Source organism: Stegostoma tigrinum, chromosome 6 (assembly GCF_030684315.1).
Source record: "Stegostoma tigrinum isolate sSteTig4 chromosome 6, sSteTig4.hap1, whole genome shotgun sequence".
NCBI classification, from domain to species: domain Eukaryota; kingdom Metazoa; phylum Chordata; class Chondrichthyes; order Orectolobiformes; family Stegostomatidae; genus Stegostoma; species Stegostoma tigrinum.
In genome coordinates, this window is record NC_081359.1 from 74409211 (window position 1) to 74553389 (window position 144179).

Consider the following 144179-nt stretch of genomic DNA (forward strand, 5'->3'; position numbering starts at 1 on the left):
CTTATTTTGAAAACTAGAACACTAATCTAGAGTTTAGGTAGTAGTACTTTGGTACAAAAACAAAGATCCATCTCAGAAACAAATATGAATGGACCTCAGTTCAGATCTTCTTTAAATTAGGTAGCTAATAAGGAAGGTGTATGCTAACAATATTTTGATATTGTTCATAGCTGTCCACTGGATCTGAGAAGAGCTTCGTGCAGAATCATTGCTTGACACAATTTTAGGCAATCCCTTAGAGTTGAGGATGACTAGCCTCCAGTTTGCTGAGCTCTGAAATGGCTGATATATCAAATGCATGAACAGCAGACTCGCCCACATGTGGACAGGGGCTGAATAAGGATGGACAGGCTATTTGAAGGCTGGTATGCTCTGAATGATGTTTCAATGCCACCTCTACATTCTCCTGAAGAAGTCTGCTGATATGCTTAATGCCTTCCTGAGCAAGACTTCCCCAAGTTCACAAACAATTGGGTATGTTTGACTTCTTCATGGATACTTTCACACAATAAGGATAGGATGAGGATTATGAAGTTTATGTGCTGGGGATAGAAATTGACGGAAATTTTCAAAGAAGTGTTGCTCGTGAAAAGTTAGAGATATGAATAACTTTGAGTTGATATAGTGTGGATCTAAGAAATTTAGTAAAAAGGGTATGCAAGAAATTGAACCATGAAATGAAGAATGAATATTTTGGGTGTGATGAGAGAGCATGAATATGATCAGACCAAGTGGAAGTGAAGTGTTTTAGTAGTAAACATAATGCTGGGGACATCCGGAGGAGATTAAGGTGAATCATTTGCGCAGTATTTATGCCTGAAGTTGGTTTTCAAATGCTTCAGCCTTGTCTTTTGTACTGATATGCTGGACTCTCACATTACTGAGGATGGTGATATTTATGGAAGCTCTTGTTTATTGCTCAATACCAACCCCAACATTCACAATGGTAGGATTGCAGATCCTGAATCTTTTCCAGTGGTTGTTGGATTGCTTAGCTCTTTCTAACTCCAGTTGCTTCTGCTGTGTTGTACAAGCAGCCCAGTGTGGTAGCTTCAGATTTTCTCTTCATTATATTGTATGCCTGCTGCTGCCACTCCTCATTAAACCAATTTACTCAGGTAGATCCCAGGAGAATGGTGAAGTCCATAATGTCACAAATAGGTCATTCAGTTTGAGATTAGTTGAGAGGTGGCGTTGGGATGTTGAGGGTTGAGGGGGATAGTTGATATTGGGTGGTCCACTGGAATTTGGGCAGTGAGGGGAGAAGTCAGTTGTTTGGTTAATCAGGGGTTACAGCTGACCCCCATCTGGCTAACATTTTCTAGGTAATTACCCTGGTAAGTAAGGACATCTTGAAGTCTCTGACTTACTCAAAGTTGGAGATATTTTCAAAGACAGCAGAAACAGTAAGTGTTGGAGAAAATCAACAGCTCTGGCAGCATCCCTGGAGAGAAACAAAAAGCAGAGTTATGATTTTCAGTCTGACTTGAGTCCTGTGTTTAAATTCTTGGGTAATTCCTTCAGTGTTGTTGCACTAGGACTTCCCAAAGGCCCCGGCACATTTCTTCCACAATACATCCAGTCTCCAACTATTTGAACACTGCACATTGTCTTCTGTTTTCATGTGGGCTCTAACATCTCTGTCTCATTCTTTTTAAGTTTATTTGTTTGCTCCTGATACTCCATCTCTCTTGTGCCTTCACTTCTGCAGTGGCTTGACATGGGATTTTCCATGCCTGCTTCCTGATAAGTAGTAGCAAGCATGACTGAATCTTGGAAAGTACAATTAGAATCAAACCATAAACTATTATATTCAGATGGGCAACTTAATTGGTAAGCTGGAATGATAGAACTCAAATTTGTAATCAACTAGAACATTTGATAACTGAAATAAATAACCAACCAATTTTTTTTAGCATTAATCATTAATTTCTCTCAACTACAGTAAACAACAAGCAATATTTGTTGCAAAATCACTTTTGAAAGAGGTAACATATTTTGCACTATAACTGGACTTCAGCAAAGGAGGGAGCTGCTTTGCCACTTATAACCAATTGAACTTTTTAGCTGTGTTAACATTTTGGCAACCAGGGCCATACTAGGTTTGTTAACTTGGAATAATCACAAAGATTTGATCATGTATATTGTGACAACATGCCACCTGAATTCATTTTTCTTATTTAGCCTGTTTCCTCTGCCTTCCACAATCACATAGGTTTAACTTTCTAATTCCATCTCCTCTTCTCTCTGATTAACTTGACGGGATCTCATCTCTTTGCCAGTCTAATCTAAAACTGTTATTTAAGAATGGTATCATTCGGAGAGGCTGATCTTGTGTTCTGTAGGGCTGTCGTGTGAATATCAATGGGTTACCGGATTGACATTTCTAAAAGTTACTGACTCATACAACAGCAGCTGGGTCCCTTGTTGTTCAGTGTCTTTCCTTGTTGATTTGCATCAGTAGCTGTTTTGGGATCCAGGAGGCCACTCATGATCAAATGAAGGGAAATTGAGGGGATGGATATGGGAACTAAAGGCAGAGAAGAACTTCATAGGGGAAACAAAAGGACCAACTTTAGTTTTACCTGTTATAAATCACAAGATTTACTACAATTGTATCCCTAACTAAAACTGACAATATCAGGATTCTTTTCATAATCAATATTAATTTATCTAACCGGGAGTGATAGATAAAATATCTTAATATCTGATTTATAAATGAGACAATCCTGTTTTTTTTAGAAAGTATTCTGAGGGACATGTTATATCTGTATTTGGAGAGACATGGGCTAATCAGGGATGGATTTGTTAAGGGAGTGTTATGTTTGCCAAATGTGAGTAACTTGGTGTGTTAATGAGGGATTTGAATTTGGTGTGGTTACTCATGGAACATCAGCCAGGAAACTAAGAGCCCATGAGATCCATAGCAAAGTGGCATGTTGGATCCAAATTAGCTGAGAGGCAGGAAGCAGAAAGCAATTGTAATGTCATAGGTCAGAGATCTTCCAGCCCAGGCAGCAACCTCAGCATCCTCTCAAGTGCAAGCATATCCTTCTGATAACATGGTGACCAGAACTCAAGACAGTACTCCAGTTGTGGCCCAACTAGCATTTAATGTAGTTTCAGCATAATCTCCGTGTTGCTGTAATCTTGGCCTATGTGTCGTCTTCATCATGTTATTGACCTGCCCTACCGCCTTCAGGGTTCTGTGGCTATATATGCCCAGGAACAGTAAGTTCAAGGTAATCAGGCAGAATTAACATGTTTTTTTCTCGAAGGGAAATCATGTCTAACTAATTTATTGGAGCTCTTTGAAGAATTAACTTGAGCTATTAATAAATAGCAATCTGTGAATGTAATGTGTTTCTAGAAGGCATTAGATAAGGTGCCGTATTAAAGATTATGGAAAATAAAGGTTCATGGTGTTGGGAGTAACTATTGACGTGGATAGAAGACTGGCTGGAACACAGGAAGCAGAAAGTAGGAATAAAATATTCTCTTCAGGCTGGTTGGATAAGATGAGAGGCATGCTATGGGGTTCGTGTTGGTGTCTCAACTCTTTACAATTTTATATAAATGATTTGGACGAAGGAATTAAAGGCATGGTAGCTACATTTGTTGATGATGCAAAGATAAGTAGGAAAATGAGTTGCAAAGAGGATATAAGGAGCCTACAAGAGGATATAAACAAGCTTACGTGAGTGGGCAAAGATCTGGCAAATGGAGTATAATGTGAGTAAGTGTGAAATTTTTACATCTTACCTGAAAGAATAAAAAGAAGCATATTATCTAAAAGGTGAAAGCTTGCAGAACTCTGAGATGCAGAGAGATCCAGATGCCCTATGTATGAACTGCAAGTTAGTTCGCAGGTTTAGCAAGTTATCAGGAAAGCTAATACCATATTATGGTTTATTGTGAAGAGAATTGAATGAAAGAGTAGATAGGTTATGCTTAATTTATACAGCGCATTGGTGGGATATTGTGTACAGTACAGGTTGTGTGTTGGAAGCAGTTCAGAGAATGTTTACTGCACTAAAACATGGAATGAGTGGATGAGTTTGAGGAAAGGCTAGACAGACTAGACCTGTGTCCTCTGAGGTGTAGAGAAGTCAGAGGTGTCTTTATTGAAATATGGAAGACCCTGAGGAGACTTGTCTGGATGTACGTAGGAAAAAAGTTTCCTCCTGTGGGAGAATCTAGAATTAGGAACCATAGCTTATTTCTGAACTATCTGCCATTTAAGACAGAGGTGAGGAAACATTTATTTTTCTCTGAGGTTTGCGTGTTTGGAATTCCCATCCTCAAAAAGCAGTGAATGCAGAATCCTTAAATATTTTAAGGCAGAGGTAGAGTAATTCTTGATTACCAAAAAGGATGACTAATTATTGGGGCTATGTAGGAATTGACAGTTGTGTTTGAAATCATGCCAGCCATGATCATATTGAACAGCACAGCAGGCTTACAGGGCCGAAGGGACTATTATTGTTTCTTGTTTGTAAGGTCCTTCTGATCTTTCATACTTTGCAGAAATCCTTTCACTGTCAGAGGTGACCAATTTACTTCTGGCATCCTCGAATGTGTGTTTTCCTTCTGTTCTTTTTGTTTTCCTTGTGTGTTCTTCTGCAATTCTGTGACTGCCTCTTCCACTTTCACTTCCTTCCCATCAGTTGCCAGTTCCACCAAGAACAATTTCATGACATTCTTATCAGTCTATCCATTTTTCAGGACCTCCTGAGTTTATGGGGCTACTGGTCTCTCGTTCTTATCTTCCAGTCTGGACAGCAAGGCAGTTGAAACTTTCTTAAGCAGATGCCTTTAGGATTGTTCAGCAGTCAAAGGCTTAGCAGCTTGAAAAAAAGCTGTGACTCTCTTAAAACACGTACAAGGTTACCAGTCCAAGCTTTAGACTTACTTTATGGAGATGAATGGATTTTGTTAAATGTGTTATCTGGAATTGTAGATCTTAGTTCTTCCCATTGGATTGTGCTGTCAACTTCAGCTATTCTCTTATGATGAGAAGTTCCATCATATAGCCTCAGATTTACCTCTGAATGCTTCATTCTTGGGGTGCCATTTTGAAGAACTCCGTACAGGTCTGTGAAGCTCATGGTGTTTTACAAAGTACTTCACTTACAAAACTAGACCTTCTTTTGAGTAATAAGGCAGGGCAGGTGACTGAAGTAAAAGTGGGAGAACACTTTAGGTCTTGCAATCATAATTCTATTAGTTTCAAATGGTTATGGAAAAGGATAGCCTTCCATAAAAGTTAAAGCTTTTAATTGGAGTAAGGTCAATTTTAATTACATGAGACAAGACCTTTCAAAAGTTGATTGGAGTAGACTGTTTGCAGGTAAAAGGATGTCTCACAAGTAGGAGGCATTCAAGAGAATGATGACAAGAGCTCAGAGGCACTTTGTTCCTGCTAGGGTGAAGGGTAAGGCTGGTAAGATTAAGGACCAATGGATGAATAAAGATATTGAGGTTCTAGCCAAAAATAAATGAGAATCTATTTTTAGATTGGTTATTGATTATTTTTAACTTGGTTCAATTGAATCTCTTAATCAATATAAAGAGCACAGGGGCATTCTTAAGAGAGAATTTAGGAAGGCAAAGAGGGGATATGAGATAACATTGGCAGATAGGATTAAGGATAATCCAAAAAGATTCTACAAATATATGAAAAGCAAGAGGGCAACTAGAGAGAGGGTTGGGCCTCTTAAAAATGAAGGAATTCATCTTTGTGTTGAATCCCAGGAGATGGCAGAGATATCTTGCATCAGTTTTAACTATGAAGAAAGAAATGGAGTCTACAGAATGCAGGGAAATAAACTTTGATGCTTTAAAAACAGTTCACATAACAAAAGAGAAATTTTGGGAGATCCTAGAGAATGTGAAGGTGGTAAAATCTCTGTGACCTGATTTAATATATCCCAGCATATTGAGGGAAGTAAGGGAGGAAATTATGACATCCTTGCAGAAATATGTCTTCATCTATAACGACAGGTGAGGTATCTGTGACTGGAGGGTGGCTAATGTTATAGAACATAGAACATAGAACATAGAACAGTACAGCACAGAACAGGCCCTTCAGCCCACAATGTTGTGCCGACCATTGATCCTCATGTATGCACCCTCAAATTTCTGTGACCATATACATGTCCAGCAGTCTCTTAAATGACCCCAATGACCTTGCTTCCACAACTGCTGCTGGCAACGCATTCCATGCTCCCACAACTCTCTGCGTAAAGAACCTGCCTCTGACATCCCCTCTATACTTTCCTCCAACCAGCTTAAAACTATGACCCCTCGTGCTAGCCATTTCTGCCCTGGGAAATAGTCTCTGGCTATCAACTCTATCTATGCCTCTCATTATCTTGTATACCTCAATTAGGTCCCCTCTCCTCCTCCTTTTCTCCAATGAAAAGAGACCGAGCTCAGTCAACCTCTCTTCATAAGATAAGCCCTCCAGTCCAGGCAGCATCCTGGTAAACCTCCTCTGAACCCTCTCCAAAGCATCCACATCTTTCCTATAATAGGGCGCCCAGAACTGGACGCAGTATTCCAAGTGCGGTCTAACCAAAGTTTTATAGAGCTGCAACAAGATCTCACGACTCTTAAACTCAATCCCCCTGTTAATGAAAGACAAAACACCATATGCTTTCTTAACAACCCTGTCCACTTGGGTGGCCATTTTAAGGGATCTATGAATCTGCACACCAAGATCCCTCTGTTCCTCCACGCTGCCAAGAATCCTATCCTTAATCCTGTACTCAGCTTTCAAATTCGACCTTCCAAAATGCATCACCTCGCATTTATCCAGGTTGAACTCCATCTGCCACCTCTCAGCCCATCTCTGCATCCTGTCAATGTCCCGCTGCAGCCTACAACAGCCCTCTACACTGTCAACGACACCTCCGACCTTTGTGTCGTCTGCAAACTTGCTGACCCATCCTTCAATCCCCTCGTCCAAGTCATTAATAAAAATTACAAACAGTAGAGGCCCAAGGACAGAGCCCTGTGGAACTCCACTCACCACTGACTTCCAGGCAGAATATTTTCCTTCTACAACCACTCGCTGTCTTCTGTTGGCCAGCCAATTCTGTATCCAAGCAGCTAAGTTCCCCTGTATCCCATTCCTCCTGACCTTCTGAATGAGCCTACCATGGGGAACCTTATCAAATGCCTTACTGAAGTCCTTTGTTTAAGAAAGGTTGTAAGGAGAAACTGGGCAACTATAGAACTGTCAGTCTGACTTTGGTTGTGAGTAAATTGTTAGATATGATATTAAAAGATTGGATTAATGAACATTCAAATGGTTAGGGATAGTCAGCATGGTTTTGTGTGAGGAAAACTTGTGTCTCTCAAATTGGATTGAGTTTTTTGAGGAGGTTACCAGAACGATTAATGCTAGCAGTATGGTAGACTTTGTTTATTTGGATTTTAGTAAAGCCTTTGACAAAGTTCTGCATGGTATACTAATTAGTAAAGTTAGGTCACATGGGATTCAGGGTGAGCTTGACAATTGGATTCATAATTGGCTTACCAGCAGGAGATGGAGATCAGTTGTGGGGGTTTGCTTTTCGGACTGGAGGCCTGTGACCAGCAGTATTCCACAGGGATCGGTTCTGTTTGTCACTTGTATAAATGATTTGGATGAGAAGAGAGGAGGCATGGTTAGTAAGTTTTCAGATGACACCAAAATTGGTGGCATAGTAGACAGAAAGAAGGTTTTCCAAGGTTACAAAGGGATCTTGATCAAATGGGTAAATGGGCTGAAAAAAATGGCAGACAGAGTTCAACCTGGATAAATGCAAAGTATTGCATTTTGGTACAACAAATAAGAGTAGGGCTTACACAATTAATGGTAGGGCCTTGGGTAGTGTTGTAGAACAGAGGGACCTAGGGGTGCAGGTACATAATACTTTAAAATTTGCATCACATATAGACAGGATGGTTAAGCAGGCATTTGACTCGCTTGCAATCATTGCTCAGTCCTTTGAGTATAGGAGTCGGGACATTATGTTGAGGCTCTACAGGCATTGCTAAGGCCTCTTCTAGAGTACTGTTTCCAGTTCTGGTTGCTCAGTAGTAGGAATGATATTATCAAGCTGGAGAGGGTTGAGAAGAGATTTATCAGGACGTTGCCAGGTATGGAAAGCTTGAATTATAAAGGAAGGCTAGATAGGCTGGGACATTTTTTATCGGACCATAGGAGATTGAGAAGTGACCTGATAGAAGTTTATAAAATAATGAGAGATATAGATAGAATTGATGGTAGTTGTCTTTCCCCCAAAATGGGAAGTTTCAAGACTAGGGAATACATTTTTAAGGTGAAAGGAGGGAGATTTTAAAAAAGACACAAGAGGAAAATTTTTACATGGAGGGTGTTTTGCGTGTGGAATGAATTTCCTGATAAATTTGTGGATACAATTACAACATTTAAAAGACATTTGGATGGATATATCAATAGGGAAGTTTTGGGGGAATATGGGCAAGGAGCAGGCAGGTGTGACTAGTTTAGTTTGGAATTATGTTTGGCATGGACTAGTTGGACCGAAGAGTCTGTTTCCATATTGTATGATGCTTTGACTCTATGACTCTATTTGATGCTCTCCTTCTGCAGTCATCATTCCAACAGTCTCAAACTATTTATTACCTTTGGACCTGATGATGCCAATCTGTAGTATTGTGTCGAGTGACTCACCAGAATTATCATCAGTCATCTTTCCAGATGAAATCGTTATAGGCTTGTTTTGCTACTTTCTGGAGAAATACTGCTGTGCAAAATGAATTAGATTTGTGCAGCTAAAGCACCGCTCCATTAATTCTGGATATGCTTTTTTTCTTTTGTGTGATGTTGATCACAATATATACATCCTGTACTCTGATATTGGTCATTTGACTCCACTTCAGCAAATATTTTTTCTACTTTTTGCAATGGGTTGTTCTTGATGGAGTGGAACCTCTGTAAAAATAATGCAGAGATCTGCCTCTTCTCCCATTCATCCTCTCAAGCTACTCTCAGAGATTCTGTATACATTGATTGCTTTCTTGAACACTTTTCTCCTCTTTTAGAAAATGTGCTCTCAGGACAGGATCTCTTGTGTCTAAGACAATCCTATCTCTGATGAGATCATCCTTCAGTCGCCTGAAATCATATGCATCAGTTCAATGTAACAGTGGCTTCACATGGGGAATCGGTTGTATTGTGGAAAAATTCCTGGATGGGTAATCAAGTTCCCCAGGCGAAGCTTCAGAGAACATAAATGTCAAGTCCCACCATAGCAGTTGGTGAAATTTGAATCCAATAAAAATCCAGAATTACAAACCAGTCTAATGGTATGTGACCATTTTAAAATAAAAATCAAGTTCATTCATGGCCTTACCCAACCTGACCCACATTTAATTTCAGACCCACAGGACTGTGGTTGACTCCTAAATTCCATCCAAAATTTGTGGTTAACCTGCTGGAAGCAAACAATTAAAAGGCCTGATAATAGGAATATAACCAGATGGATGACCAAAGAGTTAGGAGTCCATCCTGAATTGCTGCTGTCTTTGGTATGTTGTTGGGAAGGGTGTTCACGATATTAATGCAGCAACAGTAAAGAAACACCAATATAGTTCAAAGTCAGTATGATGTGTGATTTCAAGGAGAACTTGATGATGGTGGTGTTCTTATGCATTTGCAGTCTTTGTCCTTCTCATGGTTGAGGTGCTGTTGGTGGGACCTGGGTGATTTGCTGTATTTCATCTTGTTGATGGTACACACTACACTGTCTGTTATTGGTGAAGGGAGAGAATCCTGAAGCTAGCAGACGGGGTACCCATCAAACAGACTGCTGTCCTGGATGGTGTTGAGATTCTTAGGTGTTGTTGCTACTGTGCTCACCCAGACAATTGGAGAGTATAATATTCGACTCTTGTCTTGTGCTTTAAGGATAGGTATTAGGGAGACAGAGGGTGAGTTACTTGATGTGGAATTCCTAGCTTCTGATCTGAAAATGTAGCCACCACATTCATTCATTCATGCCATTCCTTCAGATACATGATGGACAGTGTTAACTGTGAAGGGACAACATCTTTATCTTCTGAGATCTGAGAACAGGTCTTGGCAGATGGGTCTTTGTCAGGTCATCCTTAAAGGGCTTTGACTTACGTTCCACATCTGACAGAAATTTGCTTTGTTTGTCTGAGTCCAAGGCAAAGATAAACAAGCCCTCATCTGAGAGTGGCTCCACACTGAAGATGCCATAGAAGTATTCCATACTAAGAAACACATTCCACAGCAAATAGATGGGCTCCATCACATAAGTGAAGAGTTGGTTTGACCATCAGTGTCAGAAGCCAAATGCTATGGCCCAGGATGTTGTCATACTACCATCTATCAGCACTGACAATATGGTGTTCAAAGGTATTGATAGCTTCATGTAGCTAGAATCTCCATGCATTAGCAATCTGTCACTTGACACTAAAATCAAAACATATGTTGTAATTGCTACAGCCATGATTGTCATGCTGAATCAGAACATGTAGAGTAACAGCAAACTGATCAAGAACACCAAGTTTACCAAGCTAGTGTATTCATTTTACTCCTCTACAGTAATCAGACCGAGACTGAATATGCTGGATTTCTTAACAGTTTCCAACTTCACTGTCTCTGTGTTCTTAGAATTTCATGGTACAACCATGTCATCAACTCAGACATAGCAGTGAATCACATAATTTGAAAATTGTTGAAAAATAATCACAATTTGACAAACCTTCTCTTGTCAGCTTCAGGACATATCACAAGAAAACTTAATCAAGCAAAAGTAAACATTTATACTACATGACAGGATAGTACTGATTGGCTGGCTAGGGGCTGGTTGAGGTATATCATGCAAAATGTACCCTTTAATGCTGATTGACAGTTAACAGCCATACTTTTTTCATATTCAAAATAGGCAGACTGATTCTGATTGGTCAGGGCTTTCGTCTGAGAAATGAACCAGTCTCAGCTATTTTGTTGAGTTGAACCAGGTGTTATATGTTTACAAGTTCATTCTGTCTTCAAAAAACAATCAATTTAGGACTGTCAGTTGGGTTTGTAGTCCAGTGCATTTGGATGTATTGGGATCAATGCAGATTTACATACAAAACCATGTTCTATGCAGGGAGAAAGGACATGTACAGGCACTATGCTTATTCCTGGGATGTAAGCATTGTTGGCTAAGCAAGCATTTACTGTCCACCCTTAATTGCCAAAAGAAATTGACCAAACATAGGCCAAACCAACAAAAGCTGACAGACTTCCTTCTGTAGAAGCTATTAATAGACCAAATTTTCTTTTGCAACAATTGACAGTGCTTGAGCTAACTTTTTACTGCAGATTTTTATTGAATTAAAATTCACCATTTGCTATGGTGGGATTTGAACCCATGTCCCCAGAAGATTAACAAACATAGAAAATGCTAGAGAAACTCAGCAGATCTGGCAGTATCTATGGAGAGAGAGACAGCTAACATTTCAAGTCTGATATGACTCCTCTCAAGAATTCACTCTATGGGGGAGAAAAGTCATATCAGACTCGAATGTTCTCTTTCCACAGATACTGTCAGACCTGCTGAGTTGCTCCAGCATTCTCTGTGCTAATTTCAAATTTCCAACCACTGCATTATTTTGCTTTTATTCGAGGTCCTCAACATTTGCCTTAGATTCTGGATTTCTAGCCCAGTAATATTACCTGTATGGCATTCACTTTCCTGAGAAGGGGGACCATAGCATTGACATTTTTAATGTATAATCAATGGATTCACTCTCCATGATCAGCTTCATTGTTTGTTAAAATACCGAAGAATTACATTTCAGTTTTGCAGTATTTTAGAGGCCACAGCTAGAGTTGTGCTTATCACAAGATGGTCCTCCAAATGGGATGCAAAAACATAGCATTAATCACCTCCCTGGATGGCCCCAAATGCTTTATGCCTTACTGCAATTATATCTCAGGTGGCTTATCCCTCAGTGGCCCTTGTGATCTCAAGCGTGTCTAATGCCAGTAGCGGTGAAAATTTTAAACAGTTCACCAACCATTTCAATGGTCTACCTCTGAGTTCTGTGATAATGTTATAAATACTGTTAACACTCTTTAAGTTGCTGCGCAGCAATATTTTTCCTCCAGATCGCAGTTTAAAAACAACAAGAATTAGAAAATGTAAGTGAAATGTAAGGGAGCAGCACAGATGGAGCCAGCAATTCAATAAACAGGTATCAAAAGGCTTTTTAAAAAGTCTTGTTAGAGTTTCTTTTTACCTGGAACTTCCACAAATGCTCGCAATGAGGGATTGTCAAAATCCTAAGAAGAATTATGTAAGGGGGTGAAACCTACTATTTATGCCACCTCTCTGGAGCTTCTGCTGCTGCTATCTCAATAAGTTAAACCAAGAGATTAGAGAATCTTAAGGAAATCCAAACCTAAACTTTATTTTTGGTCCATTGGTGAAATTCAATATTATTCTGTAATAATATCCTGATACTTTGACTTAGGCACGTTTTTGATGCAAGTTGCATTGGTTTCATTTTACTAATTGACTACAAAGAGGACTAAAAGCAGAAAATGCTTGACAAACTCACCAGGTTTGGCAACATTTGTAGACAGAGACGTAAAGAGATTTTTTTCAAATCCAATGAGACTCTTTTTCAGTGCAGCCACAGATAAATGGCTTTTATTGTGATTTTATTTTAATGTAGGAGGGACTCAAGCAGGCACCATTCTGCTGTTCAGAACTGGCTGGCACTGAGTTTAAAAGGAGAGTGAGAAAAATATTATGGAGTTGCAGAAAACTCTAAAATCAGGAAGGAAAGGACCCTGCCGGGGGCCTTCGATGAAATGTGCTGTCAGCTACAAATAGCCGAGCTCCAGTTCAGTCGTCAAAGGCTGCTGGAGTCACAGTGGCACATCTGTGAGTTTGATAGCTACATGTATATGCTTTCAGAGAGGTAGTCTCGCCTCAGTTTAAGGGCCTCAAAGCAGAAAGGGAATGTGTGGCTGCCAGGTACTCCAACAGAAAAGAGCAAGTAGTGCAGGAGTGCTCTGTTTTTCCATTTTGGAAGCTGGTGAGATCACTCGTTCCTCAGGGGAGCATGGTCAGAGCCATGTTTGTGGCACCAGCTGTGCAGGAGGGATGGAAGAAGAAAGGAAGAAATAGTGATCGGGAATTCATAAGTTAGAGGAACAACTAAATATTTTTGTAGCCATGGATGTGATTCCTGGATAATATGATGCCTCGAGTTAGGGTCAAGGATGTCAGAATGGATTCAGGGCATTTTTCTGGTGAAAAGCCAGATCTTGTGATTCCCCCTTGGTAGTAATGATTAAGTTAAGGAGGGGAGTGAGGTCCCACAAGCAGAATTTATGGAGTTAAGCAGTAAGTTAGCAAATAGGAATCTCCAATGTAGGAATCTCCAAATTACTCCCAGTTCCACATGCAAGTGAGTGCAGAAATAGAAGGACAAGGCAGTTGAATGCATGGCTGGAAACATGGTGAAGGAAGGAGGGCTTTGGATTCCTGGGTCACAGGGGCTGGCTCTGGGGAAGATAGTACTTGTACAGGCCAGACAGATTGCACCTGAACAGAGCTGAGACTATGTTCCTTGCAGGGTATTTTACTAATGCTGCTGGGAAGGCTTTAAAGTATGGGGATGGAAACCAGGAGGGAATATTGGTGTGGAATATTAGGGTATACAAAATATTTGGAGATGCAGACAGTACTAGAATAGTGACTAGAAAGTCAACAGGTGAAGTCAGAGTAAAGGAGAAAGTATTGAAGTCCAAATCAGAGATTCTGTATACAGTAAATTAGTCTGGAGAATTACAGGTACAAAGTGCCATATAGGAATACAGTTTCATAGCAATTACAGAAATCTTGCTCAATGAAGGGCAGGACTCGCTGTTAAATATTTGAGTACAAGATGTTCAGGAAAGATAGGCCACGAAGGAGAGGGCAAGGTGTGATGGTATTGGCTAAGGAGAGCTTTTCAATGCGAGAGAAAGAGAATGACTCAGGGTTTAAGGATAAAATTAGAGCTAAGGAATGAAAAAAAGTGGAATTACATTGCTTGGTGTAGTTTAGAGTTGGAACTATTGAGAAGGATGTAGAGGACCAAAACAGCAGGGAAATTATTGAGAAATATCAACATCATAGGATAGTTATAACAGGGGACTTTAACTACTTGAACGTAGGCTAGGACAGTGATAATGTACAGAATTACGAGGGGCAAAGTTCCTAGACCGTTCGGAGGAATTTCTTTCAGCTATTTTATCTTCAGTCCGACAAGCAATTTGGACCCTGTTCTTGGGAATGGGGTGAGCCAAATGGATCAAGTGTCAGTGAGGGAACATTTAGGACACAGTAATCATTGGTTTCAGATGATAGAAAAGGGCAATAGGCAATTCAGAGTCCGAATAGATAACCATTGGCAGGCTGACGTCAAAAGGAGGGGAACGGAACTGGGCCAGAAAGGCTGGAACAAGAAGTTAACTTGAGAAATAATTTGCTGAACAATTGACCACGTTCAAAAAGGAGGTAGTTTGGTTACAGTCAAGATACGTTTAGAAGGAAAAGAGATGACAGACAAATCCAGAGCTCCCTGGATGAAAAGTCAGATAAAAATAAAAATGAAAAAGGAAAAATGCACTTGGGGCTGGTGTCAGGTAGAATGCAGAAATGAGATTCCAGAAGAATAAAGACATTCAGAGGGGAGGAGGTAAAAGATTAACCAAGTGAAGATGGATTGAGTCTGAAGAAGGATTGAGTCAAGACTGGCAGCCAATATAAAGGGGATTAAGGTCAATTAGGGACCAAATGGAGATGGGGCTATGGCTGAGATGCTAAAATTAATGCTTTACATCTCATTACCAAAGAGGTGGATGCTATTCAGGCCAAGGTGACAGGTTTTTAAGACTTTCAAAAGTGAGAAGGAGGGAGTATTGGATAGGTCATTGATGCTTAAGGTTGATAAGGCCCTGGAGCCTGATGAGATTCATTTAACAATATTGAAAGAAGCAAGAATAGAAATTTCTGGGCACTGGGCATAATCTTTTAATCTTCCTTAGACCTAGGGAAGTGGAGAATTTTAACCATCACACCCTTGTTTTTAAAAAGGTTGAGAGGATAAATCCAGCAATTATAGACCAGTCAGTTTAATTTTAGTGGTGGGTAACTTCTGGAAACAATTATTTTGGATAGAATTAGTTGTAACATGGATAAAGCTGGCTTGTTTAGAAATAGACAGTATTGATTTTAAAGGAGAAATTGTGTTTGACAAACTGGAGTCTTTTTTAAGGTAACACAAAGGATCATCAAGGGTTACTTTGTTGATGTGGTGTCTGTGGAATTTCAAATGACTTTCCTGACAATGTCATACGTTGTGAGAACATTGAGAAAATTCATAGATAATGGAATTAAATGGTCAGAGATAATGGGGACTGCAAATGCTGGAGAATCCGAGATAACAAAGTGTTAAGCTGGATGAACACAGCAGGCCAAGCAGCATCTCAGGAGCACAAAAGCTGATGTTTCAGGCCTACACCCTTCATTGGAGAGGGCTCTGAAATAAATAGGGAGAGAGGGGGAGGCAGACCGAAGATGGATGGAGGAGAAGATAAGTTGGAGAGGAGAGTGGAGGTGGGGAGGGGATAGGTCAGTCCGTTGAGGATGGACAGGTCAAGGAGGTGGGATGAGGTTAGTAGGTAGGAAATGGAGCTGTGGCTTGAGGTGGGAGGAGGGGATAGGTGAGAGGAAGAACAGGTTAGGGAGGTGGGGATGAGCTGGGCTGCTTTTGGGATGCAGTGGGGGGAGGGGATGAGCTGGGCTAGTTTTGGGATGCAGTGGGGGATGGGAAGATTTTGAAGCTTGTGAAGTACACATTGATACCATTGGGCTGCAGGGTTCCCAAGCGGAATACGAGTTGCTGTTCCTGCAACCTTCAGGTGGCATCATTGTGGCACTGCAGGAGGCCCATGATGGACATACCGCCCTAAGAGAATTCCCCTTGTCCTCTCATACCACCCCACCAACCTCTGGATACAACACATCATCCTCCGACACTTCCGCCATCTACAATCCAACCCCACCACCCAAGACATTTTTTCATCCCTACCCTTGTCTGCCTTCTGGAGAGACCACTCTTTCCATGACTCCCTTGTCCACTCCACACTCCCCTCCAACCCAACCACACCCGGCACCTTCCCCTGCAACCGCAGGAAATGCCCCCACACCTCCCCCCTCACCCCCATCCCAGGCTCCAAGATGACTTTCCATATTAAGCAGAGGTTCACTTGCACATCTGCCAATGTGGTATACTGTATCCACTGTACCCGGTGTTGCTTCCTCTACATTGGGGAAACCAAACGGAGGCTTGGGGACCGCTTTGCAGAACACCTCTGCTCGGTTTGCAATAAACAACTGCACCTCCCAGTCGCGAACCATTTTAACTCCTCCCCCCCCATTCCTTAGATGACATGTCCATCATGGGCCTCCTGCAGTGCCACAATGACGCCACCCGAAGGTTGCAGGAACAGCAACTCATATTCTGCTTGGGAACCTTGTAGCCCAATGGTATCAATGTGGACTTCACAAGCTTCAAAATCTCCCTTTCCCCCACTGCATCCCAAAACCAGCCCAGCCTTTCCCCGCCTCCCTAACCTGTTCTTCCTCTCACCCATCCCTTCCTCCCACCTCAAGCCACACCTCCATTTCCTACCTACTAACCTCATCCCGCCTCCTTGACCTGTCCGTCCTCCCCGGACTGATCTATACTCTCCTCTCCACCGATCTTCTCCTCCATCCATCTTCGGTCTGCCTCCCCCTCTCTCCCTATTTATTCCAGAACCCTCTCCCCATCCCCCTCTCTGATGAAGGGTCTCAGCCCAAAACATCAGCGTTTGTGCTCCTGAGATGCTGCTTGGCCTGCTGTGTTCATCCAGCTTCACACTTTGTTATCTTGAATTAAATGGTCAGTTTTTTTTAACTTTGTTCCTTCACAGGATATAGAGTCACTGACCAGGCAGCATTTATTGCCAACCCCGAATTGCCCAGAGGGCAGTTAAGAGTCAACCACATCGCTGTCAGTTTGAAGTCACATGTAGGCCAGACCAGGTAAGGATGGCAGTTTCCTTCCCTAAAGGGCATTAGTGAACCAGATGGGTTTGTCCAACAATTGAGAGCAGATTCATCGTCATCTGGGTTTCCAGGCTGTCTTTATGATTTCGGATTCCTCCATCTGCTGTAGGGGGATTCAAACCTGGTTCCCCAGAACATTAGAGATAATGGGAACTGCAGATGCTGGAGATTCCAAGATAATAAAATGTGAGGCTGGATGAACACAGCAGGCCAAGCAGCATCTCAGGAGCACAAAAGCTGACGTTTCGGGCCTAGACCCTTCATCAGAGAGTCTAGGCCCGAAACGTCAGCTTTTGTGCTCCTGAGATGCTGCTTGGCCTGCTGTGTTCATCCAGCCTCACATTTTATTATCTTGGAATCCCCAGAACATTACCTGGGTTTCTGGATTAACAGTCCATCGATAATGCTACTAGGCCTTTGTCTTCCCACGGCTACAAAATTTGCTGTTTTAATAGGAAATAGAAAGTAAATGGATATTCCTTTCTGTGTGGAGGAAGGTTTCAATCAGAGTTCCCCGGGGTGTGAATATGCAGACACTTGCTTTTCCTGATATCCAGTAAGGATTTAAATCTTGGTGATCAGGGAACAATTTCAAAGTCTGTTGACGAATGCAGCTTTGTAAACTGTGAGGAGGATATGCTGAATTCTAAAGGACACAGACAAGTTAGTGGAGTGGACAGAGTGGTGGCAAATAATGTTTACTATGGAAAAGTGAGGTAATGCATCTTGGTAGGAAGAACATGGACAGACAATAGAAAATATGGAATACATTACTTAAGTAGTAGCAGGAGTAGGTGGACCTAGGTATATCTGTATATAGATTAATACAATTAACAGGGAAAGAGAAGAAAGCAGCTAGTACAGCATACTTGGCTTTACTAATAGAGACGTGGAGTACAAAAGAAAGGGGACAGTGTTGAATTCTAAGGACACTTGTTAGATCTCAGCTGGAGTATTATACAATTCTAGGTGCTACATTGTAAGAAGGACGTGAATACATTAGAGAGCATGCAAAGAGATTTACAAGAATGGTTCCAGTGATCAGGTACTTCAGTTATGAAGGTAGATTAGAGAAGTGGACTGATTTTCTTGGAGAGAGGAAAGCTGAGATGACATCTGAGAGAGATTTTCGTAATCATGAGTGGCCTGAATAGAATAGATCGTGGAAAAAAACAGCCTTCCTGCTTGTCAGGCAACTGAGAATGAGACAGCACAGATTTAAAGTGATTGGCAACAGTAATGAAGGTGATGTGAAGCAGCACATTTTTGCACGGGTATGGAATACATTGCCTGGAAGTATGGTGAAGGTAGATTCAGTTGTGTCATTATTTCGATATAAACAATGTGCAAGAGTACCGATAAAAAGCAAGGTGATAGCAGTGAGCCACAACATTTATTGGATAGCTGGTGAGGACACAATGGGCTGAATGGTTTCCTTCTTTGTCATCACACTTCTGTGATTCTGGAAAAAGTAAAATGCATTCCTGCAAGCACTTTATAAAATAGTGGGCTTTATAGATGAAAGATAGTTAACACCTTAATTAGATGTTCTTTCTTTGAGATAATAGGCAGGGTTTTTTTTTCGGTTTGTCTTCCTTTGGGAAGGAAGACACAGAAATCTTTTGATCTTTTGCCAGTGAGAAAGAAGCAGGTTTTACACAGGGAGTGAGAGTCTTTTAAGAAAACACTGTTGGTAAGTTTGGAAACAGGATACTGCATAGAATTTGTAACAGTGTTATTGTTGAGGTAGGAGTGTTTAAAGCTAACTTTGATTGCACTAGATATAAAAGTGTTTCATTTTCCAGTATTATAAAACAAGTGCATGTTTCTATCACAAGAAGTGACCCAAATGATAAGAATAAAATGATTTATACTTTCTTGTAAATTATTTTCTCTCAATGAGGATAAATAAAGTTGAGGAGTTTATTTGCTCTTGAGAAACTTGGATCAGAGTATGTTACTTGTTATCAGTCAGGAAACAATCCTCTTTGTTCTATCACTGTCACCAGATTGCATGAATCAATGGTTTCCCAACAAACAGCATTGGGCTAGAATTAGAAAAAAAGACTGACAATTTACCAATTATTGTAAAACCCACCTCCCAATGTTCTTTAATGGAAAGAAACTGCCATCTCCCTCATCCTTAATGAGTGAGATTCACCTTAATCTGTTTTGTGGTAATCTATCTAACCATCTTGTTAGGCAAATAATTGTCAGAGAAGCAACACTGTAACTGTTACAATTGGCTGCAAAATGTCTAACACCGTATTTGTGATTTGAATGTTGTTTCAGTGTTTAAATGGCATCCAGGATCTGTGCACACATGCCTTGATGCACTCAGCTCTGGGACAAACTACATCTGGGAGGGATTCCATTCCCTTGACATTCCTCTGATGTGCAACCATACTCTGTACATCAAATGCTTTAATGTCCGGTATCCTGGCAATCTACCAGTGCACTTGGATGGAAAGTATCTGAACCTGAATTTACTTTTGGCTCCCTAATTCTTTCTAACAAGTTTTGGCCTGCAATTTTAAAATTGATCAATCTTTCTCCTTCATAAGCCTTTCAGTTCAGGCACCTATTCCCCTTATGTATCATAGAGAAAATTGGTACATTCAGCAGATAGCTCTTCTCAAAAAATGAAATGTGCTTAGGGTTAGCACTGCTGCCTCACGGCTCCAGGGACACAGATTCAATTCCAGCCATGGGTGATTGTCTGTGGGGAGTTTGCACACTCTTCCCGTGTCTGCGTGGGTTTCCTCTGGGTGCTCCAGTTTCCTCCCACAGTCCAATCATGTGCAGGTTAGGTGGATTAGCTATGCCAGATTGTCTGTATTGCCCAGGGATATGCAAGCTAGATGGGTTAGCGCTGGTAAATGTGGTGTTACGGGGATAGGGTGGGTCTTGATGCATTGCTCTTCAAATGCAGAGTAAATGGGCTGAATGGCCTCCACCTTCTTCATGTTACTAAGTGTTTTGAAAACTGGACCTATAGTTTTTCAAAGTTAATGTATGGATTTAATGAATTGAATTGTATTTCTTAAAATTCATTCATGGGTTGAGGGCATCGCTGGTTAGGCCAGCATTTATTCCCATCCCTAATTGCCCAGAGGGCAGTTAAGAGTCAACTGTTGCTGTGGGTCTGCAGTCACATGTAGGCCAGACCAGGTAAGGAAAGCCGTTTCCTTCCCTAAAGGACGTTAGTGAACCAGATGGGTTTTTCCGACAATCGACAATGGATTTGTGGTGAACATTAGACTTCGAAATTTTAAATTTCAAATTCTGCCATGGCAGGATTCAAACCAGGTTCCCAAGAACATTACTTGGGTCTCTGGATTAACAGTCCCGTGATAATACCACTAGGCCATCACCTGCCCATCAAATTGTCATAGGGCATTTAAATGTTAAGGTCATTCATGTGAGATTATATTTTGCTTTTGAGACATCAGGTTTCATGCATCAAACTTCATCCATAATTTCATCCCCATATTATAGATGGGAGATCTTCTGCATGTGATCCTCCTCTTTGGGCCTGTCTGACAATTTTTCCTTTTCTTTTAATCAGCCATCCCAGGTTCATTCAGTATGAGTTTACTAATTTAGTATCCATTAATACTGACCTTCATGTCAGATTTGAAGTTTTATACATCCCTGTGATGAACTGCTGCACACAAGAGATAATAAAAGTATATCTTATCAACACTGCTTTCATGAAATACTTGTTTTCATCCTGTCAACAAAAAACAGACAGTAAATTTGTATAAATTTGCAATTAAAACAGATGCACAGTAAGATAATTTTATGGTGTAATCTACATGTAACACAAATTAGGTATGTGGATTTGTTTGTCTATAGATCTCAAGGGTTTGTTTATAGCTTAACTGATAAATACAATTTGAAGTGCAGATGTAGCCTTGCACAGAGTGCTCCTGTGTGGAGAGCGTATGGTCATGTGAGAACATTCTGGTGCTTAGTCATTTGCACATTGAGCTTCTTAACACCATAAGGCCATAAGATGTAGTTACAGAAACTGGCTATTCGGGCCATTGGTTCTGGCCTGTCATTCAATAAGGTCATAATTGATCTGATAATCCGCAACTCCACTTTCTTGCCATTTTTCCATAACCAAGATCTTAAAATCTGTCTGAGACTTCAATGCACTTAATGATCCAAACTCTATAGCCCATTACTGCAAAGAATTCAAATGTTAAATTCAATTCTTAAATGGACCTCACTCCAAAGATGATATCTTCCTTTTTTTTCAAAGATATATGTCAAACTCAAGCATTGAATAATAGTGAAATTGATTACATAGGATAGGGATTGTAAAACTTACAAATACAAAATTCTAAGAATGCATATATCATTTCAGTCGTTTGACAATTCTTCCAGATCTTCTTGTGGTGTAATTGTCTGGAAGTGTGGATTTTACCCTTGAATGTTCTTGATTTGCAGGTAAATCATTTGTTCATGTGCAATCCAGGATTTCCATAGTAATATACTTTGATTTGAAATGCAGTTGGTTTATCATTTTGCATAATACACTCTCCAAGCCCATTCAGTGAAATGTCAACTTCCAGAATGGTCTTCTTTTGGCTCAGGGTATAATTTTCTGTGGATGATGCTTTTTTGAGACACTTGAACATATGTTGATGGTTCTCTAGCCATACATAGCATATGTATTTCTTTAGGATCTCTCTCAATCATGTTGCTTTCTCAGAAAAGATTGGAATGTACTGAGCAAGAAATTGAAGAATTATAGGTATTTCTGTACAACTGCTTTCTTTTGTGGGCTAATGTTAGTTTCACATTATTAACTTCATTTGGGTCAGGATGGATTCTGTAACCTCAATGTAAACAGCCAAAAAGAAAGACCTAACTTATAACGATCAGGCCTTTCCTGCTGTTAACCCTTTGTACCACCATCAATGAATGAAGATTCTGTTCATGTTCTTTCTGCTTTGCCCATTACTGTATTATCATTAGCAATGCATGCTCATTCAAGTACATTTTTTTGAGCTTTTGTCTGTATTCTGCTGAAAAAATCTTGATTGACCGATTAAATCAGAAGGTAGTCTTTGGAAATAATATCTTCCAAATGTTGTTCTGAAGATAGCGACTTCCTGAAATTCATTGGCTAAATGTATCATCTAAAATCCATGTTTGGTATTCATCTTGGAGAAGAATTTAGCTCCTGTGAACTTGAGATCCAATTGTAATGTTGGAATCGTGTGTCGGCATCTCTTGAAGTAGAGGTTTAGACATCTGAGATTCAGACATACCAGATTGCACCATCTTTCTTTAGCATGTTCATAACTGAACTACCACAAATCTATTTTATTCCATTTCAGCCAACTCGTATTTAAGATTTTCTTTTCTGTGACACGACACTTTCTTGGAGGGCTGTTGGACAGAATTGCGTTTTCACTAAGGTACAATATGGCATTTCCTTGAAAATTCCAATAATATTGAACCCTTCTCTGTACAATTGTTACAAGTCTTGGATTGACCCAATATGTGTACTCTGGTCTCTTCTGCCACCATGGGTACCTTGGTGATCTCACAGATGGTCACAACATTGAAAGCCATACACGCAGGTAGTGCTCCCATTGGTGGTATAAACCAACTTAAATTGAACCTTGAAACTGCATGCTGCAGTCACATGCAGATTGCCACTCTGCATCTCCTTCACCATGCAAACAAGAGAAACAACATTTCTGACAGGAAATTCCCATCAGGGCTTCTTTAGAAAAGCAGAGCTGTACTTGCAATCTGACAGGCCCTTCATAGCATAGGAACTGGAGGCAAGCCACCTCCCTGTATTTACAACAGACTGCTGCCAGTTTCACAGGTAACTATTTTGACTGCTGCTGCCTGAGGTTAGGGTGTCATGAGGGTAGGATCAGGTGGGTAGGGGATTAGAGTGCTGGGTATGTCAGGCAGTGGGTGGGAGTGTGTGCCAAGTGCATCAGGTGGCAGGTAGGAGGGTTTGTGTCAGGTGGGTAGGCTGCCAAGCTACAAGATGAAAAGGATCCTGGTAGGTTATAGAATGTTCAGAGTGGACCAGGTTTGATGGGGTGAATATGGGGTCCATTAGGGAGTGGGTTTTGTGGTTTTTGGTCCCAGGAAGGTCAGGGAGTGCAATGATGGGTGTAAGATCGTGGAATAGGAGTGGGGCAGGGAGTGGGCACATGGTGAATGCTTGGTGTGCTTTGATGTAAAGGAAGAGAGCATCAAGTCTGGTGCTGGGGCATGGGGATTTCGGAGTCAGTGCAGGGAAGAGGGATCAGTGAGAAGGAGGTTGGATCCTGGGGAATATTAGGCTCCAGGCATGGGGAGGGTGTAGTGTAGCGATGTCAGGATCTAGAGGCAGTTTGGTGTCTGCGAAAGATGTAATTGAGAGTACGTAGGAAAGTCAGGAGTGTCAGCTCAATAGTTACTAAGGAGGTAGACTCAGCCTGAAACAATCTAACTTTATAACTACCTACTTAACTACAGTAGGGCTTTCCACATTCTCTGATTAAAATGGATACTTACAAAAGGTTCCAAATATTGGGGAACTGACCTGTGAATTCTTCAATTTCTTGGGCGATTCTCTTGGAATGTGCTACATAGGAATTCTGACACCATGCACAACTCCTGTTTACACTTCAGAAAGACTGTCTCAAAATCTGGGCCTGTCAAAGGACAGCACATTCAATATTTGTGGAGAGCTCATTGACTTAAACTCAATTTGGTACTAATATTTCAAAGCCATTCCCTTTGCTCGGTTGCAAGAAAGCAGAGCTACCATCGAATTCTTGAAATAGCAATGTGAGAGGAGATCAACGAATTCCAAATACTGATGCATTCACTTATAACCATTTCCCCTAATTCTCTTTACAATCCTCCTTTTCATATTTATCACATTTCCTTTTATATTTGTTTCTAAGCACCACAATAGTCATTTATGATAAAGCATCTGAAGGTGATATCAGCCCTATTTCAAAAACCTTCCTTTTTCCTTAACTCTTCCAGTGGGTATCCATTTTCTCTGTCCCTTCATTCTCCAATCAGCCATATTTACAAAGACTACAACTTCAGGTTTTCACATTCATCTTCACTCCCTAGTCCTTTTTACAGCACTGCTCCCACTCCCCACAATTGCTCTTAACTCTGCAGGAAACAATGAACTCTCCAATGGCCCTGATTTCTCATCCAGTCTGATTCTGTCCCTTACCAGCTGCCATTCCCCAATCTCCAACTTTCCCCATTTAGACCCTTTCTCTGACTTTCGTTCCCAAGTCTCCTTTGTTCCTTTATTTCTACAGCCCCACTCTCCGCAATCTGTCTAACACTGTTCTTAGACTAACACTTTAAAATAACTCCATTCCTAGGTCCCAGATCCTGACTATTCATATCCCAACATAGAAACTCAGTGTCCATGTTCATCCTGGTCCCATACTCCTTCCCAATATTAAACTTCGATCAGTGAGTCGTGGAAGAAGAGACTGTAAGTCAATGTTTTGCTCAGTTTTAGACTTATTCATGAAATTAAACATTACATTTCTTAAAAATTCATTTTCAGGAGGTGGGTGCAGCTTGCATTTATTGCCTATCTCAAATTTCCTAGAGGGCAGTTCAGAACCAATCACATTGCTGTGGGTCTGGAGTCAAATGTAGGCCAGATCAGGTGAGCATGTCAGATTTCTTTCCCTAAAGAACATCAATGAACCAGATATGTTTTTTGTAATAATCAACAGTGGTTTCATGGGTGTCATTAGACTTTTAATTCCAAACTTTTATTGAATTCAAATTCTATCACACGCCATGACAGGATTTAAAACTATTTCCCAATAACATTAACTGGGTCTCTGGATTAATAGCTAACAATAATCTACTAAGTCATCGCCTCCCCATAATCAATATATGGTTCCTAACTGGATAACATACTCACAATGTTGGATTGTATCAGGCTGTTTTTTACCACTCTCTCATATTATGTGGCCATCATTTATTGCTCTAGTTCCTATTGACCTTGCGATGGTTGTGGTGAGCTGCCTTCTTGAACCACTGCACTTCATTTGCTATAGGTAGACCCACAACTCCATTGCAACAGGTATTCCAGGATTTTTCCAAGTGACACTGAAGGAATGGCAATATAATTCCAAGTCAGGATGGTGTAGTGGCTTGGAAGGGGTTCTATCAGGGGGTGCCCTTGTCCTTCTAGATGGAAACAGCCATGGGTTTGGAAAGTACACAACACTGCTTCTGAGCAACAGTTGTGGTGGCATTGAATATTTGTGTATGTGATGCCAGTCAAATGGGTTTGCTTGCCCTGGATTCCCCTCCTCTGTCTACAACTTGGCCAGGTGCGCAGCCATGATAAAGCTGGTTGTCCTGCAGCCATTTTATGTTTGACACTGTGACAGTTGGGGTGTTCCCCATCTAATAAGGAAATCCTCCAGTATAAACAGCTGCTGAGCAATCTGATTGGCTGACAGGTCCGTAGCATCTGGCTCAAAATGGTTGCCATTTGTGGAACAACAGATGGTTTCTGAGGCAGGGCCCAGCTAGCAGGCCACAGAGAGGGAGCTGAGGGAGTTGGGCAGATTTAAAAAGCCATGCTTAAGATGATGATGAGAGTGTGGGGGGCGGGGGGCGCTGTGCGCAGATAGACGGAGGTGCCCAGTTATGATTGTGGATTAAACGGTTAACTCACGAGCATGTATATAGGCTGTCATGACATTAATCATGTTATCACCACATGATGATGAGGCTCTAAGCAAGGAGAAGCATGCAGGGTATCATGCAGATTTGTAGTTTACATGGTGTAAATAAACAACTACATTAAAAATCTAATAATCTTGGCTATATCTCTATCTTAGAGTAGTGCACAATTAACTTTTTTGAACTTCACTTGACAATGACAGAATTAGACTGGGGAGCGTACCGCCTGTGGGCACAAGAAAACCCGAAAGGATGTCTCACTCTCCCATGCCCAGTAAAACTGCCAGGCTTCCCGCTGGGCCTGAGCCTCCCCCTGCCCCAGGTAAACTAAGAACAGAGCAGGAAGCACTTAATGTCTCGATAGGCTCAAAGATGAGTGGGTCATTTGACGTATCTGCTGTCCACTCCTGCAAAACAGGTGACTGGGGGCAATAGGAATAGTGTTGGTCATATCTCTATCTTAGAGTAGTGGCATGTTTTTCAGTTCCTGCTTTCAAACATACTAATGGGGAACATACATCCAGCCCCAGTATCAATCTTTTTGTACTTTTTTAAAATCAATAAGATAAATTAAATTGAATCAACTAGAAATAGCCTATTCATGTCTCTTTCTACTCTTTTTAAATGAAAATAAATCCATCAAAACCAAACTAACAACATTAAAAAGTGACAGCCTAGCCTTTTTCTGAAACTTTTTAATCTGAAAACATAGGCACAAACTGTTCTTTTACATTAACTTCATAAAATTGTTGCTAATTACTTTGAAATATCCCGAAATCACCAGGTGATTTATCCTCACAATTTACGATGATCTTATTGTTTATTGAGTAAACTTTGATCTTTTGTACTATTTCTTCAATGTCTTCATCTACTCTATTAATTGACATTTTTTGAGTTATGTAGCCATGCAGCATGGAAATTCCCTTCAGTCCATGCTGACCATGTTCCCAAACTAAACCATTCCCACTTGCATGCGCTTGGCCCATATCCCTCCAAACACTTCCTATTCATGGACTTGTCAAAATGTCTTTTAAATGTTGTAACTATATCTGCATCCATCACTTTCTTAGGCCATTCCACACACAAACCACGCTCGGTATAAAAAAAATTGCCCTCATGCCCTTTTTAAATCATTCTCCTCTCACCTTAAATATATGCCTCCTAGTTTTGAACTCTACACCCTAAGGAAAAGATCTTCATCAATCAACTTTTCAAGCCCCTCATGATTTTATAAACTTAGATAAGGTCACACTCAACCTTCTATGCTCCCGTGAAAAGTCCCAGTCTTTCCAGTCTATTTTTTATATCTCAGACCCTCCATTCCTGGCGACATTCTGGTAAATCTTTCCTCAGCACTCTCAGTTTGATGATATCCTTCCCATAAAAGGGCAACCAGAACTGCATACAGTAAACTGGAGGGGCCTCACCAATGTCCTGTATATCATCAACATGATGTCCCAACTCCTATACCCAAAGGCCTGAGCAATGAAAGCAATTGTGCTAAATGTCTTCTTAACTATCCTGCCTATCTATGATGCAAATTTCAAAGAATCCTCTACCTGCACCCCTAGGTCTCTGTTCTACAGCACTACAACACACTAATGTTATTGAACAGAGAGACCTAGGGGTTCAGGTAAGAGGCCCTACCATTAACTGTATAAGTTCTGCCCATGTTTCCATTAGCAAAATGCAATGCCTCACATTTGTCCAAATTAAGCTCCATCCGCCACTCCTCAGCCTATTGACCCAATTGATGAGGATCTCTTTGTGATCTTAGATGATCTTCTTTACTATCCACTCTACAACCAGTTTCAGTGTCATCTGGATGCCTATTTGTGGTAAATCCAAAGCATAAGGCTTGAAAGTTTTTGTGATGTATTCATCCATAAAGCTCACGTTGTGACAGTATTTCTGAACATGTATGTGTTGTGGAGGTACAGCACAAAGGGAGAAGCAGTAGTCAGGGTGAATTTGGGAAACTCAATTCTAGCCTCTGCTACAGTTCATCATAAAATTGCGAAGTGTCAGAAACAAAACACAGGACAATAAACATTTTGCTTTACACCACATGTAATGAAAGATGGCATTTTGTCTGTAAAATACAAAATCACATTTTTACTGCCAAAATATCATCAAATGTTCTTGCGGTGTTATTTCTATTTTGGTCTCACTTTATGCCCTATAACATGCTGTCTTTCTCTGGAATTCTAAGTAATTGCCTTGGCAAGCAAAACAAAAATTCTAAACAAATAAACAAGAGATGAGTATAAGCTTGCCTTAGCAGTAGCATTCCTGCTGGTAAGTCAGGAGGTTATGGGTTCAGGTCCCACTACATTTCAGCACATAATCATCTTGGATGACATGTCAATACAGTATTGAAGGAGAAATTCTATTTTTCTTGATGAAATGTTAAGCCCAGGCACCTTCTACTTGTTCAGGCAGATGGAGAAAGAATAGGAATCTTTTGTCCTGGCAAGCATTTATCTCAAAATCACCAAAGCAAATTAATTGGTCCAAAAAACATAATAGTTGGAGAAAGTCAGCAGGTCTGGCAGCATCTGTTGAGAGAAAACAGAAACAATGTTTGAGTGCAGTGACCTTTCTTCAGATAAACCGGTCACAGCTTATTACTTTGTGTACATATTCCATGCTGTATTTGCCTAAAAGTAACATGTCAAGGGATGTGAAAGGAGTGATTAGAGATGCGGGTTCTTTCTTGGATACTGCAACCAAATAAAATCTGGCATTGTTAAATTGGCACATAAACTTGCCTACAAAAAGCCTTTCTCTAGATCTGTATTTGCTTAAAGAACTGTTAATCTGGAACATCTTGTGGCTCTGATGAATGAAAATCAAATTGAAACAACGGCCCTGATATGAATTGGTGACAGTTTTAAAAGTTGGGCAAAAAGTTTTTTGGTCTGGAAAACCTGCTTTCCCCTCCCATAGTCAGAACAGTTTTAAGTTCACATTGTTCATTTTTTTTCTCCCAGGATGTGAAAGAAGAGGCAGTAAATTTAAAAAGAGCAGGGAAAGGTCCTCCTGGCTTCTCCTCCCTCTCTTCTACATAGCAGCTGCCATATTATCTTGGAGCTTACTCAGACTGCGCTTGGAGTTCTGTGTGCAATTTTGGTCTCCTTGTCTCATGAAAGATATTAATACTACATTCCAGAGTACAATGAAACTTCACCAGGCTTGTTCCCGGATGGTAAGACTGTTGTATGTAGAGAGGTTGAGCAAGCTCTATTGTTCGAAGAATGAGAGGTTGCCTCATGAAAGTTTACAAAATGCTTAGAGATAGGCAGGGTAGGTGCAAGTAAGAAGTTCCCTATAACTGGGGATTCTAGCACACATTTTTAAAAAAATATGTGGGGTGCCACTTCGATCCAAGATGAGGAAAAATATTTTTTACTCAGATGGTGAATCTTCTGAATGCTTTGCACCAGAGAGCTGTGGAAGCTCCTACCTCAAATCTCTGATCCTATCTATTAGAGTCCTTAGTGTGGAAACAGGCCCTGTGGCCCAACAAGTCAACGCAAAGCACCCCATCCAGACCCACCCCACCTAAGCTACACATCCCTAAACACTATGGGCAATTTCCCATGGACAGTACACCTAACCTGTGCATCTTTGGGCTATGGGAGGAAACTGGAGAACCTGGAGGAAACCTATGGAGACGTAGGGAGAATGTACAAACTTCACACAGACAATTGCCTGAGGGTGGAATTGAACCTGGGTCCCTGGTGTTGTGTGGCAGCAGTACTAACCACTGAGCCACTGTGCTTGCCCCTATTGTCTCCCCCATCTTTAATTCTGACCTCTTGCCTGTCCTATCTCTGATCCTCTCTCTTATCTCCAGTCCTCCCTTCTATCTCCAATCCCCTTTCCTATCTCTTTTCCTTTATCTTACCAGGCTAAACAAGACACTTGCATTATAATATTTAATTTGCTTTTCTGCCTCATTAGAGTGATTTTGTTGCCTGCTTCCATGAAACACAGAAATCTTTTGGTTGGCTTTGGATATGAGATGTAGCCCGCCATTATCTGGTGGTTGAAATTGCCCATTAACTCTACTTTTCCTCTCTTCACAGATGCTGCCTGGCCAAGAGTTTCCAGTATTTTTTACTTTTGTTTCAATTTACAATATCTATGTTTTTTGTTTTGCTTTCAGTCTAAAGAGTTCCCTTGTCATGCCTCAATTAGAACAAGTAGATGGATAAGTAAAAACCAAAGTTAATTTTTAACCAGATGTTGAAGCCATAAAGCCTCGGGATAACTACATCAGTGCTCAATTATTATTGTTTTCCCAGAACCTTTCTTTCTATCCTCAAAATTCTTGGATTTCAGGCTTTTAAACACAAAAACACGCATATCAAATCCAGTATGAGGTAATTTCTGTAAACATTTATGATTAACACATGTTTGGAATTGTACATCAAACCGAAAAAAGAGCTAATGAGAAATAACTATTTCACAGGCTGCCAAGCGTGCTTAATGTTAGAAAGTTCCTTGATTCTGTAGCTCTTCTTTCATTTGTGAGTTTGGGCATTGACTTGGAGCACCAATCCAACTCAATCATTTTTAACTTATTGCATACTTACCTTGGAAGTGTTGTAAAGTTCAATGAGATGATAACTAATACATGTTTCCAGCTACATTTAATAAGATGAATGATAATTATCCTTGTTCATCTGTATTCGGAAAAAATACATAATTCAGAGAGGAAGAAAACTTATAAGAAGGGGTGGAAACTAGCATGATTAAGCAAGGAAATTCGATGACAAGGACAAAAAAAAGGCATATCATGTTGCACATATCCCAGCAGGCTGGAAGATTGGTAAAATTTAAAAGATCAACGTGTTACTGAAGATGTTCTAAAAAGAGCAAAGAAAATTATGGAAAGAAAAACTAGCAAATACAAAAATGGATGGCAAAAACTTTTATAAATGTAGAAAATCGAGAGCAGGTAAAGTGATTTTTGGCCCATTGAAGGATAGAGCCTGGGAAGTTAATAGTGGAGAGTGCAGAAATTAAATCAATAATTTGCCTCAATTTTCATCTTATAGGACACTAGTACCAATCTAATACTAACAGGCAATGTGAAGGCTTTAAAAAAGGAGGAACTTAGAAAAATCATTACGACCGGGAAGTGGTGGATGTCAGTACAATTACAACATTTAAAAGACATTTGAATAAGTACATGAGGAGGGATATGGGCCAGGAGCAGGCAGGTGGGACTATTTTAGTTTGGAATTATGTTCAGCATGGACTAGTTGGACCGCCGGGTCCATTTCTATGCTGAATGACCCTATGACAAGGGGAAAAAAGTACACAGCAAACTTTAAAATCCATTATTATGGAAATTTGGACATTTTAAAAATCAAAATTCAATCCATTAGAGTCAGCATGTATATTATGAAGGGTAAATCATATTAGACTAATTTGCTAGAATTCGTTGAAGATGTAACAAGCAAAGCAGAGAATAGGGATCCTGCAGATGTCGTATGTCTGGATTTTCAGGCATTTGTTAAGGTGCTGCACAAACAAGTGAATGCACAAAGTAAGACCATGTTGGATTAGAAGTAATTGATTAGTTTTGATAGAGCATTGGCTAACCAATAGAAGGCAGACAGTCAGGATAAATGCATCTTTTTTCTGGTCAACAATATGTAAGTGGTGGGTGCCACAGGGTTTTGTCCTAGGGCCCCAACTACTTACAATCTACATTAATGACTTGGATACAGGGACAGCCAAATTTGCAAATGACATTAAAATATGTGGGAAAGTAAGTTGCAATAAAAAAAAGACATTTACAAATTTGATGAACGGGCCAAAGTATATCAGATGGGGTTTAATATGGATAAATGTGAGATTATTCATTTTGCTTGGAAAAATAGAAGGGCAAATTATTATGTAAATAGAGACAAACTGCAGAGTGCTTTGGTGCAGAGGGATCTGGGTGCCCTTGTGCATGAATCACGGGAAACTAAAATGCAGGTACAGCTGACATTTGAAATTTTGGCATTTATCACTAAAGGAATAGAGTTTAAAAGTAGGGAAGTGTTCTGCAACTCTATAAGGCATTAATGAGACTCTACTTGGAGTATTGTGTACACTTTTTTGGTCTCTTTACTTGAGGAGAGATGCAATTGTTTTGGAGGCAGTTCAGAGGAGATTTACTAAATTGATTCCAGAAATGAGGAGTTTGTTTTATGAAGAGAGATTGAGCAGTTTAGTTTGGAATAATGAAAGGAAAACTAATTGAGGTACATGAAATGTTGAAATGGTTTGTCGAAGTTGCATAGAGAGGATGTTTCCTCATGTGGGTCAATCTTGAACAAGAGGTCATTATCTTAAAACAATGAGTAGCAGGTTTAAAATAGAAATGAGGAAAGATCACTTTTCTCAAAGGGTTGTGAATCTGTGGAATTCACTGTCTCAGGACATAGTGATTGCCAGGATATTGAGCAAATTTAAGAAGGAGATAGACAGATTTGTAATTAGTGATGAGCTGAAGGGATATGGTGAGCAGGGAGGAAAATGCCAAGGTGAGATCAGCCATGATCATATTGAATGGTGGAGCAAGCTCAAAGCTGAATTGTCTACTCCTGTTCCTAGTTCTTACGTTCTTTCATTGGCCTTCAAGGCCCTGCCGTTTCAATTTGCAAGGATGATACCTACATTCTGAAGGTTAAATTTAGAAACGTGATTGCACAAACTAGGGTCGTATCCCCTAGAATTTGAAATACTAAGAGGTCATAGAGTCATAGAGATGTACTGCCTAGGAAACAGATCTTAAGTCCAACTCGTCTATGCTGACCAGATACCTTAGATAAATCTGACCCCAATAGCCAGTATTTAGCCCATATCTCTCTAAACTCTTCCTATTCACACACTATCCAGGTGCCTTTTAAATGTTGTAATCGTACCAACAGCCACCACTTCTTCTGGTAGCTCATTCCATACATGCACCACCCTCTGCAGAGTTGCCCCTCGGGTTCCTTTTAAATCTTTCCCCTCTCGCCTTAATCCTATGCCCTCTAGTTTAGACCCCCCACACGCCAGGGGAAAAGACCTTGTCTATTTAGCCTATCCATGACCCTCATGATTTTTCAAGTCTCTATAAAGTCACCCCTCAGCCTTCAATGCTCCGGGGAAAATAGCCCCAGTCTATTTAGCTCAAACCCTCCAACCTTAGCCACATCCTTGCTAAACCTTTATGAATCCTTTCAAGTTTTACAACATCCTTCATTTAGCAAGGTAACAAGATGTGCATGCAATGTTCTAAAAGTGGCCTAACCAACGTCCTGTACAGCCACAATATGACCTCCCACCTCCTATACTCAATGCGCTTACCAATAAAGGCAAACATACCAAAGACCTACTTCACTATCCTGTCTGCCTGCGACTCCACTTTCAAAGAACTATGAACCTGCACTCCAAGGCTTCTTCATTCAGCAACACTCCCAGGACCTTACCAACAAGTGTATAAGGCCTGCCCTGATTTACCTTTCCAGAATGCAACACCTCACATTTATCTAAATTAAATTGCATCTGCCACTCCTTGGCCAATTGGCTTATCTGATCAAGATCCTGTTATACTCTGAGGTAGCCGCCTTCACTGTGCACTACACCTCCAATTTTGGTGTCACCTGCAAACCTACTAATCATACCTCCTTTGTTCACATCCAAATCATTTATATAAATGACGAAAAGCAGTGGATCTAGCTCTGATTCTTCTGACGCACTGCTGGTCACAAGCCTCCAGTCCAAAAAGCAGCCCTCCTCCACCACCCTCTGTCTTCTACCTTTCAAGCCAGTTCTGTATCCAAATGACTTAGTTATTCCTGTATTCCATGTGATCTGACCTTGCAAACCAATCTACCATGAGGAACCTTGTTGAATGCCTTCCTGAAGCCCACATAGAACATGTCCACTGCTCTGACCTCATTAATCCTCTTCATTACTACTTCAAAAAACTCAGTCAAGCTAATGAGGCAAGAATTTCCATGCACAAAACCATATTGACTATTCCTAATCAGTACTTGCCTTTCCAAATACATATAAATCCTGCGACTGATGTTCGGCGCACTAGTCTATACTCCCCTGGCTTTTCCTTCAACCTCTACTCCTGCGGCAGCAAACCTATGGCTTTTGATTATACAAAAATCTTAGCAAGGGGCCCAACAATCACTTCCCCAGCTTCCCACAGAGTTCTAGGGTACACCTGATCAGGTTCCAGGTATTTATCCATCTTTATGCATTTTACGGCATTCAGCATCTCATTCTCTCTAAAACAGACATTTTTCAAGCTATCGCAATTTATTTCCCCAAGTTCCATATCCTTCTCCACAGTAAATACTGATGTAAATTACTTGTTTAGTATCTCCTGCTGATCTTTAAGGGGCCCTATTTTCTCCTTAGTTACCCTTTTGTTCCCAATGTTTATAAAAATCCGTTTGGATTCTCCTTAACTGTACTTGCCAAGGCTATCTCATGTCCCCCTTTTGCCCTCCCGATTTTCCTCTCAGGTGCACTCCTACTGCCCATTTGTAAACATCCAAGATTCACTTGATCCCTGCTCTCTATACCTGACATATGCTTCCTTCTTTTTCTTGATCAAACCTCAATTCCTCTAATCATCCAGCATTCCCTACACCCACCAGCCTTGCCATTTACCCAAACAGGGACAAACTGTTTTTGGACTCTTGGTATCTCATTTTTGAAGGCTCCCCATTTTCCAGCCATCCTTTGCCTGTAAACATCCGTCACCAATCAACTTTTGAAAGCCCTTGCCTAATATTGTCATAATTGGCCTTGCTCCAATTTAGACCTTTTTTCTTTTAGACCTTTCTATCCTTTCCCATCACCATTCTAAAGCCAATAGAATTATGGTCACTGGCCTCAAACTTCTCCCCCACTGTCACCTCAGTCATCTGCTTTGCCTTGTTTCCCAAGAGTCTTTAATTTTTTTTATACTAGTAAAGTAAACAGACAGGATAGGAAAATAAAACTATTTCTGTGGAGTCCAGGGAGGAGTCACAGCATGGTCTGAAAATTAAAATGAGGTTTTCGAAGAGGAGTTAGGTGCGAAAACTTTTGAAGTGATGGAGAGTTTGAAAGTGTGAAGGCACTGCAAAATGGTGTATCCAAACCCTGCTACCTTCCCACCTCCTCCTCAGTTAGGTTCTGGATGGAAAAGTCAATTGTCAGTCTTTTCATCCTGTGACGAAATGAGACCCTTAAGTGTTCATGTAAAGGCCTTGGGATGAATCTAGCTGCAAACTGACTACAGGACAGCTCCTACTCTGGAGGAGTAGGATTCCCCTGAATTGAGTGCCTGATCAAGGGACTGGACATCAGCAGGGAGTCCCTGTTGTAATCCATTTGCTTACTGTCTGTATCCTCTCCTCATTGCCTCAGTCTGAAATCCCCGACATCCCACTCACCTCAGCTGCCTATTATGGACCAGACCAGATCTCTTCAAAATGTGTTGAGAGTAGCACAGACCCTAACGTTTTCCTATTTTAAAGGTAGACGTGAAGTTTGTGTTCCAGATGTGATTGGGCTGGTCAAACTGCTTGGTGTTAAGCAAAACATAATTTATTTAAAGACTAAAGCTAAAATACAAAGAAAAGAAAGAGGAATTTAGAATAACTTAATTACTGGAAAACTTAACTGATTAATAAATACAGTACCTATTACTATTTAACTGTTTCAAAATAGTAACATCCTACAAATACACTCCTTGGCAAAAAGGCAAATTCAGACACAAATTTTTCTGTGCTGTTCTCCAATCCAGGAAGAACCAGCATCAAGAGAGATTTCAGAGAAAGTAGCAGCTAGGAATCATTCATTGAAGCTTGCAACTCTTCTGCAACCCCAAACAGCTTCTGACTACTAAAGTTTAAAAACAAAAGTAGAACGCCTGGTCTGTGAGAGCTGGCCACCCCCATTCAAGCTGTTTCCATTGTTGAAAAGAAAAACCTAAAAGCCTCCTAAGTTCTTTACTTTGCCATCTTAGTGGCTGGTTCCATACCTCTGCCATTACAACCTCTCTTCAAAAACCCAGGACCAAATAACATTGTTAAGGTGACAGCATTGACACATGCCTTTGCCCTGGGTTCCTTCCTTCCTCCTGCTGGGAGGTGGAGTTTCTTAATTTCTTCCCTGGTGCTGGTGAGATATTGATGTAACCTCTTACTAGACTAGTCTATGTCTCTGGGGACCTGGGAAAGGCCTGCCTCACCCATACTTAAGGTTTTTTTTGTCTCTCATCACTTTTCCAGCCATCTGATGGGCCCCTGATCCTTCAAGAAGATTCTGCCCGATAAAACACCTCAATAAACAAGACATTCTAGAGTTTGGAATTCTGTTTCACAAATGACAATTGCAGCAAGATTCATTTTGAATATTAAATCTTGGCACCTGTTGTAGGCCCAGTCTGACAGAGGTTTGGAAAAGTGAATGTGTGCACTGTATACCAGTTAGCTTACTGCAATCATGTGACTTTTACATCTGTTGTAAGCTTTCACCTCAGAATCACCAGCCATTAAAATGCCTGAAGCATGGCATCAGGGGCATGAAGCTGAGATTGGATGACTCTCAGAGCTAGAAGGGTGTCGCCCCCTGTGAAAAACAGCAAGAAAGAATGAACCAAATTAAAGAGGCAGCAACTTTGAATTGCTGGGTGAGTCAGAATGGCTGTGAACTTCCTACTGCCTTCTAGAATTGACTGGAGGTATGAAACAATTAGATTTTTTTCCCCCACTCTCTGTGAAAACAAACTATGAAGTAGTGACGGACATAAATAAGAAGCCAAGGCAAATTAGAGTAGCCACACCGCTTATCAATGATTGGGCAAGAATTTTAATACAGGGTGCTGTATTGCAGTCTAAACCTCATTGAAAAGCATGGAACCCAGACAGGCGAGAATCTGAAGGTTCTGAAATCATCCTTTGATCCTTGTATAAATATTACTGATGAATATTATGTTGCCAAAATCAGAGCTGAGAAGAGAGAGAGAAACTTTTGATCAGTATATGATGACAATGAAACATTGACACATCCTGAGCCATTAGAAAACTGAAAGATGACTTCATCAAAGGTAGAGTTATCCAGCGATGTGAAAACAACACTCTAACAGCAACAAGCCAAATCATTTTGCATGCATGTGATTAGCTTGAAAGAAGCAATGCAAACCTGTAAAGTCAGATGTTTGTCGACTGTTCTGACAAATCATTTTTATCATACCAGAGGTTGGCATCATCAGAGAGAGAGGTAGTGCCAGAGATGAAATGAACAGGAGAGAGGAAGACATGGAGATCATGACCAGCACCTAAACATGCAGGAGAGAGAGACCATTGCAAGCTCAACTGACATAAAGAAAAGAGGAAAAAGTCCAAAAGCAATATGACGGGAACACTGAATTAATTGATTGTTAAGCATCTGCTGCTAAAGATTTTGTCAACACCAATAATTTTGGAAACGATAAACTTTCTAACAGGAACTGAGAGAAAAAGAAATTATGAGTATAGCTGAGGGAGTTGATTTCTGAATAAGCTTACTTTCTACTGATCTTCAGTTTTCAGTTAATAGCACAAGAGTCAATTTAAAGTAACTAAAGTTAAAATAAGTAAAGTAACTATAAAATATAACTTATGTTATAACATAAGTTACGGCTGTGCAACTTAGCCAAGCAGAATACCTCTCCTGTGGTATGCAGGTCATTGTGGACATGGGCCCTAGGTTTGAGCTCCAAGTTTCAGAGATCAAGCAACAGGTAGAGTTTTTTTTTATTCATTCACGGGATGAGGGTGTCACTAGTTAGGTCAGCATTTATTGGCCATTCCTAATTGCACAGAGGGAGTTAAGAATCAACCATCTTGTTATGGGTCTGGAGTCAATGTCGGCCAGACCAGGTAAGGATGGCAGTTTCCTTCCCTAAAGGGCATTAATGAAACAGATGGGTTTTTAGACAATCACCAGGGCATTCATGGTTATAAGTAGACTCTTAATTCCAATTTTTTTTAATTGAATTCAATTTCTACCATCTGCTGTGACTGGATTCCAACACTATAATATTGCCTAGATTTCTGGATAAACAGTCTAGAAATATTACCACTAAGGCATTGCTTTTCATTACTGAGTTACATCTGCAAGAGAGTGAACTATATGTGCAATATTCCAAGTGGTGGTCACACCATAAGATAAAGGGTGAGCAAGCAGATAGGGAATGAGCAACCACCAACAGACACAAACAGGAATTGTAAAAGTCCTCAAATATCTCATTCACTAAGTGCTTCTCTGTTCTCCATAATGGTGAAGGCAGTATATCCTTGGAGGAGGGCAGCATAGAGTAGTTACAATAGGGAACTGTAATAACCTGTGGGTAGGCTGGGATAGTGTTATTGTAAAGGCAATGAGGGATAGGCATTGCTTGGCTGTGTTCAGGATAATTTCCAACTTCAGTATGTATCTGGTCACTACCGCAGGCACTACTATACCTGCCTTCTGAAAATGAGTGGGAGAAATACATCAAGTGGTGATGCAAGGACATTAGGGACACAGTGATTATTGTATCATAAGGTTGAGGATAATGGAGGAAATGGCATTAGAAGAAGAATAACAAACTGGTTGGGAGCAGACTTCAATGGGACAAGATCAGACCTGGGCCAGAAAGACTTCAACCAAAACTGAACCTGAATAATGGGCTACTCCAAAGAGGAGGCGATGTCAGTTCAGGTGAAGTACATTCCCTCAAAACAGGAATGTTAGGATAAACAAATCCAGAACTCTTTCAATTGCAAAGAGAATGGAAATTCAGTTATAGATGAAAAAATGCGCTTACGACAAGTGTCAGATGGTAAGTACAATTGAGAACTAAGCTGTATATGGATGGTTCAGGAAAGAGGAGAAAAAGCAAATAAGCAAAGAAAGATTACAGTAAAAGACTGACAATTAACATAAAAAGAAATCGCAAAGTCTTCTATAAACATTTCAAATCTGAGATAGTGAAAATTTGGTTAATCAAAGGAAGCAAGGAATGGGGGCTAAAAGCAAATATATGTAATTATATCACAGGTCAGCCATGATCTCATTGAAAGGTGGAACAGGCTCAATGGGCTGAATGGCACACTCCTGTTCTTAATCCCCTTTGTAAACATAAAAGGAAAGTAATTGATGGTGTAGCATCAATTAGGGATCAAAAAAGGGATTTGCATTGAGATACTCAGAGGGTGGGGTGTTTGATGGATACTTCCCATCTACCTTTACCAATGAGGCAGAGGCTGTCCAGGTCATGGTGACCAAGGAGGAAACTCAATCACCAGAACAATTAAAAATTGATAAGGTATAGGCATTGGATAAGCTTTTGGTACTTAATGTTGATAAGGCCCAGATGAGACCTATCTGAGAATATTGAAGAAAGTGAGAGTGGAAATTGCAGAGACACTGGTAGTAATCTTTCAATCTTACCTAGATTTGGGGTTTGTGCAGAGGATTGGTAAATTTACAAACATTTTGCCTTTGTTTAAAAATGTTGGTAAAGTTAGGCTGAAGAAATACAGATTAGTCAGTTTCGTAGCAAAAATGAGAAGGCAAATTATGATTTGAATGGCTGTGAATGGGGAGAGGGAATGTTCAATGAAATTTGGTGTTCCTCATGCACGAGTCACTGAAAGTAAGTACAAAGGTACAGCAGGCAGTAAAGAAAGCCAACTGTGTGTTGGCCTTTGTTGCAAGAAGCTTCAAGTATAGGAACAAGAATATCCTGCTGTAGTTCTCCAGGGCATTGGTGAGGCCACACCTGTTATACCATGAGATAATGGGAACTGCAGATGCTGGAGATTCCAAGATAATAAAATGTGAGGCTGGATGAACACAGCAGGCCAAGCAGCATCTCAGGAGCACAAAAGCTGACGTTTCGGGCCTAGACCCTTCATCAGAGAGGGGGATGGGGGGAGGGAACTGGAATAAATAGGGAGAGAGGGGGAGGCGGACCGAAGATGGAGAGTAAAGAAGATAGGTGGAGAGGGTGTAGGTGGGGAGGTAGGGAGGGGATAGGTCAGTCCAGGGAAGACGGACAGGTCAAGGAGGTGGGATGAGGTTAGTAGGTAGCTGGGGGTGCGGCTTGGGGTGGGAGGAAGGGAGGAAGTGGGAGGAAGGGAAGGAACATGTTATACCATGTGCAGTTTTTGTCTCTTTATCACTCTCTGTCCTTGCTACATTCTTGATTGTAGTGGGAGTGCTGTGAAAGTTTATCAAATCGATTCTTGGGATGGCAGGACTCTCAAATGAGGAGACATTGACCTGGTTAAGGTTGTGTTCACTGGAGCTTAGAAGAATGATCCTCTCAGAAGGAGTGATCGCAGCATGGTCGAATTTAAAATACACATGGAGTGTGAGAACGTTAAATCCAGTACCTATATCCTCTACTTAAACAAAGGAGACTATGAAGGAATGAGGAAGGAGTTAGCTAAGGTAGAATGGGAGCAAAATCTTTATGGTGGGTCAATTGAGGAACAGTGGAGGACTTTCAAAACAATTTTTCACAGTGCTTAGCAGAAGTATATTTCAGTGATAAGGAAGAACTGTAGGAAAAGAGAGAGCCAGCCATGAATGTTTAAGGAAATAAAGGAAAGTATCAGATTGGAAAAAAATGCAAAGAGTAGTGGGAAACTAAAAGACTGGGAAATCTTTAAAGGCCAACAGAAAGCCATAAAGAAAAGTGAGATAGATTATGTGAGTAAATTAGCTCAGAATATAAAAACAGGCAACTAAAGTTTCTACAAATATATAAATGGTAAGAGAGTGGTGAAGGTAAACATTTGTCCTTTACAGGATAAGGCACTTTAATAACTGGGAATGAGGAAATAGCTAAGACATTAAACAGTTATTTTGTGTTGTCTTCACAGTGGAAGACACAAATAACATGCCAAAAACTGGCAAAAAGATTATAGCAGGTGAGGACCTAGAAACTATCATTATGACTAAGGAGGCAGTGCTGGGCAAGCTAAGGGGGCGAAAGGTAGACAAGTCTCCTGGCCCTGATGAAATGCATCCCAGGGTACTAAAAGAGGTGATGGGGGAAATAGCAAATGCACTAGTAATTACTTACCAAAACTCACTGGACTCTGGGTGGTTCCTGAAGATTGGAAAACAGCCAATGCGACGCCACTGTTTAAAAAAGGAAGTAGACAAAAAGCAGGCAACTATAGGCCAGTTAGCTTAACTTTGGGAGTGGGGAAAATGCTTGAATCTATCCTTAAGGAAGAAATAGCAAGACATCTGGATATAAACTGTCCCACTGGGAACACCCAGCATGGGTTCATGAAGGGTAGGTCATATTTAATTAATTTGGTGGAATTCTTTGAGGACATTACTTGCATGGTGGACATTTGGGAACCTGTGGATGTGGTATACCTGAATTTCCAGAAGGCATTTGACAAGGTGCCACACCAAAGGCTGCTGCATAAGATAAAGTTGTACGGTATTACAGGTACTATATTGGCATGGATAGAGGATTGGTTGAACAGTAGAAAACAGTAGGTGTAAATCGGGGTTTTTTAAAAACCGGGAGGCTATGCTACAGCTGTATAGGGTCCTGGTGAGGCCACACCTGTAGTACTGTGTGCAGTTTTGGTCTCTTTACTTGAGAAGAGATATACTAGCACTGGAGGGGGTGCAGTGGAGATTCACTCGGTTGATTCCAGAGTTGAGAGGGTTGGACTATGAGGGGACACTGAGTAGACTGGGATTATACTCACTGGAATTCAGAAGAATGAGGGGAGATCTTATAGAAACGTACAAGATTATGAAGGGAATAGATAAAGTGGAGGGAGGGAGGTTGTTTCCGCTAGCAGGTGAAACTAGGACCAGAGGCCAAGCCTCAAAATAAGGGGAAGCAGATGTAGGACTGAGGTCAAAGCGGGACTTCTTCACCCAAAGGGTTGTGAATCTATGGAATTCCCTGCCCAGTGAAGCAGTTGAAGCTACCTCGCTGAATGTTTTTAAGGCAAGGCTAGATACATTTTTGTACAGTAAAGGAATTAAGGGTTATGGTGAGTGGGCGAGTAAGTGGAGCTGAGTCTCAAAAAGATCAGCCATGATCTTATTAAATGGCAGGGCAGGCTCGAGGGGCCAGATGCCTACTCCTGCTCCTAGTTCTTATGTTCTGAAATAATGAGGGGGGGATCTCATAGAAACCTATGAAATTCTAACAGTTCTAGACAATTTAGATGCAGGAAAAGTGTTCCTGATGATTGGTCAGTCCAGAACTAGGGGTCATAGTCTAAGGATCAGGGTAAACCTTTAGGAATGAGGTGAGAAGAAATTTCTTCACCCAGAGATGGTGAGCCTGTGGAATGTATTATGACAGAAAGTGATTCAGGAGTAAATGTTTTCAAGAAGGCAGTAGAGATAGCTGATGTGACTAAAGGGTGGAAGAGATACGGAGGGAAGATGGGCTTATTGAGCTTGATGAGTAGTCATTATCATATTGAATAGCAGAGCAGACTTGAGGGATCAAACGACCAACTTCTGCTCCGTTTCTTCTATGTTTCAGTGATTCTATGTAAGTTGAACTTTGTGGTGGGGAAGTGTGAAGAAATAACTATTTGAGACAAAACTAAAAGTGTCGTTGAAACAAAAGTGTATAGATGAGGCTAAGGCCAGTGCAGAGCTATAAATCACTGTTTAAAAACTATTTGCTATTAGCATAAAAGGCATTTTGCCATACAACAGACTTGTCAGGATAATGATGGAATAAAAGGGACCGTTGAAATCTAAGTACAAATTTGCCTCAGTTGTAGGAAAGACAGACTAATTCTATTGGGTATTTTTAGGGCTAGGTATTGGGCAGTAATTTGTTTTTCCTGATGTATAATAATGACTGAGATCTTCGTGTACAGAACGATAACTGAGAGCGCAATTCAATGGGAAGAACTAAGATTTGTAATTCTAGACAACCCACATTAAAGAACGTACATTCATCTCAGCGAAAGCAAATCTAAATCTTGGCCTAGTAACTCTACATATGACATTGAGTGGTACAGCACGGAAACAGACCCTTTGGTCCAACTCATTCACTCTGACCAAGTTTATCAAACTGAACTAGTCCCACTGCCTGCACTTGTCCCATATCCCCCTCAACTTTTCCTATTCGTGTACCTGTCTTCTGTGCAAAGTGAATAACCTCACACTTTCGACATTACACTTTTTGTCTGCCACCCTGTTGCCCACCCACTTAACCTGTTTATATTTTTACACACCAGAAGAGAATTGCACTATTTTGCAAAAGCTCAGCTCCACAAAAACGTGAAGGTTGTTTGGGCAGCACTTGCTGTCATTGTTGGTTAGGAGTGAAGAAGCAGGAGAGGTGACTAGAGGTGTACAAAATGATGAGAGGCAGAGATAATCTGGATAGCCAGAGACTTTTCCCCAGGGTGGAAATGGCTATCACAAAGGGACATAATTTTAAGGTGATTGGAGAAAGGTATAGGGGAGGTGTCAGAGGTAGGTTCTTTACACAGACAGTGGTGGGTGTGTAGAATGCACTGCCAGCAGTGGTAGTAGAGTCAGACGCTTTAGGGACATTTAAGAGACTCTTGGAGAGGCACATGGGTGATAGTGAAGTGTAGGGTATGCAGGTTAGTTTGCTCTTATAGTAAGATAATAGGTCAGCACAGCATCGTGGGTCGAAGGGCCTGACACCAAACACCGAACACCACGCCCTTCGGCCCACGATGTTGTGCCGTGGAATAATCCTAATCCAAAAACAAAATAACTTAACCTACATTCCCCTCAATTCACTGCTGTCCATGTGCATCTCTAGCAGTCGCTTAAATGTCACTAATGACTCTGCTTCCACGACTACCACTGGTAAACTATTCCATGCGCTCACAACTCTCTGGGTGAAGAACCTCCTGCTGACATCTCCTCTATACCTTCCTCCTAACACCTTAAAACTATGACCCCTCGTGGCAGTTAATCCTGCACTGGGGAAAAGTCTCTGGCTATCGACTCTATCCATGCCTCTCATTACCTTGTACACCTCGATCAGGTCACCTCTCTTCCTCCTTCTCTCCAGAGAGAAAAGTCTGAGCTCAGTCAACCTCTCCTCGTAAGACAAGCCCTCCAGTCCAGGCAGCATCCTGGTAAACCTCCTTTGCACCCTCTCCAAAGCCTCCACATCTTTCCTATAATAGGACGACCAGAACTGGACACAATATTCCAAGTGTGGTCTCACCAGAGTTTTGTAGAGCTGCAGCATAACCTCGCGGCTCTTAAACTCGATCCCCCTGTTAATGAAAGACAAAACACCATATGCTTTCTTAACAAACTTATCCACCTGGGTGGCAACTTTGAGGGAGCTATGCACCTGAACACCAAGATCCCGCTGTTCCTCCACACTGCCGAGAATCCTGCCTTTAATCCTATATTCAGCATTTAAGTTCGACCTTCCAAAATGCATCACTTCGCATTTATCCAGGTTGAACTCCATCTGCCATTTCTCAGCCCAGCTCGGCATTCTGTCAATGTCTCGCTGAAGCCTGCAACAGCCCTCGATACTATCAACGGCATCTCCAACCTTTGTGTCATCAGCAAACATACTAACCCACCTCTCAACCTCCTCATCCAAGTCATTTATAAAAACAACAAAGAGCAGAGGCCCAAGAACAGAGCCCTGCGGGACACCACTCAGCACTGACCTCCAGGCAGAATACTTACCATCTACAACCACTCTGCCTCCTGTCAGCCAACCAATTCTGAATCCAGATAGCCAAATCACCCTGTATCCCATACCTCCTGACTTTATGAATGAGCCTGCCATGGGGAATCTTATCAAATGCCTTGCTGAAGTCCATGTTCACCACATCGACTGCTCGACCTTCGTCAACCTATCTCGTGACTTCCTCAAATAACTCAATAAGATTTGCAAGGCATGACCTGCCCCTCACAAAGCCATGCTGACTCCCTTTAATCACGCTATGTTTTTCCAAATAGTCATAAATCCTATCCCTCAGAATTCTTTCCAAAACTTTGCTGACTACAGACGTAAGACTGACTGGTCTGTAATTTCCAGGCATTTCCCTATTCCCTTTCTTGAAAAGAGGAACAACATTTTCCTCCCTCCAATCTTCCGGTACGACTCCCGTGGAGAGTGAGGAAGCAAAGATCTTTGCCAGCGGCTTAGCATCCTCCTTTCTCGCTTCCCGGAACAACCTTGGATAAATCTGGTCTGGCCCTGGGGACTTATCAATCTTAATGTTTGCCAAAATTTCCAGCACATCAACTTCCTCAATCTTGATCTGTTCAAGCCTGTTTTTCTGCTCCTCAAAGTTCTCATTCACAACAAGGTCCCTTTCCTTAGTGAAAACTAAAGCAAAAACCTCATTTAGGGCTTCCCCTATCTGCTCAGACTCCACGCACAAGTTCCTTACGCTATCCCTGATCGGCCCTACCTTCTCCCTGATCATTCTCTTATTCCTCGCATATGAGTAAAATGCCTTCGGGTTCTCCCTAATCCTTCCTGCCAAGCCTTTTTCGTGCTCCCTCCTGGCCCTCCTCAGTCCACTTTTGAGCTCCTTCTGCGCAAGCCTGTAATCCTCTAAAGCCGTGCTAGACCCTTGCTTCCTCCACCTTATGTATGCTGCCTTTTTCTTTTTGACAAGAAGCACCTCTGTACCAGTCATCCAAGGCTCCTTAATCTTACCCCTTCTTACCTGTCTCAGAGGAACAAATTTATATATCACTCGCAACAACTGCTCTTTAAACAGCCTCCACATGTCTGCTGTGCCCTTTCTGTGGAACAATTGCTCCCAATCTGTACTTCCCAACTCCTGTCTGATAGCGTCATAGTTTCCTTTTCCCCAGTTAAATATCTTCCCCTGGTAACTGCTCCTTTCCCTTGTGCTGTACTGTTCTATGTTTTATATTCTAAGTCTTTGGCTGCTGAACATATATTGAAGTATGTGTGTATATGTTTTAGATTGTGTTCCTGTGAATATGATGAGAGTAAGAGACCAACTCAGCATCTGCTTATGAACATTCCAATTGATGTCAAGGCCATACTGAAAGGCACAAACGAGAATGTCCCCATCAAACCAGGAGTTTGAAAAAAGGACAGAATGATAAGGAATCCACAAAATTGATCTTAAATCAATTCTAGGTTGTCTGAGAGATAGTAGGAACTGCAGATGCTGGACAATCTGAAATAACAAGGTGTAGAGCTGGATAAACACAGCAGAGTCAAGCAGCATCAGAGGAGCAGGAAGGCTGACATTTCGGACCTAGGTCCTCCTTCAGAAATGAAAAAATGGAAGTTTTTTTTCCATTTCTGAAGCAATGTCTAGGCCTGAAACATCAGCCTTCCTGTTCCCCTGATGCTGCTCAGCCTGCTATGTTCATCCAGCTCTACACCTTGTTATCTCTAGATTATCTGTACTATTTTATTCCTTTTTAATTTTGCTGTAGTACTTTGAAACAAATGTTTTCTTGTCACAATTTGCTACAACTTAGTGGCTTGCTTGGCCATTTAAATGAACAGGTAAATGTGAATCAAGTTTCAAATAGGCCTAGGTTCCCATGCCAAACTTTAGACTTGCTTTAGCTGAGATGAATGTACGCTACTTAATGTGTGTTATCTGGAATTACAAATCTTAGTTCTTCCCATTGAACTTTGCTCTCAGTTACAGTTCTGCAAACTAAGATCTCAGTCATTGATATGCATCAGGAAAAGCTATCATGTAACAACAGCCAATCTCTAAAAACAAGAGGTGTTTGTGAAGCAAATGGATTTTCATGACAATCAATGATAGCTTCATGGCACCACTACTGAGACAAGCTTTCAATTCTAGATTTTGGTTGAATTTAATAATTAACTGAAGTTAAATTCCACCAGCTACCTAGGTAGGCTTTTAACCTATGCTCCAAACCTAAACCTCATTCGTCCAGTGACATTACTTCTACCTCACTGTGTCTCCATTCAATTCCTATCATTGGCTGACTGGTAAAATGGCGAGATAACAATCAGAAATTATTTAAGCAGTTCTGCAGTTCATACCATAGATATTTATACGCCACTCAGTACTCAGAGGATGCACTTGAGTAATGCACGGCCATAAGGATCATTTTCACTCTGTCAGATTGTTATTGTCACTGCAGTTTGAAAGGTTACATCCAACTACCAATTAGACCCAGAACCTGGGATGGAGTGAATGCCTGAGCAACACTATCAGGCTGATTATAATCAAATGTGCTCCTGGTGCCAACTCATTACAAATCAATATGAATTACTGCAAATGAGTCAGTCGTTTTACATTTTAATGCAAATTACCTGGTGACTATTTATTTTCAAAAGGATATTTATTTTTACACTATATTACATTCTGCTCCTTGTGTTAATCTCAATCAATCCTTTGCCTGCAATCGATTGGTATTTGCAATTTAAAATAATCAAGCAAAGGCATTTTCCTCTCAAGTGCTTTAATACAACTGGAAGAGTGCTGTTTGGCAGTTAACAAAAGCAATCACTCCAGGTGAGATGAGTGCAAAGCAATATGTTTCTCTGATCAGCCAGCAGCCCTGGAATAGATGTAATATTCATGCTTCATCTATCTATTGCTTCCATTCTAAGGCTTTCCTGAAAGAATTTCACCACAACATTGTTTTTCTTACCAAATATGCTATGTGCTGAATGATCGCAGGAGTAGGTCATTTTTCCACATGATGGGATGCACTACCCATTACCGCAATTTCTGTAATTCCTCTGCTGGGGATAATTTGCAGTCCATGTTCCCTGTTTATATTCAATGGTATTACTATTTCTGAGGCTCTAGCTGTGAATATCCTGTAGATTACAATTGACTGGAAACTGAACTGGCCTAGCCATATAACCGAGGTAGACATTTGCAACACTACATATCCTCTGAACAGATGTAATATTGATTTAAAAGAACATGTTTTCTTGTATTTTACTTAGTTTTAATTTGCAGAAGAAGTGACCTAGTGGTATTATAACTGGATTAGGAAATCCAGAGACCCAGGTGACATTCTGGGAAGGTAGGTTCAAATGAATTGTTGATAGATTGAGGAATGTGAGATTTAAAAATATCTGGACATTGATGGTGTGTCCAGAACCTGGGGTCACAGTATGAGGATGGCACATTGGTAAAGTGGTTAGCACTGCTGTTTCATGGCATCAGGGACCCAAGTTCCATTCCAGCCTCAGGCAACTGACTGTGTGGAGTTTGCACATTCTCCCTGAGTCTGTGTGGGTTTCTGCTAGGTGCTCCAGTTTCCTCCCACAGTCCGAAGACGTGCAGGTTAGGTGGAAGACAATTTAGGACAGGGATGAGAAGTCCAAAAAGTGGTGATTCTGTGGAATTCATTACCACAAGAAGTGGTTGATTCCAAAACATTGAATGTATTCAAAAGGCGTCTAGATTTGGCACTTGGTGGGAATCGGATCAAAGCTTATGGAGAGAAAGCAGGAATAGGCTATTGAGTTGGACGATCAGCCATGATCGTGAAGAATGGCAGAGCAGGCTCGAGGGCCCAAATGGCCTCCTCTTGCTCCTACCTTCTATGTTCCTATTTCATTTATGAAACATGAGAATAAAAGAGAAAGTTCAAGCAGTTCAAAAGGAAAATACTGCGGACGTGAAAGAAAAACAGAAAAAATAGTAATCCAGAGACCTGCAAAATAGTTCATAGAACATGTTTTCAAAACCCATCCAGGTTGAGAATTTGTATGTGATTTGTTAAATGAAGAAAAAATAGTGATAGCAGTTGGGGAAAAAAAAATGAGAAACTGTCAGATTGTCACCAAAGCTTAATTGTCTGCTAAAGTATTTACAGAATGAAAAAGTCTGACCAGTCTGATGTACATGTAATTCCACACCAGAGATAACAAAGTGTGGAGCTGGATGAACACAACAGGCCAAGCAGCATCTTGGGAGCACAAAAGCTGATGTTTCGGGCCTAGACCCTTCATCAGAAAAGGGGGAGGGGGAGATGGTTCTGAAATAAATAGGAAGAGAGGGGGAGGCGGATCACAGATGGATAGAGGAGAAGATAGGCGGAGAGGAGACAGACAAGTTAAAGGGGCGGGGATGGAGCCTGTAGAGGTGAGTGTAGGTGGGGAGGTAGGGTGGGGATAGGTCAGTCCGGGGAGGACAGACAGGTCAAGGGGGCGGAATGAGGTTAGTAGATCGGAAATGGGGGTGCGGCTTGAGGTGGGAGGAGGGGATAGGTGAGAGGAAGAACAGGTTAGGGAGATGGGGACGAGCTGGGCTGGTTTTGGGATGCAATGGGGGAAGGGGAAGAACTGGGCTGGTTTTGGGATGCAGTGGAGGAAGGGGAGATTTTGAAGTTTGTGAGGTCCACATTAATACCAGTGGGCTGCAGGGTTCCCAAGCAGAATATGAATTGCTGTTCCTGCAACCTTCAGGTGGCATCGTTGTGGCACTGCAGGTGGCCCAGGGTGGACATGTTGGGCACTGCAGGAGGCCCAGGGTGGACATGTTGGGCACTTCCGGAGGCCCAGGGTGGACATGTAACATCACCTTTTGTGCTCCTAAGATGCTGCTCGGCCTGCTGTGTTCATCCAGCCCTACATTCTGTTATCTCAGATTCTCCAGCGTCTGCAGTTCTCATTATCTCTAATTCCACATCAGTGTGGTTTTCTCCAAAATGCTCTCTACATAGGCCAAAGAAGCCTTCAGTTATATCAAACCAGTGGAAAAGGAAACAAGGATAAACCCAGAAGGACTGAGGTCTACAACCTAAGAATGAAAAGAGGAAATGGAAATGTTACACTCTGTCCTGTTAATCCAGTTCTTTTCCTCGACCTGAGGCAAAACCAAAATGCTGTGGACACTAGAAATCAACAATGAAAGTGAACAAAAACCCTGGCTAAAAACTCAGCAAGCCAGGCAGCTCGTGCACAGGAAACAAAGAGAACTAAAGTTTCTGGTCGAGTGACCTTTCATCAGAAATGAAGAGAAATAGAAATATAAGTTTTATACCAGTGTAAAGGTAAGGGTTGTTGGGGGGAGGTGGGGAGTGACGTGGGTGACAGAATAGCAATGCAGGGAAATTCAGGATCTCCCATGCTATAGTTCCAGCTGCTGGATGATGACTGTAACCTCTTCCTCGCTTCTGAGCTTGATAAGGAGATTCAAACAGATAGGACATTAGATTCTCTGTCTGTGAAATGAAGATGCAAAGACTTGATGGGCGGAGTGGGGGCAGGGGGAGGCAATGGCCTAGTGGTATTATCACTGGACTGTTATTCCAGAAACCAAGAAAACGCTTTGGGGACCCAGACTTGAATCCAGCAGATGGTGGAATTTGAAGCCAAGAATTATCAGGAATTCAGAGTCTAATGATGACTGTGAATCCATTGTTGATTGTTGGAAGAACCTGTCTGGTTCATTAATGTCATTTAGGGAAAGAAACTGCCATCATCACTTGTTTTATCCTACATGTGACTCAAGATCCACAGCAATGTAGTTGACTCTCAACTGCCCTCTGGGCAATTAAGGATGAGCAATAAATGCTGCCGAGTCAGTGAAGCCCCCCCCCCCGCCCCCCCCACCCGCCCCAATCCCACGAATGAATAAGAAAAACTTGATTTTTTCAGGGCATACAGAGATGCCTGCTTCTTATCAAGATTCCCTGCCCATACAAGGATGTTCTTTGGGAGACAAAAGTGAGTCATGACTCCTGATAAGAAATCCACAGATAGACATAGATCTAAGATACAACCATGCTCACTCTTCTATCAGGGAAGGTGAAGGTATGCTTTCGATGTGTGAAGCACTGCAGCAGGTTTTTGCAGTTGTGACCAGATGGAGTATCTCAAATTATTGTGACATGCTGTGCTCTTCTCGTCTTGATCTGTAAAAGAGAGTATTTCTTGGACGTGGATGAAATGAGATGAGTGACAGCAATCATCTAAAGATAGAGCTGAGGATCAGGAGGATGTCCAGGAGAGCTGTCCATTGGAGGAGGACAGAGCAGTGTGTCAGAAAGCCTGAGAGGCCAGTGACATCTTTTATTCTCATCTGTTCCCAGAATAAATGAACAGGAATCTGATTTCTTCTTGTTTGTGCATCTGCATTGCTCATTTGGCAGGCAGCCCACTGCTTGGTGTAAAGTAAATGTCTATCTTATTGGTTTGTTGTTCTTTCCCTGTCAGATTACAAGTTAAATATTACATTATCCCTATTAATTTGCAAATGATATCTTCAGTTGAAGCAATGTTAAAGTAGCCACGCTTAAGCTGCCTTGCATCACTATTAAGGAAAATGTGGCAGCAAGTAACTTAAATTGCAGAGTGCTAAACCTATGGAGTTCTGAAACCATCTGTGGGGATATGACGTGTGAGTCATTTGTAACTCAGTCCTTCGTGAAAGCCATCTAGTTGACAAATCCTGAGAAAGCTCCTTTTGACCCTTCCTTCGTTTGCATCCCTTCAGTGTTTTAGAGTACACAGAAAGTTGGTTTGACATGATTGATCACCTTCTATGGCAGCACCTAACCTGAAGGAGGCAGTGCTTTATGCAGCTATGCTGTGCAGACCATTGTGTTGAGGAACAGTAACATGTGAGCTATCCATTGAAAATTTTCCAGACTTGAATGTCACTGTACTCCCTTGAAAAGCCCATACGTAAGAACAATATTTCTCTTTAGAGAAGTGTAGAATCATCATTGATTTTGTAATTTCACCCACTGTAAATCTCAAGGGGTGTGTGCAAGCCAGGCTCTTTCACATTCTCTGGACATTACCTTTAGCTACAGTGTCCTTCACATTCATGTGCAATGTTTAGGCTGCAGAGCACCGAGTTAGGGTTCAAGAATCTTTGTTGTATAAGGCTATCTGCAGTCCAAGTCTCTCGCTTATAAGAAATGGACAATGCTTGACACCTTTTTACGTTTTGCAGCATTTATGTCCTTGGGATCAATGAAGAGGCTCCTCATCTCTTGCATGAATTAATGAGGATCTAGACTGAAAATAAGATCACAGTAAACATTTTAACAATGTATGTGAAAACGCTGGAATGGAAATGATATATGTGATGTTCAGCGTGATAGTTCATCATCTTTTGTGTGATATGCGTGCTGTGGCAGGGGTCGAGTGAGTGTCTATGTCTTAGTGGTCAGAGTTTCGGGGAGAGCAGTGTGAGGGCAATGCCTAGCCTATAGGGTCTGAAATGATCTCTATCTGGGCTTTAAAGACGCCATCATACCTTTGGAAGCTGAAAAACTCCAGCAGTGGCGAACATTTCTGCCTACGTGCGACTGACCACATAATGGGCTCAATGTATCATTTGCATAATTAAAGAGGTGTGAGGGGTGTGATTGTGAAAGTTATCCTGCTCCAGGTCACAAGGGAGGTGACACAATGAAACACCCTCACTGCAATTCTTTCACTTCAAACAGGAAATTCTGGGCCTATGTCCCTTTCTGAGTTTCCTTCCATGTGGAAACAGGGACTAGGTGGTGCACATTCTGAATGGGACTGCGCAACTTTACAACAGGGTGATTTTCCAGTTCTTGTTTGCAAAGTTAACTTCAGTGAAATCATTTCACACTTTGGAATTTTTACCTAATTGGTTCAACCTTAATTTCATAAAATATGGAAAAAAAAAACCGACTTTTGATTCTAAGCGTTTGAGGATGTGGCAGAATTTCTGACCAGCTACAAACACATACGAAAGTTTCTCCAACAACTTAAATCGTTTAAAATTTCCTTGGTTATTTCAAAAATCTTTCCCAGTCTCCACAAATATTTCCATAGCTACTACTTTAATTTTTCCATTTATTGACATTCTCTTCCAGTCAAACCCACGCTGCCAAGTTTTTAACTACGCTATCATTACTACAGACTGAGGGGATTACTGGTCTCATTCCTCCTGATCCTGTTGACGATTGCTCTTGACTACTACTATTTCATCTTCATTAACTTTTTTCCTTATCCAATCCTTTACTCGGTTTTATTTTGAGTTTTTTGGTTTTTTTTTGCTTTCTTTTTATTAGATTTTGTTGCTGTTGTATGTGAAAAATCTTTTAGAAATAGGACAGATTTTCTAAAGTGCCCTCGTTTTCCCTTGACAAGCAAAGGCAGAGCTGAGATTCAAGTACAGAAATGCAGAACAAAGACAGGATATGCTGTTAAGAGCCAGCAGGTAAGGCAACATTTGTATAGACAGACAAATCCATTCTCCTGCTCCCTTCCTTTATGCCATGGAGTTGAAAAAGGAAAACAATGATCTTACATACAACTGAACAAAGCCAACAGGGACACACCACCTTTAAACAGTCACAGACTGGGTGTGTAAGAATCTCATAACAGTGACTTTATTTTGAAAGCAGGGGTTCACTGAAAACTGACTTTACTAAATGCTCATGGCATCAAAACTTATTCCTTGTATGAGCCCACCATTGGCCAGTGTTATGCTTGACTTTCTACAAACATGCCACTGACTTTATCTCAGGATCTCAACTCACTGTTAGGAAATTGGCACTTCCCATCCTCCCTTATGATATGATGTGACATTTCTCACCATTGGAAGTTGCATAAAGCTACCCTTTTCATTTCAGTTCCAAGCTTCCTAGAAGCAATAAACAGTAAAAAGACCCATTAATACATGGAAATGAACATATTGGCTGTACTGGGACTCCACGTTGAGGACTGTGAGTTGGACTAGTATGTTTTCTGCTATGTTGCGATAGTTAAGTTCCTGTACAACATCGCTTTGTAGAAAATCGCGCCATAAAAATTACGGGGCCTTTGGGTAAACTGTGGTTGGGGCAGGCCACCAAAGAAACATCACTCAAAATCGCTCAAAAGTCGCTCAAAAGTCTAACACAAGGGAGAGCAGAATTTAAATAAATGTTTAATTCATACCTAATAATGAAATAAAAGTAAATCCAACACTTTACCTTGGAAAAATGTCAAGATGACTTGATGGGGGAACAGGTTGTACTGTATTTCTCACAGAGAGCGCTTCACAATAAAGCCCACAAATTGATCATGTGATGCTGGCATGGAGACTCTTCTGGTGCCGACATTGTACATGTTTGTGACAAAGCCCCTGATCATGTGATGTCAATGCGTACTCCTTCGCGCACTGATGGAATCGTGTCCTTGCCAACACAAGTTAGCGTCTCAGCATTAGCATTCCCCTATTCGTCAATCGCCAAGTTACGTTGATAGAACATGCATTATAGCAGAACCGACCATTTCTGCCTGTGTTGTGCAGCTTCAGCACTCCCACCAGAGCTCTGCTGTGTGAGATGGTCTCCTTCCCTATTCTTTGTCCAAATAAGAATGGCAGGTGGGTTGAGAATGTAGGAGGCCCAATGAGAACACTTGAGGCAATAGACAGTTAGAGCCGCACTGGGAGAGGTGAGTCCCACTCGTGGAGTTATATAGGGATGGTGATCCCTCAACTTAACGATAGCAGATGAACATGTTGTTTAAAATTAGCCAAGAGCTTTAAGGGCTATTGGTACTGCAACTGGGAGACCAAATCCATACAGCTTTCAGGCTCAGGTGGGGGCCTTTCCAGAACGGGAAAATTTCTGTCAGCGTGGCAAAGATGACCTTGATGGAACCTCGGTTGGATAATTAGACTGCCCATCTCTATAAAGCAAATTCCCATGGTAATCAACTCCAAGAAGATTAATCAAACATGGGGAAGAACCAGGGAGCTGTTCCAACGGATATACACAATACCATCCGAGAAATCTCCCACCACCCTCAATCTCATCTCCACAGGCCTGGGAAAATTCAGCTCCATTTGCATTTTGCTTTTCAACAACCATCTATTATGTTCTGAAGATTTTCTGCTTAGAATGATGTTCCCTTCAGCACCAATTAAAGGGCTGCAAGCTTTTCTTTTTCAATTTGGTAATAATTTATGTTTTAACATTTCTGTTGGTAAATCCATTCCTAATGCTTGCTATAGAGTTTTAAAAAAAATTCACTGATACAAAGCACCCTTGTCGCCCCACCAGTACTTTAACTCTTACATATTGAATATAATATTCTGCACAATTTGCACATCAGGGGTTACAGCTATGGGAATGGAAAAATTCAAATTATTCACTTAATAATAGTTTCGGGCACTGTGTAGCAGATCTACACTTACGAGGTACAATAACACAATCTACCTCCCACATTGACGCATTCATGTCCCCTAACTGAAGTCTCAAACAAGTATCCCTTACCACACTACAATGATATTTCATTTCCCACGGTTTCCACAGGCATCCTTTCTGCTCTGAGATGGCTCAATTAGTGTCAATTCAAGGCTGTTTAACGCTTTGACAAGGAAAATAATGGAGAATGTCAAACTCAATTTTATTAGGATCCTGAAAGGAGCGTTGCTGTCTCATTGGTGAGTTTTAAGGTGGTTCCATCCCTGTCAAAAGCTCTGTTTTGATGTTTCAGGCAAAGTTTGCTGCACAGTACTTGTTATATCTTTCTTTTGGTTCTGTTTTGGATTTGACTTTATTTCTTGGCTCAGCTTTTGGTTTTAGTTTTCATCAATAAAAATATTTTAGGTAGTATGAATGCAATTCAAGCATCAATAATATGGACCCTATCATACATAGTGCTTCACCTTGTTTTTTAAACTAATAGGATCAGGGGTACTCACAAGTCTAAAGATTACTGGACATGGTGGGTCAGTGCTGGGTGAGTGGGGGGAAGAGACAAAAACCAAAAAATGTTGCTGAGAAAATTTATGTTTCTTTGCCTCCCTGTTTCTGTATCAATGAAAGTGCCCTTTGAAGCTATAAATAAATACTGTGTCTTCAGGATGTTTTAAAGTACATCATGATTTTTGGTGATATTTATTCCAAAAATGGGTCTTCCTTCTACAAGCTGAAAAGCCAATCAGTGCCTGACATTGTGTTGCCTGAAATAGGAAAGTACTATGGTACTGTGAAGTACCATTCAGACGTTAATTAGATAGTAAAGACCCTGCAGATGGAAATCTCATCTGCTGAGTCCTGCCAACCAGTGAGAGGTGGAGGACAGAGTTCCAAAACAGCTAAGTTCTAAACTTGTGACTGTCTTTACAGGTGGACCACATGATACAGAGCTCTGACCATCCCTTGTAAAAGTATCATTGTCAAGGAAAGACAGGCCAAGGCAGGAGAAAGACAATGTATTGGGAATTCCCCTGAAGTTGGCCCTGAAAGCAATCAATGCGCAATCGATGAAGGTTTGATTGATCAAGTGATGTATACGGAAACCACTTGGAGCCTCCACTTCAGCATTGTTGCTCATCTCCCTGCAGATATATCGCCACATTTTTAATTTAAGTATTTAAAGTAGCCATATTTTTACTTTAAGTGAACCACCTTATAATGTTGCTGTAGAGGCAACCATATTTTATTTCAAGAGGAACGCTCAGTATCTTGCTTATTTAAATATTGATGTCAGGATTTTTGAGTCAGGTTTTGTGGCTGATGTCCCAGTTGTACCATTAGTGAGGTGGTTACTTTTGCAGTTACTGGCAGGCACAGCACTGGTATAAGTGCCAAACCCCTCTCACCAGGTGCTGACAGACCGGCTGTGCTCTGCTACCATTTCCTGTGATTCTCTCTTCCAAGGCCCCAGAATTTGCAATACTTTAATGTCTTGAGTGCTAATGTCAGAATCAACTCTCTAATCACATAGGGAACTGTACAGACATCTTGCCAGACTTGATTTATAGACAATCAAATCTTGAAAAGAACTCCTTTAATAAATACATATACAATATACTTATCAAACGTTTATGCATTCAGTAATTGTTAAAATATCTGCTTTGAAAATGCATTCATAATATTGCGATATTATAGAAGACAAGCATACACTTAAGATACATATTGACTTTTGAATCCTAAAGTAACATTACAAAAGAATAGTATGCCGACAGCAAATAAAAAGATGATGTTTTTGTGAGGCTGAGTCTTTTGAAACCATGGTAATGTTTCTAGCCAGAGCGATGGCTTAGTTCAACAGTACAGTTTCATAAAAGCCAATATTTCTGAGTGTGCTGCATACCTGGCTGTCTGGTCAAAGTTTGACACAACCCTTCCCTGAAACAGCAAAGTCTTACAACAAATACAGACTTTTGGCAGCAGACCACAGTGTAAGTGTAGGAGGGAGTATTTGGGTGGAGCCAGAATTAAAAATAAAATTTAAAAAGAAACTGGGAGCTTTTTCATTTCAAACTAAATATTTAGATTTTGACAATGTGTTAGAGAATAAGCCTTTATCTTAATTGCCTTGACTGTGTTATCACATGAAGCAAGAAATTTATTATTGCTGTCAAAAAATAGGCCTGAAGGGAAACAGTTAAATTGTTCATGCCATTTAAATTTTGGAGTATTTTACTAACCCAAATAATCATTATTTGTTCTTCTGACTCTTCAGCTTTGTCCCATGCTGATTTTCATAATGATTCCCCAGTGTGGCCAAACTGACAAGATTTCTTGTCAGAAACACTTCTGGGGTTGATTCTAATCAACACCCAGTAACTACGGTAGAGTATTTGTGTTAGGGCAAGAATTTTACAGTATAGCTGCAAGACTGGTGAATTAAGATGCGTAAAAAATTGACTTACTTATTGGACTACCATAATTTATGTTGTGTCTGGTAGTACTTAATCTGCTTGATGCTATGTTTTGAATGGAACTTGAGTACCTGAAACAAAATAGTAAAATCCTTAATAATAATTTAAAATAATCTACTTATACTCAATTTAGAAGTTTCTTTATCATTTAGAAGCAATTTGATCTTTGGTAAAGCATTTATTTTCTGTTAAATGAATAAGCTCCATCATCTCTTTGAACTAAGGAATTACATTATTGTGATATTGCTTGATGTGGGAGAATTGCTGAATGATGGTGAAGATTGATATAAAATTGGAGATTAAGTAGTGAGATGGAAGGCAATTGCCTTAAGAAAAATTGCTGCAGAATAAGGTTTTTCAGTCTTTGAGGTTCTGAAGGAATATTTTGGTCTAAATCTTTTCTTTTGACCAAGTCTAAGTTGTGTCAAGTGTTCTATTTTTTAGGAATTTCTACTGCAATCTGTAATAAGATTTCTCATTAAATCTCACCAAAATTATTAACTCCTGAAAATAAAAACAGAATGTGCATAAGAAACTAAGTAGATCTGGCAGCATCAATGGAGAGAAAAACAGTCAACTTTTTTGAGTTTGTTAAGATCGTTCTTCAGTTCAGAAGAAGAGTCATTTGAGTCTTGAAATGTTAACTCTTATTTTGTCTCTCCAAAGATGCTGTCAGACCGGCTGAGTTTCCCCTGCATGTTTAGCTTTTGTTTTGGATTTCCAGCATCCACAATATTTTGCTTCCATTAACTACTTGCACAGCTGTATAGCATCTTCACATTCAATCCATGCCTGATCTCACTTTGTGCCATTCCAAGAACAGCTCACCACTCAATGGATAACTGCTGAAAGACTGGCAACCCCTGCACCTATGCCATCTTTAAAAAGCTGGCATTCCACAGCCGCCCTGCTGTTTGATGGATACAATCTGAAGATGACTGAGAAGGAGAAGATGGCACTGCGATTCTTCAACAGGGACCTGGGGGTTCTGGTCTAGGGGACAATGTGAAGGAGAGGAGTCCTTTTTCTGGAAGGCCAGCAGAGGAAGCCATTACCCCAGACCCTGGCAGCCTTGTGTGAGGTTGCCACCCAGGTCAGTGCATTCTCTGCAGTGTGGATGACAGTCAGCAGTGACATGAGAAGGTCAGTGTTCTCCCTCACAGAAGGTCCATCACAACTTAAGGCACTTATCCCATGCACTCCAAGAGCAGTCAAAGCCACTTTGTTCCTGGTGTGCCCATTTGATTTCCGGCACAATTGAAAGTGACAGTGAGAGCTCCTTAGCCTGTGACTAACGACCTTCACTTCAATACGTCAGTCAGTCCCCAAACATCCAAATCCCCCTCAGGGTAGCCTTCCATTTAAACCCCATTGGCTTCACGCCTTCCAACCTGACCATGCCAACCATATTCTCATGGCATAGAGATTACCATGCCATGTGAGATCACACATTGCATCCCTTGAAGTCAGGGTGCCCCGACCATGGACAATCTCTCCTGCATTACATTCCTCCCAGAATGCTTTACCATATTCCTCCTTACAGATGCTATTGTCCCCCTTCGCACTTGTCAGTCACTCTGCTCTTCAGCCTGTAGACCCCAGAGTCAAAGAATAATTCGCCAAAGCTCTTTTCTGTGTCAGCACCCTGTTGTTCATCCCTTTTCTCTCAGTTTCTGTGGATGGACACTATGGATTGACAGTGACCCACCTCCAACCCTCTACGACTCCCCCTAATGAGTAATTTTAAAAGGACAGCACCCAACAAGAATTGCCCAAGCCCCTGATAAGTGTCTGCATATCTTCACAACTGCTTTAACCATCCAAATTTGCCCCAGTGGAGGCTCAGGGTGAACCCAATCCCCAGTCCCCAACCCAAAAAAGCATGGAACCCCTCTCACTGAGACTGTCCCCACAATATCTCTGACTGTGACCTCTCCCCTGGGCTGGTATGGGAGGCTGCCCTTAACTCCTTGTGCCAAGTTTTTCACCTGCCTGATGGGTGCCTCCTTGGACCTTGGTCAGGACTACTCCCCTGAGACTTTGAGAGATGGCTGCCTACTTGCTGCATGTGCAGCGTGTGTGCGGTACGTTATGGACACACGGTGATGGTGTGTCATTAGTGTGGCACAATGGCCTATCGTAAGATGTTCACCACCTTGACTGAATACTGCTGACTGGCAAGGCAACATGCCTGTTGATGTGACTGCTCTGACTGGCACAGAAAAGAGAGCAAGATGCAGGTAGATGCTGAGTAAGTGAGCATTAAGAGAGGAGTGAGAGGCCCTAAAATGGAGCCTGGCCCAATCCGTCATCCTTCAATCCTTCAGTACTAGTTGCCATTACAGCCTGCAATGCAAGTCAATGTTTTATGAGAGTCCTTCAAGAGAATCTATGGTGCCACAACTGTTATTAGGGGTTGGCAAATGCCGAATGCCAATGTCTGGGTGAGGAGACATATACAGCTGCTGTCTATGGACCATACAGTGCTGCTGGTTGGTTGTACACAACACAGAAGTCCTATGGAGCAAGTGGCATGCTGAATGCGGCACTGCTTTATCAGTTTCATGCTTGTTTGCTGCTCTTGGTAAGATAGAAAGCCAAATATTAATGAAACAAGTTGATCCATTAGCAAACAATAACTCCACTTCATCAGTAACTCGTTGCTACCTCATAGAAATTGCACCACGCCATTTGTTAAAAGAATGAAAAATGGGTGTGATGTTTCTGATGTCAAGCTGGGCCTCGCCAGATTTCTCATCTAATTCTGCTACAAATTGAGCTATAGCCCAAATGCTCAGAGCCCCTAAAGATTCACTAATACACCCTGTAATTCTTTTTTCACTGCGTGGACCTTCAAGGTTCAACTGATTTCTGAACCCGGGCATCAGTACGCAGTATGTTGATCACACTGATCAGTATATGCAGAATGCCAGAGGAATCTTCACTGGGTAAGAAGAGGGAACACTCGATTCTGCCCTTGGTGTTACTCTGATTTGACTATTAAACTTCACTTTTTAGCCTTGGTATAACACAACTCGCCAGACAGTGTGTGCAATCAAATTAGCTGAATGGACTATCACGTTTAACTACCCACTTAATAAATTTGGGAGGAAAATCCAGATTGTAGACTGAGTATACTGATTGTAACAAAAAGAGACCATCAATTCCTAGATTAGATACTTAATCGAGCTGAAAATCACAATTCATTTGCTTTCGCCTATTCCATTCTTACTTTCAATATTTTGACCATTTTATAGAAGTAGAAGTTAGCAATTTTAAAATATACTTATTCAGTTTGAAATGAAGCATCCAAATCAAAGTTCGTGGAGACAATGACAAGAAATTTACTGTTAAAAGATGACTTGTACCTACATTGCATCTCTCAGCACTTCAAGATCATGTGCTCAAGTGTTTACTGTTAATTAAGTACATTTGAAGTGTCATCAATGTTGTAATGTAGCAACATTAATACTTATTGCTGTTAATTTGGAGTCAGTAGGGTCTCTTCCAAGTTTGAATGATGGATTCTACTCTCTTGGAGATGGGGAGGGAGGAATAGTGAGTTTGGCTAAAAGCTGACTCTTTGGTTAAGTTTTTAAAACAGAAGAATCACAAGCTCTGAAAAGGAAAGTACATGGACAAAATTAAGAGTAACAGAGACTCCAAGGTGAGGAATCTTAACTGGCAATTATCACATTTATTTAAAGTAAACATGCCAAAGTGGATTGAAGCAAATTCTTTTATCATGGCTAAGCCATGTTTTACTGACCCTTCTAAGGAACTCTCATCATATTTACCTCATACACTTTACCCGATTGTTGAATAAAGCAGTTTACAACAGAAACCAAATGTTGGTTCTTCAAACATTAGTGTTCTTCAGTAAAAATGAGGAATTATACTTCCACAAAGAATTAATATTCAGAACAGGTCTCAAGGAGCTTTAATTGTTAGAACTATCATACAAGCACATGGGGATTCAAGGTATAATTTTGAAATTCTGAAGAAGAACAAAACACATTAGAAACACACAGAATTCCATCTGGATCAATGGAAAGAAGTGACAATTATCTTTACCCATCAGGAATGAAAGATATTACAGATGATTTATTGTAGGGTATTAAACAAGGTAGGCAGGAAGTGTCATTAGGACAGAATGAAAGTTTAAATGGAATAATACATCTATTTTATGACAACATAACATTAGAAAACTCTTATTTGCCAATAATGTAGATTAGCTTTGAAGAATTAAATAGTTCCATGTTAATACTTTTGTGTGCATCCTTTTGCCAATAACGTTCCTGTTCCTTCTTCCTCTGGAACGGAATAATCATGCAACCAAAAAATGGCAAAACAACATTACTATGCTCAGTTTTCACACAATCTATGATAAATTACTTTAGTGGTATTCTACTTTGTGCAGCATAATTTGTCAAGCTTTGCATTTTACTTTAAGATGAAGGACATTCTGAGGAATTACATATTGTTTTCTTTGGAACTAACAAAGCAGGATGATGGCTGGTTGGTCACAACCAGGTTATTTTAAGAATGGATCCCTTCCTTTTTCCCAGACACAAATGAACTTGTGTTTTAAAAAGGAACAATTGAGCCAAGCTTTTGTGAATTAGCAAAGGGTGAATTTATCAATAAGTCCAAGAAGATTGGGAAATTCAACACTCATTCACACAGATTAGTAAGAGATGAGTCTAAAATTATAAAAGTTAAAACAAACAGAACGGTCTGTGATGTGTCTCCAAAGAACATATGAATGAACAGTGCAGTGAAGATTTTTCGAAAATTGATGCTGATAGTTGAACAGTTGGTTGAACAATCCTTAGTTTTGTAGAATGGTTGAAATTCTATGGTTCTGATGTCATTTGACTGTGATTGAATTCCAACATTTTGTTTCAGGAGGCAGTCACACCCGGTAGATTAAATAACTCAAATTCAAAAAATGTTCAGGGACAAGGTGTGACTGTAAGTGAGGCATTGACCTTGACCAACAGGTATGAGATTCTTGCTCCCTGTGCGGATGAGGAAAAGGACTGTGGACAGGATGAGCCAGCTGACCATGGAACCGTGGTGCAGAAGGCCATTCAAGCGGGGGGCGCAAAAAGACAGGTAGTTGTTCTAGGGGATTCTATTATTAGGGGGACAGATAGTATCCTATGCAAGCCGGATCGGGAGTCCCGCATGGTGTGTTGCCTGCCCGGTGCCAGTGTGCGGGACACCTCCGACCGGGTTGAAAGGATATTGGAGCAGGAGGGGGAGGATCCAGTCGTTGTGGTCCATGTTGGGACTAACAATATGGGCAAAGCTAGGGTAGAGGACCTGTTCAGGGATTATGAAGCACTAGGAAAGAAATTGAAGTACAGGTCCTCAAGAGTCATAATCTCCGGATTACTGCCTGAGCCACGTGCCAATTGGCATAGGGAAAAGAAAGTTAGAGAAGTAAACACGTGGCTAAGGGATTGGTGTGGGAAAGAGGGATCCCATTTCATGGGACATTGGCATCCATTTTGGAACCAGGGGGATCTGTACCGTTGGGACGGTCTCCACCTGAACCGATCTGGAACCAGCGTTCTAGTGAAAAGGATAAATAGGGTGGTCAGTAGGACTTTAAACTTCTGAGTCGGGGGGAAGGGAAAGTGAAAGAGACAGGGAGTATGGAGTTAAATGGAAAGATAAGCAACAGGATAGCATGTGTACAGGTGGGTTTAAACTCGAGGCAGACTAGGAATACAGCAAAAAGGAAGGATAGCTTAAGACATTTTAGGATTTTCAATCTCTCTAATAATGATAAGAAAGTTAGCATTAAGGCACTTTATCTGAATGCTTCAGAGATAATGGGAACTGCAGATGCTGGAGAATTCCAAGATAATAAAATGTGAGGCTGGATGAACACAGCAGGCCAAGCAGCATCTCAGGAGCACAAAAGCTGACGTTTCGGGCCTAGACCCTTCATCAGACCTCTCTGATGAAGGGTCTAGGCCCGAAACGTCAGCTTTTGTGCTCCTGAGATGCTGCTTGGCCTGCTGTGTTCATCCAGCCTCACATTTTATTATCTGAATGCTTGTAGTATTTTCAACAAAGTAGATGAATTAACAGCACAAATCCTCTTGAATGATTATGATGTGGTAGGCATCACAGAGACATGGTTGCAGGGAGTTCAGGACTGGCAGCTAAACATCTAAGGATTCACAACATATCATAAAAGACAGGTTGGTAGGCAGGGAGGCGGGGTTGCCTTGTTAGTTAAGAATGAAATTAAATCTACGGCACTGAATGACATAGGGTCAGAGGATGTGGAGTCTGTGTGGGTGGAGTTGAGAAACCACTAAGGCAAAAAAACCGTAATGGGAGTTATGTACAGACCTCCCAACAGTGATCAGGATCAGGGGTGCAAGATGCACAGAGAAATAGATAGGGCATATCAGAAAGGCAAGGTTATGGTGATCATGGGGGACTTCAATATGCAGGTGGACTGGGTGAATAATGTTGCCAGTAGATCCAAAGAAAGGGAATTCATGGAATGTTTGCAGGATGGCTTTTTGGAACAGCTTGTGATGGAGCCCACAAGGGAGCAGGCTATTCTGGACTTAGTGCTATGTAATGAGCCAGACGTTATAAAAGACCTTAAAGTAAGGGAACACTTAGGAGGCAGCAATCATAATATGGTAGAGTTCAGTCTGCAGTTTGAAAGAGAAGGCAAAATCGGATGTTATGGTGTTACAGTTAAATAAAGGTAATAAAAGGGGCATGAGAGAGGAATTGACGAAAATCGACTGGAAGCAGAGCCTAGCGGGGAAGACAGTAGACCAACAATGGCAGGAGTTTCTGGGTGTAATTGAGGACACAGTACAGAGGTTCATCCCAAAAAAAAGAAAGATTATCCGGGGTGGGATTAGACAGCCATGGCTGACAAAGGAAGTCAGGAAATATATCAAAGAAAAAGAGACAGCCGATAAAGTGGCCAAGAGCACTGGGAAATCAGAAGATTGGGAAGGCTACAAAAACAAACAAAGGATAACAAAGAGAGCAATAAGGAAGGAGAGGATGAAATATGAAGGTAGGCTAGCTAGTAATATTAGAAATGATAGTAAAAGCTTCTGTCAATACATAAGAAACAAACGAGAGGCAAAAGTGGACATTGGGCCGCTCCAAATTGATGCTGGAAGGCTAGTGATGGGAGATAAGGAAATAGCTGAAGAACTTAATAAGTACTTTGCATCAGTCTTCACAGTGGAAGACATGAATGGTATGCCAACAATTAGGGAGAGTCAGAGGGCAGAGTTGAGTACGGTAGGCATTACAAAAGAGAAGGTGCTGGAAAAGCTAAAAGGCCTAAAAATTGATAAATCTCCTGGCCCCGATGGGCTACATCCTAGAGTTCTGAGGGAGGTGGCTGAGGAAATAGCAGAGGCTTTGGTTGTGATCTTTCAAAAGTCACTGGAGTCAGGGAAAGTCCCAGATGATTGGAAAATTGCTGTTGTAACCCCCTTGTTTAAGAACGGATCAAGGCAAAAGATGGAAAATTATAGGCCGATTAGCCTAACCTCTGTAGTTGGTAGAATTCTAGAATCCATTGTAAAGGATGATATTTCTAAATTCTTGGAAGTGCAGGGTCGGGTTAGAACAAGTCAACATGGATTTAGTAAGGGGAGGTTGTGCCTGACAAACCTGTTAGAATTCTTTGAAGAGGTAACAAGTATGTTAGACCAGGAAAACCCAGTAGATGTTATCTATCTAGATTTCCAAAAGGCCTTTGATAAGGTGCCTCACGGGAGGCTGCTGAGCAAGGTGAGGGCCCATGGTGTTCGAGGTGAGCTACTGGCTTGGATTGAGGATTGGCTGTCTGACAGAAGGCAGAGAGTTGGGATTAAAGGCTCTTTCTCGGAATGGCAACCATTGATAAGTGATGTCCCGCAGGGTTCAGTGTTGGGCCCACAGCTGTTCACCTTTATATATTAATGTCTGGATGAAGGGACTGGGGCCATTCTGGCGAAGTTTGCTGATGATACGAAGATAGGTGGACAGGCAGGTAGTACTGAGGAGGTGGGGAAGCTGCAGAAAGATTTAGACAATTTAGGAGAGTGGCCCAGGAAATGGCTGATGAAATTCAATGTGAGTAAATGTGAGGTTTTGCACTTTGGAAAAAAGAATACAGGCATGGACTATTTTCTAAATGGTGAGAAAATTCGCAAAGCAGAAGTACAAAGGGATCTGGGAGTGTTGGTCTAGGATTCTCTAAAGGTTAACTTGCAGGTAGAGTCCGTGATTAAGAAAGCGAATGTAATGTTGTCGTTTATCTCAAGAGTTGGAATATAAAAGCAGCGATGTGCTTCTGAGACTTTATAAGGCTCTAGTTAGGCCCCATTTAGAATACTGTGTCCAATTTTGGGCTCCACACCTCAGGAAGGACATACTAGCCCTGGAGCGTGTCCAGCGGAGATTCACACGGATGATCCCTGGAATGGTAGGTTTAACGTATGATGAACGGCTAAGCATTCTGGAATTGTACTCAGTAGAGTTCAGAAGGTTGAGGGGAGATCTAATAGAAACTTACAAGATAATGTATGGCTTAGAAGTGGTGGATGCTAGGAAGTTGTTTCCGTTAGGCGGGGAGACTAGGACCCTTGGGCACAGCCTTTAAATTAGAGGGGGTAAATTTAAAATTGAAATGAGACGACATTTCTTCAGCCCGAGAGTAGTGGGCCTGTGGGATTCATTGCCACGGAGTGCAGTGGAGGCCGGGACGTTAGATGCCTTCAAGGCAGAGATCAACAAATTCTTGATCTCACAAGGAATCAAGGGCTACGGGGAGAGTGCAGGGAAGTGGAGTTGAAATGCCCATCAGCCATGATTTAAATGGCGGAGTGAACTTGATGGGCCGAATGGTTTTACTTCCACTCCTATGTCTTGTGGTCTTATGGTCATTTTGGGTGAGACAGAGTCCCTTTGATGAGGCTGGCTTCCAGCGAGCTGAAATCTTCGAGCTAGTCGAATGCAAGAATCCCTTTAACTGCAATACAGGGGTAACGAAGGGAGTTTTTCATCTGTGACTTTCGAAGCATGGTAACACTCAAACCCAGGCTGATACATGTGAGACATTCAGCCTAGGTAGCGGACTTCAGTAGCGTATAAACTTATTACTTCAAGTCCTTGCTTATTTTTAAAAGGAAAATAAATGAAACGTGTCTGCAGTTTGGGACATGATGTGCAGGGACTGACTTGCCATTGAGCAAGGAGTCAATAGCCCCTTATTGTCTTCGCAGTCACAGGACATCACTGTTTTGACATTCCTTTCCCCCTCCCCCAACATTATATTGATGGAGATAACAAGGTGTAGAGCTGGATGACCAGGTCAAGAAGCATCAGAGGAGCAGGAAGGCTGACGTTTCAGGCCTGCACCTTTCTTCAGAAATGGAGGAGGGGAAGGGTATTCTGAAATAAATAGGGAGAGAGGGGAGTGTGGAGCGAACAAGGGACTCAAGGACATAGTGGTCCCTCCAGAAAGCAGATAAGGGTGCGGAAGGAAAAATGTCTTTGGTGGTGGGGTCAGATTGCAGATGGCGGAAGTATCTGAGGATGATGCGTTGGATCTGGAGGTTGATGGGGTGGTATGTGAGGATGGGGGAGATTCTGTTTTAGGTGTTATTGCGGGGATGGGGTATGAGGGATGAATTGCAGGAAATGTGGGAGTCACAGTCGAGGGCGTTCTCGACCACTGAGGGGGGGAAGTTGCAGTCCTTGAAAAACGAAGACATCTGAGATGTCTGGCAATGGAATGCCCCACCCTGGGAACAGTTGTGGCGGAGGAAGAGGAGTTGGGAATAGGGGATGGCATTTTTGCAGGAAGGAGTCCGGATCCAATGCATCATCCTCCGACACTTTTGCCATCTACAATCCGAGTCCACCACTAAAGACATTTTTCCCTCCCCCCACTTATCCACTTTCCAGACGGACCACTCTCTCCATGACTTCCTTGTCCGCTCCACACTCCCCTCCAACCCCATCACACCCGGGCTTTTCCCTGCAACTGCAGGGAGTGCTATACTTGCCCCCATACCTCCTCCCCGCCAACCCTATCCCAGGCCTCAAAAAGACTTTCCACATCAAGCAGATGTTCATCTGCACATCTACGGATGTGGTACACTATATCTGCTGTTCCCGTTGTGGCCCCCTCACCATTGGGGAAACGAAACGGAGGCTCGGGGACTGCTTTGCAGAACGCCTCCGCTCAGTTCACACTAAATAACTGTACCTTCCAGCCACGAACCAAATCAACTCCCCCTCCCATTCCTCAGATGACATGTCCATCCTGGGCCTCCTACAGTGCCACTATGATGCCACGCAAAGATTGCAGGAACAGCAACTCATATTCTGCATGGGAACCCTGCAGCCCAATTGTATCAACGTGGACTTCACAAGCTTCAAAATCTCCCCTTCCCCCACTGCATCCCAAAACCAGCCCAGTTTGTCCCCGCCAGCCTAACTTGTCCTTCCTCCCACCTATCCCCTCCTCTCACCTCAAGCCCCACCCCCATCTCCGACATAATTGTCTCATCCTGCTCCCATGACATGCCCATCCTCCCTGGACTGACCTATCTTCTCCCTCCCTCCCCACCTACACTCACCTGTACTGGCTCCATTCCTGTCTCATTGACCTGTCTGTCTCCTCTCCACCTATCTTCTCCGCTATCCATCTTCTATCTACCTCCCCCTCTCTCCCTATTTATTTCAGAATCCCCTTCCCTAGCCCATTTCTGAAGAAGGGTCTCGACCCGAAACGTCAGCCTTCCTGCTCTTCTGATGCTGTTTGGCCTGCTGTGTTCATCCAGCTAAACACCTTGTTACCTTAGATCCTCCAGCATCTGCAGTTCCTACTGTCTCTGAATTTATTTTGTTGGGCTGCTCTTTTAATTTTTCGTCACATTTGTAAATGTAACATTCTTCGGGCCTCTCTCTTTCTCTCTTTCTCTTTCTCTCTCTCTCTTTCTCTCTCCGGGCAGCCGCTTAATTTACATCCGAAGCCAATTTTGGATTTATCAGCCTTATTTCAAAAAATGCATTTTTGAATTTTAAGATAAAAATGCACAACATTACACAAATCTGTAAACAAATCACGTTCATATGAGGTTTCTTAAAATGATACACTTTAGCTAATGGCTGAAGAGGCCAATCCTTGAGAGGTAGGTTCTGTCATCAGTGCTACTCATGAAGCTACCTTTGTCATTGCGTTATCGTCATTGTGTCATTTTTTTTTCTGAAAAAGAGTCTAGGCCCGAAATGTCAGCTTTCCTGTCCCTCTGATGCTGCTTGGCCTGCTGTGTTTATCCCGCTCTACACGTTGTTATCTCAACGTCATTGTGGCTTGCTATTTTCAGCATTGGCATCACCCATCAGTCATTCATGGTGGTACGTTCCAGCTCACAAGAGGTGCTGCTATTTCCCTCTGTCATCAGTTATCAACTCCAGGGGTGATAATTGATACCTAGCTGCAGCCCATGTGCTGGAGCTCTATCCACAATACAGTCAGGGAGGAAATTCCAGGGTTTTGACCCAGTGACAGTGAAGGAACGGCGACTTATTTCTGAGTCAGGACAGTGAGTGACTTGGAGGGGAGATTGCAGAGGATCGTGTTCCCAAGTATCTGCTGCCGTTGTCCTTCTACATGGAAATGGTTGTGGGTTTGGAAGTGCTGTCTGAGGATCTTTGGTGAATTTCCACAGTGCAGTGTGAGTACAGTATCAGTCAGGTGGCCTCCTTTGTCTTGGATGGTGTCAAGCTTCTTGAATGCTGTCGGATTTTTTTTAAGAATTATTTTCAATCAACCTAAAGAGGTGTGATATTATGAGCCTCTGGAGCAGGTGGGCTTCATGTCACACTTGAAAACATCCTTGAACTGAAACTTTTGCAAACCCAGCTGGTTGTCTGGCTCCAGTTTGGTTTCCATTCAACCATCGTCCATCCCCCAGATATGCACATGCCAACATAACTACCTCTGCTTGTAAGTATTAACAAACATAGGAGCTGGGCCTTTTTGGTAAGGACTGCCGCAGTATTGATTTTGGATGGACTAGATAGAAACATGCTGCAGTAAAGATGAAACGTTTTGAGTTTCTTTTCTTGAAAACTGTAAATCCTTCCAGTAGAGACGTAGAATTTGGATGATAAGTTCAGACAATATAGCACCAGGAACCTCAGCTTTACCCATGGCACGTGAATCAATAGTTTTATACAGGTTTGTCACTTTGTTTTCAACTTCCAGCTCTACCATGCCAAACAGACTTTCTAGAATGTCCAGAGTTTCCTCAGTGATGATGATCTTCCCAGAGTATCAATGACTCTAATGCTCCATTAATTCCCACATCTGTTTACTGCACATGATAAAAACTTCATTCTTGTGGTTTTTGAAGGAGGCTATTCTTCAGCTGATGAGCTTGTTGCCTTTTCAATCCCTTCATACATGCCCTTAGCGTGTCTTGCATCAAAGCACATCTGAATACTCAGGCCAAGTTTTTAACCAGTAGTCAATGTTGCAGTGCCAGCATTCTTTTGGATTTTACCTCACCTGGCTCATAGAACGTTCAGAATCTTCTCAATCAGATCTCTTATGATATTAATAAGGGCAGATCATGGGGCTTCGATGGAATGCTCCATCAAAGTGGTAGTAGTCTCAAACAAGTCAGCAGTCTTTTGCTCTTGCTTCCTGCATGTTGAGACTGTGGTTTTGTAAATAGTGCCTGGATTCTATTTTATTTCTCCGCTTAAGCGAGGGAATGCTGGAAAGTGCCAGTGCAAGGAATTATTCATTTTTAATTGAGTGGACAGAATGATTGACGTTGATACTAGCATTTCTACTTGCTATGAAAATTCTTAGAGGGTTGCATTCTCCCTGTAGAGGGAGGGTTGATTTGTGTCACAATTCACTCTGTGATAGCTGCACAAGTTGAGAATAGTGCCCAAAGATCAGCCAGATCCAGCCAGTGGCAGTGCCCGCATCTTGAATATCTCCAGGCCCCTTGTGACAAGGCTCGTACCACATGAAAATGTGAGTTACATAAAGTTCATGGCAGTGGCAAAGTTCAAGTAGTCCCTGTCCATTCTACTTTATCTTTCCCAGGCCATAATATGAGAGAAATGAGTCATGCACCATGTGCTACAAACCCCACACTTTGTAATTCCCAGCATTGAAATCTCCCAGGACGTAAATGTATCTTCGCCTGGATTTCTGCTATTACCATTTTCATGCTTCTTGTAGATTTGGGCATCCATTTCTTCTGTGGAGCACAAACTTGGTGTTTAGATATTCATGCCGTCACCTAGCCCTGACTGAGTTAGAGGCAGATGGTGAGGTCGATGCTACCTCACATTGCCCGGGACCTAGGTTCAATTCCAGCCTTAGGAGGCTGTCTGTATGGAGTTTGCACATTCTCCCCACAGTGTTCTAGATCACCCCATATTCTAAAGGTGTGCAGGTTAGCTGAATTGGCCATGCTAAATTGTCCAAAGTGTCCAGGGATGAGTAGGCTAGGTGGCATGGCCATGGGAAAGGCAGGGTCATGGGGATAGGGTAGGAAGGTGGGTCTTGCTGGGATGCTTTTCAAAGGGTTGGAGTGGACTCAATGGGCTGAATGGCCTGCTTCCGCACAGTACAGATTCTATGATTCTGTGAGAGAATAGATTCTGAAATACTTGTGGAGGGCTCTATGTTTTAGAATAGTGAGTACCTTACAGTGATGTCTGCAATTTGCTAATACATTTCCTCTGAATTCTTCCTTTGTCAGATAAACATATAGTTTTACTCTCAGTGGGGATTGACCCTTGTTGAGCTGGGACTCTTCTAAGGAAGCTATGTCAACTCTCCACAAGCACCTCACACTTATGGACACAACACCTCAAGGATGGCTTTCAACACTTTTCTGCTCAGAACTCTAAATTAAGAAGAAAGTACCTCCTAAGGTTTGTTTTGTTAATAATCAGCAGTGAATCATGAACTTTTTCTTCAGGTTGCAATTTATTGGAGATACTAGACCATCCTGGTATCATTGTATCTGTCCGCTTGACTCTAATACAAAGCATGAATTGGGCATTATTTTGTATTGCCGGGGTTGTCAGTAAATTGATCTTTTTAGACATTAGTGATAACGGGAACTGCAGATGCTGGAGAATACGAGATAACCAAGTGTGAAGCTGGATGAACACAGCTAGCCAAGCAGCATCTCAGAAGCACAAAAGCTGACGTTTCAGGCCTAGGTCCTTCATCAGAGAGGGTGATGGGGAGAGGGTTCTGGAATAAATAGGGAGAGAGGGGGAGGCGGACCGAAGATGGAGAGAAAAGAAGATAGGTGGAGAGGAGAGTATAGGTGGGGAGGTAGGGAGGGGATAGGTCAGTCCAGGGAAGACGGACAGGTCAAGGAGGCATCCCAAAACCAGCCCAGTTCTTCCCTTCCTCCCACTGCATCACAAAACCAGCCCAGCTCGTCCCTTCCCCCCACTGCATCCCAAAACCAGCCCAGCCTCCCTCCACTTTCCTAACCTGTTCTTCCTCTCACCCATCCCTTCCTCCCACCTCAGGCTGCACCTCCATTTCCTACCTACTAACCTCACCCCACCTCCTTGACCTGTCTGTCTTCCCTGGACTGACCTATCCCCTCCCTACCTCCCTACCTAAACTCTTCTCTCCACCTATCTTCTTTTCACTTCATCTTCGGTCCGCCTCCCACTCTCTCCCTATTTATTCCAGAACCCTCTCCCTATCCCCCTTTTCTGATTAAGCGTCTAGGCCCAAAACATCAGCTTTTGTGCTCCTAAGATGCTGCTTGGCCTGCTGTGTTCATCCGGCTTCACACTTCGTTTTTAGACATTAGTTGGCTTTTGAGCACTATTCCAGATTTTTTTGCTAAGGCATACTCCCTTTGCCGTCAGCTCCCCAAAGGCATCCACAGGCAACGGATCTGTTTATCCACAACTAAGAGTTTGATTCAGGACTGCCAGAGTTTATCCACATGCCACTGGGCCTGTGCGGTGTATTTCTTGGGAGCGAACCTCTTCCTAATTCCTCTGAATCTATAAGCTGGAGTCACAAATGTCTCAGTTACTACGTGTCACCATGAGGATGCTCAGCTGAAGACCAGAAGCCGTATACTGACAGGGAGAACATCACACATCTTGCTCTATTTTTCATGTTGTTGCTTGTCAGTGGTGTGGACTCAAAACGAGAAACAAACCAGCACACAAAGGCGGAAAGTATTATACCTCTCTTTATTCACACTTCAAAACTGCCTGTTGGGCACACTAACTGGACCAGCCCTATAACTACATGTAATTACAGGAGAGGCTAGGAATTCTTCAGAAAGTAACCCACCTCATGACTCCCCAAACCCTGTTCACCATCTACAGGGCACAAGTCAGGAGTGTGATGGAATAGTCCCCATTTCCTGGACAAGATCAGCTCCAACAACACTTGAGGCCTGTGCCACCATCCAGGACAAAGCAGCCTGCTTGACTGTCACCACATCCACAAGCAATGTCTCCCTCCACCACTGATGCATAGCGACAACAGCATATACCATTTACACAATGCCGTGCAGTAATTCACCAATGCATCTCCTTACAGCACCTTCCAAGCATTCAACCCCTACCGTCTAGAAAAACAAGAGTGATAGATACATAGAATCACCATCACCCCTTTAAGTTTTCTTATCAGATGAAAAGAGAAGACAGCTCACCATTATCTTCTCAAAGGCATTAATGCCAACAATGTTCACAATTCACAAAAAAGTGAAAAAATATCTTTTGGATATGAAAATGATTTTAAGAGTATGTTAAAAAAGTACATATTTCTCATACACACTGAAATACTTAATATTTAAAAAAAGGCTCTGATCAACCTTTGCGGAGGTTTTGTGACTCAAACATATATAAATATTAGGACTGTACTTATGTATCTTGTTTGACATGTTCTTTCTCGGCTAAAGATGAAACAAAATGAAAAATGTAAAAACCTACCATTAGGAACCAGTCAGAGCATTTTATTATATTGCTCAGCGTTTGTTTTTGCAGGTGTGTTGAATCCGATAGGCAGAGGGATTGTTCAGTCTTTAAACCTAATTGCTGTTATCACAGTCACAGCTCTCAGAATTCAAATAATCTGGAAGTTACCGAGTCATCAATTTGTAAGATCTTTCACTTATATTTTAGAACTATTTTGCTTAAATAATCCAGCCTCAGTGAAGCATTCATTCCTTCTCACTTCCTTTTGTGATGTGTTTGTTACAAAAAGCCGAGGCTCTTAGCCAGTGCTGTTTGTGCTGGCAACACTTCAAAAGACTGCAAGTTTTGTACAGCAAGGCCAATTGCTGTTTGTGGTAGCAAATAAGAAGTCCTCTCATCGGTTCATTTATATCAATTTAACTTTAACTTTTGATATAAATCTATTTCAACACTTCTCAAAGTTCAACGGAATGATTTTATAGAACATGATCACCACAGATTGTTGAATTATGTAGAAGTGCTCCCTCTAGTGATATATAGTTCTTTATTGTCTAGCAAATTGTGTCTGATTTTAAAATGCCTGAGGGAAGTTATATCACTTTCTAAATGTATGAATACTTTTGGTTAAGTCTCATTTGTATTGGAGAATGATTCATTTTATAACAACAGAAACTTCTGAACATCGTTAATTATGCTTTCAACAGGTATAAGCCTCCAACAAATTTCTCAATCTAATCGGGACCATAATTGTGTAAGCTTGAAACCTATAAATGTTTCAATCAAGTTGCCGCTTACTCTTCAAGTCTCCAGCGAATAAAAGTTGAGCTTGTCCAACTTTTCTCAATAAGTTAATCTGTTCCTTCCAGGTATTAGTCCTGTAAACCTTTTCTAAACAGCTTTCAACGCATTTATAACCCTCCTTAAACAAGGAGAGCAATAACATAGTGATATTTCTGAAGAAGGGTCTCGATCCGAAACGTCAGCCTTCCTGTTCCTCTGATGCTGCTTGGCCTGCTGTCTTCATCCAGCTCTACACCGTGTTATCTCAGATTCTCCAGCATCAGCAGTTCCTACTATCTCTAGAGCAATGCAATACTTCTGATGGAAAATATAGAACATAAGTAGTAGCATTTAAAGTGCACACTGACACAACTTAAGCATCTTGCAGAAGTATATTGTGGGTTAATTTAAAGATGCAGAAAGCTATTATGGAACAATCATGCAGTGGAAATGGATTGGTAAAACTGCTTTTGAGAGGAGAACAGAGTTATTACTGGTGAGGGTACACACTTTGACTTACAATTCTATCATGATACAACATTCAAAAGCAATTATGCTGTCATTTTGGTGTATTTTTAATAGCAGTAATAACAGAAATTTTCAAACACTCATTTTCACTATTTGAAGGTTCTTGAGAAGAGTTTCATGATTAGACTCCTGCCTTAAACCTGCTTGTTTCATCTAATTTGAATCATAGTAAGGAGTAAATGTACAGTAATCCATTTTAGGAATGTCCTAAATAGCTATTGTAATCAATGTGAAAGAAATGCCGATTTGATTGTAATCTCCAATCCACATTCCCACCTACCTCTGATTGCCTTTCATCCTGTTGCTAAATGAGAATCAATCTGTGCCTTAAAATTATTTAAGAACTTATGCTTATGTTCTGCAATAAAAACAGTTGTATTTGACTTAGTAGTGGATGAACTTGCATTGAATCAAAAATTCGAACCTATATTTTAGTCATTATTGGTATACACAGTTGTAATTTGAATTTGCTATCTTGTTTCCTGGTCATTCATAATGTAAAGGTGTATTTTTTAATTTGTGTATTGACTGTTGCTATCACTAGCAAGGCCAGGAATTATTGTCTACCTCTAATAGCCCTTGGGTAGATATTGCTGACCTACTTTCTTGATTTGCTGCAGTCCACATCATATCTGCATGCACATAGTTGAGAGAGTAGGGATTGCATAAAAAAGTAAATAGTTTGTGATGTGAATAGTAGATGAAGAGAATGAAATGCATGGACAGAGATGCAGCCCGGGGGTTACTGTTCAGAAGAGAGTTCTAGGATTTTGACTCAGAGACACTGAAGTAAAGGTGCTGTAAACCTATTAGTTTGGTCCATGTTGGCTAAATATCACAACCAGATTCTGTATGCTTTTGACAAATGAGAACTGTAAACCATTTTAGTGCAAACTAATTAACAGTTAATAACTATTTACAGAGGCATGGTGTGGCAGGACTCCATTAGTCCTTCCCTTAGGTCCCGTATGATCTGAACACAGAAATAATGCCCTCCAGCAATTATCGAATCCCATGGGCCGCATCTCCTTCTAAGTATTTCACTCTATTCATATACTATTCATATCATAAACTATTTACTTTTTAAATCTGTCCCTACTCTCTCGACTGCTCCCCAGCAGTCACTGTTAAATGACTTGACTGATATCTATGGCTGTGTCCTTGTTTCTCTCAGAGAATAGGTAGGACCCCATGCATCTGGTGGAGAAGGATGTAAGCAGTCTACTGGGATAGTCAGGGTACGAATAATAGTCAAAAACAATGAGGAAGGTTTTACCCAATGACAGATAGATCCATCTTTTTGGGTAGTTAACTGGCAACTGCAAATCACCAGCATCTCCTCTAGGCCTCTAACAACAATACAACCAACAACTCACCACAACATTTGATACCACTGATACAAGCAAGCTATTACCACAACGATATAAATGTGTTATACTACCCATGTGACTTGCAGGTAGTGGTGTTCCCATACTGCTGTTACCTTGTTTCTCTAAGGTGAAGAAGTTACAAGTTTGGAAATTGCTATTGAAAGAGTTTTGGGGATTTGATGTAGTGAATCTTACAAAAGGTACATAGAGTTGCCTCTTTATATCATTGGCTGGGCTGTGAATGTTTACGATTTGGGATGGAGTGCTAATCAAATGGATTGTTTTGTTCTAACTCTACAAAATGTTCCAATCTTCCATCATGGAAACCCTTGCATACAGGTTGTATTGAATGTCCTGACAGTTGATAAGTGCCATGATTACAATCAGCATGAAAAGTGAATCAAGGTGATAATTTAATAAGACTGCTCTTTGAGTTCCATAATTGTAGTGATGGTATATGATAGGTATTTCAGGACACATGATCTATTATGTTCTAAGGTGGCACAGAGGCTCAGTGGTTAGCACTGCTGCCTCACTGTGCCAGCAACCTGCGTTTGATTCCAGCTGCGGATGACTGTCTGTGTGGAGTTTACACATTCTCCCCGTGTCTGCGTGGGTTTTCTCCGGGTGCTCTGGTGTTCTCCCACAGTCCAAAGATGTGTAGGTAGTTTGATTGGCCATGCTAAATTTCTCATAATGACCAGGGATGTGCAGGTTGGCTAGAGTAGCCATGGGAAATTCAGAGATTGGGTATTGGTGTGTGGGTCTGTGTGTGTTGCTCTTTGCAGGGCCAAATGGCCTGCTTCCACAATGTAGGGATTCTGTGATTATGCGCTGCCATATTTGCTGTCAAAGTTGCATTGTCATCTGAACTGCCTCTTTGATGTTAGCTGTTTTGTAATCATTTGTAGAATTCAGTTGTTGGCTGAATTATACATGAAGATTGTAACTCTTGTGGACTAGATTAGTTCTGGCTGGTGAATCACATCAGCACAGCCAGCATTCTCATAATTTACCTTGATAGTAGGCTCTCCTCATTTTCTGTAATTGTGCCATTGACCTTATTTGCCTGAATCTCCAACACTTAATTTTTAGTTAACTAGATTAAACCTAATAATAAGGAATTTAAACAAAAGACAAGCTCAGCACTTTGTCTGGTAGCTAACCAAAATATGTCATTTATTTCAGTTAAGATGTTATTAATTTCTGAAACTTCCCAATTGACGTACAGATTAAAACAGCTATTCGTCTGCCAAAAAGTACTATCTATATTTGGGCATCTATCACTTGTCATTCCCATTGCACAGCAGCCATCTTTAGTCTTGCTCAAATCTGATAAATTTACTTATTGAATTACCATGCAACTGAAATAGTGAGTGGTTTCCAACATAGTTGTTATAAATTAGTCATGCTACTGAAATTTCATGCAAATGGGGCCATGAGGATAATTCTAATCAGTTTCTTTGATCTCATTCTTATTTCAATTGCATTGATAATTGCTAAAATGTTCAAATATTACAAATTAACTAGTTTACTAAAAATTATGCCCTTTGAAATTTCAAAATTGGAGTAAAACCAAATGGGTAATAATAACATAGAAATGGGGAAAAACATGTGACAGAAAATCAGAAAAACCAATACAGACTTGCCTTAAACTCAATATTTCTCTCTTGAATTGCTGTCAGAAGTTGTACAAACGGTGACACTAACCCATGAATGGTGGCTGAAGATTTCAAAATGATAATGAGACAGCAGCATTATAATTTTGCTTTAGTCCTTTTACACATGCTTTCTGGTTTTCCTGATTTGGGGAACCCAATGGCTTCCTGAAACTTCCAGCTAGATTCATGAAGTAATTTTCCTCAGTAGACACAGATGGCATAACTTTCTCTTCTTGATGCTCTTCACTTGTGGCTTTCTTAGCACCCTTCTTGGCAACTTGTCGTTTTTTTCTTCTCTACCATTGTGATCATCAACTTTGGACACCTAATAAGCAGGAAGGAACTTGCTTTCTGGATGTATGCATTTGTCTGCAGAGGCTCCAACATCCAGGACACCTTCAGCTAAGGTGTCTGACCTCCTTCAATGAACTAAACAGATCCCAATGTCTCTCATAGATCTCTGAATCTCACCTATCTTGAACCAAGTCTGAACACCTCTCCTACCAGCAAGCCACAATCTCTCCTACAGTCTGCCGAGTCCTAATCTCTCCCTTACTAAGCCAGGTTCATTAACCCCCAACCTGGAACCTTCCAACCTCATTGAACCACCCCTCTTCCTAGTTTAATGCTTCCTCACCCTGATGCAGCAACCCCTCTCTAGAAGTTCAAATTTACGCACACTACCTGTGGACATTACCAGTTTCCAGAGTACATTCTAAGAAACAACTGTGGCAGTGCTACCTTACTCTAAAGCAGTGCATCAACCTCAACTACTTCATTCAGCTCCATACCATTTCTGGAGACAGTGCTGGTCACCTAAATCATACTCTTATGGGAATTCACAATAGTTAGGATTTGAGCGGCAAGTTCATGCTTTGCGATAGCATTTTCGTCCTGTTACTGCCTCATTCACATTGAAAAGTATGGGAAAAGCAAACAAGGAAATTAACAGATTGTAACAAATTGAAACTTTTTACAACCTTTGCAAAGTATTCATTATACTCTGTATAAATAATCCAACCCGCACCCTGACTAGATACCAGCCTGGAGCAGAGAGTAGCATACCAGTAACAAATAGTTGGAACCAAGTCAATTCTAGTCATAGTGGACGATATACTAAATTAGCAAATCTGGGATATACCAGACTACAGAATGCCTGTCATATTTTTCACATATCTCCTGTAATCTTTCAAAGAAATTACTGTGGACAGTAATAATGCATGCATTTGCAAGTATTAGAATATAGAACAAACATTGCATCTGTGCATATAATAAAATGGGAATTTTCTACGTCTGTAGACAAGTGACCAGGATTGCCTGAGTGTAAAGAAGATTAAAGAAATACTCAGCTCAGAGTTCACACTGTAGGACAATCAATTAACTTCCTTTTACTTATTTAAGCAAATGTAAAATCAGAGATTTTGCTCTACAGAAATATGCCACCATCTACCCACTTTTCAGTAGTCACTGTACCGAGGTCATACAGTATATGGATCTAGTATAGATGTCAGTTTATCTCCTTGGATGACTGGTTAATGATTTTAACAGTTGATACGTCTCACATTTATACAGAAATTTACGTTAAGGTTAAACTGTTAGATTGAAGTGAATTTTATATTCATGGATTTTAATAAAAAGATACATTTACATGGAGATTATGAATTAAACTCACATTTATATTTCCTTTGGATGCATCTGAGTTTTTCATAAGAAACATAAAAACAAAAAATGTAGAATATCATTCAAATGTACATTAAAGTTGTGAAAACTGCATCTGCGCACACCTCTTCTCAGATTGGGGTTGCCATTATAAGTCTTGTATAAAATTAGATCTCCACAACACTCCACCTTCCCCACACAAAATTGGTCCCCATTATTTTAATGTGCCGGTATTGCATTTTGGAAGCCCTTAACATATGTTTTATTATAGAGCTCATTGATCATTGGGGAAGCTTTCTAGAGAGATTTGAACATTCTGGCACCAAATGTTAAATGGTTTGATAACTTCAGATGTCATTATTGGATATTGTACTATAAAGGGGATGTGTTTTAACTGCAATGGTAAGTCACTGGTCTCTATCCTGAAAAGGTAATTTGGTTCTGGTATTGTCCTGCATTGTTTATGTTTTGAAATGCATTAATACACTTTTTCCATTGGTGAAAGCGCTATAATGAATTCAATACTATAGAAAACCATAATGCCTTTGGCTGACGTTTACATGTCAAGACATTCTTATCTTTGAAAATGAAAGTCCTGCTTTTAATAGCAAAAAAACTAAGTGTCTGCCTCACACTATTAACTGACAATCAGATTTTCTAATGCATAAAACAAATCTGCAGTTTTAAAAAAAATTTAATTGCTTACTTTCCTAGGCTTTGTTACCATATCTGAGCATGTAATGAATATTTGATTAAGTTTCAATTGCTTCAGAACCGTTTATTTTTGGAAGAGGCCTATGTTAAATTTGATTGACAACTTTACCAGAACATTGAAACATTATTTGTCCTTAAAGTGGTAATGAAATAGATGTTTATCTGTTTTTATAACAGATTGATTAACTAGTTTTTTTTCTGGAATGGTGTTTCTGAATGACAATTTACTTTCAATATGAAGTATATTTGAATGACAGCTCTATTACATTGATAAAAGATTTTGACTGGAAGTCCAGTTCAAAGACAGTAGTAGATTCAGATGAATGGCTATGAAAGATACATGGGGTAATGGAGATGAATGAGATGACTCGGAAAATATGAGGGCTACATGCACAGGCCATGGGAATATAATAGACTATGGAGTTGTTGTGTGGGTGTGATTAGACAGCATTAGTAACGATCCCTAAATTGTTACAAAGTGCACAACAACCAATTTAAGATTATAAATCAGCCTCATCACGTGACTCATTTATGCTAGCTACAATCTACATATATTCAAATGCAGGACCCAGTCCTCAACATCAAAAGGAAATTGTTCATCATTGGTCATTTCTACTGAACTAAGTGTTTGGGAAAACTGTTTCCCGGTACATCCTCGAATAAAGAGAATCCACTTGCCAATCAATAGATGCTCTATTTCTCATGCTATATAACTTATTGTTACTCTTGAAATGTGCTTTCTTTTTATCTCTCCTAATGAGGCCAAGATGAAAAGATTCAATCGCATGTTTCATTACACAGTTGTAGTCAACATCTGTCCTACTAAATGACTAATTGTTCTTTATTCATTGTGTCAACACACCTTTTCTTTTACCAGATCCCACAGTTCCCTGTTTCTCCAGAAATGTAGGTCGCTGATTTTCAAATGCATTACTCTTTTCCTTTCATGATGTTTGCGTGTAACTTAGTCCAAATTCCTACCGTCCAATCTGCAAATAGTTCTTTTGTAATAGTTCATCTTCTTCTAATTTGTGAATTAATTTCTCTCTTCATCATCTTGGAGATGGACAATAAATAATGTTGTCCAATGACAACAGATCCCGAACTTTTCTCATGATTCATAATTGGTGAGTTCTGGTATGACTTTGATCCCTTCATCTTTTTTTCACCGTTATATCTCACTATCACAAGGTGATGGCTATTACATGTATGCTTATGATGGCAGTTTGCAGCTTCCTCCTTCTCCTTTAGAAGGAGTGGCAGTTTCAAAATGACTCTCTTAGCAATTCACTGTTGTAATTCTGAGTCATTCATCTGTGACCCTGTTTAAGTCATTAATCTTGTAATTTTTCTGCTTATTATGTTTTATTTTGTTTCCATTCTCTGGCATAATAGTATAAAAACATAGAGCAATAAATATATAACTCAATCCCATGACCTAACTTCATGGATTTAATACCTAAAGAAATGAACATTCTATGACAGGAACATCTTTGCCAAAAGTTGGTCAATATATATGTTAATAACAAAAGTCATATTAAGGAATGGACTGACTTGGTATAAGTGTGAATGCACAAAGCATTCCACAAAGCTCATATTATATTCAATTAGAAAGACTTTTCTTTAATTTGTTTCTTTGGTGACCTTGCTGTTTGCTCTATTATTAATTTTTATATCCATCTTAATGTCCACTATTTTCTTTAGCTTTATGAAGGACTTTGCGTCTTTGATCGGTGCTGAGGACTCTGAAAATATGAACTGCAAAACCTTCAATGTTTCTCATAATTTATTCTGGTGTAGACCAAATTACTGCCTCAAATCCATAGGGTGCACCCTTGAACACACTTCCATGTAACTGGGTTTAGTCATCTTTGTCAAGAACTGGCTGATCAAGCTCCTGCAGATTTTGTTCACCTCTACCAATATCATTGACCAATCTCATTGAATCTCAATCTCACTATCATTGAAGAGCAAAAGCACTTCAATCTTTCTCACCAGCACCAATGTCTCCTTTACCTCCATTTTCTATTATCGTTATGTATGTCTCTAACAACAAATGCAGGAAGCTTGACCCTTGTGTCGTTATAATGCAAATACATCTTTCAAACCCATTGGTCTTGAGAGCCAGAATTGTTCAAAAGCTAGATTTTTTGCCCTTAGCCCACAAGACACAATACATGGAGAAAGAAATAAAGAAATAATTGCAAATTCTTTGAAATATGGTATATGCTTATATAGGTTCATGCATAAGTTACATTCTAGAAATCTCTGCAACCACTGAGCATTAGTTTTGGTGCTCTTGTTGTGAAAATTGGATATTAAATCATGGGTTCAAATGTGAACAAGATGGGGAAGCAAGGATCACTAATGTCAGAGCAAAAGATAGAATAACTACAGGCCATATTGCACTCTGAAAGTAAATTGCTTCTTTTTATTACTCACCTACTATTATTTGCCCCGGGGGTAGCCTGAAATCTTGTGCTTCTCTCCACTCTCTATACTTTCCTTCTCTCTTGTCCTTTCCTGAAGTTCCTGCTCCCCTCCTTGACCCTTTCTCTGCACCCTTCTGCCTTTTTCTTCTTTCGCTCTGTCCATTCCTTTCTCCTCTCCCCATCCCTATATCTTCTCTCTCTCCTCGCCCCATCTCTTCTCCTTCACTCTCTCTGTTTCCTTTATCTACTTTTCCATTCCTTCTCCCCTATCTCTCCTTTTCTCTCTTTGCTCCTTCCTTCATTCCATCAACTGAATTGACAGTGGAATGACAATTGAATTGACACTTTTAAAATTGAGAATAAACTACATAAGGCATGTGTAAGGAAGATTTTTCATTTATCTTGGTGTCCTAAATGAAGGGTAGAATTTTCTTACTTTCTGAACAATGTGGTCACTGGCCAAAATTTTGGCGAAACCCATCAAAATGAAGAAAAGAGATCTTTGATATTGATTAAAGGAAAGCCCAATTTTCTCCTTAAGATTTCAATGGCTAATGAGCTTTTTAAATCCGAAGCAGAGGGAGGCCTATTTTCACACATTAAGCTCTCATTGTTGAGATAACAAGGTGTAGAGCTGGATGAACACAGCAGGCCAAGCAGCATTAGAGAAGCAGGAAGGCTAATGTTGCAGGCCTAGGCCCTTCTTCAGAAATCCCTGCTCCTCTGATGCTGCTTGGCCTATGTGTTCACCCAGCTCTCCACCTTGTTATCTCAGATTCTCCAGCATCTGCAGTTCCTACTATCTCTGAAATCGCTCATTGTCATCTATCTTTCCTCATTTATATGCAGATTTCTACTCTTCCTGGTACTGGTGAGAAACCAGACTGCATCAGTTCCTGACTTGAACATCTGAGCAGGTACCTGGAAGTTGCAGATCAACAGAAACTTCTCTAGGTCTTCATGTTACAAAGAAACATAGAAATCGAGAAGATAGGAGCAGGAAGAGAATATTTGGTGCTGCGAGCCTGTTCCAACACTTATTGCAATCATGGCTGATCACCCAGCTCAATAGCCTAATCCTGCTTTCTCCCCATAACCTTTGATCCCATTTACCCCAAGTGCTATATCTAGCTGCCTCTTCAATGTCTTGGCGTCACCTACTCCCAATGGTAATGATTTCCACAGGCTCACCATTCTTTGGGTGAAGAAATGTCCCTCATCTCTGTCCTAAATGGTCTACCCCGAATCCTCAGACTGTGACCCCTAGTTCTGGACATACCTACCCATACTCCCTGCATCTACCCTGTCCAGCTGTGTTGGGATTTTATAAGTCTCTTTGCGATCTTCCCTCATTTATCTGAACTCCAGAGAAAACAATCCTAACCTGGTCAATCTCTCCTCATACGTCAGACCCGCATCCCCAGAATCAGCCTGGTCAACATTTGCTGCTCTCCCTCGAGAGCAACAGCATCCTTCCTCAGAAAAGGAGACCAAAACTGCACACAATATTCTTGGTGTGGCTTCACCAAGGCCCGATATAACTGCAACAACACACCCCTGTTCCTGTACTTGAAACCTGTCACAATGAAGGCCAACATGCCATTTGCCTTCTTTCCTGCCTGCTGCACCTGCATGCTTACCTTCAGCGATGTTAACCATCATTGCCGCAACTATATTACGTAAAATTGCTGACCTCAAAGTTAGCCATTTCTTGTTTGTTATGACAAGACTGTGTGTAATGTTCCCCAAGTTGTCTGGTTCCAGACAGATAACCAAAACGTGCCTCCTTATTTATTCATCTGGCCCCTTGGTTGGTGGAAACAAAGTGAGCAAAGTGGTTTTGGGATCTTTGCCTTTTGTGGGTTATTTGAAGTCTTTTTGTTCTGTTTCTTTCTAATTGGTTTGCTGATTAATTGGCTTTTCAGTACACAGAGTGAGAGAAACCTTCTTCCAGCAATGCAAGAATGATTTAGTGGATGGTTCTCCAGCTGTGACATTTACAACACACTCATGATAACAGTCAGGCCAGTACACATGAACTTACTGGGATACCTGCTCCAACAACATGAATTGGCTGTTGTTGGTTTTAGTACTTTTTTTGTTTATTATTGGATGTGCACAGCACAATAAATACCCGCAAAAAGTAGCTTCTGCTAAGACTAAGTGATAGCCAGTCCCTCACTATCTGTTCTAGTTCCAACTCGCACTGATTAAAATGTTTTTGACCTTCCATAAGTGTGGCATTTAATGGATTCCAAACAAGGTGTTGTCATACAGCGCTGAATTTATCTCTTCAGTCTTTCTTTGTCTGTAACAGTCCTATTTTAAAAGCACATTTTAGAATTAAAGGTTAAAGAATGGGGACCTGACCTGTCATCATTGCACTATTAGTAATACTTCTCAGTCACAGCATTCTGCTTTCAAGTCCCACTGATGAAATTGAGTACAAAAGTTAAAACTAATATAAGGTATTGGGCTACAGTGTCAGAGGTGCTGGGCAAATGTTTACTGTTCATAGTTAAAGGTGAAGGTGCCCATAAAACTCCCTAGGTGGCCTTCTTGCTGCCCTTTCAAATACTCCCTCTGTTTCTGCAGATTTATGTGCTCCAGGCAAGTTCTAAGGTGGCACTTAAGGTTCTTAAGTGGCTAATTATGCTTTCTTTCCCATCTCATCTGAAGCTTGAGTGGTAGGAGAGATTCAGAGTCTGGAGAAAAGCTTGGCATGTCATCTTGCTCAGTCCTTGGTCTGTAAAGTGCTTTGAAATATTCAAAGGTTGTGAAAAACCTAATTAAATACAGAGCTTTTTTTTCCCTTTCTTGACTGTTGATTTTCCCTGTTCAGATGTCTGTTAAAATGATGCTGTCTATTGTGCATCTTTGACATTCACTGTTACAAGTTAATGCTTTGTAACTACAAAGCTGAAGAAAGAAATCTCTTTTTAAGATCTTCCATCTCATTGAGGAGATTTCAAGCCATGGATAGTCAACAACCTGTGTCGAAAACTCTGCTCACAGTTTTAACAAATTTCACTATAAATATTGAAACAATGCACTACATTGTAAAAAAAAAAGACTAACATTCTGGGGGAAAAACATCCATCTTTCTTAATGTCAATGGATCCTTTAAAAATGTGAAGATCTGGATCTGGATTTACATCTTATCTATAAACTTATCGCTTCTTTCTTAGGCCTATGCTATGTGCGTACAAGGTTTTGATGAAATCCATTTAACAGTTTTTGTGTAATATTGTGGCAGTGATAAAGATATATGTTTAATTTCGTAGGATTTTTGTGTGAGGTAATAAAAGTTTTATTTTGCTTAGTTCTATTTTTCTGGTTTGAATGCAAACAGTATCAGTAAGTTTTAAATTCTCATTCAATCTGATAATGCTAGCATGAGAATTAGGTTCCAGGGAAACCTTGAAGTCTTTTATAAATGTTCAGTGGTCAAGCAGCAAGCTCAGTTTTATTGCATATTTAACAACAGATTGTTGGAAAAGAAAGTTCTCAGCAATGGTTGTGTCAGTTAATAAGTTCCCACCAGCATCTCTGTGCCAGCTGGTTTATGTATTCATATACTCGTTGGCCAGCACTCAAGTACAACAGAAAATTTAAGCTTCAGGATTAACCTGCAGATTCTTACTAAAACCCCTGCATCTGGTTTTCAGGAATAGAAGGCTGGCAATTAATTGCTCCGTAATCAAGTAAAAGAATTAGCTAGCTGCACTGTAATTAATTAGAGTTATAGCACAGTAATGACTGAAATTTTATAACATTGTACACCTGATTGATGGTCTTATTAATATAAATAGAGTCAAAAAATGAAGCACTTGGACAGCATGCCTTTCGCAAACGTGTTATCCCTGAGAAATGAAAACCAATGAAACTGAGCCCTTGCAGAATTAATTGACTTGCAGTCTAATAACAAGCGTGAAAGTTGTTTCCTTAAATAAGAAAAACCTGTTCTGTGAGAAAGGAATTCTTTCAGCAGTAAGTCTTTTAGTTTCCAATTTAATTTTGCCTCCAAGCACGAAAACAGCAGTAGTTAACTTTCCCAAAAATTTCACAGTCCTCACCACTCCAGAGCCTGCCTGTAATATAGCAATGAAGACCATGTGCCCCCTCATTCAAATTGTACAGTGGAAGCCAGATGTTTGACAAATTACTAACAGAGGGATATCTCCAAAAAACTAGCAATGTTAACTGAAGGAATAGTTTAGCATTGTTGAGTTGGCTCAATTGTTGACATTACATACTGATGTCATGAAAATAGCTTCTTTTGGTGGAATAGATTACTGATAAACTTCAAGTTGCAGGTGCTGCATAAATTGCAATATTAAGTTTTGGTACGTGCAAAGGATTAAGCTGTACTTTCATATTGTTAGCTGTACCTACATGTGAGATTTCAGATTTCCACAGCACACTAAAACAAAGGAAATAGAATGTTTCTATGTCATTACTCAATGAATCAATTCATCCATTGAATATTAATATTCAACTTTGCAAAAAGGATGGTAACTGTAATTTCGATTGAAGACAAAATCCCATCTTTCTGCTGTTAATTAGGTAAGCCTTACAGCTTGCTGAAGTACTACCTGCAGGAGTGCCTGTTATATATTTTAATGAACAGCTTCCTTCGAACATGTCCCTGGGTACCTCAGGAAAATTCCAAGATTTCATTTGAAGCAATAGGCTTATTACAAAAATAACTATATTGACATTTGACATTGAGCAGTTTTTCAACAAGGATGAATCCTTGAACTAAAGGCATGTGACTGGTGCATTACCAGTTATTTATTCAGATTTGATCATTTTCAATACTTTTATGTTACATGGAACTAGATTGTTGTAAAGAATCTGACACTTGTATAATTCTGACAGTTCGCAGATGTGCAGACCTGACCCACAAAGATCCAGGTATTTAAATGTGACATTACTCACATATCTCTAATTAAATCTGAAAATATTAGCCCTAGAATTCAGAACTTTTTGGCTACTAAAATGGTGAAATTCAGGAGTAGAATCAAGACAAACTTAAGGCATTGTCAGACATGCCAGAGTTAAGGCTGTTTGAAAATTCACACAAAATTCCAGTGAAATACAGTCCGACCAAAGCTGATCCCACACTGAGAGTAGCTGCACAGATGTAAAAATGTCCATAAAATGAAATAAAGTTTTTGGTATTTTGTAGAAATGAGAAATAAGCATTCAAGATAAGAAAAAGCTGAAACCAAAAGAGAAAACTTTGGAAATATTTAACAGATCAGTCAACATCTCTGGAGTGAGAAACAATGTTATTTATTGCAGATTTTAAGACTCAAACGTCAAGGGGTGGGTAAGTCAGCCTGAAGCTAGCCCTTGCCAACAGCGAGACCACTCAGTGATTCTACTGCAGTCAGCCTCCTAATTGGCTGTCACAGACCTCCTGTCCAGTTGAGGATGGCAGGAGGTTTCTGATACTGCTAACCCAATCACAAATCCAGCAAATTTGTCATTTCAGCAGCTCCATCAGTAAAGGTGCAGGATACTGAATTGTGTCAGATCCTGAACATTGGCTTGAAACAAGAATGCCCTTAGACTTAGGCAGGCAAGAGTCGTAGACTCATACAGTCATAGAGATATACAGCACAGAAACGGACCCTTCGGTCCAACTCATCCATGCTGACCAGATATCCGAAATAAATCTAGCCCCATTTGTCATTGTTTGGCCCATATCCCTCTAAGCCCTTCTTAATCATATACCCATTCAGATGACTTTTAAATATTGTAATTTTCCCAGCCTCTGCCACTTCTTCGAGCAGCTCATTCCATATATGCACCACCCTTTGTATGAAGAAGTTGCCCCTTAGGTCCCTTTTAAATCTTTCTCATCTCACCTTAAACCTATGCCCTTTAGTTTTGGACTTCTGCACCCCAGGGAAAAGATCTTGACTATTTACCTGGTTACCAATTTACCCTCATGATTTTATAAACTTCTATAAGGCCATCCTTCAGTTTTGACACTTCAACCTTTCTAAAATACGGCACCTCACATTTCATAAGTTCATAATATATATAGGTTGAATGAAGCCTTTCGGTGCATCAAAGTCTGCTCCACCATTCAATCATGGCCGATATGCTCCTCACCCCCATTTTCCTGCCTTCTCCCCATAACCCTTTAAACCATTACCAATTAAACACTGTCTAACTCCCCCTTAAACGTACTCATGTTCCAGCATCCATCACTCTTTAGGGGAGTGAATTCCGTAGATTCACAATCCTTTGGGAGAAACAGTTTCCCATCAATTCTTGACCTAGAATGCCCGACAAGAGGAAGCATCTACTCCATGTCCATTTTATCTACACTTTTTATCATCTTAAATAACTCAATCTAATCTCCACTCATTCTTCTAACTTACAGAAAGTATAAGCCTAAACTGTTCAACCTCTTTTCATACGACAAACCCCTCATCTCTGGGGTCAGTCTAGTGAATCTGCTTTACCCTCTTCTTCCTTGCACTACCACTATGCAAAAGCAGAGAGTCAAAGGTAGTAATAAAGGAATCTTTTTCAAACTGGCATGATATCATGCGTGGTTCACCACATTGACTAGAGCTGGGGCCTCAGTTCTTCACAATTGATATAAACGGTTTCAAGGAAGGGACAGAAAGTATGGTTGCTGAATTTGCTGATGATGCAAAGACCATTTGGGAAATGAGTTGGGAACAGAACATATGGAATCTCCATAGGGATATAGGTAGGTCAAGTGGCTGGGCAAACAGCTGGCAAATGGAGCACAATGTGGGGAAAATGTGCAATTGCCCAATTTGGCCAAAAGAATAAAAAATAAGCATAGTATCTTAAAGGTCAGAGGTTGCAGAGCTTTGAGATGCCGAGAGATCTGGATGTCCTAGTGTGTGAATTGTAGAAAGTTAGTATGCAGGCATATAAAAGAACCTGAGGGGACTTGACCAGGTGCTTGTTGAAAGGATGTTACCTTTTGCAGGAGATTCTAGACAATAGCTCATAGGTTTAAAAAAAAATGCGTGTGCCCATCACGAACAGTGATGCGGAAATATTTTTATTCTCTCAGAGGTTTGTGAGCCTTTGTAATTCCCTTCTACAAAAGACAGTGGATGCAGAATCTTTAAAAATCTTTAAAGCTGAGGCAGATAGATTCCATATTATCCAAGAGGGTGAAAACTTATCGGAGGAATGCAATAATTTAGAGATGAAGTTAAACTTAGATCAACCATGATCTTCTTGAATGGCAGAGCAGTCTTGAAGGGCCCAGTGGCCTACTCTTGTCCTTTGTTTGTATATTCATATGTTCATATCTAGGGGCATATTTGGACAATTTAATTTGATTGTTGTAACTATTGTATAATTTTTGCATATCTCTGTAATTTTAAAATAATTTTCCTCTCCATCTTTCTCATTAGTTATCCCTGTAGACAACACTAAACAATGACACTGAACAATTAAATTGAACCCTTTTCGTTCCATAGTGTTGGCCAATTAAATTCTGTCCTTAATCCCTCCAAAGCATTCTCTTTCTCCAGCACTGCAATGTTATCCATAATCAATATTGCCACCCTTTCTCTCGAAGCTTTCCTGTATATCTTGTACTCAAGAATACCTAATACCCGATCCTATCAGCATTTTCTATGGTAGCCATGGCATTTTATATATCAGAGAATCCGGACAGTGGAAGCGGACAATTTGGCCAATCCAGTCCGCAACAGCTTGCTGAAGAGCATCTCACTCAGTCCACCCCCTACTTTATCCCTGTAACACGCATTTCCCATGGCTAAGCCACACAGCCTGCACATCCCTGAACACCATGGGCAAATAAGCATGGCTAATCCACCTAACTTGCACAACTTTGGACTTTGGAAGGAAACCAGAGCACCCAGAAGAAACTCACACAGACATGGGGAGAATGTGCAAACTTCACAAAGACAGTAGCCTGAGGTGGGAATCAAACCTGGGCTCCTGGTGCTGTGAGGCAGCAGTGCTGATCACTGAGCTGCCGTGCCACCCTTATATATATATCACATTCCAGGCATTGACATTCATAGGCTATAACTCTAATTGATATGTCATTACTCACTCCTTTTCTCTGAACTGATCTAATAATTTTGTATTTCCTTCTATACTGTTATCTCTGACTCACAGGATTCTGTCCATTTTAATATTCCTCTCAACATACAATCTCCCAGTTCCCACAATCCTACAAAATTAGTTTAAACATCCAAAATAACACAAGTCACCTCCTGATGAGATTGTGTTGGCTTTGTTCAGGAGCAGCCTCTCTGTTTTGTACAGGTCCCATGTTCCTCAGAATTTGTCCTAACATCCAAGGAATCAAATGCCCCCTCCTCCTGTGACATCAGGTGATGAATAACTGCATTGCCTGACTGTCCATTTAAACAGGTGACTTGGAAGGTCACAAAAGTATGCATTAGGAAAGAGGAAAGTCTCACAAAGGAACATTTTAACTGTCCTTGTGCTGGTTTCTGAGTGACAACTCTTACTGGTCAAATGTGGCTAAGAATGGGTGGCATCAGTTAGGTCTGCTCTGCAATGAAGTTGCAAGTTTCAAGGATAGTACCCTTCATAAAGTGCTTGCCATGCTCTGGCCCCTGAGACCAAGCAAACTGAGAAATGGCAGATGGAGTTCAACCTGGATAAATGCGAAGTGATGCATTTTGGAAGGCCGAGCTTAAATGCTGAATATAGGATTAAAGGCAGGATTCTCGGCAGTGCGGAGGAACAGCAAGATCTTGGTGTTCAAGTGCATAGCTCCCTCAAAGTTGCCACCCAAGTGGATAAGGTTGTTAAGAAAGCATATGGTGTTTTCGCTTTCATTAACAGGGGGATCAAGTTTAAGAGCCACTGCAGCTCTACAAAACGTTGGTGAGACCACACTTGGAATATTGTGTCCAGTTCTGGTCACCCTATTATAGGAAAGATGTGGAGGCTTTGGAGAGAGTATAAAGGAGGCTTACCAGGATGCTGCCTGGACTGGAGGGTTTGTCTTAGGAGGAGAGGTTGACTGAGCTCAGACTTTTCTCACTGGAGAGAAGGAGGAAGGGAGTTGACCTGATCGAGGTGTAGAAGGTAATGAGAGGCATGGATAGAATCGATAGCCAGAGACTTTTCCCCAGGGCAGGATTGACTGTCACGAGGGGTCATAGTTTTAAGATGTTAGGAGGAAGGTATAGAGGAGACGTCAGCGGGAGGTTCTTCACCCAGAGAGTTGTGAGCACATGGAATACTTTGCCAGTGGTAGTCGTGGAAACGGAGTCATTAGTGACATTTAAGCGACTGCTGGACATACACATGGACAGCAGTGAATTGAGGGGAATGTAGGTTAGGTTATTTTATTTTTGGATTAGGATTAATCCACTGCACAGCATCGTGGGCCGAAGGGCCTGTACTGTGCTGTACTTTTCTATGTTCTATGTTCTATGTTCTAAGCCAGATCTCCTTTCCCAAATTTCTAGCATTTAGGTTCAGTTATGTAAAATGTTTTGCCTTAATACTTCAAATAATGTCTTCTTTCTTGCTCAGTTTGCAAACTCCTCCAGTACTACCAAGGACACTATAACAGAAGCAAGCTGTTTATCTCACTGTCATTATCAGGTGACTAAATGAACTGGGTTGGCTTACAAGTCAGAGATGGAAGGCTGATACTGCATGATATTGTTCTACGTATCCTTGAACCATAAAGTACAGTCATAGGCTTCATGGTTCATCATGATATAGATTGTCTCATTGTTTGCTTGCAACGACCCTTCAGATTCACATCAAAGACAGGTGGAAAGATTTGAGGCCTGAGTTAGACAATAATGAACACTGTTAGTGTTTAAACTGCTAACCACCCTGTTTTTACTTGACGGAGAGGGTTAAATCTCTTTCAGTCTCTCTTTGATGGAATTAAAACACCTTACGGCACAAAAGGCCATTCAGCCTATGCTGGTACTTTGAAAGATTTATCCAATTGGTCTCATCCTCTTGCTTTGCACCCAAAATCTTCCAAATATCATCTGTTAAGAATTTATTCAGTCTGAAAGTTAGTATTGAATCTGCTTTCACTATCCTTTTAGGCAGGCTATTCTAGATAAGAACAACCTGATGAGTGAATCCATTTCCCCTTCTCCCAAATTCATTTTCCCAACTTGCAGTGGTAGAATTTGAACATGAAACCTCTAGATTCCGTGTACTATTACCACTAGCTACTGTGTCCCACTATGTTTTCTTACACTACAGTAAACAGCAAAGGACTAATTAGTCACTTTTTCCCAAAATGGCATTAAATGTTATTTTTAGTCAGAATAAATTAACTGCCTTGAAAATGTGGGAACAAGCATGTTCCTGTAAATGGTTTGTGAAATAAAATTTATCATTAAAGATGATGAAAGCCAGGCAATCATGACTCGCCTGTCATAATGCTCCTTTTACACTTGTCAAATAGCTGAATAGCTACTTAACAGTTATATCTGACAAAACATTCTGTAATCCAGCTGTCTAACATACAATGTTTGTGTAACATGGCTCCAAAAAAAATGACAAAATGGTGACTTAAGCATGAGACTGGATCTTCAGGAAAGTGAAGTTCCAAGTCACAAAAAAAAGTTTCTCAGTAAAGAGATGCTGTTCTACAGGTTACAGGATATGGTCTGTTATTTTCTCACACTAATAACCATACATATATCTTTTTCTAAGCATCTTTGTGTTTTTTTTGTTTGGTCCTGTCCTCACGGCAAAATCCTATAATTTGCTGTTAGATATGAATACTTTGAATGAAATAGTGTGAAACTGCCCCGAGACTTAAGCGTCAGGGTTAACTTACCATGTATGTTAGAAATAATGCACATTGAACTATGTAATAGTCACATTATATGCTCATGATCTTTGTCTTCACATTTCTAACACTTCTCTGAGGAATAAACAACATTGTTAATGGAAAACTTCTATGTTATTCTTTTGTTGCTTGTTAAGCAGCAATTATTAGATTTGCATGAATTGAATCAGGACTGATTTCAGTAAAATGATGCTGAAAACTGATTTCTAACAAATCGAAGAGGTAGTAAAGGCACAGCATGGAATAGAGCAGGAGATTAGCATTGTTTCCCTGTATATGGAATGAAGCGGACAGTGAATCCGCTATGTTGAATATGACGGTTAAAATAGAATAGGAAAAGCAGGGTTTAGAAACCAAAGCAATTGAAAATCATTGTTAGAGGACACCAGCCTGTTGAAAACAGGTAACAAGATCATCATGGTCTCTAATGTACAGACAATTAAATTAAGATTATCAAGGCTACCATTGATAAAATGTGTCAATGATTAAAGCTCCCTTAATGTGGAAAAAAAAACACTGCATGAGGAAACAAGCCAACAATGGAAAGGTTAAGAAGGTGATTCAAAGAAATCTGTTCGAAACATGGTTTGACTGCAAAAGAAAGTGGCTAGTTGGAAGACTTCAGAGAGGAACTAACAGAGTGGAATCTAGGTGGCTGAAAGCAAGATTGCTCATAGTGGGGAAAACCGAAATTGGAAAGTGCCAGAGGCTGGAGCTGGGTGGGGAAAAGATTGTAGCAATAACAATAATGTAAGAGGATAGAATATTAAACAAAAGGTATTCAATGACTTGTATGTAAAAATAAATTGAAGATTGTGAATTGTTATGGAAATACAACAGAATATGTGAACTAAACTGCAAAATGCAGCGCTAAGAAGTAAAGCAACTATTTCTGATTTTGTTAGAACTAAGAAGAGATGTTTTTGTTATGAACTAGGGTGAAATGAATATTACATAATGTGAGCAAAATTTTCTGTTTGTTTTAAAGATCAATAATATTAGCACTAATAAATTTTCAAATAATTATTTTGATTCATTTGTGATTATGTTGTAGGGATAGGGCCCTGAGTGCATTTTTACAGGTGGGCTGATTCAAGTAGTTTTAGAAAGCCGGAAGTTTGAGTAGTTTTAAAAGTAGACTCCAAATCTGGATGTGTTCTAAGGAGATGCTGTTTGATATAAGGTCCCAAGTTAATAGTCTTTAGTTGGTGTTGTGTATATTTTGAATTTGTTGTAAGATGCCTTTCTGCATTGTGTGCATCATGGCACAGTTCACATGACTACTGCAAGCCAAGAGGACATTCGCACATGTTTGCCTTTCATTCCAAATATTCCACATTTCATAACAAAGAACAAACTGGCAGGCACTATTATTTATAAATGTGAGTTGCCCACGCTATGCACTATACAAACAGTGAATCTAGTGCATTAACAATTGTTTGTCATTGTGGTTAGTCCGGCTTTTCTCCACTTACTTGCACACATGGCATGCGTGATGTTTAAAGTGTTTGACTCTCATGATGAGAGTAGTTGGCTATTTTGCCATTGCTGTTGGAATGATGTGTTGTCTGATCCAACATTTAAGGTGATTTGTCCAAGTTGTTTTTCTTTTGCTTATGCTGAGATGAGTGGCTTTATCTTCATGTTGACTGTCCAGAATTTCAGCTCTTCAACTTTGTAACTCACACTAACATGTCCTCTTGGGGTAAGCATTATTCCCCAGCTTGACATTCAAGGGTTTCATTTTTGGATTGCCACTTGTTATAACTCCATTTAGGGCTGCAAAGGTCGTAATGTTTTAGCAGTTCCAGTGTCTATTCAGCGCTTCATATTTGTTTGAGGTTCTTATTTTGTTCTTGTGTCTTCTTGGCAATAGTGAGGAATAAATTTTCTCTTTTAATTTTTAAGCAGCCAACTTTTCTCAAGATGTAGGTTTACTCATCCAAATCTTTTATCTGATTTTGTTCTGGCACCTAGATTTTGAATTGTCAGAGTCATCACTCATAATCTCTCAAATAATCACCAGTGTCAGCTTTATTGGCTTGCTTCGTTCCATCCTAACTAATGACTTGTGTGCACAATGATTTAGCTTATTGCAGTGAAATATGGTTTTGATGCATACTGGACATACTTTCTTTTGTTTTATATGATAGCCTATGCATGGCCACAGCTTGATCTTTGAATAGAATCCCTACAGTGTGGAAGCAGATCATTCGGCCTGGTGAGCTCACACCAATCCACCCTACCCCTGTACCCCTGCATTTCCCATGGCTAATCCTCCTGGTCTGCACATCCCTGACGCAATAGGTGATTAAGCATGGCCAATACACCTAACCTGCACATCTGTGGATTGTGGGAGGAAACGGGAGCACCTAGAGGAAATCCACACAGACATGGAGAGAATATACAAACTCCACACAGTCATCTTAGAGTGGAATAAAATCCAGGTCCCTGGCACTGTGAGGCAGCAGTGCTAACCACTGAGCTACCATGTCACCCACCTTGATTGTTCTGATGGCTTTCCTGTAGATACCTGTTGCTTTTCATTACATTGTCCCACTTTAAATGTGTGGATTACTTTTCAAAAAAGATAGTGCACATGTCTGGGCCACAGCTGCACAATGTGGGCAAATTCACGTATCCTCCCATGAATGGACTATTGCTTCAGAGATAGTAGGAACTGCAGATGCTGGAGAATCTGAGATAACAAGGTGTAGAGCTGGATGAACACAGCAGGCCAAGCAGCATCAGAGGAGCAGCATTTCTGAAGAAGGGTCCAGGACCAAAATGTCAGCTTTCATGCTCCTCTGATGCTGCTTGGCCTGTTGTGTTCATCCAGTTCTACACCTTGTTATCTCAATGTACGATTGCTGTTGTTTTACAAATTGGGAGCATCTGCACATGTTTTAACTTCATTAAGAGTCAAATTCTCTTACTTTAGCAGTCATGTTACCAGAGAAGGAAGTCTTACATCGAAGATAATACAATCTTTGATTAGATCATGTTTCTGGTGCCTTATTTTCAAGATTCTGTGAACTGTGTTAATTTAGTCACAGGCTCTTTTTCACTTGGAGCACAAGTATTGAAACGATACCATTCATATACTAAATTCAATATAGGTTTAAGAATTTCAAAATTTCTGCAGTCTTCTTTTCTCTTTCTTGGCAAAATTTAAGGGGAAATACGCTTTGTAACAATCTCTCTCTCAAATAGTAATAAATGAGCTCTGGATTGCTAATTAAATTAAGTCCTTTTGCTTTGTGTGTGAATAAGCTGTCAGTTCTATTTTTTATTGTAATTCAACCAGCATGAGAGAGGAAAATTGCAGGCATTGTATCTTACCCAGTGCTTGCATGTCTGGCCTGGTTCTTTGTTCCTTTCTCTGGCTTCCTGTGACTTCCAATGACTTGCAACTGATCTGGTCATCACTGCATTCCTTGTTTAGTAGTTATGCTTCTCTGGAGCTCTTCAACTCTCAAACTCAGTTCCACTCCAGCACCATGTCACTAATAAGCTTGTTTGCACTATATATTTTTTGAGCTGGTTGTAAAATGAAATAAGTGTCTACAGTAAGCATGACATTATGACATAGGGCACATGAATATTACTATCTAAGAGGGATTTTTATAAGTGACTCGACTTCAATCCGAACATTGTTGAATAGTGAATGATAATACAGTGTGGAGCTGGAGAAGCTCAGTGAGCCAAGCAGCTGATGCTTCGGGTCAGTACCCTTCTTCAGAAATAGGTTTTCTGAAGAAGGGTCCTGGCCCGAAGCGCCAAGTTTCCTGCTCCTCCACCTCCATACTGCGTTATCTCTGACTCCAGCATTGGCAGTTCTTATTTTCTCTGAATAGTGAATGACGCTTGTGAGCCCAATCAGCAATTGCTATTGACTGGATAAATTGATAATAAATGCATCAATTACTGGTTTGGTCCAGTACAAAGAGGTGCAGAAATCCAAAATTTAAAAAATAATTGCAGCAAATACCGATTGAAAATTGAATGTATTTTGCGCAAACTTGCTGAGCAATTAGGAAAACATGAATTTAAGATGAAACGGACAAAAAATGTACAGATTTAAAAAAGGGTTTATGATCGTGCATAAGGAGTTGAAGAGTTTAACTAAGTGGGAAAAGGCAAGCAGCCTGTATAAGAATGTATACATAGAGATCCATAGCCCAAGGTATTCCAGACCCAGTATCTCAATATGCAGGTGCCTATACTGACTTAAAACACAAGATAAAGAAATTTGAAACAACTGACTGTCTTGTTAGGCCATTTCAGAGGGCAGCTAAGAGTCAGTTATATTGCTATGAGTCTGTTGTCACCTGTACAACAGATCAAGTAAGGACATGGGATCAGCTTCCTTGAATAACTCATGTGTCCAGAGCATTTTCCTAAGTCTCTGGATCTGGAGGCCAGTTATCATTATCCGAACAACTCCTTGTAACTCTGGCACCATGGATTGGCTGGTCATTTTAGAAATTACCTGCATTTCATTTCTCTCAATTTCAATGAGGTTTTGTGAATAGTGTCTGATCCAAACTCCAGTTTCATACCTAGGTGGAGAGTTTAAAATCTACTGTGACACCTGGTTTACAAGAATAGCTTGCATTGAAACAACATCTTTAGCACAGCAAAAATCTCCAAGCATTTTACAGAGTCCTAACAAACAAATTGCGACGTTGTGCCAGATATGGATGCATTCGGGTCGGTGATTAAAAGATAGGCCTCGCTGGCCAGATTTAAGCAGTGTCTTAAGGAAGAGAGTAAGATAACAAGGTGGTGAAATCTAATGAGGGCGCCCCAGAACCAGGGCTAGACAATGAATGGTCACCTGCCAGTGACATGATGAAGTAAACTGGTGATATCCTGAAGGCCAGAATTAGAACCGCATACAGATCTTGGAGTGTTGAAGGTCTTTAGAAGTTTATCAAGTTAGAGAGTATGAGGCCCATTGTAGGATCTGACCACTACTGATCTAGCACTATAACCATAGGGTACTACAGAACAGCTTTTACACACAGCCTTTGAAGTTCAGGTGGCTCTTGATCAAACAGTTAAGCTCTGCGGTCTAAATCGGTCATGCTGAATGTTACCATGAACTGCTTGTTAGCAGTGTGGCCCATTAATTGGTCCTAAATCATGATTTATAAAATGGTCACACAACAAATTGGCCATTCAACAAGTCAATTTACCTCCAGATTACAGCTCTGTTTGGATGAATGAAAATGTGGTAAAATGTCAGTTACACTCCATGCTATGTTGCCGGTCAACAGGCCCAGGTTACATTAACCCTTTGTGATTCCCTGTTATTGGGAAGATGTGAGACAATGGGCTCAATACTTTAACAAGTGCTTGTGTGTTCACTCACTCTCCATGGATCTGATTAGGCAGCGTACATAAGTTATTGAAATGAAACTCAGAATCTAACTCTGGGCACAGGTTTCCCATTTTCCATCGATTACAGATCTGAGGACAGGCCAAATTTCAATTTATTGCTACAGTTCAACTCTGTTTATAGTTATAAACAATCATGTTGTTCTTTCTTCTCTCTCCAAGGGTGGGTTATGCAATTTTGCGCCACAATTCATTCTTGTTTATCCCATTTGGTGTGCAATGGAGCTTATGCATAACCATGATGCTCATAATATTGGAGTGAGGGCACTGAAAAGGCATCTTTTATGATAACTCCAAACTAAAAGAAAAATAAGTTCGTATGTGGGCCTCTTAATCAATTCCAAAGCGAGGAGTAATCAATCAATACAAGTGACTCCTTCTAAATGCAGTGGGAAATATGCCTGATTGATTGAGCAGATTTTTATACAAGGATGCTTTAAGCTATAAGGAAAGCACTTCACCCAGATTGACAACTCCTTGTGAACGGCACAAAAGAGAAAATAGTTGCTTATTTTTGATCTGCCCGAATCTTGAAAGTGAAATTTTCTCCTTTTTAAAAGCCAATCCTTCAATGAATCCTCATCTTTTATCCAATAGTTAGAACAGAGACTAGCACCGCGTTGCTTGAAATTCAATTTCCAGCCTGGTAACAGGGGCTAAAAAATGAACCAAGGCCATGGGTGACCAGGGGATCAGAATGCAGATTGGCCTGCACCAGATGGAGGTGGTGCAGGTAGCGCATAAACGTTATGCTGGCCACTCACCTCCATGTTGGTGTTTTCAGCTCAGTAGTAACTACATTACTGAGCAGCTGCATGCTCAGCAGGTGGGCCAGGTTTACAGCAACCAGCAATGTCTGAAACCAGCCTGCATCTCCTAAAGGGGAGATGCACTCCTCCTGTAGCAGGGACCGGGAAAAATCTGGGGAAGGCCTTTTGTGCTGGAAGAAGATAAAACAATGCAGCATAGGCCAGAGATCAGCCCCCTAGATTCTCTGGTTCAGTGCTGGAAGTGTTGATGCAGGAAATGGAAAAAATGAGAGAGGTCATCCTTCTACAGGGGTCCATGTGGCTCTCCAGATGTGCACAGGCTTCAATACCTGGAGTCCTTTTACACCCAGGGGATGGTCAGGGTCTGGAGCACATTGCCTTAAATGGTGGTAGAGTTGGAAACCTGCATCACATTGCACTTCAATATGTATTTGAAGTGCCATAATTCATCATGCTAGGAGCCAAGAACTGAAAAGAGGAATTAGGCTATTCAGCACATTTTAAAATGGCATTGAAACAGTGGGCCGAATAGCCTCATTTTTTATAGCCGATTTCTCTGATTCCATCATGCTGTGACTTTAACTGAGTGAATTGACAATGGCCTAGTGAAAGTATTGCTGGACTATTAATTCAGTGACCCAAGTGATATCCTGGAACCCAGGTTTGAATCCAACCATGGCAGATGTCATTTGAATTCAATAAAAAATCTGAAATTAAGAGTCTATTGATCACCACAAAACCATTGCTGATTGTCGGGAAAAAAAGTCCATCTGGCTTATTAATGTCCTCTTGGGAAGGAAACTGCCATTCTTAACTTGTCTGGCTTACATGTGACTCCAGACTGACAGCAATGTGGTTGATACCTAACCACCCTCTGAATGAATAAATAAAAAAAACACCATTCATTACATTATTCTAGAACTAATAACAACTATGATCATCGGTTTCCACATAAGCAAGTTGTGCTGATTTTAAAAGAGACATGATGAAGGGGATCCATTTCCACCAGTGGTAAATAGGAAGTAAGACACAAGGAATGTCATATGGCAGGAATACGGTATTACAAATTTTGCTTCTGCTTTATTTGGAATGTCAGAGTACAGATGGATTATGACTGAACTGCTATTTGTTCAACAAGACTTGTCTTCATAGTTGAAGCAATATTTAGTCTTTTAACCTCTTCAAGAATTTTATACAGGCAAGCAGCCAAGATCACCAGGATAACAAGATGACTGCCACGACTGGTCCCATGCTCCTTGGTTCTAGCATAGCAGCTAAGATACATCAGAACCATGTAGGAGGATGTGTTTGGTGAGCCAGGGTAATGTTACACAGGACAAAATCCCATGGACAAGAGTATAGGAAGACCAGCAAAAAGAGGACAGTCAGCAAGAAATGTCTTAAGGAGTTTCCTGATCTCACAGTATAACTATGTTCAGCTGTCAATCCACTGTTTCCCTCAATCTCTTATCGAGGTTCCACCAGCTAATGGGGAAGACTCTAGAGGAAATTCCAAGTGAAACTGAGAACCATGCTGTATTGATTGGAACCAGATGGACTTTGTTAACAATGAGGTTCTTGATTATGGTTGTTAACATGAGCCAATTAGGGAAGCCTTGGCTGACCAATGTAGCCAGGGGATCAGGTTCTGCTCAGTTGAAGGCTGACCCCAAGCTAGTGTGCTGGTAAAAAAAAAGATGGATTGGGTGACAGGATACTGACCTCTGTGTAGTTATTTCACATGCCTTCTCAAAGGGTGGGGAAATGGCCTTCCTTGGCTGAAGTGCCTAGGAACCATGTATCAACAGTTTAGTCTTGAAAGGAGAATGTATTGATTTCAGGGTATCATGTTCAGGCAGTGCATTCAATGTAGGTTAAGTGTAGTTTTATAGATTATGCAAATGTTGATGCTGTAACTGATGATGTTACTCTGACATTGGCATCACTAGTACAGGAGAACAGGCTGGAGAGAAATGTGTAACAGAGTGGGAATAAGGCTCTGCACGAGAATGCTGTTTTCAGTAATGTGAATGGATATATAATAAAAACCAAAAGAACTGTGGATGCTGTAAACCACGAACAGAAACAAAGTTGCTGGAAAAGCTCAGCAGGTCTGGCAGCATCAGTGGAGGAGAAAACAGGGTTAATGTTTTGGGTCTGGTATCCCTTCCTCAGAACTGTATATGTGTAAATTAACACTCTTTAAAAGTACTGAAGAGAATTATACAGCCTATATTCTAGGAAATCAATGTACTAAGGCTATTTGAGGTCTGGAAAACTGGAAGCCTAGTCAAAGGGAGTGGCCTAATAGAATGGAAATGATGTCTTATTGCCTAGAGAAATAGAGCTGATCCAGAGTGGTCATAAAGTGTGCATGCAGAATTGTTAGTACAAAGCATTGTAAGACAAGGGCCAAATTACAACATTAAGTCTTCAAAATCTCCCCTTCCCCCACTGCATCCCAAAACCAGCCCAGCTCATCCCCGCCTCCCTAACCTGTTCTCCCGTTCACCCATCTCTTCTTCCCAACTCAAGCCGCTCCTCCATTTCCTACCTACTAAACTCATCCCGCCTCCTTGGCCTGTCCGTCCTTCCTGGACTGACCTTCCCCTCCCTACCTCCCCACCTATACTCTCCTCTCCACCTATCTTCTTTTCTCTCCACCTTTGGTCTGCCCCCCATCCCCCGCCCAATTTATTTCACAACCTCTCCCCATGCCCCCTCTCTGATAAAGGGTCTAGGCCCGAAACGTCAGCTTTTATGCTGCTTGGCCTGCTGTATTCATCCAGCTTCACACTTTGTTATCTACAACATCAAGTCTGTAGTGCCTCCGAGTAAAAAGCCTACTTTATTGTGGACATATGAGCAGGGCTGTTACATATCTGGAGTAGGCATTTAAGTGAAATTTTTGTTACTTAGTACATGTCTTAAAATTCTTCGTTTCTCAACTGGGGTTCAGAAGCCATTTCTGTAGAACCTGATTCTGTACTTTCCTCTCTCAGTGGATGTTATCTAGCATCCTCTGACACTCGATCTTTGGTAGTACATGGACAGGTTAGTATGTGACAGATCACCAGGAGGTTTGCTATTTTGTTGAGTCAAAAATCTACAATCTCCTGATATCTTCAAGAATCTTTATTCCATTATTTCCTGGAGACGTTGCCCCATATTTCTGCGCTTCATTGTGTTGCTGTTAATGTTAACAAGTGGCTCAATCTAGAGCCAGGCTGAAGGAGACAGGCTTGGTCTTTGAGGAACCTTCCAGCTTTTTTCAGTAACATGATGCCATAGAATGTCATAAATGAAAGAGATCATGACTGTACCGAGCTAGAAATTACTTGCATGAATAATTTTTAAATTCTGTTCACAACCCAGTGGTACAACAATGGAATGGAATTAATATATGTTCTTAAAGATTATACGACTGGTGTTAAAGGCCCTATAACCACACCCAAGCCATCAATAATTTAGGAAAACCTGCCACATGAAAAAGTGTAGTGTACTCTTATGTTGTTGGCATATTTCCAGAGGGAAAGTGATGAAGGAGTTTGCCTTGGCAAACAAGGCATCTATTACCCATATTACACATTTCATTTCTAATTGAAAAATCTGACGCCTACTTCTCAACATTACATGAAAGGGGTCTGCAGTGCGAAACTCTATACGGTTGGTAGATGTGCCTTATTATTGATCTTGCCAGATAGTTTATTCTGAGGATGGGTCACCGGATGCGAAACATTAACTCTGACCTTTTCTCCACAGATGCTGCCAACGCTGCTGAGCAATTCCAGCAACTTCTGTTTTTGTTCCTGAGTTTGTTTTGCAGACTCAGCATAACTTGATAAATGAAAAGAGAACTTCACCTGAAACGTTAGGTCTTTTTCCCTTATTGGATGCTGCTAGATCTGAGTATTTTCAACATATTCAGTTTTGATTTCATATTTCTAGCACCTGTAGTATTTTGCTTTTATAATTCTATGACTGTCTCTCTGGCGAAGCACAAATGGCAAAAACAGATCTTCTTAGAAGCTATAGTTTCATTGATTCATATCATATGGATTGGGTAAGTGTGGGCGTAGACAGTGCACCTTATGTAAATTGATCACATCACTATTTATCCCTCAGATACTCCTCTTCTTTCTCTGATTTAAAATTAAACCAGAGACGCAATGAGGAATAGAGATAACAAAGTGTGAAGCTGGATGAACGCAGCAGGCCAAGCAGCATCTTAGGAGCACAAAAGCTGATGTTTTGGGCCTAGACCGGAATGCTGAACTAAGATTGGTACTTTTACAATTTTGCTTCCAACAAGTAAAACAAAGTTTGTAAATTAATTCAACGAAAGCAAAATCGTTAGCTAAAGGAGAACTGATGGCAGACACAATACACAAGAAGTTTAAAAAGCAGCAAAACAAACCTCGGTAACTAATAATGTTATGAATATAATGCAAACTGGAAATGTACCTATATTAAATCAATATTTATTTAAAATGGGTATTTGATGACTTTTGTGTTCTTTCAGTTTAAAAATTGATCTACAAATTGCAGGCAATTGTACGATTATAGGGAAGGTTTTATAATTTTACTGTGTTTTCTGGCCTGACACTGGATGAGATGAATTTGGGTGGGAATTTGCATTAGTGGGTACCTGATGTTTTGCCTGCCCACTGAAGTAAATTGTACAGATCCTGTTGATCTGTTCAGCAGAAAATTCGATATGTGGGCCTGGTACATAAATGCATAAAATCTATGCTTACATGCAGAGAATCTGAAGGCAAACAAGGCTATTGTTTGAAATGAGTAACAGGCTTCAGTGCATCAGGAGTGTCTGCGTAGAAGATACTGCTCTTCGTGTATCAGGTGAGAAAAAGATCAGTCTTAGCTCATTCTCTAACCTTCAGTTGGCCCTTTAGGCAGGTTATTTCCAACAACTTGACTGAGGAGTCAATCCTATCACATCAAAAGTGTTCTTGGATACTTATTAGAGCTGGTCTATAGTTAACAGTAGGAAGGTGTTGCAGCATGACTTGCTCTTAAATTCCCAGCCACTGATGGGAGGAAATTCTGTGGTTACATTTAACCCTTCATCCGTGGTGCAGAGCAGCCAAAAGTGAGCAAACTGAATCCAATCTAACAATTTGTGGAACTAATCTGTAGACAGATGTGAAATTGCCTCAAGGATGTGGAAGCTTGATAAAGTTTAATTGACACACGTCAGTTAAGTTCCAACGCAGGTTTATGTGGGAGCTGAATAGTTTTCCTTGTTAGAAAAAGCTCCTTGTGTAAGCTGGTGCTCCTCTGTACCCCGCAGGGAAATTCATGGCTTTCCCCCTCAATACTGTCACTAGATCCTCCCATGCAAACACCTTCCTGCTGTTTAGCCAGAATGCAGTGTGTAGCCAAGAAATTGTTACACTACGCCTTCTATACCCACATTTCTCAATCTCCATCTGCTAGCAGCCGCAACATCCCTGTCCGCGCCACATTCTGTTGGGAAGTGGATCATGTAGCAACAATTAAATTGGGGTTTGTTGGCAAATTCATTACAGCTTTCTGTTCCTTCTGCTGTGTTGGTATCAACAGCCTGGAATGGTTTACTGCACCAAATTGAAATCGCCACTGACGAAACATATTATCCTTTGGAATTATTAAACTCTATTTCTTCATTGGAACTGTACTGCACTGCAGCATCATACCGCTCAACAGACTGCATTTAAATTGAAGAAAGGTTGTGAAGCACTTTCCACTTAATATATTATTTTTCATCACAAGAGCATATTCATCCTTATTGATCACTGCTCTTCCTCCACATGACACACTAATTAAGCAACCAGAAAATTATTTAAATTTGTGACTAGTAGCTGGATTTTCTAAATGCACAAGTGCCATCCTATTTATTGATGTTGTATTAGTCATTTCCATCAAAATTGTAAGTTGGCCTCAGATTGAAGCTACTCATCTTCATCAAAATTCAACAACTCAGAATAAATCCTGGACTCAATTGGTTCAGATCTACATTGGATACATGAAGTATTGGTAGAAGACCAAAAGACAATGATACTGAAAGGAAAATATCGATGGAACAAGACAACACACCACAACAAAACAAGCAAAACCAGAAACTGTTTAAGCTAAGCCACGATACTGGGCTCATTTTTAACAGCACAATCTGCTTCACACTGTACCATGCGCAGTGTTAAATATTCACATTCTGTGCCAGTGAAAACTATTAGTGCTGTTTTTATCTGCTACAATTTGTGGCATAATTCATTGACTAGAAGTGGGACACAAAGCAGGCTTTCATTTCATAAAATAAAAACAATACAAAAGGATTTGAAAGTTGTGAACCAACTGTGCCTGAGAACATTTCATACTTAATGAATTCAGAATGTCAAAGCCACTGTATTACACCAAATTGATTAATTTTTCAGGTGATCTTATGTAGCTGCAGAGTTTCACTGACTAGTTACTCTCTTCTTCCCTCACTTCTTCCATCAGTATAATTTGTTTGAACAAACCAGCCTCTTTCTGAGCCCCTCAATACTGGAATCACTAGTGCATACTCATGTTCTACCAGGCTGCGGCACTGTATTTCACAGCATCCATGTTCTCTGCCATTGGACAGACAAAGAAAGGCTCGCTCTCTGTCTGCCAAATGTATCAGTTCCAGTTTATTCAGATGTAGTGCCTGATTGATCAAGAACAAAGGAGTGAAAAGTACAAACTGTGCGGCTTCATTGCAAACAAATGCTAACTTGTGTTTTTCTTTCTCTGTGTACATCTGCCAAAAATCAACTCCTTTATGCTGAAAATGTGTGCCACAATTATAACATATTAAATTGGGCCCACTGTGTGTGCAATACTGATGCCCCTATGAAGTTACCTATTTATTTCTTGTCTGGCACTCATGAGCATATTATGTCATGGTAACAACATGCAAACAAACTGAGCAGCCAATTTCTGCACACAATAAAAGATCCAATCACTCCATACATCCCCCACTATGCTCAACACCTGGTGCATGAAGTCAACAAGATCATATATTTATTCCATTAGTGACAGACTGGTACCATGGTTGACTGCTCCAGTCTGTTCTGGTACATTTTATCTGTGGTATAAACAGGAGGTTTTATGTGATATTTAGCCGTACATCATTCTACCTTCATTACATAGCCATGAAAGGACTTTGCAAATGACTAATATACAAATATAGCGTGCATGAAAGAAGAAAATGGCAGGATTTGTAGAGCCATAACCCACTACCAGCATATCCAATACCAGAGCTAGAAACCTCTTTTAAACCTGTGCCAGCCACTACGCCGCTGATATGTGATAAGAACATCGTGTGTGGTAAATCAGTCAGCAGGGAAGACAGTTCCTTTGATCAACTCATGTACAATATACTGTACTGGGGGCTGTAGAAATGTCTTAAATAGGGAAAAACTGATTGATGTAAGGCGGGCAACCTTACAATAATGTGTGGATAATGGATTTGTCCCAAGTTCCTGTAGTTATTGACAATCATGAAAGTTTACAGATTTTTTTGATCATTCAGCCTGAATGGGTGATGGGGTTAGCAGTCTTTGGGGAAACACAGCAGGCAAGTCCAACAACAGAACAGGAGAGCAGAGGCTGTGGAATTTTACTGAGTTTAGTTGGCATGCACAAGAAACGGACCCACCAGAGACTTGGCGCCTTTCATTGTTTTGTGCCTAAAATCATTTAAGCAAAACAAAGATTGTTAAATTAGAGGGCACAGTTGCTAGAAATTGGCACAAAGGCACAACCTGTGAGAGATTTGGGTTTCGTCTTGATTTATGATATGACAGACATTGCATAACTTTGTCGCTTTTTTGGAGTTGTCACTTTGACCACCTAAATTAATTCATAACTATATGTGAAGCAGCCTTTTATTGTAATGGAAATACAAAATTTGTTTTTTTGATAAAAGTTATAATTAACAAATAATGACTAAGGAGCATATAAAAGCACTTTGGTCTTGATGTATGCAAAGCTGTATCAACAATCTGATCTATTTTCCCAAGTGCCGCATCATAAAACTCTTCAGTGGCAAAAATTAAGGAAAGTAATCTTCTAAATGAAAATTATTTCTAAAATATTGATGCAATATTTACTAATTTGCTTAATAATAACTAATTTGACTTTTGTCTCTTTTTATATACACCATCATTACAACTCAGTAGGAGGTCATTTGGCCCCATGCACCTGTACTATCTCTCTAAATAAACAACGCACCTAAGACCATTCCAACGCCTTAATTCCGTAACCTGCACGTTTTTCCTTTTTAGATTACAATCCAATTCCTTCCTGAAACCCTTAAATGAAACTGTATACATCAACTCTCAGGCAGTACATATCAGATCTTAACTAATTGCTGCCTGTAACAGTTTTTCCTCATGTCTCAATGGCTTCATTAACATGTAGCCTCCTGTTCTTGATCCACTCACCAATGGAAACAATTTTCCCCTCCTACTCTGTCCAGGTCATTGGCACCACAAGACAAAGTGTAAAGCAAAAACAATGCAGGCAGTATGTGCCTTTAATGGTAGGATTAAGTGCTGAAAAGCTAATAAAGCAAAATGAATTTGAAATAAAGAAATCAATGGACCAGGAGCCTACAGAAGAAAAACGCATGGCAGAATTTTCCCCTTCTGATGTAGTGAAAATAATGGCAAGAACATTAGGAAAATACATTGAGAATTAAACAAATCAGATTCTTTGCATGACTGCAATCTCTCCATCAACACCAGCAAAACAAAAGAGCTGGTCATTGACCTCATGAAGCAGAATGGAGGGCGTGAGCTTGTCTGCAACATTGGCACTGAGGTTGAGTGTGGAAGCAGGACATTTGGCCCATCCAGCCCACACTGACCCTCCAAAGGGCAACACACCCAACCCACCACAACCCCCTTACCCTATCCCTCTAAGCCTGCATTTCCCATGGTCTGCACATGCTGGGCACTATGGGCAATTTGGCATGGGCAATCCACCCAACATGCATATCCTTGGACTATTGGAGGAAACCCATGCAGACATGGGGAAAATGTGTAAACTCCACACAGATTATCGCCTGAAGGTGGAATCAAGCCTGTGTCCCTGGCGCTGTAAGACAGCAGTACCAACCACTGAGCCACTGTCTCACCCCTCAAGCCTGGGTCCCTGGCGCTGTGAGATGGTTCCTAGGAGTGACGATCACCAACAATCTGCCCTGGTCTAAGACAACAAAGCGTGAAGCTGGATGAACACAGCAGGCCAAGCAGCATCAGAGGAGCACAAAAGCTGACATTTCGGGCCTAGACCCCGAAACGTCAGCTTTTGTGCTCCAATGATGCTGCTTGGCCTGCTGTGTTCATCCAGCTTCACACTTTGTTATCTCGGATTCTCCAGCATCTGCAGTTCCCATTATCTCCGTCCTGGTCTACTCATGTCAATACAATGGCCAAGAAATCATACTAATGTCTCTGCTCCCTCAAGTGGCTAAGGAAATTCAGCATGTCCACAAGGACTCTTACTAATTATTATAAATGCATCACAAAAATCATCCGGTCTGAATGCATCACAGCATGGTATGGAAACTACTGATCCCAAAGCCACAAGTAAACTACAGGTCATCTCGAACACAGCGCCCTTCATGGACAATGCTGCATGGACTGGTTACATGACAGCTCTTCAGAGGTAGAAGGCAAAAGTTCAGAAATAGTGGTGATGTGGGAAGGAAGAGGTCCATGGTTGCTGCGAGTTATACTTCTCTCCAGAAAGATGGATGAGGAAGTGGACATTGAGAAGGTGCATAAAGCATACAGTCGTCCTGACTGTCTTTGGTGCCACCAGATGCAAGGATCTCAGTCACAACCCTGCTGTGGAGCACTCTCTCCTTTAAAGTCTCAGCAGGTATAACATAATTCATCTAGCCCTGAAAGACAGAGAAACATTGTTGGGTAATTTGTTGTGATGTTTTTCAGTGTCGCGCTTTCCATGGTTAAAAAGCTGGAGGCATGCGCAAGCTGTGAGGGGTGTCTGTGTGAAGCTGGAAGCAGACCAGTAGCGATGTGACAGTGAGGTGGAATTTTAGGACATTCAACATGAGTTCTGATTGTTGAAGGGGCTGTGGTTCTTGGAGCAGTATGACAGGGTAAGTATTGATGTAGTTGAAAGATGCACTGAGGGCAGTGTGGGGTCATTCAGAGTTTTCTGGCACTGCAGCCAGATCTCCAGGCCAAATCTTGGTTTTCTGGTCACATCTACCCATTTGCTCCAGAGGGTCTGGCATGAGGTGCATCCTATCAACCATTGAAAACATAGCTTTTCTCTTCCTCTGGACCTCCATCTCTGGCCTCTCACACTATTTCCAAAACATTGGAGCATTCTTTTTGACTTGATAGTCCATTTTCAGACCTTTTCCTTCCATAAATGCTTCCAAACGTTTGCACATGCACCTCCCTTTTAATAGGGACAAGTAGCCATTAAGAAATAAAAACAAAGTGCTGGAGAAATTCAATAGTGGAGAGAGAAAAAGAGTTAACATTGCGAGTTTGCCATAACTTTTCTTTCAAGCTATCTGTCAGGTTAGTTAGCCATGCATAGTCCCGGGCCCCCTGCTCAGTATGCAGCCAATCTGCTGTGTGGTTAGTGCTGGGTTCCATACCCCCATTGTCATCTTAATGTGCAGTCAACATGTTTGCAGCTGTCAGTTTCACCAGGAACAGGCCAATTGTACATAACTCTAAGTTTAATTGAATCATTTCCTATCTACTTAGAAAATGGCCCCCTCTTTCATGCATTTTATCATCTTGATCACAACATATAAGTCAGCCCAATAGTTTAGATTATTGCATTTTTGGGGGAGGGGCAGAATACATATTTAGTACGATTTTCAAAATATAAATCAACCTCCACACCCCACTCACCAAAATTGTTCAGCTAAGGAATGTACTTTTAAGCTACGCTCACAGAATAAGGTATCGGCTTCAGTAGTATTAGCTATTGGGTGGCTTGCTGGCATAATGGCTAGCACTGCTGCCTCACAGTGCCAGGGACCTGGATTTGATTCCTTTGTTGGGCTGTGTGGAGTTTGCACATTCTCCCCATGTCTGCGTGGGTTTGCTCCAGTTTCCTGCCACAGTCCAAAGATGTGCAGACTAGGTGAATTGGACATGCTAAATTGCCCGTAGTGTTCAGAGATGTGTAGATTTGGTGAGGTTACAAGTGGGTTGGTCTGGGTGGTATGCTTTGAGGGTTGGTGTGGACTTGTTGGGCTGAAGGGCCTGTTTGCACAATGTAGAGATTGGATAATCCATGATTTTCAGCTCAAAGATAAAAGTTTAGGATGCTAAGTCACCTTATGTTGGTGCATGGGACCAAGCAGGTGATATATAATATGTACTTTTCTGAAACTTTTTGCTGCTTGATACATCAAAAAATTTGTACTTCACGTATTTTATGTGAAATAATGTCATCAGTCATTTGTAAAGGATCAAGAGGGGGAGAACAGATGATAAGAAAACATCGAACATGGAACATAGAGCGTTACAGCACAGTACAGGCCCTTCGGCCCTCGATGTTGTGCCGACCTGTCATACCGATCTCAAGCCTATCTAACCTACACTATTCCATGTACGTCCATTTGCTTATCCAATGACGACTTAAATGTACCTAAAGTTGGCGAATCTACAACCGTTTCAGGCAAAGCGTTCCATTCCTTTACTACTTTCTGAGTAAAGAAACCACCTCTGACACCTGTCCTATATCTTTCATCCCGCAATTTTACGCTATGCCCCCTCATGCTCGCCATCACCATCCTAAGAAAAGGGCTCTCCCTATCCACCCTATCTAACCCTCTGATTATTTTATATGTTTCAATTAAGTCACCTCTCAACCTTCTTCTCTCTAATGAAAACAGCCTCAAGTCCCTCAGCCTTTCCTCATAAGACCTTCCCTCCATACCAGGCAACATCCTAGTAAATCTCCTCTGCACCATTTCCAAAGCTTCCACATCCTTCTCATAATGCGGTGACCAGAACTGTACGCAATACTCCAATTGCGGCCGCACCAGAGTTTTGTACAGCTGCAGCATAACCTCTTGGTTCCAGAACTCAATCCCTCTATTAATAAAAGCTACAACACTGTATGCCTTCTTAACAGCCCTGTCAACCTGGGTGGCAACTTTCAAGGATCAGTGTACATGGACACTGAGATCTTTCTGCTCATCTACACTACCAAGAATCTTACATTGGCCCAGTACTTTGCCTTCCGGTTACTCCTACCAAAGTGCATCACCTCACACTTGTCTGCATTAAACTCCATTTGCCACCTCTCAGCCCAGCTCTGCAGCTTATCTATGTCTCTCTGCAACCTACAGCATCCTTCGTTACTATCCACAACTCCACCGACCTTAGTGTCGTCTGCAAATTTACTAACCCATCCTTCTAAGCCCTCATTCAGGTCATTTATAAAAATGACAAACAGCAGTGGACCCAACACTGACCCTTGCGGTACACCACTAGTAACTGGACTCCAAGATGAACATTTCCCATCAACTACCACCCTCTGTCTTCTTTCAGCAAGCCAATTTCCGATCCAAACTGCTATATCTCCCACAATTCCATTCCTCCGCATTTTGTACAAAATTCCTCTGCAAAGATCCTTGCTTCATAGAAATAGCGTGTGTGACTTTATTCATTCTCCGCTGCCTGGTTCAATAGACTTGATAGCTGCTGGCAGAATTCAATGTTAATAAAATGCTTTTACATAAAGAACTTCTAAGGGAATATTTCTGAGTAACTTAAATGCAGGTCTTGTAATCTGTGTATAAGATGACAGAAATCTGAAAGTATTTGTATTAATCTAAAAAATTGATTTTTTTTGCACAATATATAATTATAGATCTATTGATCAAATTTGGTCAATTTAATTAATTGATGTGAAAAGAGTAATTGTTTTCATATTTTCTTTGAGTCTTTTTTGGCTATCCCACTATCGTCTCAGAATAATAAATGAACATAACCCTAAAATGATGTAATTTCTATTATTCAACTTGGACTCTTAAACTTTCTTCATACCATTTTGACTGAAAAGTTTGAATTATAGTTATTTTTACCAAAGGCAATCACTGATGTATGCATTTTTCCCAAGGAATTACAGACATTTGTCTAAATTCCAATCATGTGACATAGTTGTGCTGGAGAAGTTACAACCATATAATCTGGCTCTCATCTCTAATGCAGGACAATAACACATCACCAGTATCTGTCATGATCCACTTCAGGTCCAGAAGACAAAGAGGGATCTGGAAATCTATTACACAACAGAACATTATTAATAAATTTAATACTGAAAATGTGTACATGAAAAATTGTACATATGGAAAACTGCAACTCATTAACAAATAAGACATAACAACAGTGTGGAGCTGGAGGTGCACAGCAGGCCAGGTAGCATTAGAGGAGCAGGAAAGTTGGCATTGCAGGTCTGGACCCTTCTTCAGAAAGGGGTAGGGGGAAGGGAGCTCATAAATATATAGGGAGAGGAGGAGTGGGGCTGGGGAAGATGGATGGGATGGTGATAGGTGAATGCAGGTAGGCAATGGTGGGGATTGATCAGTGAGATGGGTAGGGCAGATAGATGGGAGAGAAGATGGCCAGGTTGTGTCAGGTCAATAAAGCGGGGATGAGAGGTAGGGTTGGCCATGGGATGAGGCTTGGGGGTGGGGAGATTTTGAAATTGGTAAAGTCCACATTTAGACCATTGGGCTGTAGGGTCCCAAGGCGCAATATGAGGTGCTACTCCTCCAGTTTCTGGGTGGCATCATTGTGACAGTGGAGGAGGCCCAGGATGGACATGTCACCCAGGGAGTGGGAGGGGGAGTTGAAATGGTTCGCAACTGGAAGGTGTTGTTGTTTGTCGTGATCTCCAAGCCTCTGCTTGGTCTCACTGTGTAGAGGAGGCCATATCAGGAGCAGCGGATGCAATAGACCACATTGACGGATATGCAGAGGAACCTATTAGGCTTCCCATGGCTACCACCTTAGTCTGTAGAAAGTTGGAGAAGTCGAAGGAGAAGTTGTTGACGGTAAAGATGTGTTCAGTTAAGGTGATGACGGTGTCAGTGGAGGGCACCAGAGATTTAGACAAAGAGGTCCAGGAAGGAGACAGAGGTGGCAAAGATGGTCCAGGTTTGAGGTTGGGGTGGCAACCAAACCTGGCTTAATTGTACTCGTCCTTACTCTTAACAACCTCTCCTTCAACTCCTCCCACTTCCTATTCACGAAGGGGTGGCCAAAGGCATGGGCTCAAACTATGCCTGCCTCTTTGTAGGATACATGGAACAGCCCCTCTTCCACTGTTATACTGGCACAATCCCCCACTGCTTCCTCCACTACATCGATGACTGTATTGGCGCTGCCTCATGCTCCCACGTGGAGCTTGAACAGTTCATCAACTTTACTAACACCTTTCACCCAACGTCAAGTTCACCTGGATCACCTCTGTTACCTCTCTCTCCTTCCTGGACCTTTCTGTCTCCATCTCTGGTGAGTGTGTTGAAACAGGCATTTATTTCACGACAACCAACTCTGACAGCTTTCTCGACTACACCTCCTCTCACCCACCTTCCTGCAAGAATGCAATCCCCTACTCACAATTCCTCTGCCTCTGCCACGTCTGCTCCTAATATGGGACGGTCCACTCCCAAACATCCCAGATGTGCTCGTATTTCAAGGACCGCAACATCCCCCCTTCGGTGGTTGAAAACGTCCTCGAATTCATCTCTTGCGTTTTCCACAACTCTGCCCTGACAGCCCCTCCTCGCAATAAAAACAAAGACAGAATCCCCCTTATCCTCACGTTTCACTTCACTAACCTCTACATTCACCCACTGCCACTCCCACCACCTGCAATCTGACCTCACAACCAAGGATATATTTCCATCTCCACCCCTACCTGCCTTTCGTAGAGACTGCTCTCTCTGTGACTCCCTCCTTGGCTCCACACCTCCCACCAGCCCCACCACCCCCAGCACCTTTCCCTGCAACTGCAGGAAGTGTTACACCTGCCCCTACGCCACCCCTCTCGCTTCCATCCAAGGCACGAAACAAACTTCCACATCAGACAGAGGTTGACCTACACATCTGTCAATGTGGTCTATTGCATCCGCTGCTCCCGATGTGGCCTCCGCTACATCAGTGAGTCCAAGCGGAGGCTCGGAGACCACTTTGTAGAACATTTGTTCATGACAAGCGACAACACCTTCCAGTCGCGAACCATTTCAACTCTCTATCCCACTCCCTGGGTGATGTGTCCATCCTGGGCCTCCTCCAGTGTCACAAAACTGTAGGAGCAGCACCTCATATTCCACCTTGGGCGCTTACAACCCAATGGTCTCAATGTGGATTTCACCGGTTTCTAAATCTGCCCACACCTGGCCTCATCCCCTGAATGACCCTCCCTCTCATCCCTGCCTCCTTGACCTGTCTATCTTCTCTCCCACTTACTTGCTTCTCCCACCTCACTGACTAATCCCCACCACTGCCTACCTGCATTCATCTGTCACTATCCCACCTACCTTCCCCAGCCTCACCCCTCCTCTCTCTATTCATTTCTGAGCTCACTTCCCCCTCCCCCATTCTGAAGAAGGGTCCCAACTCAAAAGGTCAACTATCCTGTTCCTCGGATGCTGCCTGGCCTGTTGTTATCCCTGACTCCAGATTGGACGTTCTCCATTTCTCATTAACAAGCAATATATTCGCATATCACTTTCAAATGTTCTGTCATAATTCTTGGTGTAACAAGACAACAGCTTACCATTACCATAGTAACCACACTGCAATTAATAATAGTAACATGGTGAACCTCGGTTAGGTTTTTGGCTCTCATACCTCTTCTTACTCAAGACATTTCTGGCTTTGTGTTTCAGCCTTCTGTATATAAGCCTTCCTCCTCTGGATTGGCCATATAAATACTATAGATACACACGCAGTTCAGAGGCCAGGAATGCTGGTGTGTCTAAGTTACCTTCTCCCTTACCAAAAGCGGTGCAACATTGAATACCATCCTGGACGAAAGCTGTCTGCCTAAATGGCACCTCTTCCACAACCATAAAACATTCAGTCCCTCTACTCCAATGCTCGGTGGCAGAAATATGTACCATCCACAAAATGCACCTTGAAAACTCATTAATTTTATGGGGAGATGATGATGTAGTGGCAATAAAACTCACTGAGTAGTCCTGAGGCCAGGGTTAATGTCCTGGTTATCTAGGTTCAAATCCCACCATAGTGGTATTTGAATTTAATTTAAAAATCTGAAATTTAAAAGTCTGATGATGACCACGTAACCACTGTTAATTGTTATAACCTGGTTCACTGTTGTGCTTTAAAGACAGAAACCTGCCATCCTTACCTGATCTAGTCCAAATGTAACTCCAGACCACAGCAATGTGGTTGGCTTTTAACTGCATTCTTGGCAATGAGGGATGGTCATTAACGCTGGCTTAGCCAGTGATGATGACATCATATGAACAAATAAAACAAAATTCTTTCATAGCACCTTCCAATCCCTATGATACCTATCAACTAGTAAGTAAGATCAGCAGACACAAGGAAATACCACTACCACCTATAAATTCCCCTCCAAGCCTCAACTTCCTAATTTGAAACTGTACCATCATTCCTTTGATTTCAGTAGACCAACATCCTACACCCTGACAATCCTCCCGGTCTTTCAGGAATAGATAAATGATAGCACACTATATCTTGCTTTAGACTTTAAGGAACGAATTATAGTACATGATACAAAACTCATTTGCTTTTGCCATTTGGGTTTTCTGAAGCAAGCACCAAGTTGATGGGGTATGCAACTGGTTGTGAGTTAAGACATGAGTTTTGGATGACCTTAAATGAATGGACGGTAGAATGTAAGCAACGAACCTGAAACACATCTGAATAGTGATGTTTGGAGCCAAAGGAAGCATGGACGAGGATTCCAGCAGAAGGTGATCTGAGGCAGGGAGGTGTTGAATAAAGATATTGAAGTGGAAGATGGGTGTCTCTGAAATGACATGAATAATTGGTTAGAGTCATACCTGCACAAAGGAAAATGTTTGAAGTTTTTGGATGTTCGTCATCTCAGCTGCGGGTTATCTCTGTAGGTGTTCCTAATGGCTGTGTCCTTGTCCCAAGCAGCTCCAGATGTTTAAACAATAGCCTTCCCCCAGTCAGAAGTGGTGATGTTCACCAATGATTGCACAATGTTCAGCACCATTCATTGACTCAGATACTGAAGCAGAGCATATTCAAATGTAGCAAGACCTGGACAAAATCCAGGCTTGGGCTGAAATGTTTTCAGTAGCATTAGTGTCTCACAAAGGCTAGACAGTGACCATTTCCAACTAGAGAGAATACAATCATTGTCTCTTCAAATTCAATGGCGTCAACATCGCTTAATCCCCCACTGTCACCATCCTGGGGGCTACCATTCACCAGGAATTGAATTGGACTAACCATATAAATGTTGTGGTTAAAAGAGCAAGCCAAAGGCTAGAAACCTTGCAGAGCATAATTCACTTCATGACTGCCCAAAGCTTGTCCACCAACTAAGACGCACAAGTCAGGAGTATGGTGGAATACGCTCCATTTGCCAGGAAAAGTACATCTCCAACAGCACTTAAGAAGCTTGATACCATCCAAGACAAAGAAACCCTCTTGATAGGCACCACATCCTGAAGCATCCCCACTCTATGCTGTTGATGCTTAGTTGTAGCAGTGTGTGCCGTCTACAAGATGTGTTGTAGAAACTCACAAAATCTCCTTAGCATCTTCCTAAATCATGGCCACTACCACCCAGAAAGGCAACAAGATCAGACGCACAAGAATACCATCTACTGCAAGTTCCTCTCCAGGCCAGTCACCATTCTGGCTTGACAATATATTGTTTATTCAGTGTAATTGAGTAAAGATCCTGGAATTCCCTCCCTAATGGCATTGTTGGTTTACCTAGAGCACATGAATTGCAGTGATTCAAGAAAGCAGCTCAACACCACTTACTCGAGGGTAACCAGGGACAGACAATAAATGTTGGCCCAGCCAGGTACACCCACATCTCATTCATGAATTAAAAAAAAATACAATGTCATAAGCTCCTCTCAGGCTCAGACAACACAGTGTGGAGCTGCAGGAACACAGTAGGTCAGGCAGCATCAGAGGAGCAGGAAAGTTGACATTTCAAGTTGGGACCCTTCTTCAGTTCTGATGCTGCCTGACCATCTGTGTTCCTCCAGCTCCACACTGTGTTGTCTCTAACTCCAACATCTGCAGTTCTTGCTATCTCCTCTCAGGCTCACATGTTTAAACATAATGGCTTAATCTTAGATTGTTGCGAGGAAGATGTACAGCAAATAGAGAGCTGACTTTGGACTTGATACTGAAAATAATAGTTTCAGTCTTGCCAATATTTAATTCAAGGAAATTTCTGCTAACCCATTGTGGGTAATTGATAAACAATCTGATAATTTAGCAACAGTAGCAAAGTTGAGAGAGCTGATGGTGAAGTTTAGCCAGATGTCATCAGTGTACATGTGAAATTTAATGCGGTGCCTTTGAATTGTGTCACCACATTGATGAGAAATAGGAGGGCGCCAAGGATTAAACATGCGGGGACACCAGGAAAAAACAGTGTTGGAAACAGCTCGAGAGATTCTCTGCCTATAAGCAGGTAGATAAGAATGGAATCATACGGGAGCAGTTCCACCAGCTGGACAACAGTGGGGAGGCATCAGAGGCGGATGGTATGGTCAGTTGCATTAAAGGCTGCCCACAGATTGAGAAAGATGTGCAGAGAAAATTTATCTTTGTCAAAGTCACAAAGAATGTCACAAACGGAGTGCCACAGAATTAGAAGAATCACATTCACAATCAGCAATTCTGAATTATTCCTAAAGACCGCATTGTTTTATTTTTGAAGGCTTTTTTAAATTGTATGCTGAAATGAGAAAGGACTGTTTAAAAACCAGTGCTTTAAAAGATTGTTACATGTTTTGAAAAAAACAACTAACAAGATATTCATGGCAAGCATTGTGTAAGTAGCTATTTCAACTAGGAAGTTTGGGTTGTAGATAAGCTGGAGCTGAAGGGTTGTGTACAGGTGCAGCTGTGCAACCAAGAAGTTATTTAGTCTGTGGACTAGCTACCAGCAATTGATGAGAAACGTCTTTAGGCTGTCAGCATTTGCGTGCTTAGTTTTCAGATAGCTAAAAAGCTTGGGGCTGGGAACAAAATATGGAGAGAAGTGATTTAGGTAAAGTTTTGGCAAAGATCTGGAGCTCGGGTTGTGGATGACTTGTTCGCCGAGCTGGCTTGTTTTTGTTCAAAAGCATGAGAAAATATAAGCCAGCTCAGCGAGCAAGTCAACAACCTCAGAAGTGATTTAATCTCCATAATCAGACAAGTTGTTTCTCCGCAGTCAAAACTCACTGCAAATCTATAGAAAACCAATTCATCTTTCTTTCAGTGATTTTTATAAACTGTGATGTTTAGCTGATAACCTTTTTAACCTTTTCTAAGTGAACCAGTGACCATGTGCTTCTTACTAACCGATGGAAGCATCCGAAGAAAGACAACTGAGAAGCAATATTCTGACCAGCATAAGAATTATAACGATCACCTCAGCAACATGTGAATAGGAACCACTGAACTGCCTTCCTGGTTTTCCTCGATCCGTAACTTACTTTTCCCGATTTATCTGTGTGTGTGTGTGTGTGTGTGTGTGTGTGTGTGTGTGTGTGTGTGTGTGTGTGTGTGTGTGTGTGTGTGTGTGAGAGCTTGGAAGCGAAATAAAGTTTAATTTTGTAGTGTTACATGTGAACAGTTTATAACTGATTACCTGTGGCTAGAGTCTAATTACTTGTGATAAGTAGGCATTACTGTTAAGTACAGAAACCTGGTCTGCACTTTCTATTAATCTGGGTCTGGAAATCAGGTAAATTGTAGAATTTTGCGAACTTTTTTTTGGAATCTTTAACCTTTGGGATGACACCAGTAAGAGTGGGAATTGATTTCCAGCACAGGACCACAGTGAGTCACTGCATATTCTACGGCTCTTAAAAGTGGAAGTCAGTAATGCATTTGAAATCAAGGAGCCTGTAGCAACTCCATACTGAAGCAGGTGTATTTGTTTTAGTCACAGATACAGTATACAACTTTTCTCTATTCATGGCTGTGCAGTCAGCTGTTAGTGCTATTCCCCCATCACAGGGCGCTTTTAGTTGAGAGACATGTATTGTGGATGGAAAACTAATTAAAGAAAGATGGTAGATTTGTCAAGAAGGCATACTGAACATGCATATCATAGACCATAAAATTAAACATTTTGTGAATCTCTTGTGAGATGGCAAATATAAAGAAGTTAAAATGATTAACAGAGATAATTGTATGCCAGTCATATACCCAGTTAAATGAATGAGTAAATGTTCATTCATATCAATATAAAAGTTAATAATAAAAATTAAATAGTAATTAAGTATCAGTTTAATTCAGTTGATTGGATTCTCACCTCCCAGTAGGGAGACTGTGGATTCATATCCCAGCCTATGATACAAGGCTTACTCTGCAGTGTGGTGTGACGCTACTAGTTTGATTTTGGAGAGAAATTTTCTCACAATCATGCACATTTTAATTGCTGTAGGAATATCTATGTCTTTTCCTTTTCTGACAGCTAGTTTCACTGGAATACAATAAGTAATTTTCTTTTGATTTCTACGATTTCTGAGTATTGCATGATTTTGTCTGTAGTGACTTTTAACAAGCAAAATGAATATTGAGCTGTGCAGAATTTTATAGAGATCTGAACAATAGAGGATATGGTGAGATTTGTAATGGAATTGCATGAGAAGTCCAGTGAGGATGATTTCAACATTGAAAGCATTGTGGTCCATATTTTATGTTTTTGACAAGTGATGTGGTGGATTCTTGCCAATTCAAGGGAGCCATTGCTTGTTGAATGACTTGTTAACAGCCTGGCTTGCCTTATTAATATTCAAATTTCTATTGTATCAAACATGCTAAACAAGCTAGACATTGTGAAGACTCGACATTCAGCTCACTGCTTGGTCTGACAGACTTCCAAATGACCTACTATTAAACTGTAGCACAGGGCCTGATTGATGTGCTCCAGCCACAGGAATCCCTCCTCCAATTGCATTGGCACCTGGCATTTACCAACTCCTTAGGAAAATCATGGCATCTCTGAAATATTGGCAGAGTGCTCAGGAAGCCCGGGCATCTATCGCAGGGTATATCAGCAACCATTATTAAAAAACTGTTGCAAGAACACTTTGCTCAAAGGGACAGGCATCTTGCTGAAGGATCGGATCTGGCTGCATCTCAGGACTCCTCACTTGCCCTGTTCATGACTGCTTACTTAACACCTATCTGTATGTCCACATCAGCCATGCCTTGTTTTGCTCTGCCATGTCAATTAGCCAATCACGGCAACCTTCTGTTGTGGCTCAGCAGACTTCACTCTACAGGCAGATATCTTGCTGTATGGCAGCCAGCTACGTCAATCTCACACCATCACCATGTGCCAGAAGCTGATGTGGCAAACACACTGTACGTGCAGCAAGCAGGCAGCCCTGTCTCAAATACTTAGGGAAGTAGTCTTCACTAAAAGCCATGAGGAGGTACCCATCAGTCAGCGGGTCCTGGCACATTAAGGCAAGGGTGACCTCCGATACCAATCCAGGATATTTGCCACAGTCAGGTGTCAGGGGGTCTGTGCCTCTGCAGTGAGAGAAATGGGTCGTGGCTTTCCTGTGTGTCCATTGCAACCAGTTTGGGGCTAGGGGTTTGGACCCATCTTGTCTTGAGCTATCCAGTTAGGTCACTCAAGGGCATGAGTCTGTCGAATGCATCCAGAGCAACAAAAGAGACAAGTCCCTTAGCTGTGTTTGACCCTGTTCCTATACTTCTGTCCTCACCTCTTCTGTTCCCTCCCACAGTGTTAACAGGGTCCTGTGGTCTTCACTTGCCACCCTATCAGCCTCTGCATCCAAAGGATTATTAGATGCCATTTTTGTCACCTCCAGCAGGATGCCATCACCAGACACATATTCTCCTCCTCTCCCTTGCCAGCCTTCCCTCGGAACACCCTGATCCATTCTTCCTCCACTTCTAACACTTCCTTGCAGCCTTCAATATGGAGCTCAATAATTTCAGAACCTGAAAACCTTTCTCTATGCCCTTTACCAATCTCCACACCCCTGTCCCTGGCATGGCATGGGCTGCTTTCAGCAACCCCATTTTCACCGGCTTATTGTCCCTATTATCAGCTCTTTTCTCTCCTGGCTTATGATTATCCATCAATTTGTCTGCCTAACTGTTGTCCTTTCTCTCTAGGCTCCATCTCTACTTATTCACTTACGCCTGCCCCCCACCCCCAACTCAACCTTCAGCATAGGTACCAACTTCTCCTTGCTACTCATAGCTCTGATGTAGGGTCACTGGACCTGAAACGTTGAATCTGCTTTCCATAGATGCTGCATGACCTGCTGAATTTTTCCAGCAATTTCTGTTTTGTTTTAGATTTCCAGCATCTGCAGCTCAGTGTTTTATTTTGAGAAGAACTATGGCTTTGTTGGGTAGGTCCGCGCTGTGAACTTGGGATAAGGAATGGGGTTATGAATGCCCAGCCGTATTTCACTTTGAGAACTCTTTCATCTGGCAGAAAGAAAGGCATTCTCACATTCCAGGCAATGATAAATTTCAGCTAATGTACTAGAGTTGAATGAAAAGTGTGCTAACTCACTGCACCTTTCAGTCTGTCGCTTACACAGTGATCAATCTGGAGAAACCTTGTAAACAGAATGGTGCAGTGTTTCTGAAATTATGGTATTTTCAGTGAATCCAGCAGCTTCCTATCTCTTCAGTATCTCGTGTGCTAAACATTCCTAATCAAAATCAAAATGTATTTGTCATTTGAACAGCAAAGAGCATGGTACAAATCATTGCACAGGTTTGTTGTGGTAATTTGCTTTCAGTGTGAACTACCTCGTTGATGAATGTGTTTGATTCAAGCATATTTACACAGCAATTATGTGAAGAATGCAAGTGGGAGAAAGGTACTGAATGAAGGGATAATTCAATCGTAAAAATAATAGTGGTTGCTGTTTCTCTCGAAAGAGCTCAAAGAAAGGAAGACACAACTGCTGTGCTTCCAGTAAGGAAAACTTGCATTCATTTAAAAGAGTGTCTGAAAGCCTCTGGTGATTCTTATCATCGGCTTATTATAATCAAAAGGCATGGATGGAGGTTGGGATGAATGTGTGACAAGTAAGACAGTGTCAATGGATAAAACCCTTCCATTAATGTTTTTTTTTAATTTCTCCTTCATGTGTATGATCAGTTGCAGATGTAACTTTGTTAAGTATATCAGCACCTTTTTAAAAGTGACATTGACATTGGTTTGCACTCAGCTCATAATTGGAATTTAACTGAATAAATGGACATTTATGGAGCAAGTTAAATCTTTTTGGCACTGTGGTTCACAGTGAGAGCAAGGCTTCAGTCCGTTATCAGGCTGAAAGCTTTTTGCAGTACCTTGACACTGTCAAGGCCAAGTCAAATTTATTTCCCTGGGCTGGAAAGAAAACTCTTTTAGAGTCACTATGCGGAATTCCAGCATTTAGAAATTTGTTCTCTGAATCTAATTGTCTATTTTTAAGGTTTTTCAGAACATTGAGCAAAATTTATGACATTTCATAACCATTTGAAAAGAAATTTACATGTTTTGTTTCCATATGCAACAAGTTGAAAAGAATATTATTTACACTGCCTTAGCTGTAGATTGAAGTAATACTTGACACCCTATTTCATAAGATAACAAGGTGGAGAGCTGGATGAACACAGCAGGCCAAGCAGCATCGGAGGAGCAGGAAGGCTAATGTTTCGGGCCTAGACCCTTCTTCCAGAAGAAGGGCCTAGGCCCGAAATGTCAGCCTTCCTGCTCCTCTGATGCTGCTTGGCCTGCTGTGTTCATCCAGCTCTCCACCTTGTTATCTCAGATTTTCCAGCATCTGCAGTTCCTACTATCTTTGAAACAATTTCCACCCTACTTCATGTTGGGTTTATTACCTCATACCAGAAATTCTAGGTAGAAGAGGGTTATGTAAAATTTCCTCCCACATCTTAGATTTTTCCTGGCTTTAATCATAGTTTTTGATGGATCAGTGATACAGATTCATGAAGTCTGAATTATAGTGATGTTTATGATGTTCCTTCTCTTCATTCCTCAAGCTACTGTTATTCAGAATGGCAGCTATACAAAAAAATCATGCTGAACTATTTTTTAAAGCCACGTTTTATCAAAATAAAATGCAGCGGTTTGCTGTGATAGTTCATTAACAAGGGAAAGAGCTTTTAACCAAAGGGAAAGATGGTTTCAACAAGCCTGCCCTGTCTTTGATCAAGGTCAGCCCCTCCAACCAGACCCTTCAAGCCTTTCACTTTGTACAAATGAATTGAATTGGACCCCTCAAATCTTATCAACACTGTTTAAACCAATGGTCTTCCCTGTTATTCGATTCCAACAGTACATTTCCCTTAAGAACAAAAAAATCTAATAATTATCTCATTAAAGATTCAAATATGAAGGCATATCCATGGTGCTCACAAATAGAATGTCTGGAGAGGGTATAAGTCGAAAAAAAACCTGCTACAACCTTCAGACTTTGGATTTCAGTAGGAAGGGGTAGGCAGAGAAACAGTGTGATCAAACAGCAACTCTTTGACCTCAACTGGTGAGTGCAAATATAACCTGGTATGTCATTAGCCTGTGAAGCCTTATCAAATTGATCTACCTGAATCAGCTTTGTCTGCTCCACTCATAATCTTGAAGCCATAACATTAGGTCATTTCAGAGCCTCCTAACTTTTAAAGAAAATGATCCCAGTTTGCCTCTTAGAAATTTCATTTGAAAATAAACATTTGTTCAGCTGATTCACTCCCCCTACAGTTGACTGTGATAAAGATAGTATTTGACATAAGGGCACTCCTTTTAAGAGGTTTCAATGCTTTCCATCACTTCAGAAAGGATAATTCATACCGTGTATTTTAAATGATTAATTATGAGAAAAGAATGCTTTATTCTGGGAGCATAGTAAAGAATGATGCCACATAACCTATTTTTCTTAGCTCTGTCAATATAGAGAGTCATTAATACATCATCATGTTCTAAATCAGGAATGTTATATTGCAAAACACATACTGGAATCTTGTGCAATGATCTGACATAGTGAATAAACTTTATACAGTGGACCTGATGCTGTTTATTGTAGAACTGGCTTTCTGACACTCTCTTCTGCACCCATCAGAGTGGTTCACTTAAGAGGAGCTTGTAAGTTTCTATGTGCAAAACTAAATCATTTGATTATGGCACTGTTAGAGTCATAGAGAGATATAGCATGGGAACAGATCCTTTGGTCCAACTCATCCATGGCAACCAGATATCTTAAATTAATCTAGTCCCATTTGCCAGCGTATGGCTCATATCTATCCAAACACTTTCTATCCATGTATCCATACAGGTGCCCTTTACATGATGTAATTGTATCAGTCAACACCATTTTCTCTGGCAGTTCATTCCATACGTGCACTTCCCACTGTGAAAAAAAGTTGCCCTTTTTAAATCTTTCCCCTCTCACCTTGAAACCACGTCCTATAGTTTTGGTCTCCCCTAACCTGCAGACAAGACTTTGGCCACTTACCCTATCCACGCCATTCATGATTTTATAAACCATTGTAAGGTTGCCTCTCATCCTCTGGCATTCCAGGGAAAAAAAACCCAGCCTAACCAGCCTCTCCCAATAGATCAGATCCTCCAACCCTGGCAACTTCACTGTAAATTGTTTCTGAACTCTCTCAAGTTTCACAACATCTTTCTGATAGCAGGGAGATCAGAGTTGAATACAATGTTCCAAAAGTGGTCTAACCAATGTCCTGTACAGCCGTAATATGACCTCTCAACTCCTATACTCAATGCACTGACCAATAAAGGCAACTGTATCAAATGCCTTCTTCACCACCCTGTCTGTCTGGGACTCTACCTTCAAGGAACAATGAATCTGCACTCCAAGATCTCTTTATATTCAGCAACACTCCCCAGGATCTTACCATTAATTGTATAAGTCTTGTCCTGATTTGCCTTTCGAAAATGCAGCATCTCACATTTATCTAGATTAAATTCCAGCAACCACTCCATGGCCCATCAGCCCATCTGATCAAGGTCCCATTATACTCTGAGGTAACCTTCTTCACTGTCCACTACACCATCTATTTGGTGTCATCCGTAAACTTACTAACCACACCTCCTATGTTCATATTCATATCATTTCGATAAAATACAAAATCTGTTCAGCTGCCTGTACTCAGGAACTGATACGATATAGGAACCTGTATGTCCAATGCTGTTGTCCCATTGGTTTTCAATACTTTTTCAAAATATCTGTCACTGATATCCTATAGAACTTTTTTGAGGAGGCAACTACAGATGCTAACCTAAGTGTCATTTTTACCTCTGGGGTGGTATTTTACCTGATTTGACAATGATTATGTTATCCCTTATAATGTAAGAAACTTGAATGTGGATAATGTGGTGTTGAAGAATCCAACAGATGTTTATAATAACTCACTAACATATATAAATATTACATTCACAGACATTAAGTGATTGGGCAACATTAAACTATGCTGTTCATACTTCAAAGTGATATCAAGGTGGTGAATTAGATCTTTATACCTCAGGACACATGCTGTAACGATATCATGAGCAAAGCTCTTAAGGGTATACTGACATACTAACTTAAGACAGAACATAATGGTGTAACACCAAATTGTTGACTTGGACATGAACTTAGACCAAATATATGTCTCGCACATAGAGCCACACTTTAGCATGAGTCAGAAATAAAATGATTAGTTTTCTTAATACAAAGCATAGGCACCAGCTTGTTTGAAAAGTGGAGAGACTGCTTTATTCTCATACTCGACTTTAACTGCAGAATACAAACTGTTTCAATCATAGAATCCCTACCGTGTGAACGTAGGCAATTTGGCCCATCAAGTCCACACTGACCATCTGACGAGTATTCCACCCACATCCACTCCATACCCCCACATTTTCCATGGCTAATCCATCCAGCCTGCATATTCCTGGACACAATGGGCAATTTACCGTGGTCAAACCACCTTACCAGCATATCTTTGGACCGTGGGTGGAAACCCACACAGACACGGGGAGACAGTGCAAACTCCAGACAGTCACCCAAGGATGAAGTTAAGCCGAGGTCCCAACGCTGTGAGGTAGGTGCACCAACCACTAAGCCACTGTGTCACTTTGTAACCTCTTGATTTTATTCATGCATTGCCATGAGATGTGCTTTTGGTGTTTATTTCAATCGAAGTGGATATGCTGACAATATGTAACAATATTTCTGTTAAAAAGTAATCAGTGTATGGAAAAAGAATTAGGATTTGATCACTTGAACTTGAATCCGATGCCTTAGCTGACAGATTGACCTCTTGTTACGTCAGCCTGTTAAAATCCACATGTTGATAAAAGTGATATTTGTGGGTTTTGATGATCAGCTGTATCTTTTATCAAACATTCTCAGATTTATCATGCATACATTGTAAATTTATTTAAAAGCCACAGTTGAAAATAGATTGTAAATTAATAAACTAAATATCAATGTGTGCAATTCTTTCTATGGTAACAGCGTGATAGCTGAAAAAGAACTGTATTCTTTTTAAGTACCAACAGTAACACCGCTGATGTCTCTTAGGTGGACTTGTGTGATCAAGGATAATGTGCTTCAACTCTACTTTGATGCGTTTTGAAATGATTGATAACTCAAACTTACAAACTTCAGACTCTGGCATATGTGAGACAAGTTGTGCTTGAGTAATTGGGAAGATGCCATGTTTATAGGTTTGCGTGTTTTCTCTCTCTCTCTCACCTCACCATCACCCCTGCACCCTCCTGGGAGTCTCTTGCCCTGGTCAGGTTCTAAGTAGATCTCAAGGATCTGGTGCCAGGCATGAGTGATATATCCCACTAAATAGAGTTGTCTTTGAGTGATTTGTAGTGAGACCATGATGTTAGTATTTTGGAACTTTCTCTGTCAGGCCACACCACTTCTTTTGAATCCTGACTCATAGGACAATTGTAAAATTAAAGGATCATTCAATAGGCCAAGCTAAGACACCACACTTAACTTCAATATAAATCAGTTAGAAATTCTAAGGATTAAAAGAACTCAAATAAGTAAATTCCCACAGACAGGTAATATTTATCTCAGAGTGTTGAAGGAACTGAATGGCCCACTGCGAAGATTATAGTTTTTTGTCTGTCAAAAATAGCTCTGTGGAATAAAACCATTGGCTACATTCATGTTTTAGCCTTGACAGGCTAGAGGGAATATATATATATATATCTTCTGTCTCCCTTTTTCTATAGAGAAATTGGCAAAGCAACATGATAAATAAAATTTTGGCAAATGCTTGAAAACACTTTTTTATCTGTCCCGTAGCTCATGAGAACTAGGGGATAGCAACAGCTGGAGCAATTACTTTCTTCCAAACAACTTGCTCAGTTATCTTTAAGAGTAGGGGAGTGTAGTGTTGGAGGTGGGCTGCCAAATTGCTTTGTACTGAATCACATGTTTTTTGCTGTGAGCTCTTCCTAAGTAGGATATCCAAAATGTTGTCAGTCTTGAGAATGTCTCTCACTTGCTACTGAGGGGGAGAAAGATATCCCTCCTTTCAAATGTCACCAGTTAACCAAAATCAGTTTTGTGATGAGCCAACCAGCTTGCTGAACTGCTTTTCCTTGAGCTAGATGCCTACTTCAACTAAAGGATAGTTCATAGAGCAGAAGATTTAGTGCAGATTCTCTGCATTATTCAATCCTTGAAATCTCCAACTTAAATCAGGCTGCAATACTGTAACTGACCCCACATCATATTGCTACAAATAGATGAGTAAGGTTTTAAACTGCAATGTTTTTAAAGTATGATTTTCTTTTAAAAGTATATAATGGTTGAATAGATTGTTGAGTTTCAGCTTTGGTATAATTTTTGTGAGGTTGTGCAGTTATCTCTGAATCTGTACAGTTAGAACATAGTGATTCATTATGTTTATTTCAGTCAATCGAAAAGTGTGATCCTGGAGTGTGACATGAAATTGTGATGCTAGCATGTCTTCTTGGAAGTGTGAAGGCAAAGTGTTATGGAACATAACCCGACATCAAACACGATTTATATAATAGACAATAGGTTGATATTTAGAAAGATTATAACTTACTTTAATTTTTGCAACGAAAATTACAGGTAACAAAGTATAACATGACTACTTATTTTTACTATCTTCCAATACTAATACATTTTCAGTTATGGTGGGTTCAAAGTTTATCAAATACATTCCAGTATGATCCGATATAAACCTTAGCACTAACAGCTTCACGACTAATATTGAATTTTTTAAGTGTTCCAGCTGGTATTCACAGACATGAGAATTATACTAAGTCATGTCACAGGTGTCTCCACAAAGAGAAAATCAGTCTTGCTGTGCAGTGAAGATATTTATGTTGGAGCAAGATGCTAATCATTTAAGAAGTAATATCTTACGAAAGTAATATTCTCCATAGTTGTGAAACAGATAAGATAAATATTGAATTTATTAAGTATTAAACAAAAAACAGAATGTTAATACGTACGTAACAGATACAGTTCATGCTTATTAATAATAATCATTCCCATCTTGTTAATGTTCATAGTTAGAATGTGCAGTATATGAAGTTAGTAGATATATACTCAAAAGTAGACTGCATCATCAATAACACTAGAACATATGGGACTTCGAATTGAGTAAGGAAGGTCCTTGTGAAGTCTTGTTCAACCCTGCCTCTGGCCCGAGTGTAAATATTTAATTAATGCTCCTGAACTTTTACAAATGTGTATTCAATTCTCATCTGTGTAATTAACAACACCAATGCACGGTTTGGTTCTGGCTCTGTACCTGATTTCAGAGCCTGGGAGAAAGTGAGATGCTTCCATTGCTCTATATGGCTTCAATCAAGAGTTGTCAGGTTCCAGTAATGGTGAATTGGTATGGTTACTGCTCTGGGAGCTTTTTTTCCTGAAAATATGTTCAGCCATACCAAAGATTTTTTACTTTCCCATCTGTATCAGTGTTGGTGAGATCCCTCACAAGCAGCTAACAGAATGCACGCCATCAGGCGCTAGTTAGAAATCTTGGGTTCTGGATGCAGATGAGAAGTGGAGGAGTTCGGGGGTCATGAAGCAGGACACTAACCCTATGTCTTTATCTGGAGCAGCTGGCCTATTGAACTCACAATGAAAATATAACTAGGGTTAGCACTGACAACATTGAAGAGACTAACCCTGTATGTGCTAACTATGGTATCAGTGATAATGGGAACTGCAGATGCTGGAGAATCCAAGATAATAAAATGTGAGGCTGGATGAACACAGCAGGCCCAGCAGCATCTCAGGAGCACAAAAGCTGACATTTCGGGCCTAGACCCTTCTGATGAAGGGTCTAGGCCCGAAACGTCAGCTTTTGTGCTCCTGAGATGCTGCTGGGCCTGCTGTGTTCATCCAGCCTCACATTTTATTATCTGTGCTAACTATGCACTGCCTAACAAAATGGACTACAGTCTTTAACAATTAGTGGCAGTTGTTAAAGGCTCTGGTTGGTGTTCAAGTTACCCTAAGCTCTAATCAATCTGATGATTTCACATAGCCTTTGGATAAAGACAGGTAAGTACTGCATGAGTACTTGAAAGGACCACATCATGCATAGCTCTTGATAGTCTTCAGTAATTTTGCCAAGCAAGTTGATATGGACTGTACTGTGTTATCATGCAATATACTACTTTCTTATATGAAACAAGTGCCTGTTGTGCCAAGACCCATGTGTGTTTTATTGTCAACCATTGTTAATTACATCCGCCCTAGACTCAAGCCTAGAGGAAGCAGTATTGGTGAGATTGAGCTACCAAACCAAAATAACACATGCTGGAGGTGCAGAAATCTGAAAATACAACTGTACCTTTATTGTAAATGTGCAGGAGACAGAAAAAAAAATGAAAAAGCTGCAGTTTCTATGTTTTGCGACTTGTGTCAAGTTTCTGACAAACAAGAGCTGCAAGCAACAGTTTTGAAGGTGAATATAGGAATTGTAACTGATGTTAATATATTTGCAACACTGCAGTAAGTTTTAAGCCACACATGATAGTTAAGTTTGAGTCAGAAGCCTCTCAAAAACTTACATTGTATTTCCTTCCCACTGACACTATCATTAGAAATATAATAATTTATATCAGTATTTCTTTAAATAGTTAATGTCTTATGTGAAAGAAAACTTAAATGATACCAACAGAATTTCTCCATTGGGTCTTATATGCAGTTCAACTGTTAGCTTTAGCAACACTTACCACATAATGCCTTTGTTAGTGAAAATCATTTAAAAAAGTGACATGAAAGTGGGATTTGCTAGGCCTCAGATCTGTTTCCTTTAGATTAACAAAGTACTATTGTTTTTTAACCAGAGGAAGATCTCTATATTTACCTGACCCAAACTAAGACTAACCTGAATTTTCACTAAATTGACTTATTTTCCTTTCAGTCCTGGCTAATGTTTTACTCTATACAAATCTATCTATAACTTTAATTGCATTCTGACAGGAGAATCTAGTAGTTGTATCACCATTAATTCCATTAGAAATAACCCTGTTTTTCCATCAGATGCTGTAGGCAAGATAGCTTAAGAATTATTCAACTTTTAGTTTCAGTTTAGGTCCTCGGCTAAAACAAAGAACGATTTTCATTCAACATTCAAACAGAGTGGAAATGTAGGATTTCATACCTAAGTGATTTGTTGACAGATAAGTTACTTTACTCCTCACAGTGATAAGAGGATTTATTTTTCTTGTCTCTGGTTCAATAAAAACAAGGAAAACTTTATATTATTGACTTTAAAAATGGTGACGTTGCAGTATTAGTAAAGATGATACGAGTTATTAGCGAGGAAGCACGTTACTGTTGTGGTCCAGTACAGCTCATTGTAAATCCTTTATATTGTCATTAATTTTACAGAACAAAGCCTCAGAGTTAATTTTCCAAAACTATTGGCTAAGAGTGGAGGAATTGTGTTCTGGATTGACAAACATCATTCTTCGGAAAGACTTAATCTGCATTAATAATCAAATCACTTCATGAAGAAAGCAAATTTGCTTGGCTTTGACATTTCAATTCTGATTTTACTTCCCTTTTAAATCTGCTGAAGTCTCTATCTGAGCATTAGTCAAATAGGGTTGTTATGGGCCAGACCAAACCCCCTCAAAATGTTTGACAAAGATGGCCTAGGCCCTAACTTTTTCTTATTTTTAAAGGCAAGTGTAAGCCATTGTGTTCCAGATACAATTCCCTTGGTCAGACTACCAGGCTTGAAGAAAAACACACTTTGGTCTTACCCTGTAGTTAACATACAAAAAAAAAGAAGAATTGGAATAATTTAATTCCATTGGAAAATGTAACAGAATAATAGATTATTTAACTACTAAATAGCAGCTGTTCCAATAACATCACATAAGCACATCCATGGCAAAGGCACATTAAGTAAAACAGATTGTCTCATGTCATTCTGGCAGCAGGAAGAGAACCCAAACTTTTAGCTGTAACAGAGAGAGGTATAACACCTTCCATATTCAGCTTCAAAATACCAGCAACTAGTGAAAGTTAAACTAACATTCTAGTTTTGTGGGTGTTTGACCCCACCCCTTCATGCTGCTCCTATTGTTCCAACTTAAATAAAAAATAAGGCCTTGCAAGTAGTTTACTGTATTGCATTGGAATGGACCATTCCACACCTCTGTTTCAACCTCTCGTCCCATAAAAAAGCCAAAATACATCTCTTAAAGCCATAAACTGCAGCCTGAATGTGAAACAACAGGTTCAGACAAATTTATTCCTCCCATAAACTATGATCTTGAACTTCTTGAAGAAAGGGTTCCTTGCCATTCTTCCCTGGGCTGACCATGTGTGACTCTAGTTCCATGTGGTTGATGATAGGAAATAGAAGCTCACAACTCAAGAACAATGAAAATGAAGTCCCTTGTGCAAAATTCAGCCAGTTGGCTGCACCAACTCAGTTGTGTGAAATATTTTGTATCCTTTAGCTCAATCTTCATAAACATATGGAATGTATTTGTGCAGAAAATAGTCATGGTTTGCTGGGTTTTAAAAAGAAGCAATAAAAATGTTTAATACTTCCTGAATAGCTAAGCACCTTATAGACATGGTGACAGCAATCACATCAATTCAACTAATGTGATTTGTTGAATATATTGACCCATTCTCATCATGATAACTGACAACCTGTCCGGAATGTCCCATGTAGTCCTACAGATGTACCATCGAAGGCGTTCTGTCTGGGTGCAGAACGGCCTGGTATGGCAACTGCTCTGCCCAGGACTGTGAGAAAATACAGAAGGTGTTATGCGCAGCCTAGACCATCATGGGAGCCAACGTTCCATCCATGGATTCCATTCACACGGCTCGCTGTCACGGAAAGGCTGCTAACATCATCAAAGACCCATTGCATCCCGGTAATGACCTATAGCCTCTTCTGTCAGACGGAAGATACAGAAGCTGGAATGGGGATGGCACAGTGGCACGGTGGTTAGCATTGATGCCTCAGAGTGCCAGCGGCCTGGGTTCAATTCTCCCTCAGGCGACTGTCTGTGTGGAGTTTGCACATTCTCCCTGTGTCTGCGTGGGTTTCCTTCGGGTGTTCCAGTTTCACAGCACAGTCCAAAGATGTGCAGACTACGTGGACTGGCCATGCTAAACTGCCCCTAGTGTCCTGATGTGTAGATTATGTGGGTTATAGGGGGATGGGCCTGGGTGGGATGCTCTGAGGGTCAGTGAGGACTTGTTGGGCCGAAGGCCCTGTTTCCATACTGTAGGGATTCTATGATTATATGACATGCAGCAGCAGGTTCAGAAACAACTTCTTCCTGGCCATTGTTAGACTGGTGAATGGACTTTATAGCCTCAAATAACGTTGAACTTGCCTACTGCTTTCCAACAGACCAATTAGGGTTCAATTACTTATGGGTGGCTGAAAAATCAACAAATGTTTGCTGTTCAAATAGAGGTCATTTGTCTTGTCCTGTCTGTGTTGGGTCTCTATAAAAACAATTAACAGCACCAAAGATATGTCTCCCTAGAAGCAGAAGCTCACGCCTCGCTTCAGTGATACTTCATTACAAGTATTGTTGGATGGAATCAGGGACAGAGAGAGGTGCTTCCTCTCTGGGGGTGCTACCAAGAGGCCATCCAAACAACACTACTTGGCCTGGGCTGAAACTACTGTTCAGATCAATGCCAATATCCTAAACAAACCCCTCAGGTCCACAGTGGTAAGATTGTCAATTGGTGAAAAAAGTAAGAGATTTGAATTTTAAAGGTTCACTAATGTCATTCAGGGAAAGAAATCTCCACCCTCCCTTAGTCTGGACTACACATGACTCCAGGCTCGCAGCAGTGTAGTTCGTTCTTAAAAGGCCTCTAAAATGGCCCACCAAGCCATTCAATCGCAATGAAGTCTCAACAAAGAAATGAAATTAGACAGACCACCTGGCATTGACCAGGCACCTGAAACAAAACAGCAAAAAACATTCCTGTCAACCCCTGCAAAATCTTTCTGATCAGCATCTGGGGCTAGTGCCAAAATTAGGTACGTTAGATCATAGACTAGTCAAGCAACAATGTGAAGAGTCATACACATGGCATCACACCTTACAGACAATGTCCCAGACCGTACCATCCACATCCTTAGATATGTCCTGTCCTACCAGTAGAACAGCAGTTGGCAGCACAGTAATATACAGCCAGGACAAAGCGGTCCTGAAGGTCCTCAACATTGGGCACCAGGAAGGCTCATGATGTTAGATCAAACATGGGCAGAGAAACCTCTTGCTGATTACCCCATACTGTCCTCCCTTGACTGATGGTTGAATAAAACTTAGGGGAAACTACTGAGTGTGGAAAGGATGGGGTGGATACTCTGGGAGCAGCACTACCAATCAAGCTGTTTGGGTCCTATAGGAGATATCTGCTAGACTGGGCATGTGGCAGATGACAAGGGAATGAACAAGAGAGAAAAATGTACTTAATCTCATCCTTATTAATCTGCCTGTCTTAAATGCATCTATCCATAATAGTATTGGTAAGAGTAATGACCACACAGTTGTTGTGGAAATGAAGTTCCACCATCAGATTGAGAATGCCCTCTATCATATTGTGTGGCACTATAACCGTGCTAAATGTGGCTGACTTCAAACAGATCACGTACCTGAAGATTGGGTACTAGGCATTGTGGGCCATCAACAGCAGTAGAATTGTACTTGGAACCACATGGTCTGGCATAACCCCACTCAATCATTACCATCAAGCCAGGCAATCAACCCTGATTAAATGGAGAGTGCAGAAGTGCAGGGGCAATACCAGGCATACCTGAAAATAAGGTGTCAACCTGGTGATGCTTGCATGCCAAACATCATGGGCAGCAAGTGATAGAGCTAAGTGAGCCCAGAACCAATAAATCAGATCTACCCTCTGTAGTCCTGCCAAATTCAGTCGTAATTAGTGGTGGACAATTAATCAACTCACTGGAGGAAGGGACTCTACAAATATCCCAATTGTCAATGATGGAAGAGCCCAGCACATCAGTGCAAATGATGAAGCTGAAGCATGTGCAGCAATCTTCAGCCTGAGTGCCAAGTGGATGATCCATCTCAGCTCCTCCAGCGGTCCCCAACATTACAGACATCAGTCTTCAGCCAATTCAATTCACTCCATGTGATATCAAGAAACAATTGGAGGCACTTGGTATTGTAAAAGCTATCGGCTCCAACAACATTCTGGCAATAGTACTGAGGATGAGCTCCAGAGCTTGCTGCTCCCTTAACAAAGCTCTCACATTACATACCTGTTTGTTTTTTAAAAACCTCCTAACATTCAGACTACCTTAGCGGTTTTTGTATCGAAAATGACATTGCACAACATCTCAATCAATTTGTCCAATTTAAATTCCCCCACAATTTAAAGTCGGCACTCTCCCAAATAGACAATCATCTTTCCAAAAATTTTGCAGGCCAAAACCCACATTTCTGTCCCAACCTAACTCAATTCAGACCCAAACCTCTCTAGATTGGTTGTTACTTTCAGCTTCCAGCATCAATACCCTGCAGATTTGGCTCATAACTTAGAATCCTCCATGCTGGCTCTTCAGGTGAGAACTGTATGCTAACAGTTCCTGATTGAAGTCACCCCAGAGTGAGATTACTATGATTTGGCTGGAACACTTAAACCATCCCCCAAATTGCAGCTCTATCCAATTTTCAATGTAGGCCTGAGTCTGGCTAAGTGATCCTAACCTTTATCTCATTTGCAATAAAGTGCCTTCAATTTTGCCCCCTTTTTAATGATTTCCCTCAAATATCTCACATATCAAACACTTTCATGTCATTCATACTGTTCAGGATGTCTTATAGCTAATCCTTCTTAGTTTATTCCACACACAGTCCAGACAAGTATGATTGGCGGAACTATGCAGTCCTTTTCCGTGGAGAAAAAAATTCCAGACAAAATTATCAGTTCACAGCGATTTTAGACTCTCCTGCTATTTGGAGGTATCATGACAACAGTTATGAGCAGGACAAAGGTTTGAATTATTCACTCCCTTCCTCAATAGGAAATCACCATAGGAACAAAGGCCAGATGGCAATACTATTGTACTTAGCGATCGATCTCTTGATTGCGTTAGGCATTGGCACATAATAGAGGGATCAAGTTCCGGAACCAAGAGGTTATGCTGCAGCTGTACAAAACTCTGGTGCGGCCGCAATTGGAGTATTGTGTACAGTTCCGGTCACCGCGTTATAAGGAGGATGTGGAAGCTTTGGAAAGGGTGCAGAGGAAATGTTACTAGGATGTTGCCTGGTATGGAGGGAAGGTCTTACGAGCAAAGGCTGAGGGACTGGAGGCTGTTTTCATTAGAGAGAAGAAGGTTGAGAGGTGACTTAATTGAAACATATAAAATAATCAGAGGGTTAGATAGGGTGGATAGGGATAGCCTTTTTCCTAGGATGGTGACGGCGAGCACGAGGGGGCATAGCTTTAAATTGTGGGGTGAAAGATATAGGACAGATGTCAGAGGTGGTTTCTTTACTCAGAGAGTAGTAAGGGAATGGAACACTTTGCCTGCAACGGTAGTAGATTTGCCAACTTTAGGTACATTTAAGTCGTCATTGGACAAACATATGGACGTACATGGAATAGTGTAGGTTAGATGGGCTTGAGATCGGTATGGCAGGTCGGTACAACATCGAGGGCCGAAGGGCCTGTACTGTGCTGTAATGTTCTATGTTCTATGTTCTATCTCCAATACTGGTATCTGTCTCACTACGTGTAAAATTGCCCAGCTATGTCCTGTAAATAAAAAGCCGGCCAATTACCGCCCCATCAGTCTCCTCTCGATCACCAGTGAAGTATTGGAAGCTATTACCAGCAGTGCTATCAAGCAGCACCTGTTCAGCAATAACCTGCTCAGTGACACCCAGTTTGGGTTCTGCCAGGGCCGCTCAGCTCCTGACCTCATTACTGCCTTGGTCAAACATGGACAAAAGAGCTGAATTGCAGAGGTGAGGTTACAGTGATAGCACGAGATGCCAAGGGTATGTTTGACTGAGTGTGGCATCAAGGAGTCCCAGCATGACTGGAATCAATGGGAATCAGAGGAAAAATTGTCTGCTGGTTGGATTCATCTCTAGGTGAAGAAATTTCTTCTCATCTCAGTCCTAAAAGTCAGTTTATCCTGTATCCTTGAACTGTGACCCTGGTTCTGAACTCCCCTGTCATCAGGAACATCCTTCTTGCTTTTACCCAGTATGGTCATGTTAGAGTGGAAAATACTGGGCAACAGAGGGAATTGTGACAGTAAGAGAACGACGGTGGTTGTCGGATCTTACAATCCACTTGCACTAAACATGCAGTGCTACCACATTGCAGTGTCAATGCCAGATTAAGTGATCAGTGGATGAAATGTGTTTAAATGGCTTCTCCTTTTCCTTGTTTCTGCTAAAACAGAGAAATCTGCTTCAAGTTATTGTCACTGATTTTAAAAGGGTGTGGAGTATGTTAACACTGCATATTTCAGTTCATCTCTGTGGTCAACCAGTTGTCGCTGAGGCTGAGGGGAGTTGGTGACTGAGACGTCTGTTGCTGTGTGGCAAATTACTGAAGGATGAGATGATCATAGACATCGTGATTGACAGATAGTGCTTAACAACAAATTATATACATGTTCAACTCTCCCAGACTATTTTTGGCTATGTTTGTTTTTGAATTATCTGCATCATGTTTATTCATCCAGCCTGGCTAAAGTCAACACTTGTTGTTACTGCAGAGCCATTCAGATATTGCAGATTCTTAAGGAAGATATGTTAACAGGATATTGCTACTTTAAAAAGAACACTGGAAAATAAGGTTTAAAAAAAGTCTCTTCAAGATGTAAGTCACAGCAGATGAAGAAAGCACATTGATCTGTGCCACCTTAGCCTCATGTCACAAAATAAGGCATCCCAAATTAACCTGGCCCTTGATGTTAAGGTGCAAACAGCCTCCCTGCTTTCACAGACATCAAAGTGGAAGCCGACCAAGTTGATAACTGAGGCATTTGGAAAGATGATGACCTCAGCTAATAAACAATTGATGATCCCAACTCCAGGGCCTGGGCTAATCAGCCCTCGCAGTTGGAAAGATAACTTGGCATTCTAGACATACACTGTTGCAGAACTGAATGTATAACCAACCTGAGTGCGGAGATCCAACCATACAGCTCTGAGAACTATCTTGAGAGGATAATTTGTGCCAAGGGAGGGCAAAGAGACATGTACACAGAAACAAAATTCTGCTCTTTTGAAGTAAAATTAGGTGATATGAAAGTGTCAAAACCACAGAACTGGTGAAAAACAAAGAAATATCTTTCTCTTAAAACCTGCTGAACTGCTGATTCCAGCAGTACAAGAAAGTACAAACTATTCAACTGAAGAAGCTTTTTTTTTCAAGATGTGAACACAGTTTTTACTGTTCTCTGTTCTCTGATGAAGGGTCTAGGCCCGAAACATCAGCTTTTGTGCTCCTGAGATGCTGCTTGGCCTGCTGTGTTCATCCAGCCTCACATTTTATTACCTTGGATTCTCCAGCATCTGCAGTTCTCATTATCTCTGGTACAGTTTTTAACTACTTTGCTTCACAACAAAGAGCTCAAGCATTAGGTCCCAATGGTATCCAAAGAGACTTGTTTGGATTGTCTCATTGTTAATAATACATTGCCTCATCAGTGCTACTTTCAATCCATGTATCTTTATTTTACTTACTAACTTTATCACTTTTTTTAACGAACCTTCAACAATAGCTTGACAGCTGGTCTACTTTAACTAATATCACATGAATTGAAAAAATGTCATACTTCATTGGCTGTGCGGGAGGTGCACCTGGAGATTGTGAAGTCATTCTTCATTCAACCCATTTGTTATGACAGTAATATTAACACAACAAATTATGTAAAGGGTAATGTTCATTTGAATTTTATTTTGGAGCAGTCATCTTAAAAACAACAATTTTTTTATCATTTGTTTTACAAGACTGTTTTCTTTTTCTGAGCATTCTGCAGTAGAATAAGGGGGGCATAGTCTGAGAGCTAGGGCTAGAATATTCAGGAAAGAGGTCAGCAAGTACTACTGTACAAAATGAACAGTAAATGCCACAAACAACAGTAGATGCTAGATCAGTTGTTAATGTTAAATCTGAAATAGATAAACTTTTATTAGGCAATAGTAATAATTGATACGGGCAAAAGACAGCTGTATGGAGTTAGGCCACAGATCAGCTATGATCTAATTGAATGGTGGAACAGAGTCCAGAGGCTGAATGGTCTACTCCTGTTCCTACTTTGAAATCTGTATGATAGTTTAAAATAGCTAATAATGAACCAACAGCTTGATTTTATGTTTTTTTCCAGTCTTGTCCTTCTAAGAGTTTTAACTTCTTTTCATATTTGCAGTTTTCTTCTAATAGAAACTGCACTGTTTGCAATTACAATTGTTATCATTGTGAAGCTGAGAAAGTTTTGGGAGATTCACTGCCACCAATCCTGTTTGATGATATTCATCTAGAGTACTGACTCTAGGTAGGTTAGGGTACCCGTGCAAAGTCTTAATTTTACTAAACAGTAAGTCATTTTATTACTTAGTACTGAATAGCTAGTTACACTACATATTACATACGTGATTGTCTCTTTTGAGACACCAAGATAAATTTGAGAGTAATTTCACATTACTGAAACATTTCGCGGATGGTGGTTCAGTGGTTAGCACTGTTCCTCATAGTACCAGGGACCCTGGTTAGATTCCAGCCTCGGGCGACTGCCTGTGTGGAGTTTGCCCATTCTCTCCGTGTCTGCGTGGGTTTCCACCCACAGTCCAAAGATGCACAGGCTAGGTGGATTGGCCTTGCTAAATTGCCCATAGTGTATGGGGATGTGCAAATTAGGTGAGTTATGGGGGAAAATCGGTCTGGGCGGGATGATCTGAGTTTCGATATGGTTTTGTTGGGCCGATGGGTCTGTTTCCACACTGTAGAGATTCTATGATTTTACAACTTATTGACAGACTCTAACAACCCAGATAAAGACACTGATTATGTTCTGCACGAAACAGTCCTTCATATCCTGATGGATGGACCTTATCTCGGTGTCACTTTGCTGTTTCGAGTACCAACTTTCTTATGCAATATCTTCCCCAGTTTTTTCTTCTAGTTATTAATTTCTCTACACATTTTTTTCAAATGAATAAAGTAAGTTTAGCACTATCCCAACCCCCCCACAAGTCTCTGCCGATAGAAATGACAGGTATCTTTGGTGGGGTGAAAGATGAGGAAATATTCAGATATTTGTTCCAATACTCGAAATTTGTAGATCCCTGATTTTGCAAAGGTTCTTTGCCGTGGATGTCCACTGGTGTCAATGTCACTGTTTAATGTTTATTTACTTTTGTTTCCTCAGGCCATGTCAGAGAATTAGTGTCTGAAAGAGTAATCTCCTTTTCATGCGGTAATGAGGTAGAACGTGCATGTGGCCCTTCCATTTCTATCCCGATTCAGGCCCAGGTCTTGTTCTGTATAGGTTTCTCCCAGCAAGCCAACTCATTTTCAACCACTCACACTTCCCATTAGCATCCATCCAGCATTTATCTCTTTCCTGTCTTACCATCAGCAATCCCTTTGTCAAATTCTCCTTTTTCCCTTTCTCTCCAGGCACCGATTCCATCTATTTGACTCACTCCTCCACCGACTCTCCACCAAACCCGAACCACAAACCCAGCATGAGAATAAGTAATAAAGTGTGAAGCTGGATGAACACGGCCGGCCAAGCAGCATCTCAGGAGAACAAAAGCTGATGTTTCGGGCCTTGACCCTTCATCAGAGAAGGGGATGGGCTGAGGGCTCTGGAATAAATAGGGAGAGAGGGGGAGGCGGACTGAAGATGGAGAGAAAAGAAGATAGGTGGAGAGGAGAGTATAGATGGGGAGGTAGGGAGGAGATAGGTCAGTCCAGGGAAGACAGGCAGGTCAAGGAGGTGGGATGAGGTTAGTAGGTAGGAAATGGAGGTGCGGCTTGGGGTGGGAGGAAGGGATAGGTGAGAGGAAGAACAGGTTAGGGAGGCAGAGACAGGCTGGGCTGGTTTTGGGGTGTAGTGGGGGGAGGGGAAGAGCTGGGCTGGTTGTGTGGTGCAGTGGGGGGAGGGGACGAACTGGGCTGGTTTTGGGATGCGGTGCGGGAACGGGTGATTTTGAAGCTGGTGAGGTCCACATTGATACCATTGGGCTGCAGGGTTCCTAAGTGGAATATGAGTTGCTGTTCCTGCAACCTTCGGGTGGCATCATTGTGGCACTGCAGGAGGCCCCATGATGGACATGTCATCTAAAGAATGGGAGGGGGAGTGGAAATGGTTCGCGACTGGGAGGTGCAGTTGTTTATTGCGAACCAAGCAGAGGTGTTCTGCAAAGCGGTCCCCAAGCCTCCGCTTGGTTTTCCCAATGTAGAGGAATCCACACCGGGTACAATGGATACAGTATACCACATTGGCAGATGTGCAGGTGAACTTCTGCTTAATATGGAAAGTCATCTTGGGGCCTGGGATGGGGGTGAGGGAGGATGTGTGGGGGCAAGTGTAGCACTTCCTGCGGTTGCAGGGGAAGGTGCCGGGTGTGGTGGGGTTGGAGGGCAGTGTGGAGTGAACAATGGAGTCACGGAGAGAGTGGTCTCTCTGGAAAGCAGACAAGGATGGGGATGGAAAAATGTCTTGGGTGGTGGGGTCGGATTGTAGATGGCGGAAGTGTTGGAGGATGATGCGTTGTATCCGGAGATTGGTGGGGTGGTGTGTGAGAATGAGGGGTACCCTCTTTGGGCTGTTGTGGCGGGGGCGGGGTGTGAGGGATGTGTAGCGGGAAATGCGGGAGATGTGGTCAAGGGCGTTCTCGACCACTGTGGGGGGAAGTTGCGGTCCTTGAAGAACTTGGACATCTGGGATGTGTGGCAGTGGAATGCCTCATCGTGGGAGCTGATGCGGCCGAGGCGGAGGAATTCGGAATAGGGGTTGGAATTTTTGCAGGAGGGTGGGTGGGAGGAGGTGTATTCTAGGTAGCTGTGGGAGTCAGTGGGCTTGAAGTGGACATCAGTTACAAGCTGGTTGCCTGAGATGGAGACTGAGAGGTCCAGGAAGGTGAGGGATGTGCTGGAGATGGCCCAGGTGAACTGAAGGTTGGGTTGGAAAGTGTTAGATTGATGACTGTATCGGCGCTACCTCTTGCTTCCCAGAGGAGCTCGAACAGTTCATCCACTTCACCAACACCTTCCACCCCAACCTTCAGTTCATCTGGGCCATCGCCGCACATCCCTCACCTTCCTGGACCTCTCAGTCTCCATCTCAGGCAACCAGCTTGTAACTGATGTCCATTTCAAGCCCACCGACTCCCACAGCTACCTAGAATACACCTCCTCCCACCCACCCTCCTGCAAAAAGTCCATCCCCTATTCCCAATTCCTCCGCCTCCATCGCATCTGCTCGCAAGATGAGGCATTCCACTCCCGCACATTCCAGATGTCCAAGTTCTTCAAGGACCGCAACTTTCCCCCACAGTGGTTGAGAACGCCCTTGACAGCGCCTCCTGCATTTCCCACTACACATCCCTCACACCCCGCCCCTGCCACAACCGCCCCAAAAGGATCACCCTCGTTCTCACACACCACCCCACCAACCTCCGGATACAACGCATCTCCTCCGACTCTTCCACCATCTACAATCCGACCCCACCACCCAAGACATTTTTCCATCCCCACATCCCTCACACCCCGCCCCTGCCACAACCGCCCCAAAAGGATCACCCTCGTTCTCACACACCACCCCACCAACCTCCGGATACAACGCATCTCCTCCGACTCTTCCGCCATCTACAATCTGACCCCACCACCCAAGACGTTTTTCCATCCCCACCCTTGTCTGCTTTCCAGAGAGACCACTCTCTCCGTGACTCCCTTGTTCGCTCCACACTGCCCTCCAACCCCACCACACCCGGCACCTTCCCCTGCAACCGCAGGCAGTGCTACACTTGCCCCCACACCTCCTCCCTCACCCCTATCCCAGGCCCCAAGATGACTTTCCATATTAGGCAGAGGTTTACCTGCACATCTGCCAATGTGGTATACTGTATCCACTGTACCCGGTGTGGCTTCCTCTACATTGGGGAAACCAAGCGGAGGCTTGGGGACCGCTTTGCAGAACACCTCCGCTTGGTTCGCAATAAACAACTGCACCTCCCAGTCGCAAACTATTTCAACTCCCCCTCCCATTCTTTAGATGACATGTCCATCATGGGCCTCCTGCAGTGCCACAATGATGCCACCCGAAGGTTGCAGGAGCAGCAACTCATATTCCGCTTGGGAACCCTGCAGCCCAATGGTATCAATGTGAACTTCACCAGCTTCAAAATCTCCCCTTCCCCCACTGCATCCCAAAACCAGCCCAGTTCGTCCCCTCCCCCCACTGCACCACACAACCAGCCCACCTTATCCCCTCCCCCCACTACATCCCAAAACCAGCCCAGCCTGTCTCTGCCTCCCTAACCTGTTCTTCCTCTCACCTATCCCTTCCTCTCACCCCAAGCCGCACCTCCATTTCCTACCTACTAACGTCATCCCACCTCCTTGACCTGTCTGTCTTCCCTGGACTGACCTATCCCCTCCCTATCTCCCCACCTATACTCTCCTCTCCACCTATCTTCTTTTCTCTCC

General features: G+C 41.2%; 1 long non-coding RNA gene across 1 annotated transcript; it reads right to left on the reverse strand.

The window, feature by feature from the left end:
- Positions 1-28011: 28011 nt before the first annotated feature.
- On the reverse strand, positions 28012-73769 carry LOC125453710 (uncharacterized). Its single transcript, XR_007247825.2, has 3 exons — positions 73526-73769; positions 57506-57585; positions 28012-28432 (listed from the first exon to the last, which is right to left on the reverse strand). It is a non-coding gene; the product is annotated as an uncharacterized LOC125453710 (long non-coding RNA).
- Positions 73770-144179: the final 70410 nt, after the last annotated feature.